At 42.5% G+C, this 121564-nt stretch overlaps 14 protein-coding genes across 19 annotated transcripts; 12 read left to right on the top strand and 2 right to left on the bottom strand.

Annotated features, from left to right (window-relative positions):
* Nucleotides 1-2442: 2442 nt before the first annotated feature.
* LOC137796872 (blue-sensitive opsin-like) lies at nt 2443-4814 on the top strand. Its single transcript, XM_068595088.1, has 5 exons — nt 2443-2821; nt 3414-3582; nt 3815-3980; nt 4118-4357; nt 4661-4814. Exons 1-5 carry the CDS (start codon nt 2443-2445, stop codon nt 4763-4765), a joined length of 1059 nt encoding a protein of 352 aa, XP_068451189.1. The 3' UTR covers nt 4766-4814.
* Nucleotides 4815-9535: 4721 nt separating this feature from the next.
* On the top strand, nt 9536-11414 carry LOC137796059 (red-sensitive opsin). Its single transcript, XM_068593703.1, has 6 exons — nt 9536-9638; nt 10086-10382; nt 10470-10638; nt 10728-10893; nt 10983-11222; nt 11316-11414. Exons 1-6 carry the CDS (start codon nt 9536-9538, stop codon nt 11412-11414), a joined length of 1074 nt encoding a protein of 357 aa, XP_068449804.1.
* Nucleotides 11415-14163: 2749 nt separating this feature from the next.
* Nucleotides 14164-18628, top strand: gnl3l (G protein nucleolar 3 like). Its single transcript, XM_068594352.1, has 15 exons — nt 14164-14239; nt 14335-14381; nt 15142-15246; nt 15353-15469; nt 15574-15657; nt 15857-15992; nt 16122-16225; nt 16334-16478; nt 16571-16658; nt 16745-16922; nt 17012-17154; nt 17244-17380; nt 17636-17802; nt 17909-18083; nt 18536-18628. Exons 1-15 carry the CDS (start codon nt 14227-14229, stop codon nt 18598-18600), a joined length of 1704 nt encoding a protein of 567 aa, XP_068450453.1. The 5' UTR covers nt 14164-14226; the 3' UTR covers nt 18601-18628.
* A 376-nt stretch (nt 18629-19004) lies between these two features.
* tfe3b (transcription factor binding to IGHM enhancer 3b) lies at nt 19005-27963 on the top strand. 2 transcript variants are annotated; one of them, XM_068593636.1, is made up of 9 exons: nt 19005-19160; nt 20491-20716; nt 20801-21025; nt 21525-21620; nt 22398-22509; nt 22626-22682; nt 22947-23022; nt 23152-23317; nt 25856-27963. In XM_068593636.1, exons 1-9 carry the CDS (start codon nt 19105-19107, stop codon nt 26228-26230), a joined length of 1389 nt encoding a protein of 462 aa, XP_068449737.1. In that variant the 5' UTR covers nt 19005-19104; the 3' UTR covers nt 26231-27963. The 2 variants fall into 2 exon arrangements, with proteins under 2 accessions (XP_068449737.1, XP_068449736.1); XM_068593635.1 differs by having other exon boundaries at nt 25796-27963.
* si:dkey-245f22.3 (uncharacterized protein LOC492819 homolog) lies at nt 27476-28628 on the bottom strand. Its single transcript, XM_068593694.1, has 2 exons — nt 28409-28628; nt 27476-28280 (listed from the first exon to the last, which is right to left on the bottom strand). Exons 1-2 carry the CDS (start codon nt 28626-28628, stop codon nt 27991-27993), a joined length of 510 nt encoding a protein of 169 aa, XP_068449795.1. The 3' UTR covers nt 27476-27990.
* Nucleotides 28629-28659: 31 nt separating this feature from the next.
* cxxc1b (CXXC finger protein 1b) lies at nt 28660-36752 on the top strand. 2 transcript variants are annotated; one of them, XM_068593634.1, is made up of 14 exons: nt 28660-28784; nt 31727-31842; nt 31935-32035; nt 32150-32289; nt 32872-33027; nt 33301-33444; nt 33556-33663; nt 33779-33957; nt 34314-34521; nt 35172-35282; nt 35686-35735; nt 35826-35922; nt 36064-36216; nt 36355-36752. In XM_068593634.1, the coding sequence occupies exons 2-14, from the start codon at nt 31745-31747 to the stop codon at nt 36499-36501; spliced, it is 1692 nt and encodes a 563-aa protein (XP_068449735.1). In that variant the 5' UTR covers nt 28660-28784; nt 31727-31744; the 3' UTR covers nt 36502-36752. The 2 variants fall into 2 exon arrangements, with proteins under 2 accessions (XP_068449735.1, XP_068449733.1); XM_068593632.1 differs by lacking the exon at nt 28660-28784 and adding an exon at nt 30595-30765.
* A 1405-nt stretch (nt 36753-38157) lies between these two features.
* Nucleotides 38158-47150, top strand: mbd1b (methyl-CpG binding domain protein 1b). 3 transcript variants are annotated; one of them, XM_068594844.1, is made up of 17 exons: nt 38158-38287; nt 38871-39434; nt 39870-40010; nt 40276-40417; nt 40503-40789; nt 40915-40997; nt 41104-41144; nt 41488-41628; nt 41725-41805; nt 42193-42213; nt 42318-42416; nt 43175-43336; nt 43431-43610; nt 43791-43871; nt 43957-44043; nt 45941-46120; nt 46199-47150. In XM_068594844.1, the coding sequence occupies exons 2-17, from the start codon at nt 39076-39078 to the stop codon at nt 46664-46666; spliced, it is 2553 nt and encodes an 850-aa protein (XP_068450945.1). In that variant the 5' UTR covers nt 38158-38287; nt 38871-39075; the 3' UTR covers nt 46667-47150. The 3 variants fall into 3 exon arrangements, with proteins under 3 accessions (XP_068450945.1, XP_068450943.1, XP_068450944.1); XM_068594842.1 differs by having other exon boundaries at nt 41101-41144; XM_068594843.1 differs by lacking the exon at nt 38158-38287 and adding an exon at nt 38351-38764 and having other exon boundaries at nt 41101-41144.
* A 1406-nt stretch (nt 47151-48556) lies between these two features.
* On the top strand, nt 48557-62853 carry ccdc120b (coiled-coil domain containing 120b). The gene is made up of 10 exons (XM_068594974.1): nt 48557-48915; nt 54930-55029; nt 55851-55981; nt 56563-56664; nt 56760-56880; nt 57053-57112; nt 57426-57579; nt 57686-57787; nt 58123-59160; nt 60513-62853. The coding sequence occupies exons 2-10, from the start codon at nt 54981-54983 to the stop codon at nt 60607-60609; spliced, it is 1854 nt and encodes a 617-aa protein (XP_068451075.1). The 5' UTR covers nt 48557-48915; nt 54930-54980; the 3' UTR covers nt 60610-62853.
* Nucleotides 62854-63469: 616 nt separating this feature from the next.
* LOC137796282 (SRSF protein kinase 3-like) lies at nt 63470-70269 on the top strand. 2 transcript variants are annotated; one of them, XM_068594124.1, is made up of 15 exons: nt 63470-63548; nt 64423-64710; nt 64791-64899; nt 65012-65099; nt 65338-65425; nt 65554-65660; nt 65759-65924; nt 66054-66079; nt 66186-66242; nt 67246-67600; nt 67751-67848; nt 69162-69269; nt 69376-69445; nt 69532-69624; nt 69847-70269. In XM_068594124.1, the coding sequence occupies exons 2-15, from the start codon at nt 64491-64493 to the stop codon at nt 70029-70031; spliced, it is 1770 nt and encodes a 589-aa protein (XP_068450225.1). In that variant the 5' UTR covers nt 63470-63548; nt 64423-64490; the 3' UTR covers nt 70032-70269. The 2 variants fall into 2 exon arrangements, with proteins under 2 accessions (XP_068450225.1, XP_068450227.1); XM_068594126.1 differs by lacking the exon at nt 69376-69445 and having other exon boundaries at nt 69847-70015.
* A 673-nt stretch (nt 70270-70942) lies between these two features.
* On the top strand, nt 70943-75354 carry comtb (catechol-O-methyltransferase b). Its single transcript, XM_068594808.1, has 6 exons — nt 70943-71033; nt 72128-72299; nt 74312-74429; nt 74531-74724; nt 74812-74943; nt 75025-75354. Coding segments are annotated over exons 1-6 (798 nt in total). The 5' UTR covers nt 70943-71031; the 3' UTR covers nt 75205-75354.
* Nucleotides 75355-76274: 920 nt separating this feature from the next.
* grm6b (glutamate receptor, metabotropic 6b) lies at nt 76275-91840 on the top strand. Its single transcript, XM_068594081.1, has 11 exons — nt 76275-76346; nt 77311-77903; nt 82255-82471; nt 83425-83560; nt 83681-83835; nt 84159-84299; nt 84454-84654; nt 85449-85588; nt 86290-86913; nt 87030-87341; nt 90221-91840. The coding sequence occupies exons 2-11, from the start codon at nt 77367-77369 to the stop codon at nt 90473-90475; spliced, it is 2718 nt and encodes a 905-aa protein (XP_068450182.1). The 5' UTR covers nt 76275-76346; nt 77311-77366; the 3' UTR covers nt 90476-91840.
* A 12-nt stretch (nt 91841-91852) lies between these two features.
* Nucleotides 91853-96028, bottom strand: traip (TRAF-interacting protein). Its single transcript, XM_068594082.1, has 15 exons — nt 95562-96028; nt 95417-95474; nt 95240-95326; nt 95012-95051; nt 94777-94904; nt 94577-94671; nt 94108-94221; nt 93885-93972; nt 93696-93785; nt 93522-93610; nt 93270-93425; nt 93097-93142; nt 92914-93018; nt 92762-92812; nt 91853-92476 (listed from the first exon to the last, which is right to left on the bottom strand). The coding sequence occupies exons 1-15, from the start codon at nt 95657-95659 to the stop codon at nt 92369-92371; spliced, it is 1353 nt and encodes a 450-aa protein (XP_068450183.1). The 5' UTR covers nt 95660-96028; the 3' UTR covers nt 91853-92368.
* A 447-nt stretch (nt 96029-96475) lies between these two features.
* mon1a (MON1 secretory trafficking family member A) lies at nt 96476-101944 on the top strand. Its single transcript, XM_068594344.1, has 6 exons — nt 96476-96763; nt 97318-97469; nt 99136-99516; nt 99612-100377; nt 100534-100681; nt 100936-101944. The coding sequence occupies exons 2-6, from the start codon at nt 97346-97348 to the stop codon at nt 101074-101076; spliced, it is 1560 nt and encodes a 519-aa protein (XP_068450445.1). The 5' UTR covers nt 96476-96763; nt 97318-97345; the 3' UTR covers nt 101077-101944.
* A 3997-nt stretch (nt 101945-105941) lies between these two features.
* mst1rb (macrophage stimulating 1 receptor b) lies at nt 105942-118717 on the top strand. The gene is made up of 20 exons (XM_068594264.1): nt 105942-107147; nt 109906-110082; nt 110168-110290; nt 110802-110972; nt 111075-111235; nt 111753-111888; nt 112028-112164; nt 112365-112544; nt 112668-112767; nt 112875-113093; nt 113224-113370; nt 113638-113791; nt 113973-114062; nt 114184-114387; nt 114494-114574; nt 114743-114924; nt 115218-115327; nt 115508-115673; nt 116255-116391; nt 117193-118717. Exons 1-20 carry the CDS (start codon nt 105942-105944, stop codon nt 117422-117424), a joined length of 4113 nt encoding a protein of 1370 aa, XP_068450365.1. The 3' UTR covers nt 117425-118717.
* Nucleotides 118718-121564: the final 2847 nt, after the last annotated feature.

Raw genomic sequence — 121564 nt, 5'->3', positions numbered from 1 at the left:
TTTCACAAGACATTAGGTTCTCTTAAATAGTATATTTTTATTTTATAATATATGTGATGTAGACAAAGCGACACCAGTAAAGTGAACACTTGAGGTGGAACAATTGGGATAAATAGTCTGAAGGTTGAAATAAGAGCAAATCTACACATGGAGCGACCGGAGGACTTCTGGATACCCGTCTGCCTGGACACCAACAACATCACGTCACATCGTCCTTTTCTGGTCCTCAGGACCACTTGGGAACCTCGACCATTCCACTCCATGGCAGGATTTATGTTCTTCACATTGGTACACCACCAACAAATACACAAATTAATTCTACGTGATATTTCTCTTCTGCTTTGCTTTGCTTTTTCCTTTACCACCATTACCGTTTGCTACTCCCAGCTTCTTTCATGTTGAAATTGGTAGGCAATAGGCCTCTGTTGGGTTTGAGTTGTGTTGGAAGAAAAACTTACTTACGCTTAATCAGTTACTGCTTCACTGTTATATTCAGACTTCTCATTGAACTGTCTCTGTTTAATCTTACATGCATGCTCAGCATGTCTTCTGATAGCAATGAGACAGAGGAATCTGTATGTTTCTGTCTGGAAGAACGTGCAGTTCCTTTCTTATCATATGACCATTTCTTGCAAACCGCTCCATGGGACGAAGGGAAAGGTTCACGGTTAGGCCGAAGACGTCATGAGGGTTTCTGTTAGTGGCCCATGATGTGTATTTAAGAAGTGGTTATTTAAGAGATCGTGGAGCAGTCTTGGATGTGCAATTTGTCTATCACGTCGTACTTCTGACTCCGCTCCTTCCTTGTAACAAATAAATCTTTCTGTTTTAATGATTTTACTCTGAGGTGTTGAGTGAATTTTTCTGAAATATTGATACCGTGTGTTTGCTTCCAGCAGAACAACTTTTACTCTGCCTTACCAAAAATGATTTTTAAAAGATTGAATTTTTACATAAAACAGTTTTCTTAAAAATAATTTATGGTGTGCTGGTTGCCTTACACTTCCTTTGCTCTTTGGGTGGTAAACAGCTGCAGGCAGACTTTTGACTTGCGAATTGCAACCATACCTTCTTGCCTCTGAAAGGACTGTGCGGTCTACAACCACATCATCTGTTAAACCGGTCGGTTAAATGCTGTGATCATTTTTTTTGCTTCATGCAAAGAACAATGCGAAAACCTTTGGACTAACAGTTTCTGTGTATCATGTATGTACACATATAATCTTACCTCAGTCTGAGGTGCTTTAGTGCAACATTTTGCAGCTGCCTCCTATAGAGACACCGGGAAAACCATTAACAACTGCCGGCCTTTTTGACACGATTGACATAACAGGTAGAAATAAGGTGGAAATTCTGCAAATATTTCGTCAACAGACCAGAAAGTAACTTTGAGGCAGTCAATACTGTGTTGTATTTATTCGTTAATTCGTATATTCTTATTATACATGTTTTCCTTTTTTTCTTTCAGTTCTCTTCATACAAGAGGAAAAGAAATCCATATGTATATTTGAACTATTTTGATAATGTGTTGTTTTCCCTTTCAGTTCCAATCATGCATGATGAAGATGCGGGGATGTGTGCAGGTGATGATGAAGAGTCGTCATCGTCAGTGATTAAAGTCTCAAAAGTTGGGTCTGCTGAGACTGAACATCAAGACTTGTCACTGATAATTATTGTGGATTCTATATAACAGTAAATGTACATGTGTGTTGTCATGTGAAAAAATATATCTGCATATTATGTGAAAAATAATAGAAGTGAAAAATAATAAAAACAATAGTTGTGAGTTGGTGTCTGTATGTTAATGACATTCACAGGTATGGAATGCGTTCTTATATGGATGGTGTGTTGAAACACACATTACCTGCAAAATGCAAGATTGACAATAAAGTTATTTTATATCTCTGCCGGGAGATTATGTCATCAGTCCTGTGTGAGTAAGGGTGTGCGTGAGTGAGTGAGTGTGCATCTCTGTGTTTGTCCACAGCTAATCTCACATACTGTACCGAACTGAATAATAATTTGGGTGCTCATTCATGGCTGCATGCTCAAGGTTTACTGATGTCCTCTAAAAGAACAAGGAAAATGTCTGAAAAATGTTTGTATCATAAAGCCTGAAGTACATCCCGAATAACTGAGGGCTGATCCAACTCACCCTGACCATCACTTATTATAAGATTAATCCACAAACATACCGTTTTTATATTAGAATATAATATCATGGTCTCGGAGCTCTGGTACTGAGATACTAATCTTTAAAGCTTTAAAGCCCCTCCTTAAAGCCTAATCAGTCAAGCCTGAGGCATTTTCAAAGGTCCTATAAAAGCACCTTTTACAGCCCATTAGCAGAAGACAAGCCTCTTTGAGAAGACTCAAAACATTGAGTGTGTCAGTATTATTTAACATTTTTAAGTAATCTATTAGACACACAACGAGAGAAAAATGAGGGGAATTCGCCCAACGGAGCTCCCAGAAGACTTCTGGATTCCCATCCCTCTGGACACCGACAACATCACATCCCTCAGCCCGTACCTGGTTCCCCAAGATCACTTAGGAAGCCAAGGGCTCTTTTATGCCTTGTCAGCATTTATGTTCTTCCTTTTTGTGGCGGGCTCAGCCATCAATAGCCTCACTATTGCATGCACTGTTTTATACAAGAAGCTCCGATCTCATCTGAACTACATCCTGGTGAACTTGGCTGTGGCGAACCTCCTCGTCGCCACCGTGGGCTCCTTCACCTGCTTCTACTGCTTTGCCTTCAGATACATGATTCTTGGTCCACTAGGGTGCAAGATTGAAGGATTCACAGCAACCATTGGTGGTAAGGATTTACATGCATTCTTGTCATTTAAAAACAAGGGTTGTTAAATATGGTACGATCGTTGAGGGAGCGATTTATATCTCATTATATTAGCATTAAGGCAAAGATGTCTGCCTATGTGCGTTATGATGCATGCAATATATTGTGTCTATTGGTTTATTGTTTTCCAAAGCACAATTCTATGAAATTTGTTATTGTCAGAATGACTTCCAATAGCACTCTGCCACTTTGTCCCGTGACAGAACAATCTATAATGACAACTGTGTGTTTGTCTTGTTGTGTCTTCTAACTGCAATATTTTAAAGAAGACTGGCCACCAACTTTCTGTTTGACTTAAAATAATATTGCAATCAGATACTGTGCTACGGTTTCACCTACCTATTAATATAAATCACCTTAAAACCATTTGAATTGAAGTGCAGTCTATTCACTTATTCAATGAAAATGTGATCGCAAAACAAGTAATATGTAAAAAGGTAATCGTACCGACAAACTACCCTGATTTGTTTTAGCTTCTGTTCGAGATACGCAACAGAATATGTTTCAGCTCAGAGAGGCGTGCTGTCTTTTATTCTTTTTTGTCTCGTTCCAGGTATGGTAAGCCTGTGGTCTCTTGCTGTGGTAGCATTTGAAAGATGGCTGGTCATCTGCAAGCCACTCGGAAACTTCATCTTCAAGCCTTCCCATGCTATAGGTTGCTGTGCAATGACTTGGGTCTTTGCTTTGATGGCTGCAATTCCTCCTCTGGTTGGATGGAGTAGGTCAGTAAACAAAGGTCAAATAAACATGCAGTTTTATTAGATTTTAATTACTTGTATAATAATCGCGATAAGTCCTTCAGCACCTGACTTTTTAAAGAATACAATCTTGAAGTACAAATCCTTCCCTCTCTCATACGAGTTCATGTTTATCATTTGATCTCCTGCCCCCAGACACACAGCCCCCACACAAGTATCTACTCTACACATAGGGATTCACTGTATGTCTCTCCAGGTACATCCCAGAGGGCATGCAGTGTTCCTGTGGACCGGACTGGTACACAACCAACAACAAATACAACAATGAGTCCTATGTGATGTTCCTCTTCTGCTTCTGCTTTGCCGTCCCTTTCTCCACCATCGTTTTCTGCTACTCCCAGCTGCTTTTAATGCTGAAATCGGTAGGCAATGCGCCTCTGTTGGGTTTGGGTTGACACCACGTGTGTGTGTGTGTGTGTGTGTGTGTGTGTGTGTGTGTGTGTGTGTGTGTGTGTGCTTCCGTCACACCATCCACTTCTACGACTTCTCCTACCAACAGGCAGCGAAGGCCCAAGCAGAGTCGGCCTCCACCCAGAAGGCCGAGCGGGAGGTGACCAGGATGGTGGTCGTCATGGTGATGGGCTTCCTGGTGTGCTGGATGCCTTACGCTTCCTTTGCTCTCTGGGTGATCAACAACCGTGGGAATCCATTCGACCTGAGAATGGCGACCATACCCTCCTGTCTGTCTAAAGCCTCCACAGTCTACAACCCGGTTATCTACATCCTCCTCAACAAACAGGTTGGTGCACCGTTCACTCTGATGATAAACTCAAACCAGTGGTGCCCTCTAGTGGTGGCAGAACATACAAAAGCGTACTCTGTCCTGAAGAAAATTGTGCGTTTAACAACTGCAGATTTCTTTATTTATTCCTTTTGGATTATATGGACCGAAAGAATCACTGTCAAAACGGGTACAGCTTGTTACAGTGTTAATCTCTGAAGAAAGTTACCTGAAAACTTTGGTGTGTTTTCTTTTTAAATTATATGCAACCATGGAAAAGTTATTTTCCCTCATCAACAAATGCTGTGTTTGCCCTTTCAGTTCCGTGAATGCTTGAGGAAGATGCTGGGCATGAGTGCAGGCGAGGATGATGAGTCATCGACAAGCCAATCAGTCACTGAAGTCTCTAAAGTTGGACCTTCATAGGCTGTTTCATTTGATGATTTAAATATTGTAAATAACACTGAACGAACAAATAGTATGACAAATGGAATGATATATTATTCTTAAATAGTTATATGCAAGGAAAAATAATAAAAATATTTTTGATTTGTGATTATTTTTGTCTTTGTCAGATTCCCCTTTTTTCTTGTATTCTATCCGAATTTAAAGAGAATACAATGTCTAATTTTGGTCACTGGAAACCCATGGTATTAATATTAATCAATTAACCGTTGCATGCAAAAGCTTGCTGTATTGAATACGTCTTTGGGAAAGAGTTTGAAAAGTTGTATTGTATTTGTTTTATTGGACTTCACTTAAAACCTATAGTTAACCTTAGAGTTAATAAACAGCAGACCCACAACTTTACAGCTCATAGCTGCTTGAGAGACCATTACTGACAATGTTGGACAAAAACTACGGCATCACCTCTTCCGATAGTTTCTGATAGTAGTGAGATGTTCTTCGTTCCATATGCAATGCTCATCCCAGTAAAGAAAAGAGATGTTTCTGCATTGATTTTGATGTATCGTATTCTTAAGACAAGGTCAAAAACATATTTTTCACACCACTTTGACAAAGAAGCCAAGCCAAACCCATATCTCTGCTTTATTTATCCCCCCAAACATATCCTTCCAGCTCACTGCAGATATTATAAATATATTTTAAATATGTTACAGAACATCTTCATTGAGCTGGAGGGAGAATTTGCGATGAAATTTATTTGGACATGCACATGAGGAAAACATGCAAAAGATTGATATGTATATGTTTGTTGGTCATGTCAACTTGAATCAGGAATTCAGAGACTCTCCCATTTGAACCCCATCTGTCCATCTGCAGGTCTTTCACATGAATCATCAACCAGTTCATTCATATATATTCATTGTGGTTTAACAGACTGAGACAGGTCTTGATGTCTGGTCCACAAAGCAGGTACCACGTATACTATACTGTAATAATGATATGATGTAACATAATATGTCATTATATGATAAAACTTTACCATACAGAGTTTAGAGGATAATTTGCAGACGAACGCACACACACACATACACGCACACACACACACACACACACACACACACACACACACACACACACACACACACACACACACACACACACACACACACAAACACACACACACACACGCAAGCAGGATTATGCAAAAATAAAAGTGCAACAGAGACAAGATCATTGAGCTTTAACACAATAAAGAAGAGGGTTAAATGAAGGATTTCCCATTGACCTCTGGAGTCACACAAATCATACTGTTTCCATTTCACAATGTATGTGCCTCAATATTCTAACCAACTGTTACCTATATGCTCACTCATGTACAATATATATCAAACACAGAACATCTAAACATATCAAGTTATGTTGAAAAAAAAATTCAAAATATTTTGAATTTTACATCTGAAAATGATCAATGTTACAAATAAACACATGTTGCCTGCCTGTCATGCTGCTGACAACAAATGGAAATCAATCGGTCCAATCAATACGTCGACATCATTGTTGCTGGTTTCTAGGCCACCGCGGGTCAACTGTGTTGCGGGGAAAAGTGAAGGGGAAACAAGAACATTGTTTTCATCACAACATCCTTCAACAACCAATCTGGGAAACATGGAACATTACCTGATGTGAAGTGAGCGCCACAAGGAACAAAAATGGACTTGGTTCACTTCCCACCAGTGTAATGAGTGCAGCAGACCAGCTGCTCGTCAGACAGTGGGCGCATGGAGCAGACTTTCACATCAGCTCGTGGTGGTTCGTGGAGATTCCTGTCGGTAGTCGGGAGCAAATCTGAGTTCTGCTAGTAGTGAACTTTTACCAATCACGAATAGTTCAGAACTAGCGGAATTCCAGACCTACCCTCGAATCATCACGGCGTCACATGGAAATAGGAATCAGAAAACATAAATTGGTACCAAGCCCGCCTCTTGGATGCTCTGTAGTAGAATACTCTCCCCCCAGACAGTGCAGCAGTACTTCATCGACAATAAAAACAACGAAAATTCAAAGTTGAACATGAGGAAACACATCATATTTAAATAAAGAAAAATAGTAGAAGAGTTTACAGATTTCTCTAGTTTCAGGATCCATCTTCTCCTTGATGTGCAGTCCGTGTCCCGCATGCAGTTCTTACCAAATATGGGAGCCAGACACTTGAGCAAGAAGTGGACTTGCGGCAAACACAGCATCAACGGATTAAAATAAACTAACGGCTTTTGGTGACCTGTGATCCAGGCTGAACTGTGGCTCCGGAAAGATTATTGCGTTACGGAGTGAGCACGCCAGAAGTAATTACTCTGTGTTAATCAGTTTTATGGAAGAACCTGAATTGTCCGTATAATCTACTTTGGTGTGCTGGATGAGAAACCTTCACCTGCGTCAACCCACTTCTGATTAGCGGTTCAACACTAAGAGGGGAGAAACCGCGAGGACAGCTGCTGCCCTGGTTTTGTGGTTTAATGCCTTGCTTAGATACATTTATATAGTGTCACTTTTATCAATGGTTGTGGTTGCTTGGTTCAGAAGCTCTTAGAGGCATAGCCTCATCCACACCTGATTGAATGTCTCGGCCTACTTGGGGGCCTCACTATCATTGACTTCTCCAGCTCTTTCAATGTCTCCACTCACAAGGCTGCTTCTTTACATGGGTTCAAAAAGACCCTTGAGTAATGTAATCAAACAATGAGAAATAGGGACTCGTCCAGTTTACAACCATTGTTAACCCCATATGAAATAGGATCAGGCTATGAAAACCACACATTACAGAAGGACAGCACTGAGAGGCTTTACTTCGCTTTAACACAAAGTTCATTAGGGAAGAAATCTGAATGAGTGAATTGACAAATTTAGATCATTGGCACTGGTCTATAATGCCTGAACGTTTGTTGCTCCCACATCTTTAGTAAACTTGCGTGCAGGCTGAAGCCACGTTTTGGAGAGAAATGTTTCCATTAATGTTCTGGATTCGCGTGCTGCCCATTTGTTTGTGGAGGTAAGTTTGTCTCTCCTGCTTTATGTGGACTCAAAGCCTCCTTCACTGATCCCAGAACTGATCTCTCTCCAAAATGCTTGCATCTTTTGTACATCTCTGTTGTCTCCACGTGATAAATTGCACAAGTAAGAAAAGTAGCACACACTTTCTATTTCCTTAAAAGCCTCCATTACAAAGTGGCAGTGATAGTTGTGTGTAGAATAAGTCAGCATAAGAGACAAGAAAACCCTTGCACACACTGGGTAAAGAGGGTGTGATTGTTGGATTGTGTATTTAAAAAAGTCAGAAAAATTGCATTTCTTTTGAAGTATTTTTAAGCATAAGTGTTGCCCAGAACATATTTTATTGATAACACTCAATCCCCTCCAATAAAATTCATGGAGCACCATTTAACATTACTTGACTGGGCTTCAAGGAGATCAATGCATCATTTAAATGCAATTTTTAATTACGTTAGAAAGCAACATAAGCTGGCAGTAAAAGACAGTAATTAAGAATGCAAGAGGACGCCAAATTCCCTAATTACTCGCTCCTCTGACCCGTTAAAAGCACACTATCCTGTTGTGAATATCCCAAACTGGAGAGCTTTGGATGGACACAGCTGCCACTTAGCGTGATTTTGCCAAAAACATCTTAAATTCACGACTAAATAAAAGTATCCTGAAAACCAATGTGTATTGGTCAATTAGTCCCAATGAAATATCACGGTATTTCTTTGAATGGTATCACCACCAGGTTGCCTTTAATCTTTTTGCTCATTCTTATTCAAGCCAATAATCATGCCCGTCTGCTCAACGTCTCAAGAGAAAGAATGTGCATGCATATCACGCCATCCTTTTAAAAGTGTTTTTTTTTTACAGAAGTCAGCTCAGAAATCGTGATGAGATACCCTTGCCCCTTTGCCCTTGACATGAGGATTATGGCATGGCTTCTAGGGACAAAGCACAGTCTAAAAATCCAATGTGCTGCTGTGAACTCTCAAATCTGCGCGGATTAAAGGTCTTACTTCCCCCACGTCAACCTAAATGGTGACTGACTATTATAGTTCCGCTACTTGTCCAATTAAGATGCATTAAGACTTGGCTGCCCTCTCATGCCCACCGGGGTCTGCATCTCTGTACTTACTTGGACCACAACATCACACACAATATCAAATTAAGTGAATATGCACAGTTCTCCTGTGTTTGTTCCAGCTTCACAATGGATGCACTTCTTGATATCAGGTGTCCCAATGTGGAATTATTCCTCTTGATCCAAAAATATAAGAAAATAATTGTTTGCTTTGAGGCTTACATTACCATTTAATACAGACACTCAGGGTTGGCTTATTACTTATTATTTCTAAATTGCTGTAGTTATTTAGAAAAAAGACAATATTGGCCACTGCCGGTCTCAATTGACTCAAACGAACGGCTCAACATTTACTTTTGTATGTCCGGCAACTAATTCCCATTTTAAGAGACCGGAAAGCAATCCGCTTTCAAGATTATTTGGGCATTTTGTGTCTTAAGGTCATAAGCTAATAGTTTTAGTTACAGTTCAAATAAGTTTGCCTGTGGTGGCTTTGCCAATGTATCACTGCCAAGCAGGACACCACAGATAACCTAACCTCCTTATCCAATCAGATGTCTACGTCTGCTTCACAGTATAAAAGCTAAAGTCAGATATGTAGCACCAGGCACCCACGGAGGTTGCAAGTGACAAGAAAGTTCAACTGCTGAGGACCTCCCTTTACGATCAGAATGGCAGAAGAGTGGGGGAAACATGCATTTGCTGCCAGGCGGTACAATGAAGAAACAACACGAGGATCTGCCTTCACCTACACAAACAGCAATCATACCAAAGGTACAGTATCAACTTTTTAATAATTCAAGAGGCTTGTTAACCAGAGCAAAATCTACACATTGTTTGCCAATGTAACCTGATTCAGATGTAATGATTCACAACTTTATTTTGTTGCCTTTTAAAGGAATTCACCGGCTTCAGTACAAGTCCATTTATGATTTAACTTGATCGACTTAAAATAATTATATTTGGTAATTGTTTTAAATACTTACACACTAGTTTCAAAGTATATAGTTTAAAAAACGATAATTTAACTGAATTCTTTTTAAAGTTAAAATAAAAAAATCTTAATTCTTATTAAAAATAGATAATAGAGTTCCATTATCATTATGTGTGCTATATTCAACCTTTCATATATAAATAAGGGCTGTCTCTGTCTTTCAAAATACAATTTGAAAAAAGAAGATGCGCACCACTAAATGTGAGATTGCTTTTTTGTTCTTTCAGATCCCTTTGAGGGTCCTAACTACCACATTGCTCCTCGATGGATTTACAACGTTGCTACACTCTGGATGTTCATTGTGGTCGGCCTATCAATTTTCACCAACGGTCTCGTCTTGGTGGCCACAGCAAAGTTCAAGAAACTCCAACACCCTCTGAACTGGATCTTGGTCAATCTTGCAATTGCTGATCTTGGAGAGACAGTTTTTGCCAGCACCATTAGTGTGTGCAACCAGTATTTTGGTTACTTCATTCTGGGACACCCGATGTGTATCTTTGAGGGCTACGTGGTCTCAGTCTGTGGTAAGTGCTCACTGTGTTTTTCTCTTTGTTGCATATGTTATTAGGCTGAGAAGAAACCTTTACTGAGTATCCCTTTTCTTTACACAGGTATCACCGCTCTCTGGTCCCTGACTATCATCTCCTGGGAGAGATGGATAGTTGTGTGCAAACCTTTTGGAAACGTCAAGTTTGATGCGAAATGGGCCACAGCTGGAATAGTGTTCTCCTGGGTCTGGTCTGCCGTGTGGTGTGCTCCTCCCATGTTTGGATGGAGCAGGTAGCCTGGTGTTTGTTAATCTTGAAAAAAAAAAAAACATTGAGTTGTGAAGTAATCGGAATGGTAAACTAAACATTTTCTTGCAACAGGTACTGGCCTCATGGACTAAAGACTTCCTGTGGACCTGATGTATTCAGTGGAAGTGAAGACCCTGGAGTCCAGTCCTACATGATTGTTCTGATGATCACATGTTGTTTAATTCCTCTGGGCATCATCATGTTGTGCTACCTTGCAGTCTGGTTGGCTATCCGTGCTGTAAGTTATCTCATCAGCAGTTTTATACTTTATATAAAGTAGATTATCGCCTGGCAGCATCTCACACTGTGTTGATTTGTGGGTCACAGGTTGCCATGCAGCAGAAGGAATCAGAGTCAACACAGAAAGCTGAGAGAGACGTATCCAGGATGGTTGTTGTCATGATTGTGGCATATATTGTCTGCTGGGGACCTTACACAACTTTTGCTTGCTTTGCCGCGGCTAACCCTGGATATGCCTTCCATCCTCTCGCTGCGGCCATGCCTGCATACTTTGCCAAGAGCGCCACCATCTACAACCCAATTATCTATGTCTTTATGAACCGGCAGGTGAGCACAACAGTATTATTGACACTTGGTCAGCTTTTCTATATCCAATCAGACATTTTTTCACATGCTTTTTTTCTATTCTCTCCCCATCAGTTCCGTACATGTATCATGCAGCTCTTTGGCAAAGAAGTAGATGACGGCTCTGAAGTATCCACATCAAAGACAGAGGTCTCCTCCGTGGCTCCTGCATAAAGCTGTTGATATTCTCCTTTTTGGGAAAACAAATGAGCACCATTGTGATTTGTACAGTATATATGTATTGTTTTATTTATCTTTTTTTTTTTTTTTAGTAAATATAGCTTTCTGGCAAAAGACAAAAACAACATCAAAAAAATATATAACGCAAATGAATCATGATACAACTGTCTTTTTTCAAATGAACATACATGTGAAGCATACTGAAAGTTTTGTTTTTGGAGGAACTACCGGTGCAGAGATTATCAGATGTCAGATTAGTATGAAACCATACCAATATTTTATGGTCTTAAAAAACTTTGAAAAAATAGGGTTATGGGGTTTTGTAGTAGAACAAGCTAAAAGAAACATGAGGATTGACCTAGTATCAATCTTACAATGGTAGAAGTAATTGACTAAGTCGAGGGATTCATTCTGAGCGTCAGAGGTTTACAATAGCGCTTCAAGATTCTCTGTAACCAGCACCTGGGGTAAAGTTTGCTGAAAAAGACTGCATGATTTTCACAACTAAAAAGAAAATGATTTCCATTTTTAAAAAAAACGCTAGCTCGGTAAACTCTTGACGCAGAACACCAGTTTATGGACACTGGCTGGAGACACACAGGGCAATAACACAATGTAACCAATATATGGTTTTAAAGTGAAAACACAGAGAGGATTTTCTCCTAATGTGGACCAATGACTACTAGTATTGAGGTGGCAGATTGCAACCAACTAAATACTCTTGCTTACCCCTCTAATCCAAGCGTGTCGGAGAACTAGAGTGTCCTTCAGCACAAAAACAGTGTCAGTGTTCGGCTTGTCCATTCTGGGCTACTAAGAAACATAACAGTGCAACAAGGCTAACTCTGTGAAGAGAATCCGTCCCCGTTATTTAGTTATGAAGGGCTCAATCTAAGCCTACAAAAACACAACATCAAACAAAATGGTTGCTTAGTTTTAGGTGATTATACACTAATGAAAACATGAATATATTTAAATGTTATTCCATTCCTGCTAATACATACATGTATACTATTCCACTGTTGATCATTTATACTAACGGGGCAACATGGTAATCTGGTTGCACTACTGTGTGCTATTAAAACAAAATCAACATCCTGAGAGAAATTAAGAGAGGCCAGTATACAAACAAATCCTAAAACATGATGTACACTCTGGAAGCCATAGAGCAAAAAAAAGAAAAGAAAGGAAAAGTAGACTTAAAGGTACCAGATCCAAGTATTGGCAAAAGCAGCCCAAATTTTGTCTACCTGCCCAATGCTATTATTCCCAGGCCAACTTAATTAAAAGTGGGCAAAAAAAAAATTAAAAAAATAGCCAAATCTGACAATACTGAGTACAGAGTGGGGCACACCCACTAACGTGGACTAGTTTGAATAATATACACAGAGGAAGACCGACTTTATTCTCTGCTTAGGTCGACATTACTCCTCGATACCTTAACTGAAATACTGCTAAATTAATGTTAAGCATGTTAAATACAGCTCCTTTAAGAATTATTGCACAGCATATTTACCCAAATATTTCTTCAGTTGTTATTTGCCAAGAAATATAAAAATGTTGCTTGCTAGGTTTGGCCGACTTATGAGAACATAAATATAATAATATTTAAACCATACATTTACTGTAAATGGTAAGTTACATGTATGGTTAAATGTAGTATTCACTTTGAGATGTGCTTTGTGTATTAGTGTCAAGAACATGTGCCTCATCACCATTTATATGTGGAGTAAAGGTGTAGGTGGAGACTGGGAACCAGTCATATGGTCTTTTGTACAGTCCCTTTTTTAGGCACCGGTTTACTTCTTGCACAGCTGCTCCTAGTTTTAACACATGGCACTTCAAAACATACCAACATATAGTAGTTACTTATGTGTTATCGATGCTCCCCCCATGAACCAATTGCAAACAAAGGTGACTCATGTTTCAAAGGCTTTATTCGTAACAACCACTGTTCATTAGATGACCAATAGGACTGAATTATGAAATGATATATTAAGTGAGTATTAAAAATATAATATTGCATGCTAACATTGAAATAACTGAAAACAACTGAAATGTAGTAAAGCTTAAGTATCAAGTAAGAGAAAAACAACATCTACATATACTTTCTTACTTTACACCACTGCTTAACATATACCACAACTTCTTCCCTCACCCCTTGCTCTGTTACACAGGCAGGTCAAAGGTCATTTTCAGCTACCCAGCAGACACCTCACAGGCTTCTGTCAGTATTCTCCTTCTGCATGCCGTGTTTTGTTATGTATTTGCAGCGTGTTCCCTCTAAATGCTCCACATATGTAGTCAAATTGGTGAACATGCTTTGATCATTTGCTTGAGTTTTTACGATTTGCATTTGTTTACCTAAGTTTCAGTGCATTATTCTTAGGGCCACTGCACATGAATTAATTGTGAGGTTGACATGTTTTTTTTGGAGTGAAATGTCTTTACAAATATTCAACGGACTGCCAGGAAATTTCGAAAATATTCGAGGTCCCCAAAGGTCGAATCTAATTACTTTTCTCTTAAAATGGAATGGTCCCTAGACAAAATTATTTTGATACTTTTAAGATGAATACTGCCATGCCAGCTCATATAACATGTTGTTTCTTGCTGAAGGAAATTAAATAAAAATTACAACAAAGAAATGTCTCAACCAAATGTTGTCTTTCTTTGGTTGGGCTCCCAAAACACCCTCTTTTATTTTGAAATGTAGCCGGATGTTGTGTGTCATCACCATGCGCGCATGTTCACCCTCTCCCCCACACACGTGAAATAAGAGAAGAAGAAGACGTCGGTAAAAGCCATGTCCAAAACTAGTACGTATTTTATTTCTGTTCGCATCTTTGACTTAATGTATTCACTCACCAAATAGCTGTGGCTGGTTTTAATTGGACTGTGTGGTTTCTTACAGAACAAAAACGAGCCAAACGTCTCGGCTTACTTGCAAAGTTAAATAAGGTAAGCGCGAGTCTCGATAACGTGTTTTATATGGCCAACCTTTAGTGGTCGAGCTTAATGTTACGAGTCCAACCTGGTGTGTAGTTCAGGCTTTGCTTTCTATAAAATAGCACGTGGTAATGTCGGGACAATCCTGCGCCACGGAGACATATTGCAAATAGTTGCTCGTCTATCTGGGGCATCGGCTCAGACTTCAAAGTATCGCGAGGACAGTGGAAGATCCCGTCATCGCAGTACTTGAGTGTACATTTAGCACAACAGTACTCACCTTCTGACATGGGAACATCGATGAAATGTTAGTTTGAATAGCTTTATTTTTATTTTGGGTCCGAAACTATTTCAGGTGCAAACAATACATTCGGTATGTTTAAATGCATTGTATTTCTGTTAATATAATCATTATTGATAAAAGAAGTAGAAAAACATTAATGGTAACTGGTGATTACAGACTGTTTGATGGTTGTGTATAACATGCTAAAGCACATACATACACACTAATAGAATACCAGATAAACTCATTACTACATTTTACGACATGTAAAAGTCAGAGGGTTTTTTTTCCGACAACATTGTAATCTCTGATTTGATTGTTTGCTAAGTGAAATGCATAAGCTTCTGGTTCAATTTTCAATGCCTCACAGATGTAGCAATAACTTCATTGTTACATCCCTTCGGTTGCACTGTGATGCCTTTTTAATGAATTAAAATAATACATATTATGCAATATAGGCTATTGTGTATGTTTTTTTTCTGCCTGCAGACTAAAGATGGACAAAAAAACGACGATGCTTCGGGGAAGACCAAGCATTCAGAACAGTCATCTGGACGGCACGTCCGAAAACCAGAAGAAATCCGGCAGCAAAGGGTGAACATTTTAAAGTCCCGCCTGTGCTCCCATAACCATTTTTGGTAATATCTTGAGGTAAACCAATATCTGAATTCATACATGTATATCTATATTTCCTAATTAGCTCCAGGAGCTCCAGGACAGGCAGAAAATCTCCAGAGAACAAGATCTGATGAAGAGGAGGAGTTTGCAAAGCTTTCAGAATGACATCTTACAGCGACAAAGAGCGTTTGAGCAGAAGGTAAATATCCTTTTTTTTTATAAGAAGTAAACTGCAGTTAAAACAACTGCCCAATGTGCAGATTGCCACTGTGGTGATTTGGGTTTTCCTATTTGTGTTCACAGGAGATGGACATGCAGAGTTTGGAGAAGAATGTTAATTTTGAAAATGAGAATTCAAGAAAAGCATATTACAGAGAGTTTAAAAAGGTACGTAGATACTCCATATATGCTCATTTCTGACAGCATATACACAGCACTCAGTACTTTTTCTCTTCATCTTTTTTTAAAGCAATCAGAAGTCAATGAATGTTGGAAAACACTTTATAACACTCCTTCAGCTGTGATAGAAGTATAATAAAGCAAAGTGAAATGGATTTTGAACACCAAACAAAACATTTTTTTTAAGGTAGTGGAGGCCTCTGATGTGATTTTGGAGGTTTTGGATGCACGTGACCCTCTTGGCTGCAGATGTCCTCAGGTGGAGCAGGCAGTCATTCAAAGTGGAATGAACAAGAAGATAGTTTTGGTGCTTAATAAAATTGGTAAGTTAAATAAATACATTTTGAAAGTATATCTTGCAGGGGTTGTTTGTATTTCCATAGTTTTAATGGCTGACAAAGTAGTTGGTGTTTTATTTATTGTGTGAAATTATTTCAATAATTTGGTTATAGATTTGGTGTCAAAGGAAATTGTGGAAAAGTGGATTAAATATCTCCGTAATGAGTTCCCCACAGTAGCTTTCAAAGCATCTACCCAGCAACAGAACAAGAACTTGGTATGCAGTAAAAAAATTATACTTTGATGATTTAAAAATGCAAATTTTAGAATTAAAAAAAAAGTAAAGCTACAGAATAACATTTGTCATTATTTATTGTGTGAACAGCAACGTAGCAACGTACCAGTGACGCAAGCATCCACAGAGCTTCTCAGTACCAGTGCTTGTATTGGTGCCGATTGCTTGATGAAGCTACTCGGCAACTACTGCCGCAACCTAGACATAAAGACGGCGATCACCGTCGGTGTTGTAGGTAAGCGCTGCGTGCAGCCGTCGGCCAGATCCTTTCTTTGTGCGAGGTGAGGTTTTTCCAAAGTAAAATAATTTGCCCCTCGTGTTTTGTAGGATTTCCTAACGTGGGAAAGAGTAGTTTGATCAACAGCTTGAAACGAGCGCGGGCGTGTAATGTAGGAGCCACTCCTGGCGTCACTAAGTAAGTACCACGCGAGCTGTTGATCCTGAAATCCTTGTCCACGTCTATTCTTGTTGATGGGTTTGATTGATTTTTTTTTTTTTCAGGTGCCTTCAACAGGTGCATTTGGACAAACACATCAAGCTTCTAGATTGCCCCGGTATTGTCATGGCGACTTCAACGACTGATGCGGCAATGATTCTTCGCAATTGTGTGAAAATCGAACAGCTCGTAGATTCTCTGCCACCCGTGGAAGCCATCCTTCGACGCTGCAACAAGGCGGAGGTCTGTTGTGACTTCTCAACCCTTTTCTTTGTGTTGCCTGATTGTGTCTTTTGCCCGCTGCCATTGCAGTAATTTTTCTAAATGTACAGATTATGGAGCACTACGGGGTTTCAGACTTTCACACCGGTCTGGAGTTCTTGGCAATGCTTGCTCGACGTCAAGGTAAACTGAAGAAGGGAGGGCTGCCCGACACCGACAAAGCTGCAAAGTGTGTGCTGATGGATTGGACAGGGTGAGTAAAAATTTTGATTTTTGGGATGTTTTGACAAATTACATTAAAGTCATAACACTGTGCTAATTTCCGTATGTTCTGTTATTTAGGGGAAGGATCAGTTACTTCACACACCCTCCAGAGACACACACCCTTCCAACACACGTCAGTGCTGAGATTGTTACAGAGATGGGCAAAGCTTTTGACTGGGATGAGCTAGAAAAAGGAAATCGGGAGGTTCTTGCAGGTAAAAGTTACTTCTCCTGGAATCTAGAAGTTTTGACGCTGTCAAATCACAGAGCTCACTATCAACAGTTTTCATTGGACTACTTTCTTTGGTAAAGTAGTTCATGGGGCCGTTATCTCAAAGCCCCAGATCATGAACCAGAAGTACTACACTACTAGATTTAACAGAGAACATTTTGTTATACCTTTCATTGTAACACCCCCCCAAAGAAACAGCAGTTGTTCAAAAGTTAGATGTTCTTTTTCACTCTTTCAGAGTCATCTTGTCCTGATATCCAAATGGGATTTTGCATGGAAACCACTGGAATGACCGAAGGTGGCCATGGTGAACCGCCGTCTGACCTGGAAATGGAGGGGGGTTTCTTGGAAGAGCTGGAATTTGAAGATGAAACAGAATCTATGGAGGATGGCCAGGACCCAGAGGTGTGAAACAGCGCAGTCCTTGCAGCTTGAGTGTTTATTTAATACCGGCACATTTGTAGAAATACATTTCCTTTTAACTTAACTGTCCCCTCCTTGCTCAAAATAGTTTGGACCAATGACAGTGGAGATAAAATCTCAGAGGTCAAAGAAAAACTTGCCTACAAAAGATGCTGCATCCAGGGCTCCAGAGTTAAAGAATATCTTGCATGTAGATCCTCTACAGCAGGGTCAGGCCCTCCGGGCAGCCGGCAAGAAACGGAAAAAGCAGCAGAAAAGAGCTGGTTTGTATAAATATTGGTCTCAGCCGAATACTTTTCATAATTTTGTCTGTGTTGGATCATGCTATGATTTCTTGAAACCCTTATTATCCTTATCTGTGTAAAAAAAAAAAAAAGTAAACAAACAAAATGACTCCAGAACTTCATGTTAGTTTAGTTGTAAACGTGCCAACGAGGCTGGTTTTCTCTGTTCTCATTGAAACTAACAATATTAGAGACCACCCAAAATTTAGATAGTTTCATAAGCTGATAGCGGTAATGGAAAACCTCAGTGGGCATTAGATGTTATGGAGACCTCTATTCCTATGTAAAGGGGTTTATTGGTCTATAGTTGTTTTTCCCCCCCACCTCCATGTAGCACAGTGTGTAATCCTGCAACATACAGTGATGTGTTTTCTCGAAGTTAAATCATGCAAAATCAAACTGATATTTTTTGTGTTTTGTTTTCTTTGCAGACAAAATTGCCACCAAACTCTCAGACACATTGTCAACTGCAATGGACTCATTTTTAGATATGTGATTTAAAATAAAATATTAAATCAATACATTATTTGCGTCTTGTCCCATTTTGATGTAAAATGGCAGTATTTAGATTAATGTACTAAAGGTGAACCGTGATCCTTTCTTCATTTCATTATAAAAAATACACATGGTTGTTTTTCAGGTTAAGGTAAAGATATCCCTTTCAGACATTGATCCTTTAAAATCACTGTAAAATGTGAACACATTATTTGCTCCTGCATGTATGTGATACTTCATTTATTTATTTTTGCATCGCAGATTACACTTTTTAAAATATCAAAACCCTACCGGTGTTTCTTATTTCAACTATCTACCTACCAACAGTTAAAACACTTGTTTTAAATAGGCTGTTTTGAAAATGTGCAACCTCACAGCAGTCAACAAGTTCCGGGTAACCGGCGACGGATGACCTCCGCCCGAGATAAACAACACTGTCGGTGCAGCAGCTAACGGCTGTTGAGGAGCTCGTGTACAACGACTTCAACTATGGCGAAGAAACCGGATGACCTCGGAGATTCATGGCTGTGATTACATAACGAACACAAATATATTGCCACAGTAGGTTCTGGTCTTTCCTCTTAATACGCGAGTTTGCGTTGTATCCGCTTTTAGGGCAACTAACGGGTGTTAGCTAAGGTTAGCTAGTTGAGCTAAACTGCAACTTCCGATGTTTACGTTGCCGGGACTGTGTCTTGAGTTGCTCCTGGTGCACATCTGCCATGAACAAATACGCCACAGCTGAACCTCCTTCAAGCTGGCGACTTGGGACGTAATTGCTCGTGAGCTAGCGGTGAACAGTAGCTCCAGCCTGGGTTGACGCGGGCCGCCGAGCAGCGCGGAGCCGCCAAGTTAACTCTGCTCCGGTAACGAGAGAGTTACAGCTCGGCACAAATAGTAATTACGAAAACCGCTCAAAGTAGCTAAATAGCTAAAGTAGATGATTAGCACTTGTCCAAAACAACCACGTCACTTTTGACAGTGTGGCTCTCGTAAGAGTCCACGACCCTCGCGCGCAGACATAGGGGCGCTGTCAATGCATTTCCACGTTAATGACGTGAACGGACCCCCGAGGAGGAAGAGACCCTGACGGCCACTTAAGGCGGTGCACTCTGCTGTCGCGTAACGTTGTCATTTGCATGCCTTGTTACGGCGTGTTTTTTTTAATACTGTGCCTGCATTTGGTTTATTTTTGGAAACGTGTTAGTTAATTTCTACTCTGAGGTGGTTTATAAGGAGACGTCACCGTGTGCAAAGTCAGAAGTCCGTGAGGCGTAAAGGCTGGTTTGTGCGTAAAGTAAGTCCACCTATCCAAGCTTTTTGGTTAGAGTCTGGAGAAGTCTTCATGAGCCCACACGATCTCAGATGAAGGTATAGTAAGATACACAACTGTGCCTGATTGTCTGGAGAGGGTTAACCTTCATATGCCGCAAAGTGTACATTAAAGCATGTAGCTAAAGGCAATTCAGTGAATACATACTCAGAAATAAGAAGGCTGATGTTGGCCCAGATGTGATCAATTTTATTGACAAAGACAGTAGGGTTCTTTCACAATCTGCTCCTGATTGGCTTTACAAGCCTTGTTGAGCAAGATTCCATAGCTAACACAAGTTTCCAAAAACCAGATGACGAACAATCTGGTAAAAATATTGACGACATTATAGCTTCTTATCTTAAATTATTCTAATACAAAATGATATATCATTTCCATTGGTAAGTATGCCGTAGGTACCAATGAAGGAAGTAACATCTGGATAGCTGAAGCATCATCACCAGAGTACTTTAGTGGTTAATTAAGGATTGAGTTGTTTAATACCACAATACCGCTACGTACTTTTCTGCTTGCATTACCTATTCAATAACGCTCTTTTGTTCTGTGTTTGGTTTCCAGCTCCATCCCGAGATCTCAATCGCTCTATTCAGCCATGTCATCGCGTGTGCTTCTGCGGCAGCAGCTTATGCGAGAACAAGCCCAGGAGCAAGAGAGACGTGAGGTCCAGCAGCAGGCCTCTGCCTCTCAGCTCCGGGCCTCCGACTCCACTCCAGCCATCTCCGTCACACTGCCCCCAAATGCTGCCCGCCCCCCTCCGGCACAGGTGCCCGTGGAGGTGCTAAAAGTAAGCATGTCCTGTATGTCTGTCTACTCATGTTCTTGGTTTAGTGATTATCTCGGAATATTAACATACTCTTTAAATGATCAGGTGCAGACCCACTTGGAGAACCCCACCAAGTACCACATCCAGCAGGCACAGAGGCAGCAGGTGAAGCAGTACCTCTCCACCACCCTGGGCAACAACGCGGTGACTCAAACCATGGGGTTGTCGCCTGTGCCGCAGTCCAGTTCTGCCCCTGAAGTTGCCCCAACTGCCAGCAGTGTCCCGAACAGCCCTATGGCTCTGCTCAACATCGGATCCAATAAGGAGGAAGTATGGAAAATTCCCGTATTTGATACATACCAGCAGTGTAACTTCTTGTGCATGGTTTCGGTTTGCTAGTACGGCAGATTGCAAAACCTTTTCAATCGCTGTCATTCTGCAAACTTGCAGCACAATTTTGGAGAAGTTAAATGTCTAACCTTTCGCTTACTTCCAGCTTAATTACTTTTTTGTTTGGAATGATGTGTCAAAATGTCGACGCATGCCTCTTGCCATCGTACCCGTGTTGGCCTGTTGTCACTATAAGATGTGAAATACTGCACCGACAGTTTAACCATGCCAGCGCTCCTCTTGCACACACCCTCTATGTGAAATCAGACCTCTTCAGTTAAATTTGTTGAAAAGTTTAATGCTTGTGCTTACAGAATATACTTCTACAAGACTGTTTTAGAGTACAAAGCACTGTATGTGGATTAACGTGACACATATAACCTGAAGGACTTCACTGATTAAGTAACAATGGTGTTTTTCTCTTGTTTGCTTTATCTAGATTGACGATGTGATTGACAACATCATTAGTCTTGAATCCAGTTTTAATGACGACATCATTACGTTGATTGACTCAGGGCTTCAGTTGCCTTGCACGGTATGTAGATCAATTTATTGATTTTTTTTTTTTTATTTATTGATTTTTTTTTTAACTGTGAATACTTCCTCTTTTTTATTTTTTATGTTTCCTCTAAAATGTACAAGTTCCTCATTTGATTTACTCTGTGGATTTCAAGTCAAACCAATTAGCTTTTTATACCCCAAGTGTTTTTTCTCTGAATGGACGGTCTCTTTCTTGTGTGGAATTCTGAAGTTGTAGGAGTAAATATATACTTCTGACACTCTGTTACTATTCGTCACAAAAGTGCTGCTTGGGCGGGGTAAAGGTATCAAGAGGATACAGGGCCGGGAGAAGCGAGTGCATTGTATTCGTGAAAAAGTCCATTGTAGCGGCCAGGATAACCACTAATGTGTCGGATAGGAAGAGCATTTTTGCTGCAAAACCCCAAAAAATGAGGATCATGGTCATGCTTTTGGAAGAAAAGAAAAAGAAGCACAGTGAGGTAACTGCTTTTTGTGATTTAACAAAAAACTAGTGGTTGGCATTGTTGTGCAGCTTCAATATGTAATATTTAATGGCATGATTCAGTGCTTTAGCCTTAAGCAGCGTCCGTTGATTAAAGATTAGTTTTTAAAGAGAATTGCCCATCTCTGTGCCCGATGTAGTAGAGCTCGTCTCACCAGCTTTGATTCTATTTTGAATTTTGTTTAAGCAGGGATGGGGAAATTTTTTTTTTTACGAATTTGCTTTTAGGTTTATGGTAATCAGTGGCCGTCTATGACATGACGTGATAACATGCTCAATTTTCTGTAGCTCCCAGGAAATCTATTGGATGTCTACCATAGTCCTGGAATGGCAGCACCAACTTTCACTGTCAGCAACTCCTGCCCTGCTGATCTTCCAAAAATTAAAAGGGAAATTACTGGTACAGTATTTAACTTTTGTGGGCGTCTCTGGCTGTTCTTCGGCGTTCAGAGAACATTTTTTTTCTTCATGTTGGTAATGTATAAGCATTTGGAACACAATGCCTTTGTCTTTCAGATGTAGACACCAAGGTGTTAATGAAAGAAAGGCAGAAGAAGGACAACCATAACCTCAGTGAGTTGAGCTTTATTTCAGCTATTTTGAGCAATTCGTTGAATAAGATCACAGTTCACTGCAGAAATTCAGTTGGAGCGAATGTGCCATGTAGATTTAATAATCACAATATCCCACTTACACTAAGTGAGATATGATTTATTTTGCTACTCGAGGACGACCCATGTAATTTTTTTGTCTGCTCATTTTCAGTTATTTCTGACAAAGCTTGCTTTAGTGACAACTGATTGTTGAAGGTAAACTAACGTGTGTTGCTCATGGCAGTTGAGAGGAGGCGGAGATTCAACATCAACGACCGCATAAAGGAGCTTGGTACTCTGATACCCAAGTCAAATGAACCGTAAGCGCAGTCAGATTTTTCAGGATATTATTTTTTATTTCCTAAGTCACTTGACTATTTCAGAATCATCACTGCAACTGTTGTGTTGTACAAATCTTTCTGTTGTGTGTTCCTTTTTTCCTCTGTCAGATATCACAATGATGTCAGCGAGATGCGCTGGAATAAAGGCACCATTCTAAAAGCCTCCGTGGACTACATCAGGAAGTTGCAGAAGGAGCAGCAGAGAGCCAAGGACATCGACATGCGCCAGAAAAAGCTGGAGCTGGCGAACCACAGTCTCATGTTACGCATCCAGGTAAGTGTTAGGTCAGTGCTATGTATCGTCTAACTGGTTCTGGTGGTTAAACTCAGAATTGGTTTAATAGGTCGGCTACGGTTTGTAACCACAATATTTAAAGTTTAATTCACCGACACCAGAGGTGAGACAACGGTTAGCGCAGTATTTCTTTTACAGGTGGAGTCGCCAATCTCTGTGAGATCGGCTTTTCTGCTGTTGCCTCTCTATATCTAAGCTCAACATTGAGCATCCATTCAGAGTGGCCGTATCCAGCCTGCAACCCTGTTTTGTAAAGATTTGTAGAGGAAAGCTGGCTCACTGCAGCCACTAATACTGATGAAACAAGATGACTTACACATATCTGCGCTCATTTAGTTATTTTTTGCACAGATAGAACTTAATTTGCATTGTTCTAACAAAGTTATTGCACTTCATTTGTTTTTGTCTGATGGAGCAGAGGTGTCAAGTAACAAAGTACAAATACTTTGTTACTCTACTTAAGTAGGAATTTTGAGTATCTATACTTTACTGGAGTATTTATTTTTTAAACTACTTTTTACTTCTACTCCTTACATTTTCACGCGAATATCTGTACTTTCTACTCCCTACTTTTTAAAAATAGCCTCGTTACTATTTCATTTTGGTTCGTTTTTCATTCCGGCTTGCCAGATAAATCGCGCCATCCGGATAGAGTGAATTTGATTGTGGTTGGGTGAGAAGTATATACCATTCCGACACCCTATTGGTTTTTTACGCGATGCACCTGAACATGACACGAATCAACCATTACAATCACGTTACTCTCAAGCAAGGACAGCAGAGAAGCCGATTGCAAATATGTCCGTCTTGGAGAACGCGCGACGAGAAATACGCGTCGCCGAATAGCTGTTGTGCCGGGGGGGACAGTCACGTTCAATGCGTGAGACTTGAGAGCCCCGATACTTCCGTCTCTCTGCTCCTCTCTGCCGGCGGTTCCCCGGTCGCGCGAGTTTCTCCCGCGACTGTCTGTTTGGGGTAAATAGGATGTCTATGCAGCGGATAGGTTTACACATGCGCTCCTTAGCGGGGAGTTTAAAAAGGAACCAACGCGCCTATGACTTTTTTTGGCCGTGAGATATGGCTTGTAGGTCTTTTTCCAACATACATATTACAATACTTATAGGCAAATAGTTATTATCATGTCTTCCGCTCCATCAAATGCATGTTAATGCTCAGTAGTACACATATGGTACTTTGATGTATTGCATTGTAATAAAATGTGATAATTTTCAATGGGCATATATGCAGCTGAAACAGGTAGCCTAGTGCATCCCACATTTTTCAATATACCATTTTAATACAACATTATAGTCATTATGGCCTTTAGAAAAATGATTGTTTGGGGGGGAAGTGGGGTTGTGCACGATAGGCCCCTGAGACGCGGCTTAAGAATTTGTCCTGAATGAAAAAAAAATCCCCTTACATTACTTTTACTTTTTTACTTTTAAGTAGTTTTGAAACCTAGTACTTTTATACTTTTACTTAAGTAAAAAGCTTGAGTTGATACTTCTACTTTTACAAAAGTATTTTTAAATCCTAGTATCTATACTTCTACTTAAGTAATGAATGTGAATACTTTTGACACCGCTGTGATGGAGCAATCTGATTTACTTAAAAGTGATCGCGATTTTCTTTATTCTATTTATAAAAGCACAGATGGAGTAGTCACAAAATGTTGTTGTTGCAATAAAGCTTCAGCATGAATAATGTTGTTACCTTTTTGTTGGGGTGGTGGGGCATTAACATTTTTCTCCCTCCAAAATTGGGCGTGACAGAAAAGGTTTGAGAACCACTGGGTTAGAGTAAGGGTACTTGACTTCTTTTTTTTTTTTCTTCTGCACTGTGTCTGCCATTTTTAATCTTCCTCTTTTGATATGCGCTCACAATCTGGCACCCGGTCGCTATGTTTCTCATAGAAGTTCACGCCCAGAACAGAGCAAAATATGAAAATACAGATCGAGGGCAAGGCTTCTGTAGATCGAGACACCTTCATCTAGTGGGTTCTAGATGATGATTGAGAAGGCTTTTTGTGCCTTTTTGAGAGAAAATTCTACTTAGTCTGCCCTTTTTTAAAATGTTGTTACCACACATTGAAGGCACGTCGTGGGTTTTTTCGACAAATAGACGCCCTGCACAGTAATGAGTGATCCCTCAGATGGCTTGTTACTCAACCACATATACACCACGGGCCTCAAGGGAAACATGTTTCGGCAGACCATAGAGATTATAAAGCACTTGTGTGGCCTGGTAATCTGTGCTCTGTGTTAAAGATTGGCCTCACCAAGTTATTATAGCTAAAGTTGGCATGCAACTAAGTCTGCCTCCACACTGATAAGTCAAAGCAAAACCCTTACCTATTGCTGCATCAGATGCTAAATGCACAAAAAGTTCAGGGTTTTTGTCACAGTCCCCCCAGAACATGGCATCTGAATGTCAATATGCTGTTGCTCTCTTCAGGAACTGGAAATGCAGGCACAGCTCCACGGCCTGAGTTCGAATCCATCTCTGCTCCAACAGCAGCAGGTCCCACACGGCGGTCCGTCTCTGCCCCCATGTGCAGAGGGCATCTCCTCCCAAGACCTCCTCAGCCTGGGCGCAGCAGGCATCGGGCCTCCTCTGCCGGCCTCCTTCCTGTCCCCGCCCTCCTCAGACTCTCCCGTAGGAGTCACCATCAGCAGCCCCCTGGACCTGGGCAGCCTGAGCTTCGCAGAGCTGGACAACTCCTCGGCCTCAGCCCTCTACCCTGACGTGGGCTTGGGAGACTTTCTCATGGACGAGGGGTGCACCCTGTCCCCGGAGAGGATGGTGGAGCCGCTCTTTTCCCCGTTGTCACCAGGTGCCTCGAAAACCAGCAGTCGCAGGAGCAGCCTTGAAATGGACGAGGACTTATGATGAGCCCTGTGTGTCAGTCAGAGACTGTCTGTCAGGACAAGAATGTCAAGAAGTGCAGTCTATCCTTAAATAACGTCAGTCTGTTTTTATAGGACTGTCCATTTGAACTTTGAAAAGCAAAAAATAGCAAACATTAAGATCAAAACTAACATGTTCTTCTTGATTTTATTTTTGTTTGTTTGTGTTTCTTTTGCCATACAGGCCTAATTATTATTGTTCGTGTTTGGAGCTGGTCAGATAATTATGTCTGGGTTCATAAATGCAATCTTATTCAAATGAAATATTGTATCATCGGGGCATGGACTTAGCATTAAGGCATATTTCCATTCTTATATAGTTTTCTTCAGAGATTTAAGAGGGATATAAAGTGTGCTTGAATTAATTATGTGCTCATTTGTAGGGAAGAAAGCTGTGAGGTTTCTTTTTTCACAACACAACACTGGCATAAAAAAAAAAGAAAGAAACAAAAGGTGATTGATGAGATGCCAACATGCAGTCTATTTTTCTTCTTTCAACTGACTGGAATCAGGGTTTGTTCATAGCGGTCGCTTGCTCATCCATGTTGGGTTGTTTCACCAGCAGCTACAGAAGGGATCTTTCTATGGTGAATTGGCTCATTGTGAGATATTTACTGCATATTGTATATAAGAAAATTTTATTTTGAGCAATTTAATTGCACCTTATTTTATGGCAGTCTATGCATTTTATGAGAGCTTTTGTCTGTTTTTATTACGATCGCACACGGCACAGCTGATGCCCGAGTTGCATGTATTTGTAATACATTTAAAGCAATGGCACCTTCACTCGCTGCTGCAGCTAGTTGGCCAAAGCAGGACTTCTTTCAGAGTAGCGACAAATTACAAATCAGCGTTTTTATTTTTGAAATCTATTCACAAAGTCAGTGGAAATGCAAGACAGTATGAGAGAAGCAGAACAATTTTACAATAGTACTGAAGTTCATTACAGTATAGTTCTTTTGATACCTGAATGATAGTTTAGTTGGTAGTTTTCTTCCGGCTAATATCTGTGTCCCCAGTGATTGTCTCTGTTATCCTTGGCGTCCGATCACTGAGTGTTTTTACTGATATAGCACGCTCTACCAAGATTGTGGCTTCTTTTAGGGGGGTTACGATCAAAAAGCTGATGTATCTAATGCTCATTCAGAGGGCTTGGCTTCCTTTTAAACCAACCACTAGCCTCACGTCTGTCATGATAAGGTAAACCAGTTTGTGTGGAAACCTGCAATGCAATTATTATTCAATAAAAAAAGAGCCACAGAGTTTTAGAAAAAGGCATTTAATCTGTATGATGCTTAACACGACCTTATGTACAGTAAATGAATGTGTTTGAGAAAGTACCTGCATACCTGTTTTTTGTTTTGTTTTATTGACACTGACGCACTGAACACAACCTCCAAGTTATTGATATGCATACATATTGTTTGTTAACTATTCAGCAGCCAAAAAAAAGGTGATGGTTTTAAAGTGTTCTCTTCTGGTTGTGCTGACCTGTTTTGTCTCCACAGCTGAGTGCTACTAATCGTGTTGTCTGTATACTTCCATCAGATGAACATCTAATCGCTCTTACAATATTCTTACCCTGACATATATTTGAGTGCTAACACTGACTGTTAACCATAAACAGACGTAGCATTTGTGTCATGTCCTTCCGAGTTTTTTTTTTCTTTCTTTTTTTTGGGGGGAGATTTTAACGAATAAATGATTCCCATTGGTTTCCGATGTCTTGGATGTGTGGTTATTTTAGTGGTAAAGCATCTGAGAGATCTCCATGCAGAGGTCCAGGCACTCCGAAGCCTGGACGCAGGGGTCGCAGGCGGTACAGTCGCACAGGGGGCGCCCGGCACCCAGACAGTCGCAGAGGTCGCAGCGGTGGCCTGCGACCTCCAGGAGGGGCCGCAGGGTCCCGGGTTCGCAGCCGCACAGGAACGAGCACAGCGACCAGGCGCACTCGGTGCAGCCTCTCGTCGTGGCCAGCAAACAGTCCAGTGGATGACAGAAGAGGCAGGCCATGAGGACTGCGGCACAAAGGTCTCGAGGGCGGCGTGGGAGAAAGTTAGCGAGAAAGAACAGGAAGCGAGGTAAGGCTTCAATTTGAGGAAGAAGGGAAGCACGTGAGGAAGAGGAGCTTAAGGGATGCACAACAGTTTCGTGTCCTTACCGTCACCACTCGGCTCCGCGTGGACGCCAGTGACTTTGTGGCTCCTGCTGGTTGACGTGATGGACCGACTCACTTCGCAGACCACGCAGGCCTCCGTAGAGGACGGCAGCAGGGCGCGCAGGGGCCTCGGCTGGTCTGGCGCCACGGGGCTGCAGGTGGAAACTGCAGTCGCTTCACCTCTTGGGTTTTGAAACACGTTGGTTTCTGCACCATGACACATGGTGGTGAACAAACTAGCAAAAACTACCGCATGAAGACTGCTTTTGACTGTTAAGTGGTCACAGGTCAAAGTACCGTTTGGGAATACGCTCGCAGAGTTGTCACTCGGAGATAGTTCACTGTCCTCAGTGAAGGTCCGCTCTGAAAACGAAGTGAGGTAAGTCACAGATCCTGCGAGGAAAGACATTTCGGCTGTAGTTAGAAACCGCAAATTGACACTTGGATCATGACAGTGAATGCGTCTTTCTGTGAACCTACCAGTGTAATCTGCGCTCGGGTCGTCGGGTATTCCGGGCATCTCTGAAGCAGTGGCCAGTGAGTCATTGCACTTTGGTTTGCCATCACTCCCATTACCCATATTTTCATTCATATCTGTAGAATTGTATTGTGACCTAGATCTGTTCATCTAAAAGGAACATGATGAAATTATTTTATTTTCAAACAAAAATCAAAACTATCATTAAAACTCACAAGTTCCCTCACTCGCCTTATTGTAGTTGACTTGATGTAAAGTTAAACCTCCTTATTCTCTGACTGCAGATACAACAGAGATGTGTTGTCAGTTTCGCAGCCGTTGTGATGAGTGGACATCTTGGAAATGGCAGAGAAGTTAATCTATTATTTATCACCATTTAGGAAACATTTATAATGTAGATGAAAGGCGGTGCGGTGATATCCTGACAGCTATATGAAAATGTGCGATCTTGATTTTGATATTTATTAATAATTAATGTCTAAGATTCACCTTATGCGGCATTTTTTTTTTGTTTGTTTGCAGATATTACAGAAGAAAACACATTTACTTTGTATATCAAAAATATTGTATCCACATTTCAAGCTATTTGTTATAATTCAACAAATAATGTTTAGGGTTTTTTAATATTCAGGGGATATAAATAATGTAAATACGGCATATAGATAGATAGATAATTACTTTATTGATCCCCAAAGGGAAATTCAAGACTATAAAGTCAACTTGAATTAGTTTAATTAGATGCAATTAATATTTGATATACTTTGATTCAGTATCTGATGGATGGAATCGATAGTCACAGCAATACAATCGTGAACCCTGTGCCACTAAATACATTGCATGTGATTCATCATTGTATTTACAGAAATCCATAAAAGCCTGCATTGTTTATTTCTCTGTGCATGATACAAATTTTGTCATAAACAAGTTATACTCACTTTTCAGGGAAGCAGGCAGTCCAGCGTAGAGTTAATCACAGAAGCATACTACAGTCACCTGTCAGCTGTGGAGGTTTAACTGCATCTCTCTCTCTCTCTCTCTCTCTCTCTCTCTCTCTCTCTCTCTCTCTCTCTCTCTCTCTCTCTCTCTCTCTCTCTCTCTCTCTCTCTCTCTATCTCTCTCTCTGTGCACATACACAAGAAAGGCTGTTAATATTACTTATTTACTGTAGATGTATTATGGCCAATATCTTCAAGAACATTAGGTAAACTAATATTTAAATAACAATATATATTCCAAAACATCATATTTTCCAGTAATGTAAGAAATAACCACTTTGATGGTTACAAGTAAAATGAGTGAAAACTATATCAGTGTTTCTAGCTACATGCGCACAAATAAACAGCAATCACATTAAGACATAGCTGATGTAGTTGTGCATCACTTCATAGTACGATTCCAATGAAATATTAGAAAATATCAATTTGAATTGTTAAATATCACTGTATTTGTTTCAATTTGCATCTAACTTGTAGGTAATCGAACTATAAAGCAAACAATCTCCTATTTGGAAATGAATATGTTGCTTGTCAAATCGTTCGTATGTTCAATGTTTTTGGTGCAAGAGCATATTTCCAATGTATCTTCCATATTGATTTTTATGGAGTAATGATTTTGAACGGTGTCTATCCCTTAAGAGAAGCAACTTGTAATTTATACAGCAGGTGGCAGTAGTGTGCCACTGGATGATAATTTTCCACCAGAGAAGAAGAACCCTTCGCCAAAGGACCAACGATATTTTTTCCGAGTAGTATCGAGTTCAGCCGATTGTTAGCAATGTTGTCAGAATAAACCTTAAACGAGCGCTAGCTATCGAGCTAATAGGTTACACTGGTTATTACCAATATATTTGCAGGACAACCAACGTTTCATATATCTCACAATGGTACGTATGAGATAAAACAAAAAGTCGATTTGGAAAAGTTAGTTAGCTAACCTAATTCAATTTGGTGACGAATAGGTTAGCGTTCGCTACACGGCCGTAAGTTTACATCCCACAGCATGTTTTGGTTCAATTTAGGTTATATCGTGTAAATATAAGCAATGCTAATGTCGATTAATAATACTACGTTGTTGGATGAATTTAAAGTTGTGTTCGTGTGGTACAGTGAAGGTAACGTTGGTTGGAACGCATCAGCTCTATCTTTAACTGACAACTTAGCTAACTAGCTAGCTATGCTAACAAACGCTGTCTGACGAACTGTCTTTCAGTGTAACTTACTAATAACTGCATAATAGAATATTAACATACAGCATTCTGTATAGAAACAAAGTCGTTGATATTACTCGGAGTTCACTGTGGTTACCTGACCAACTCCTTGTGTTTTGAACTGCATCCGCATTTCAACACATTACATTATTTTTAATACAATGTACTTATGATATTACTGTAGCTAATGTTAAATATCTTGTTTGGTGACGACATCATGACACAAATTGGTGTTGGTTACGGTTAACGAAGTTAACTAACAAAATAATCTATAATAGGAAGCTACTTTAGCTCATTTTCAAACGTTAACTGGACACCACTGTATATCTTCACTGTATATTATTACACATGTCAAAGATATGTTTTGCAATACAAAAATGAAGAAGAGTCAAGAGTAGAAACCATCCCATGTTACTGAGTAGCTAGCCTGTTTATTTATTACAGCTACTGTACTCTTCAACGTGAAATGCGACACTCTGAAACAAAAATATTGTTTTATAATTGAAAACGCAACATAAAGCCTTCTGTTCTCCTTAAACACAATGTCCTGCAGGCCAGAAACCAGTTAATGGTGACGTTGAGTGGAATTACACCAGGTGTGACGTGCTTATTTTAATTTTATATTTATTTGTTTTAGGACAGCGAGTTATCTGACATGGACCATGTGCCGGGGCCTGAGACTAGTAGTATGGAGGGGGAGAACTCACCCCTCTATTGCATCTGCCGGAAACCAGACATCAACTGTTTCATGATGTAAGTTCACAGCACCAATCCTGTTGTTTCGCTTACATGGATGCAACAATGATCAACCTGGTTTCCTTTGTTTTTCTTCCTCTCACTGACAGAGGCTGTGATAACTGTAATGAGTGGTTCCATGGCCACTGCATTCACATCACTGAAAAGAAGGCGAAAGCAATCCGGGAATGGTATTGCATGAGATGCAGAGGTGATGAAAAACATCTGATATCACAGCCTTTTAAGAGTGCTGTGCTCAACGTTGAATACATTACAAATAATCAAAAAATTAACTATATGTTTTTTTTTTTCTCCCTGTCAACAGATAAAAACTCCTTGCTTGAAATAAAGTATAGAACAAAGAAAAATCGAGAGAAGGAGGCTGAGTATGACAGAGGATCTGATAGACAGTACAGCACCCCGAGCACTCCTGACTATAAGAGTGAAAGGCGGCGTGGATCTAAAGTAAGTTGACCTAAATATTCATGTTTGACTGCAATTTCTGAAGAGCATCAAAAAAGTAAAAAAAATAGATAATTGGATCTTCCAAATTAAAAGTAGCCATTCCTTACTGACTTGAGGAACAACAACATGCATTGGTTTTCACCATTAGTATTAATTCAGTCAAGTTTTACTTTTGAAAAACCTGTTTTTCACTGACGCGAAGAGAGAAACACGTATTGCATTAATAAAAACGAAGAACAGGGTTCCTTCAAATTTAACTGCTTTACAGTAAGCTGAAAGGACAAGCAGTGAGTCACTTAAAGGTGACCAGTTACATGGCTGACTTGGTTTTCATTGAGTAATGTTATAATATCACTTTTATTTCCATATTGCCCAGCCATAAATTTTGAGCTTCTTTAGTCCTCATCAATTTTGTAGTTTTGCACAGAAGTTTTAAAAACACAATCTAGTTTTTAGGTAGACATGATGGAAAATATTGCTTTGTGTCTCAGTGATGCATAGTGTTTTCAAGTGTTCATTGAATATAATGTAGGATGTAAAACGATGTACATTTCTTACTGTCCATCGTTTGCTGGTCCTCAGGTGAAGCGTTCGGTCCGAATGTGCGGCGAATGTGAGCCCTGCAGAAGGACCGAGGACTGTGCCGTGTGTGACTTCTGCAAGGACATGAAGAAGTTTGGAGGCCCCAACAAAATCAGACAGAAGTGCAGGTTTAGGCAATGTGAAGTTCGAGCCAGGGTATGTCACTTCATCGCTGTTGTTTTTAAACACGATTATGCCACTGAAGTGAATGAGAATATTTAGCATTTCTCGCCCTGTTCCCTTTGTACATTTTCATCTTCATTTTGTTATCGAAGGGTCTTTAAATTTTGAGGAAAAAAAAAAAAATATATTTATTTACATAAATATTAACATTATAGAGTTATAGTGATTAGCACTTCCAACTCCCTGATGTATTGTGCTCTCCCTTGTGGCTTCTTTGAAATTGTGCAACCTGTTGTTTTTGTATAGAAAATGCTGCGCGTGAAGGATGAGGAAATGTCTTTGCAAGAAAGGAGGGACAATTCCTACCACAGACGGAGACTATACTCGGACGACTATGACAGTGAGGCGGAGCTCTACCAGCAGTACAAGTCATCAGGGAATAACGACATGGTAGCAAAACATGTGACACCATCTTGATTGATACAATAAACCTACTCGTTCCAGACGCACTTAACCATGTATGTTTAGTCTTTATTTAAATTTTTCACTCCTCTTACTCAGGCATGGAATAGCGATGAAGACGAAGAGCCGCCCTTCAGTCCCGTTGTGCGTAAAAAAGCTGTGAAGGTTAAGCACGTCAAGAGAAGAGAAAAAAAGTTTGATAAGAAAGTAAGTTTTTCTCCGAAATTATTGCTGCCAGGCGTAACCATGGCAGTTGGTAATACTATATATAAATATAAATAAAACTAACATCCTGTCCACTACTTTTTTATAAACTATCCAGAAGGAGTCACGGCGCCACAAGCAGAAGCAAAAGCACAAAGACAGAACCAGATTCAGCGAGAAGGGCGATCTCCGGGATAGCACCGGACAGCGTCAGTGTCTGGGACCAAGCTGTGTGGAGGCAACAAGACCCAACTCCAAATACTGCTCTGAGGACTGTGGCATGAAGCTGGCTGCCAAGTAAGAACTTTTACCTTTACCTTTCATACATTAGTGTTTAAGGCTGGATATTGTAATTTGGATGCCTACTAATGTCTCAAGTAAATTTTAAATTGAAGTTTAAAAAAATTCTGCTTATTTTTTGTTTAGTTTAACGTATAAACGCCATGGTCAAACACTGTTTGCTTACAATGTACCCTAGTTGAACTTAGATGACAGCATTACTTTTCTGGTACAACTGCTCCTCCTAGTGTTAGAATGATGAAAGGCTGGTAGAATTATCTGTTTTATCACATTAGGCAGGAACTCTTTGTTGACCTGTGGATTCTTCACCATTTAAATTAAATTAATTGATCCGTGTGCATTTTGTTCCCCAGTCGGATCTACGAGATCCTCCCTCAGCGTATCCAGCAGTGGCAGCAGAGTCCCTGCATCGCCGAGGAGCACGGTAAGAAGCAGCTGGAGCGTATTCGTCGGGAGCAGCAGAACGCCCGGCTGCGCCTTACAGAGATGGAGCGACGCTTCCACGAACTGGAAGGCATCGTAGCCAAGGCCAAGCAGCAGGCAGTGCAGCAGGACGAGGAGGTGAGCGGAAGGAAACCTGCGTGCTTGTTGGATATAGAGAGTTACTTTATTAATCCTGCAAGGGGACATTTACAATGACATTACATCAGCATTTAAACATACAGGTAAGCGATAAAATATAAAAATTGCGCAATATATACAAAAGATGTAATAGAATGATATAAATTAACTATCAAAGCAAACAAAACAATAATGCAAATATGTAACCAAACAAACAACAATATAATGGTGTTATAGTTGAGTGATCAATTTGGCCAAAGGGGATTTATTGTATAGTCTTATTGCAGTGGGCAGGAATGATCTCCTGTATCGCTCCTTATGACAGCGGAGCTGGACGAGTCTTTTGGAAAAATTGCTCCGCTGTCCCTACAGGTGGTGGAGAGGGTGGTCCGGGTTATCTAATATGGTAATAATTTCTTCAGTGTCCTCCTTCACCAGTCCAGTTTACAGCCAATGATGGAGCTGGCCTTCTTAGCCAGTTTGTAAAGTTACACGCAGCTTGTTTCTTTTGCAACAGTTTTTTCCCTGTGGCTTTCATCATGGTTCATGGCTGATCTTTGTTTACTTGAAGCTGTTGAAGAAGAGCAAAGGTGTGTGCTCCTTTTTTTTTTTATTAAAAAAAAAAAAAAGTCTTTGGCTTGTATTTGCAGGTGAATGAAGGCGACAGCGAGGACATGGACCTGCAGATTTTCTGTGTATCTTGTAGTCATCCCATCAATCCCAAAGTGGCGCTGAGACATATGGAGAGATGTTACGCCAAGGTGACTATATGACTATATCCTATCGGCCACCCACCGCACCTCTTTAGCCGAAACCTGAATAGAAAAGAAAAGAGGAGACAGGAATTATACATACATACATACAAATATATATATATATATATATATATATATATATATATATATATATATATATATATATATATATATATATATATATATATATATATATATATAATTTTATTTTTTTTAATTGTATTTGTGGACAATCTTTCAAAGGGAACATCTCTTATCTTGGAGTTTGAAGTGATACTGTGTAACTAAAAATTACTAAAATGTGCGTCAGATTCTTTTCATGTTGCTGCCTCAAGTCATCAAATATAAACGCAAACAAAAACATACAGGCTACTTGTAACATTTCTTTCCCTCGTGATTTTCTATACAGTATGAGAGTCAGACCTCCTTTGGCTCCATGTACCCTACAAAAATAGAAGGGTAAGAAGAAGAAGAAATCCTCTCAAAGTATAAAACGACTGTCCTGATTTCAGTTCCTCCGTTGCTGACATGTTTGTTCTCCCCCCACAGAGCAACCAGACTCTTCTGTGATGTCTACAATCCCCAAAGCAAAACCTATTGTAAGAGGCTGCAGGTTCTGTGTCCAGAACATTCCAGAGATCCTAAGGTCAGTGGTTACCTTAATGCACTAAAAATTCCCTTTTTAGTCTAAAACCCAAAGATGTTGAATGCTGTTATCTGCTGAACACGAAGTAGTGTTCATGTCATGATTTTTTAACATTTGTTTTTCTTCTGTTTTGGTGACTAGATCTCACAGGATGAGGTGTGTGGATGTCCTCTGGTAAAGAATGTGTTTGAGCTGACAGGAGACTTCTGCAAGGTCTCCAAAAGAAAATGCAACAAGCATTACAACTGGGAGAAGCTTAGGAGAGCAGAGGTGGACTTGGAGCGAGTCAGGGTGGTAAGTCCAACGCTGCAACTGTCGCTTCGGTTTCAGCGGACAGAACTGGAAACCCAGCTGGTTTTCAATAGATTCCGATGGAGGACGACCTCGTTGTTGATGCCTCCTACCTGACATTTCACCTCTTCTCGCCCACAGTGGTACAAGTTGGACGAACTTTTCGAACAGGAGCGCAATGTCAGGACCGCTATGACCAACAGAGCTGGTCTGCTCGCTCTGATGTTGCACCAGACCATTCAACATGACCCTGTGACGACCGATCTCCGTAGCAACAAGGATAGGTAGTCAACCTTCACAGCACCTGTTCTTTGATCTTTGGGCCACTATGAATATTGGAGTGTTGAGGAATTAACAATTTCTACCATTTTGGATGAAATCAGATTTTCTAACTTGATAAATATTTTAAAATCTTTGTATGATAATTAACTGTAAGAGGTAAATCAATATATATTTTTTTCTGACTGTGGTCGATTAACTATTGCTGATTGAAACAGCTGTTTTTGGTATGATTGCCACGAATAAACACCCTAAACTTGCTTTGGGTAAGGTGTGTGTTACATTTGTTGTCCCATCTTTTCTTTTTGCCTGCACACACAATGTACACAGGGTGCTGTGATTATTATGGAATTACAACTTTCCAAACTGAGACTGTGTACTTTATATGTGCTTTAAATTGACACAAAGGCCTGTTGATGGTGGTCTTTCCTTCACTATCATGAAAAAGAGTCCAGTACAATCGGGACAGAACAAACTATAAATGGGGTAATTGGTTGCATCAGTGGATCTAACCAAGGAAAGGCAGCGAAAAACTGCATTAAAAAAAGGATGTTGAAAGATAGACTATGGTGTGGTGTTTTTCTTTTCTTTGTTCAAGCTTCTACAACTAAAAAAATCACATCTAGGTTCATATCAACTGTACATTAAGATACAACATAACTTATACTATAAGTTATATTAATGGTTGGTCAATATTCAGACAGAGCTCAATGATTGGTAGGATTTAGAGGAAGAAATGTGTGATTGCGTTCCATCTATTATGTTACTGTGCATTATATACTTAGTTCCTGATCATAATTAATGTTTTCCTTAATTAAAAGAAATACACACAGGTAATATATTGATTAAGTAAATAAACACAATTCATTGCCCCCTTGTTATAAAAAATACTGGTATGTTTGATATTACACTTGTCCCACCTCCAACGTTTACATTCAGAGAAGCAACCTGATTTCACTCCATGTTTTGTTTATTGCCTTAATAGCAGTGAATGAGTTGATTTACACTACCTTATGCAAAGATTGGTTTGTAGCTACGCTAAGCATTTTCAACAGCAAGCTATTATTATAACGCGCACTCATTTTGGTACAGAAAAAAAACCTTTTTTTATTTTAACTAGCACTGGTGCCTTCAAGTGCCTCTCTAGAGCGCGCGCACACTCCTTTCGAATTTCCCGTGAAGGCAGCACCTAAATGACAAACGAAGCGTGCTGTTAAAGAGGATGAAAACGGGATGAGAAAGAAATCCCTCCCGTTCGCCTGTTAATTAGGCAGGTCTTACTTTCGTGTGCAGTCGTTTCCTATGGCCCAACCTGATGAGCCAGTGACGTTTAAAACGAGTAGGGAACGAAACAAAGACAACATGTCTAATTCAATGTTATTTAATGGCAATAATAGCCCGAGTTGCTTGCTGATATGGTAAAACATACCATTGCTAATAGGCCTGCCTCCTGCTGTTTACGGTGTTTGGTAATTGTAGACGTGAAGTAATGCGTTATAATACACATAAGAGTTAGCGTTTAATTGAAAAAGCAAATGGAGTAACTGTACTTGTTAATGTACAGTATGGTTGTTCGCTGTATGCAGCACTGCGTGCTATTAACGGTCTTCTCCGGAGGTCACAGCGGGCTGCCGGGCCGATTACAATCTTTAGTGTCGACTTCTTCTTTGGCCCCACAACCGTTTCCGCCAGTGGCAGTGTTGCATGGGAGCCAGCTAGCTACGTTAGCTCTCCTCGGAAAGTAGTGCCTGTGACCAGTGTGCCAAGCCTCTGGGTGATATTACCCCCCGAAGGTGTGAGTGGCCTTCATAACCTAAACTGGTCGCGATATACGATCATCCACTCAGAGGAACCGTTTCAGTTTATTGACACTATAATAGCTATGGAGAGATGTTGAAGCTAACGGTGGCTAACGTTAACACTACTCCTTTACGCTAACGTTACTCTCGCTTTCAGTTTTTTTGTTTCTGCTTTAATCTGCTGGCGTTACGTTGTGTGTTGCTAAACTACGCATTGAGAAACAATCACTAAAATCAGAGAACCAAAGCCCCGGTAGTAATGGCACTTTGAGCTTCTGCGGCTAGCTTGTGTCGCTGCTTAGTATTCCCTCACGTTACAACCCAGCACTGGCGTCAGTTCACGTTTCTTAATTGTGGAAGCACTGTTTCGTTAACTAAACATGACGGACGGAGTTTACTGAGCCGTCACTCCGTCCCTTCAGCCGGTTCGCCCCGTATATGCGTTGAGCTCGCGGGGGAGGTCTGCACGTTAGGTCGTTACCGGCAACAACAACAACAACAACAACTGAGTAGCTCGTGTGTGTTACGTACGACATGTTGTAAACTTTCTAAACACTGTTGTTGTATTTCCTCCCCCAGGTTCTGTCATGACTAACTGAACGGCTGTTACCCATCCTGACGGTTCACCCGGGGTGGGGGGAAGTGGGCTTCATCCACGGACAGTGTGGAAATACACAACTTTTAAATGGGACGCGACGTCGACCGTAGAGGGCGTCTTCATTGTCTGCGGGGAAGCCACGGGGAACCGCTCGGAGCATCGCTCGGAGCCTGAACGGGCGCAACAATGAACGAAGTCCCGCTCCAGACCCCGGTCCCCGACGGAGCGCCCGTGGAGGAAGATGCGGGGGGCCAAAGCACAGAAAACAAAAGAGGCGAGGCAGCGTGGACTTCTGATCCAACACCTGCATTTGAGCCGCGGGAAGCCTTTCACAGTGTCGCCACGCAGGGACCCCCCGGCTCGGAACCTGTCAGGAAAACTTCAGAGGAAGCGGATGAGGCGGCCAAGGCCGCTGGCTGTGAGCCTGCGGTTGACTGGTTTGAGCCGCTTGAGGATGATGATTATGACGATGACAGCCTGGCAGGAGAAAGTGAAAGGAGTGAGAGCGTGGCCGGAAGCGAGAAGGTCTTCAAAAAAGTGTATCAGTAGGTTACCTTTTTATCTTGTCCTGTGGTCTGGAAACAAGGAACATTATCTAGGGATTAGATTCAACCTGCATGGCCAAGTGCAAGCATCATTTCCTCTTCTCACCACTGAGTTTGCAGTGTGCTCAGGTGCTGTACTCATAATCTGACTGAAGTCAGTATGACAGTTTTTAGATGAATGGAATGCTTGCAAAAATACTTTTACTGGCATGGAGGTTGAAGTTTATAGCTGCTTGGTCGGAAAATGGAGTGTAATCACATGTAAGGTTTACAAGGATAAATAGTGGTCTTCCCTGTTGAATCAGCTGGTCAACTTAAACCGCTAAGCAACTTTGCCTCAATCTATGGAAACAATATACATTGCACACTGTGTTTTCCTGTGGTGGAAAGATTTCTGGCATCTATAATTCCTGTCTCCTTTTTGTTTGTATTCAGGTTTCAAATGCCCCGCCGTAAGCGATCACATCCCGATGAAGGGTGGGATGAGTGGCCAATAATTGGAGAGGGCTGGAAACGCAAAGAAGTCGTCCGGCGCTCTGGCTCTAGCATTGGACAGAAGGATGTGTATTACCTGAGGTAAATAACAGTGTCACCTTTGGCTCGGGGATCTTTTGATTGTCGTTTTGCATTTTGTAGAATAAACAATTGACAAATCAAAAGAATAATCTGCAGATAAATCAATAATTACAATAATATTTAGTTTCAGCCCTAATCACCTTTTCAAAAGGGTTTTCTCACTGTCCTCATAGAAGCAGAAGCATGTGACTGAATGACAACAGGATGTTGATGCTTTTAGCAGTTGTCATCTAGCTCTTTGAAGTTGTTGTTTATTTCTTCACAGTCCGCAGGGCGATCGAGTGAGAAGCCGAGTAGAGCTGGTTTCATTGATGGAGGGACAGCTTGACTTGTCAACCTTTGATTACAAGTCAGGAAAGTTCTACGATGGCGAAGCACCACCTGTAAGAATTCGACACAGAACAAAAGTAAAGGCCTTTTTTATAAGTCAAACATGTAAGATATGTGTCTGTGTGCATTTCACGAGTAGTTTTTGTTTTTCTTATCCGTTAGAGAAAAGTCCGTGAGCGTTCTTCCTCAGAGTCCAGCTGGATGGAGAGAGGAGATGGGGCAGATACTCCAGACTCCCACCACATGTCCACCCCCAGTCTGGGACCCAAGAACCTCCAATCCAGCCAGACAAGTCTCTCATTACACAGTACAGTAGGATCACTGAACAAAGGCTCACGCAATGAGGATACACCCGCTGACGATAAAATTAAACTTCACCTTCCCTCATCATCCAGAGCGCTCCCGCTCCCCTCCATAAATGGAGAAGTTGGGTCAGAGGACAGCACACTGTTAGTCCATTATAACTTGATTTCACATATTCAGCATTTAACTGCTGATGTACTTATCAGCACAATCAGAATGGCTTGTTTGTGTTGAGTTATATTATAAATAACATTATTATGCTTCCCTGCAGGGTCTGTGCCAGATGTGGAATTTCCTTCACAGGCACATGGTATGACAAACAACGGAAGAGGCCCTGCTGTCCCAACTGTTGGGGTAAGTCAGTGTATTTGTTTCATGATTTAGAGGAAAATTTAGCATCAATAAAATAACTGAGTGAGAGGCAATCATCCAAGTTGTTTATTTCTGTTCTTTCCAGCAGCCTCAAAGTCAAAAGAGCATCCGATGGTTCGTTTCAGAAAGGTACAGCATTGCCTGTCTACAAGTTGTGTGAATGAACAGAAGCATTTGACCTGTTTTAACACAAAAAAAATATCACGCATAGGGCCATCAGGATCGTATTAACAACACAATATTTAAACCATGGATTTCATAATTCACACATTGTTTATGTGAGCGAGTTGCGTTGTGCAAACTGACTGGATGTGTTGTGACATTGGCAGTGTGGAAATGTTTTTTTTATTCATGTGGGAGTAAAAGGGACAATCTATATTATCTCTATTTTTGTTTCCAGAAATGGAATACTGATGAAAATGTGTGAAAAATCAGAAAATCTTTCTTTTCTTTCTCCCATGTGAACCTAAAGTGGATTCCTTGTGGACAGTGCGTGGGATGTCACAACACAATAAACTGTGGGCAGTGTGCCAATTGCAAGCATGGACTGCAGAGCCCAGAGTCGAGGAAACGCTTATGTCGGAAACGCAAATGTATATGTCCCATTCGCAAGGTACACAACGGTTATTGTATAGTTGGATGCTTACTGTTTGTTATGTTACTTTTGCATTCATGCCTTTTATTTTCTTCTTCTGTATGTTTCCACCAGGGTCCTGGAATTGGAGGCTTCATGCCACAAAAGCCTTATAATGACATTCCTGACATGTATGAGGACAGCATGAGTTTCCAAGTAATAATCCACTAATATGTGACTATTTACAAGAGATCAGATCAAAGATCTCTATGTGCGAGGCTCATAAGCCCAGTGTTCTTATTGAACCTCACGCGTAAATCGCCGGTGATGATGTAAAACCATTTATCTTTTCTGTGTCACGTTTAAGTGAAATTTCCACTACCTGTTAGTTCAGTTACTATTGATCTTATCTTTAAAATGAAGTGGCAATTGGCCCAAGAATAATCTGCTCTTCCATGTTTAGAGTCAGGGTCTGACTTGTCTCAGTTCATCCAAATTGCCGGCAATGTAAGGTTGTAATAACTGTGTAGGTATGCATAGGGGCTTTGATACTGAATAATTCAATGGATTCATGTTCTCAAAACATCCTATTTTATTTTACAGAGTGAATTCACAGACTCACAGGTAAGTTTTTGTAATACAAGACCAAATTCCATCTCTAATTATAATACTGAATGTTATTGCAACATATTTTCCCCACTGTGACAGATGATGTTTAACTCCCACAGCACCCGAGTCTCAAAAGCAGCGACACGGAGAACTTCTCGGTCAACGTGGACGTGGACGTGGACGACGATGATGACATGTCAACCGACGATGATGATGATGTGAGTTATTTTAAAACCCACTTTCCCAAAACCGAAAATATGATTTCCTAAACTTCTCAAGTCCCGTGTCTGCTTTGCTCTCTGTTTGTCTTCTTGGTATGGTCTTACTCAGAATGTTGCAATGAGAAACATCATTTTTCTAATTCAGGTTTTTAGTTTTTTTGACAGTTGTTAAAGATGAATAATACATTTCATCAGTGGCGGTCCGTGGTGTTGGCCAATACGCCAGCTGTGACACGGAGTCCACAGGGAATAGTCTCCAGCTCCAGCTTCTTCTTCTCTACAATAAAGTATTCTTCTTCTAGAAGTTAAATAAGCGCAACCAACTTGACTATGTGCATACAGCATCACCTAAAGTACAGGAGTATTTCCGGACAGAACCAGTGCAGCCAGCAGGCGTCACCGTGTTCAACCGGTGAGAGAGAGAAGACAGAAGGAAGAAAGAGAGACATAGAGAAAGACAGAGGTGAGATGTGATTGGTCAAAGAGCGTCAAGGAGCGCGTTAAAGTGCTGGCCAGCGAGCTGGCTACAGAAACAGAAAGCAAGACAGCAGGAGACAGACATGAGACAGGAGCTGCTCAATGAGAACATTAGCTTTTCTTCTCAATTTTCTGGTGTTTATTTTTTTATATGCAAACTGAAAATGGGCATAAAAACAGGTGTATGGAAAACCCATTTTGTTGTCTCGTAGAAAGGAAAAACATTTACACAGTGTGTTGCGATTTCATCATTTGAGTTTGCCTTCTTCATCATTCAGTGGCATAAGAAGCGCAAGCGACGGTCCTGCGGAGAATGTAAAGCCTGTCTCTGCAGGAAAGACTGCGGCACTTGTGATTTCTGTATAGACAAACCCAAGTTTGGAGGCAGCAACAAGAAGAGGCAGAAGTGTCGACTACGCCAGTGTCAGAGACAGGCAATGGTAGGGCTTTATTCTATTTTAGCAAATGTGTTGTTTTCTCGTAGTTAGGATGTAACATTGTTTGGTTTTTAAATATCGCTGCAATATTTGGCAGAGACACTTGCTGCCTTATCAAATGGGACAAGGTGACCATGGGCCAGATGGCCTATTGCTGCCGGGCCGGCCGCGACCTCACTACACATACAGCCGGAAATCAGATTTTAAGAAAAATAGAGGATCACAATACGGCTTGGACTTCACCGACAATGAAGACGATGACTGTAACGTAAAACCAGTGAGTTTCCCATGTGATATTTTTATTTTTCTTGTCGTAGTTGTTTTCAAACATTCGCCTGAAGCTAAAACCCTCAACGTTAAAGAATCATTTCTTCTTCTTCTTCTTCTTCTTCTTCTTCTTCTTCTTCTTCTTCTTCTTCTTCTTCTTCTTCTTCTTCTTATTTTTCCACTGCTGTAGATATCCTGGAACACTGCGGCAGGTAGCAATAGCAAATATTTGTATGGACTGGATGTAAGGAACCAACCACCATCTTCGCAGGTTTGAAAATTTATTTTTATCTACATGTTTTTGTTATGACATACCTATTTTATTACGCAGACAGTCAACTTTTTTTTTCTTTCAGCAATTAAATTCGATGGATCTCAGACTGCTGAATGGGCTTCCTGACAGAGTTCCCAACATCAGCAGTAACCACAACAACTCTGAACTGGTAAGTTTACATTCAGCTCTTTTTTTGTTTTAGTAATAATGCACTTATTTTCCTCCTTTAGGCCACAAATGTGTGGACTTTTATGATTGGCAATAGTGTGCATATGTCTGTTTTTAGGTTCAGGAGCCTTTTGCTAGAGATGTACCTCAGACAAAATAGTCACTTTTCTTTTTCGGATGGTTTTCAAATGCTCAATTGCACCAAACGTGACTGTTCATGTGAGTCACCAGGCTTCCTGTTTACACTTTCCTTCACAAATGCTTTTGGCATAATGTCCATTTCCTTATGTTTCTGTGGTCAAGCTGTTCTTTGTCCTGTGGCTCAGTGGGATGAATCCAGGCCTGCTTCCAGTTCAGTAAAACATTTTTTAACCAATCCATGATAATTAGCAGTCTGTACCTCCGTTTCACTTCAAGGTTGATGGCTCTTTTTGCAACAGTGTGCTTGTGTGGATTGATGTCTGTTGTCCTGTCTCATGTTGGACCCGTCCTTCTTCCCCTGTCCGCTGCTCTTGCGGGTCACTGCACATATGTTCATTTGGTGGGACATTTTGTCTTCATTGCACAGGTTGACAACGTAGACTTTAGATACAGACAGGAGGCGCAGAGAGAGGAAGAGGTGGACACTTGACATGCCACAAAGGCGCATGGAATAAAAACTGGGGATGTCGTTATTTTAGGCACCAGGCCACCCTTATAAATGATGAATGTCACTGTATCCTACTCAGTCTTAACAGTATCTTATATTCTGTATCGGCTTGTTGGCATGTTTCATTGAAGCCACTTGTTTGCACTGAGTGAAATATCTAAACCCAAGACTACATGTGACTTTTATGGCTGCACCATTTCATAAAAATATACTCTGTGGTGTGGATGTGTAGCAACATATTTGGTATCTTTGAAAACTTCTGGCTCCCCACTAGAATTGGAAATAAACCTCGTCAGGTGTGAAGAATGTTTGTAGTATGTAATCCTCGGATGTGCCAGCTGGGTTTTAAAGGTTAAGTGGCGCTTGCCATGTGTCCCACTGCGTCCCGCAAACTGCAGTGTTTGTTGTTTGGTACAGTGTCTGCTGGCAAAGAATGAATTAAGCTTCATATTTTCATATAATCCTGGTTGAAGTGCAAATACTGACGGCGCACATATTCTGCTTTTAGCATTTGTCTCTCTTACAATGCTGATGAGGCAGAAGTATAAAGATGCTTCATTTGGTGATTTTTGAATTGAGCTTAAAAAAAAAATTGGCGAAAGATTCATCCTATTTTGGGTGAATCGGGCCCCAACTTGCTTGCTGCCTATTAAAATGCAATCCTCTGGATTCGCCCATGTTTAGCACTTGTGTATTCACAGTTGTATAGGTTGCTTCACGTCAGGTTGTCACAGATATACAAACTTCTGCCAATACAGTAATTTGACTGTAATGATGCTCATATTGTTCAATTATCCTTTTTTAAATTTTTTTTTACTGTTTTTGAGAAGTTGATCAAACTTCATTCAAAAATAGACGTCTGTATACTAAAACGGCACCCCACTAAATGCTCTTAAATGATCATACGTAACATTTTAACTTTCATGTACGTAGGCCTTATCGCAGGACTGTCGAACAAACAGCTGAGTGTAAGCTTAAACCAGTGGCTCAAAGCCAGTTTATACTCCACTAATATTTCCACTGTAAAATGTGTTGGGTTTTTATTACGGCTGTATACGATCCCATGATTTGACATGCGGCCCATAATCTTAAACAAAACAATAGATGCTTGTTGTGATCAATACAGCGCTCTGCACTTGAAAGCTGATTTGATGCAGCTGAAATTCCACTTGATTTTCTGTTTTTAATTACATATGAATTACTGTTGCAGTTAGTAGCTGAGCTCATGAGTTCATCTTTATCAATTCAGGACCAGCTAAGCAGATGGGATGCAGTGAAATTGCGTGCAGGCAGAGTAAGTCGAAAGTATGCCGAAGAAATAGAGGAGGATGATGATGACGACGAAGACGACGACGATGAGGAGGAGGAAGCTGAAGAGGAGGAGGAAGAAGAAGAAGAGGAAGATGAGGAAGATGAGGAGCTGCCCATGGTAATTGTCCTGCCTTGGTTTTTCACATTAGTTGTTGGAATGTCTTCACATAATAATGCCCTCTGTTGCTCTCTGCAGATCACACAGATCTTCAGTTTGGCTGACAACCCGTCTGGCAACAGTGCGGACATAGAAAACCAGCTCATGAAACTGCTCCAGTCTTTGCGCTCGTCTGCAATGCCCATAATGTGGTACGCCATCATGGTGGCTGGCCCGCAGCTGCAGCTCGTTCAGTGCTCCAAACAGTCCAGCCTAAGCGACACCATCGTGCTGATTGACCCGGGCTTCTGCTACCAGGTCACTGTCCAAAAGCAGCCGCTGCTCCCCACCCACCCGCTGTACGACCAGTACCCAGCGCGCCTGACCTCTGTGACGATGGTGGTCAGTCTGCTTTTGGGCCTGGAGGAGTATGTCGTGTGCCAGGGACTGCCTCCTAAAGAGCCAGTGTCTAAAACGGACCCGATCATACTAGAGCGGGCATCGACGTGTGATTTCTTGGTGAAGAAGAAGGTGAGCGTCTGCACCAACTGCAGAGCGCTGCGGTGACTTTAACCTCAGCAGAGGCAGAAGACGATCTGTAACCACAGTGAAGACCACCGATTCCAGACTGTAATAGTATGATGTGATCATTTGAGGAATCACCAAAGGCATTCCAGGAGCTGGGACATTATAACCCAGACGTGTGTCTTCTCAGATGTCTACTGTTGTGTTGTTGTAGGTCTTCTCTTCATGACTGTTATGTCAAGATTTTGGGCAGTACGACGGTCTCCGTGTAGTAAGATTGCCGTTGGTTGAGGAATCGATGACCCTCACCATTATTACACCTTTAAATAGTCGTTTGACCCTAAATTCTCTCTCTCAGCCGCTAAAATGAAGCTGAAGCTCCTTGCAGTGAACTTTCATCTTTTCACCAGCAACATTGGACAACAGTGTTGTCATGTGTACCATAAGTCTTTTGGATGAAATAAGTTATGTGTGCATCTTGTACTGCTTTTTCTTTTTTAAATAGTAAATTATATTGTGATCGCTACATTCGTTGCAGTTGCTTTCTTAATGTTTTCTTCATGTTTTCGTTACATTCACACAGTTATTTTACCAACAATTCATCAAAATGTGCAACACTGGCACTAAATAATTTAAAAGCAAAATGCTGTTACAGGAGTTTAAAAGATGGCTGTTAAATATGCTTTGTATACAAGACACTGATTTCATAACATTCTCTATGGATGTAAAGAAACAGCAAACAGCGGAAAAATAAATCTCTACAAATTAACCAAAATATTACAAATTTATACTTGAAGCTTAATCATCCGGGGAAACACAATTTAAATGTAATACATTGATACTTAATGATAGTAGAAGTAGCGCTCATTACATATATACAAACTTTTTTTGGGTTCTGGTTTCTTCAAGTAATGGTTCAGATTTTGAAATGTTTGGGATGAGACCTTTTTAATGAAAACCTATTAAGAGAATTGAAAAAAATGCATTCATTCTCTTTCATGAGAAGGAATTGCATGTTCTTGCTGCCTTGCTTTTAGTCTATTTATCAAATATATATCTGTCCTACGTACATCCGAGTCACATCTTGAGGAGAATTAAGAGTGAGAACAGTGAGCCAAAAGGTTGACCCCAGCTGCTGCTTCATGTGCTATTTATACCCTATTTGTTAGGGTGTAAGATGTGACAGGACCTCAGTAAATTGAGCCAGATAATATTTCTCTGAATGTCAGAGTAGTTAGCTTGTTGATTGTGTTATTGGTTTTATTATTAAGCATTGTTTAGTGGGAATCACAACTACCGCCTGGCCTATATTTTCATATTGCTCAAGAAGAGACTTTGATCTGTGATCCATCAATGTATGGGTTTGACGTAAACGCAGCTCTAACATCCCAGAAACTAGTTTCGCTGATGTAGTAGCTTGTTGTTGAGCATTGGCATTTAATGTGCGTCAGTGTTCATCAAACCTAAAAAATATTCAATTTGTTTTCTTCATATAATTAAACACTGAACGTCTTTGTTTTGTGATGTATCTTTTCAAAGAAAATAAAAATAAAAACATATATAGAAATATATATATATATATATATATATATATATATATATATATATATAAATGTAAATAATACAAATATGTATACATGTATATATATATGTATATATTTATTTATTTATGTATATACATAGTTGTATTATTTATATACATATATATATATGTATATTCATATATATATATATATATATATATATATATATATATATATATATATATGATATTACACAATGTCAGTTTTTCTTTTTTTGTCTTCCTTTTTTTTTAGTAATTGCTCATTTTACGTTGCACGTGCCAAAGCAACACATGGAGTACAACATTTGTATGACAGGCTTAAGTGGTGCACGCACTGATCACACTACATCTGGGAGGGGCGTCGTTGCCGTGACAGTGTGGAGTCCGTCGGCTGTGTGAAATAGGAGGGCTTGTCATCCGGTGCAGAAGGGAAACCTTTCTTCTCCTCTGAAAAGCAGGTCTGCTGAGATGCGCAGGGCTCCGACACAGCGGAGGGTGCGAGGCTGCTGGTGAATTACAATTGGGATACGAAGCCACCATGAGCGACGCCACCCCCCTCCCCCCAGCCCCCTCGTATATCACAAAGTAGCGCACGTTTAATTAATTGAAGCTCTCTTCTTGTGGCGGGGAGGCTTGTCCCGTGGTCACACGCAGGAATGATTTTTCTCGGCTTGGTTTTGCTGCTGAGGACCATGGAGACCTCCGAAGACATCGGTCATGCTCTCTGGTAAGAGGTGGGGGGTTCTGCTCCAAGATGTCCTTCTCGTCCCGTCTGGGCGTATTTATGAACAGCCTATATTATCTGTAAAAAAAAAAGAAGAAAAAAAAGAAGAAGAAGCCTGGCCTACATAGGAGATTACAAGACGTGATTTGCTGTGCTTCTGTTATAACCATTTGGTCGCGCGCGCGTCGTGCCGTAAACACGCCGTGTTTCCCGGGCATCATGTCAGTCCGCGCGCGACACACCTGCGACATGTTATTGCTGCCGTGCAGTAATTAGCACAGTGTGTTTCATTATCAGCCCGGCGCTGCCCGCCCGCAACCGACTATGCAGATGCGGGATGGCTGCAGCCTCAGAAAGCCGGGCTCTAATGGTGAGGGAGGACGGGGTGGGGGGACGCATGCTCTCCACGCTGAGCTTAACAACACGCCTGTAAATTGGACGCAAGGACTGTATATGAGATGTCCGGCGTTCACGTCGCGCTCGCGCGGTGTGTCCCAGCGGCTGGAAACTGGGGGAGAACATCGCGTCTGTCCGCTAAAAGGGCCGGGACATTGCAACAGCAGCGGAATCTGCGTGAATTCAAATGGGCAGCTTGAAAGGACCAACAATCTGTGTCATGCTTCTTGAGGGAGGTGTGGGTGTGGGTGTGGGTGGGGGACACATAACTTCTCTGCTACTGCGATGTTGTGGGGCGACAACAGACAGCAGCAGTCTGCTGTCTGTGATTGATTCCACTGTTCTCATTTATGAATCCTGCCCGTTCTCATGTGCAGCTGTCTTAAGCCCTATTATTAACAGATTCCTGAACATGGATGTCTGTCTGGATCCGAAACAACTAGTGTGTGTGTGTGTGTGTGTGTGTGTGTGTGTGTGTGTGTGTGTGTGTGTGTGTGTGTGTGTGTTGTGGGGAGGGTGGGGAATTCACAGTTAGCCTACCCCTCTGTGTACCTGGGAAACTCCTGTGTGTGTGTGTGTGTGTGTGTGTGTTTGTGTGTTCCCCACTTTGCTGCCAAGTATTTTTTAGGCTGCCGATGGTTCTTAATGTGGGGGTTCTTGTGTACTTGCAGCCATTAAAGGTGATGTGCGGTGGAGCCGTTTTATATGCTGGTGATCATTCATGCTCGGACGGATGGATTTTGACATGTGGGTGTTTTGACTTTTGCCCCTTTCTGTTTATTTCTTTCTTTAAAACTTGCCCAGGTACATTCACCACTGCATTGATCCTGTGCACTATGTAAGTGTGAAGACTGGTGAGTGTCTCTCGATAAGGGACACGTGGAAAATGGAATCGGATAAACAAACTGCCAACCCTGCGGTTCAGGGACAAAGGCTCCACCCACTGAGCCACCCCGCTATTTACACACACGCTCCCTGTGGTTTTTCACGCTAATGTTAAGTGTTACCATTCAGTCAAACACTATGGACTTTACCCAGTTTGGCATAAACACAATTCCTTTTGCCATTTTGCGACACCAAGGTGACACAGATCCCTTTACGAGGCCCTTAAGACATGGCCTGACACGATCTGAGCATCTGGTTCAGGAGCACATTGACTGGCAAGCATGCAGATTTAGTGGTATGTGATCACTCCGTGATCTGAATCTAGAACATCTCAGCAAACCACATATAGGTTTAACATGAAAATATGCTTTTGACCTCCTCTGTAGCGCATTGGTGCTTAGTGTGTGAGCTCAGGGGATCAAATCCCAGACCCTATCAAATGTTGGATAACACCCGAGCAGTTGTGCTCTCATTTAATGGATAAAAGAGAGAGAGAGAGATAACTCACATGTCTTTTTGTCATGAAGAACACCCCCCCTCCCCCCCTCCAAAAAAAAGCAGAAAGGAATCCGAGCAGGGGGTTGCAGTAATGGATGTAAGTGTAAGGCTCTGGCTGCATATCATAAGCAGCCTTGAACTCCCTCCGAAACCAAACAAAGTGGATTACAGCCACAGTGGAACATAAAAACAACAACATTGGAATATGTACAGAAATCCCTCCAGGTGTTGCAGCGCAAAGGGAAAATGCACACGAATAATCCCCTCGGACGTTAGCTCCGCATTCCTTTCTTTATTACTCCCCCCACCACCACCTCAGCTAGCAGACTCCAGGTGGATAGCAATCACCAGGATTGCTTTGTCTCACCGGCGGTGGCTCATGTGTCAAATGTGCAAAGGTGAGCGTCAAGGCCACGGAGGCTGAAACAGGGAGCCACTGGATTGGTCAGTGGGCACTAAGCTGCCCTTCTGCGTGTGATAAGCATGTTATAAATCAGTATTTCATGGATACAGAGAGCAGGAAAAGACAGCATATTAGTGGGGGATAGGAGATGGGGGTCACCTGACCTCCCATAAGCTCTCCGCTGCTCTTTGGTTGGGGGTTGGTCAGGTGGAGGTGTTGCGCTAAACCAGTGTCAGTTAATGGTTCTCAGTTTTTCTCAGGACAAACTATTTATCCTCATTCCTTTTTTTGTCATGGAATTGGTTGTATACATCTGACAGTCACTGATCTCTTTATCATGCAGGAACCGGTTTCCCTTCTTCTGTTTTAAAAACCCTGCTCTGGTTACCATGTGTACGTTCAACAGCAGCAGCAGCTGTGTCAACACCAACAGGACCGGCGGCCTCACCTGTCCGTGGAGGGCCGGCTCAGCTGCCCCCTTTTCTTTTTGGTATTGCCCCGTTTACCGAGACAGGCGGAGCCCTGTGCGCCTCCCGTACCCATCCATACCGCTAAGACTTTTCTATACTGTAAGTCGTAAATATATCTGTTATGTAAATGCTGTTGACAACAGCAGCCTTTTCCTGGCACTCTTGGGCCAGATAAAAGCTGACGGCGGAGAGAGAGTGAATCTCTTTAAGAGCCGGGAGGCGTTGCGTTTGTCAAGGGATGAGAAAACTGGTTATAAAACTGTTGCCTGTAGGAATTTAGCTCGGCTATGTTGTGATCTAATATGCATGACTCCTAAGCCGATAGGGGAGAGCAGAGCAGCGGCCGTGGTGGGATTGGGCCTACCTTACAGGCCTCAGTGTTTAGCCCCCGTCGGACCTGAATATTAAACCCCTCGCTGTTTTGCATTCGAGTGATGCGTGCTGGGATGGGGCTCTCACCGCGCGGCTCATGTTTTAATCAACATGGCTCCCACAGTGCTATCTCCACCACCACCACTACCACCATCCCCTGAGCCAGTCCCCCCCACCCCACCCTTCTCTCACCCGAACAAACACTCACGCACACCTGACCCGGGCAACACGGGTTTTAACAATCGCCATGCGTTCATATCTCTCAGACCTGCATCGTCTCCGATCCCTCGTTTGATGCCGCTCCCCGTCAGTCTGGTGTTTTTTTAAAATTATCTGATCCTCCGTCGTCCCGCCGTATCTCCCGCAGGCTTCTCTCTGGAATGTGCCGCCCGACTCATGTTGTTTTTGCAGGCCTACCTGGCTGTACCTCTCTGCCCACATCTGTACTCCAGATGTTCGCGCAGTGAGCGCTTGACTTCAACCACTGAGACCGCTGATGCTCTCAGGTGTGCCATTCGTTCCGCTCAGTAACAGTCATTGGATTCCTCCTGGTCTCAAAGCCATACATGAACAACGTGGAAACCCGCAAGAGCTTTGATGTTTGTTTGGTGCACTCACTACTTTTTAAGTCTCCACAGAGACCTCAACTTGTGACTCATTGTGATGCCTTTCTGTCATTTCTCTTAGTTGGCACCTTTTCTGTTTCAGCATAGCTTTTATAACTACTGCTGCTGGCTTGCTACTAAATACATTTTTGGTGCAGGCCAAACAAATAGAAACAGCTGCTGTTAGATTTAGTTTGTATTTTTGCACAAAGACCTAAAAGCTTCCACCAACGCGATACATTGTTGGTTACACTGCAGTGAGACCGAGGTGTAGCAGGATGCGTAACCTTTGCTGAACAATGGACTATAACGGGCTGAGGGTAAATGCTGAAACAGTGTCACACTGTTTCACATGTAGTCAGTTGTGAAAAAATTGCAGCTTTTGCAGAATTGTTGTGCGTTGAGACCCCAGATGTTTGTTGTCCTGTAAAGAAGTACTAATGAAATGAACTTGTCATTTGCTTGAGGAAGAATGAGACATTTCTTTCTTCAAAAGTCACATTGTAGCGCTTTAAATGACAATGGTTGCCAGTTGTGGCATTGGTCAACCCAAGGCATGAAGTTGTTGTTTTCGAACACCGACACATTTTTGTGAGCAAAAAGAGGGCTTTCGAGCAGCCATCCTTCAGGGGCACGGCAGCCCTTCAGCTCCGGCTGCCCGGCGACCATGCAGACCAAGGCCAAATGTTTCGGTCTGTCCTTTCTTGACGGCTTCTTTTCTCGGCGGGCCTGCTCAGCCTCGCTGTACGGACATGACGCCGCTGCCTTGTTTGTTCCCCGGTGAAGGTCCCTCTCAGTATATTAGATTGACTTTAAATCGAGTTATCGCTGGCTTCGCTTTTGTGTAACAGGATCCATGTGACAAGCTTTTTGTGTATGTGTGTGTGTGTGTGTGTGTGTGTGTGTGTGTGTGTGCGGTCGTAACTCTGCCATTTGTTTGAGTGAAAGGCCCCTACTTGTCTGTCTGGGGCAGGTCAAGCATGTCGGGGGGCTTTCACACGTACCGGGGCAAACGGCAGTCACTGGTTCAGTTCCCAGGACGGTGGGATCAACTTGTTTAAAGTACGCCTTCAACACAAAAGAGAGCCTCATTCTTAATGTTTCTAGGTGAGGAAAACAACAACACTTACTGACCTCTAATAAGCAAACAAAAAAAAAAGCTGGAGACTCACTAATGGATAAATGTTTCCTTTGAAAAAAGATGTGAATGCTGGCAGAATCAGCCGTTAGACTGATCATTTTGCTTCAGCCCCTTCGAGGCCCTCGGTCTAGATTTAAAGGTTGATTGGAGTCGCTTTATGATTTACTTTTCTGGCGAGGCGCTTGTTTATGGCAGCGCTGAGCGAGAGGCTTTTGGCAGAAAAGACAACCTCTATTTTGGGATGTAGAGTCTCTATTGGGCATTAGGGGCAGAGGCTTTGTTCGTAATGAACCTCCATTATGTGGTGGGGAAAAGGCGCACCTGAAACACTGCCCACTTGCGACAGTCGAGTGAAGGCCGCATTTCCTGTCCCAGGTTTCTCTCTTCACTTGTTCCATGTCGGGCAACAGTTTCCTTCTCAGCAGAACTATCCGATATGTAAGAGCGATACAACATAGTAAACACAATTCCACGCAAAGTGAATTTTGTGTAATCCTTGATATTTATGACAGCAGGAAAGAGGAAACTCTGCTGAACGTTGCATTTACTGCTCGCCCGCTTTGCTTCTGGCTCTGTTCCTCTGGCCCCCCTTCTCCTCTTCTGTATCAGCGCTATAGCTGTTGAGCTATGGAGACATAAAACACTGAGGGTTTTAGGTTTCTGTCCCTCTGTTTCTGCACATACATTATTCATGTTACTTATCCTTTCTCATTTCCTTCTCTTTGCAAATTAATTGGTCGCTAATTGTATCTGAGCGCTAATTTTAGAGTATTACTTACTTTCAGAATGCCTTAAGGGGCAAGTTCAGTTATTTTCAGACTTTTATTGATCTCTTAATATTCTATAAATGTTCTATAAAACCGGTGTGCATTATTAATATGGCTTTTTATAATGTGAAACATGGGATTCGTTCTGCTTTTTCTGATAAAAGATATTTTTTTGACTTTCAGCTTGTTGAGTCTTTGATGTACGTGTATTTTTAAGTACCAGGAAAAAATTGAAATATTGTCTCACTATTCTTGTCTTTAAAGAAAAACATTCACAATTATGAATGTTTTTTTAGTTTTGTTACCAGCACAGACGTACAGTAGCTCCCCCTGATGGTGTGATGTGCTTGAACAGACACCCGACTGACTTTAATGCAACCATTCACTGTAGACCTCAAAAAAATGGCTGGAAACCTCTAAGCCTGAACACATTTCGTCGATGCTTTCTCAGCTGCTGAGTCTCCATTGCTTCTTCAACAGGTGAGGGCGTGGCTGGGAGCGAGAGTTGTAAAGTCCCCAGAATTACATCACATGGAGGTCAAAGGACATCTGATCACATCCATGGGTTTGGGGGCTCCTGGTGAGTACTAATGACTCATCACAGTGTAAACCTTCGTGTCTGGACAAGCCTAGAATGGCTTGTCTTCCCCCTCCCCCCTTTCTCACAGTTCAAGAGAAGGAAAACAAAAGTGTTTTTTCTCAAGGTAACAGCCAGCTGAAAAAACAGCAGCTTGTGTGTGAAGGCCTTTTGTTCACGTGCTGCCGTCCACACAGCTGTCGGTTAATCTTATCAGAGCACGGAGGGACTGTGAGTGCACGTTGAATTGTGAGAAAGGAGCCGCGCAGAAACCCAAAACACTGTGTTTTTAATTACAATGAATGTTTGAAATAGTGAAATGTCTTTGTGTGAATCATTTGCATTCAGGTGATTTGGCTTAAATTTTCCAGCCTATATTACTATTATTCATATTGTCAGCAAATCCCACGAAAAGACAAAAAACAACAATGGGTTAGTCCGTCTCTTAACTTTCTGACTCCGACTCTGTCTGTGGCTCCCATCTATGAAACATCTGGTTCCTACTGAAGAAAACAGTGCATGTACAGCAGGACGGTCTCAAAATAAACCACTCTTTGCTTGTACAAGGCAACAGGGAACATGTGACCTAGTGCGAACGCCGTGGCTCTTTGTTGAGTTTTTAATAGTTCTGGAACAACAATGGCGCTCTATGACCTAGAGGAAAGAGGTATAACAGGCTTAGGATACACAGCCAATACTGCATTCATTGTCGGTTCAGGTCTTTTCATGGGAATTGTGGACCCGAACAATATAGAATAGTGCCAGCCTTAAACTTGAATTCATTCCCCCTAAAAATGCATTGCATCTGTGCTGTGCTGTGTAAGATGTTCAAGGCTGCCAGGACAGCAAGCTGCAGGCCGAGAGGGTTGCGGCTCTGCAAGAGAGGAAGCAGGCCCTGGAGGCGCTCCTCAACTCCAGAGTGGGAGAGCTCAAACACGTCTGTCTGCAGGAAGCTGTGAGTACAGCTCTGCCTTCACTTTCGAAAACACACGCGCTCGGCATTCACAGTGTTTAGATGACTGCAATGTGTTGCTTTGTCTAATTATTGTGTTTTACTAAAGAGACTGCAGCATATTGCCGGATATATTATATATACTGAAAATGTAACCTATCGACTTGGTGAATCTTTTTTCTTCTTCTATTTTGCCTGATTGCTCCAGAGAACTTGTCAGCACGTTTTTAATGTACCAACAGCTGCCTCAGCTTTTTAGAACAGCTGTTTTCAAACATTCCTGCGTTTTCAGCTGTATGTATAGCGACTCGCTCTGTCTCTGTGCGTGCTCTGTTCTCAGATTCACTAGGTAGTTGTCTGCTCTCAGTCTGACTCATCTACAGGGTTATTCTGTTTCGTCAATCCTGATAGAAACATTATTTCTGGCATCTGTTTCAGTACAGTCAACTGTTTAAGGGGTGGGTTTTTTATTGGGACTTCAAGTAATCTGTTAAGTGCTGTCATTTTATGAAACGCTTTATATCCTCACAGGCCAGTGAGAGGAGGGAGTTTAGTTACTGGGGGCTAATGAATGTCCTCTGCAGGAGCTGACTGGGAAGTTGCCACATGCTTTCCCCCTGGAGACGGGGGAGAAACCCCCACCAGTGCAGCGCAGAGCTGGCCTGCCGCCCAACGCCAAGGCAGAGGTAAGTCAACACCTTGAATATCAATTGTGTTTACGCAGCAGCTGTACCGCTGTGTGTGCTGTGTGTCTAACACGGCTGTCTGTCCCCGGCTGAAGGATGAGGCGGCCCAAAGAAAGCAGATGAAAGCCATCTTCACCGGCGCTCTGTACCGACACTCAGAATCGGACCGAAATTTCCCAAATAGCAAGAGGACAGTTCACCGGGGGTGTCACACAGGTACAATCTCATTCCCTCCACCCACTTAAAAAGAAGACATGTCTAGTGCAAGTGAATTCAAAACAGGCCGCAATGTCACTGTCACATTTTTCGCTCTGAAAAAAAACAAAACAAATACAGCTTTGCATTTAACTTAAGCAGATTTCACTCTGAACGGTTTGTTGTCTTCCAGAGGACACTGTCATGTCAGAGAGTACAAGCTCGATGTCAGATTCAACGTCCCATGATAACGGTGAGTCCACTGAATACAATGTCTTGTCAACAACTCTCTGGCGGGATGCTGTACATCCATATTCAGAATGAGCTTAGCTGAATTCGCAGCCTCTTTTCCCATTCAAAGTACATCACTCACGCTTAGTGGGCGGGAGACTCATTTGCACTTCTGGTGTCAAGACAACAAATACATAAATATGCCGTCACATTTTGGTTGTAAAACCTCGAAATGGAACACTGTGCTTACTGTGCTTGTAATGACAGTGATCACTTTGTCTGTGTGTGTGGGCTTCATTTCTTTATTTTGATTTCCTCCCTTTTCTTCACAAAAGAGTCGTCTCCCAGTGTGGTGGCTGACCAGCGCTCTCTGTCTCAGCCCCGGCTCACAGTGGGCAGCCCCGACCACAGGATCAGCAGGAAGCTGTCGCCGGTCGAGATCTACTACGAGATGAGGACACGTCGCAACTCCGTCACAAGCTCTGTCAGGTACGCAGAGTGGTCCTTGCATTGCACGCTCTGCAGTCTGCCAGAAAGCGTTCATATAATCGGGATTGATTTCGTTAACATCCACGTCCTCTTGCGTCTCCCACAGCCCGGCTCACTCTCTGCCAAGAAGCGTGTCCAACATTGAAGGCCGAAGTGTTCCGGCTACTCCTCTGTTGGCCCGAACCGCTCCCATCAGCGTCCACGTCAGGTAATCTGTGATGAGGTGCCGCTTTTCTCTGATGTGGCGCAGCGGCGGTTCCCTCCCGCTGTGATAATTGTGCGTTTGGAGATGGCTTAATGACTTAGCTAAATGCAGACACAGAGTCAGGGTTGTAACAACGATTAGTGTCATTTTCAGCTATCAGCAAGGGGCTCGAGCTCACCGTCTGGTCTTTAAGCACACAAACTGTGTCCCCTCCTAAGGGATTTTCTGTGAAATACATGGTTTTGAATAAAAATGTGTTCAATCACTTTTCTTTTTCCATGGTTGCCTCGTCCAAGTCCTGCCCTAATGAAAGCTGTTGTTGCGCTCGTATGCCTTAGGTCGGATGCGTCAGGCGGCAACGGGTTGAAGCAGTGGTCTGGCAGCCTGGATGTGCCCTACATGATTCCTCTGGCCCCGGAGGGCTCTTCCTCTGACCGCCGGGGCTGCCCTTACAGCTCCCGGGCCAGGCGCAGCAACAGCTCCGAGGCCCTGCTGGATCGGTCGAGCCTCCCAGACGATCCCGCTCCCAGAAACGGGATGCCCCCCAGAGGAGGGCCCTACAAGAGCTCAGAGACACTGACTGATGGCAAGCTGCGCCACATTCACCTGGGCAGCCCAGAGAGACACGCCGACGGCTCCGTGGACCAGGCCAAAATGCGTCTGTCCATGGGCGACAGAGGCGCCGGCGGAGGCTACAATGAGCTGTTGATGGACTATATCTGGGGAAAACAGCAGAGGACACAAGTGCAGCACCACCTGTACCAGTCCACAGGCAGGATCTGGCAGGACGCGTCATCGCCTCGCTCCTCCACCGCGGCGGTGCCTCCCCATGCCAACGGCTTCTCCCATTCCCAGGTGAACCTCCCCAGCGCCGCGCCTCCTTACAGCCCCATGGTCCTCCGAGGGTCCCAAGCTGAGCTGCGCAGGGTCAAAGTCACCAGAACCAAATCTTGCGGACCCTTTATTCCGTTACAGCAGCATCCCCAGGATGCCATCCTGCTCTCAGCATACGACTCTCCCCTCCCTGCCTCTGGCACCACCACATCCTCCATCCCGAACCTGCACCCCTACCAGACGGAGCTGTCGGGCCCCTCCTTCGGCCGCAGACCCCCACAGTTCTCTCTCCCGACCCCAGAAGACTCGACTCGAAGCTTGCATAAAGCCCTGGCTCTGGAGGGACTGAGGGACTGGTACCTGAGGAACGCCCTAGGCTATCCTCCCGCTGCCCCGAAGGGCCACGAGGCAGGGATCTCGCGCCTCTCACACCCCCACCCGCTGGTGCACCAGGCCCAGTCTGTTCAAGGGGAACCAGCGAACCTCCAAAGGTCTCAGATACCCCAGTCAGCCAGCTTCCACGGTCACCCGCTGCATGGAAGGTTAGTATTTTTCTTCTCTTATTGCTTTTTCTCTTTTACAGCTGTATGCCTATTGGTGGGAGCCAGTATGAGTGCTGTTAGCTTGAGACTTATACAAGCCTGAACAAATGGGACTTTTCTCTTTCATTGTTGTGCGTGATTTAGTTTTTCACGGTTCCTTCGCACCCATAAAAGAAGAATGTTGCACTCTCACTTTAAGAAACGTGACAGTGGAAGTTTTGTGAGAATACATTTTATTAGACTACAAATACCAACATCACTCACAGTGTACTCGCTGACACATCTTTCTCAGTGGCAGCAATTCCCTCAGCACAGGATGGTGCTATTATTCTCACTCTATTTCCAACCAATCCATCTATCATCCCGTGACCTTTACAACCGTGCTTGTTTTTGTTTTGTTTTGTTTGTGTTTGTATTTTTTGCATGGTCGGCATTATGTGCTGCTGTCTGCCTCATGCGAGCGTCCAGGCACTCGGACGTCTCCTCGTCGCTCAAAGGCGTCCTTGAATTGCCTTAAGTGGCCCGTGAGAGACAGCAGTCACATATACCGTATTTTCTGGATTATAAGTCGCTCCGGAGTACAAGTCGCACCAGCCATAAAATGCGTAATAAAGAAGGAAAAGACATATATAAGTCGCACTAGAGTATTAGTCGCGTTTTGGGAGAAATTTATTTATTGTACGGTATGCTATTGTTGCATGATACAAAAACAACGAACTGAGAACGTGCCTGGTATGTAAACATAACATAATAAGAGTTATTCAGACAACTATAGCACAAATAACATGCTAACAATTTTACCAAACCATCCATGTCACTCCAAATCACTAAATCCAGGGAAATCTTCATCCTCAGTGTCACTTTTAAACAACTCCGCTAACTCCGGAGGTAGAAGATGCGGCGCTTCATCTTCTATGTCGCTTATGTCAGACTCATCGTGAGTTGCAGTTCCCAGAGCGCCCTCTTGCGGTTTAGTGTGAAAATAACATGTGAAATGATATCATAATGTGTTAATAATTTCACACATAAGTCGCTCCAGAGTTTAAGTCGCACCCCGGCCAAACTATGAAAAAAACTGCGACTTATAGTCCGGAAAATACGGTACACATGAACCTTTGACAGATGGAACATGAACTTGCATTAATGGGCATCTTTAATTATGACAGGGATCCCCCACCCCTTCCTTAATTTCACAGGGATTTTATGAACATTCAAGGACATCCCTCTTCAAGCCACTGACGGTGATTCATAGTTTTTATATCATGAAAATGTATTCTCACTGTGGTTTCACCCTCCACTTCCTGCTTCTTATTTATGGAGCGCTGTATTGATTGTTCTTGCCTCCCCGACAGATCGATGGAGTTCTCTCTCTATCAGGAGACTCCTCATCCAGAGGTGCAAGAGGTGACCCCAAAGGAACCCAGTGCAGACCCAGGCACCCTAGTCTGAAGCAGCAGAACACACACACACACACACACACACACACACACACACACACTACATGATCTGAGCAGAAACCCTGTAGCCTCACAGACACACACGTTCATTCAGACTCACACACACACACGAGTTGATACAATGTAACCTCAACAGTGAAGCAAAACACGGCAACCTCAGCAGAAAGAGACTGGAAAACAAGACAAACTGTAGCTGTACAGTGTGAAAAGGCCTTGGCGAGTTCCCAGTGTTCTAACAGATCCCACCAGTACATGAACTTCAAATCCAGTATTCTCACGTTGATGGGCACTGGCGTTGATTCATCTGATAACACTATGGTCATGCTGTTCTTAGTATATCAATATTTCTGGTCCAACACAAGCAGTAAAATCCTCTCTGATAACCCTCAAAAGTCTCCCAAGATATACTTTTTTACAGAATATATACAATTCTAAATTACTATTTTGTATCTTCTGAGATATAAAGAACAACTATATTAAAGAGGTAATTTATTGCTTATTGATCTTGTGATACACAAAGATGTTATATGAGCTCACATCATTTGAAATGTATTAAAACATGCCAGTGAATGTGCGTTTGTAAACTATAGCAAATCTCTGTCGTCATCTGCCATTAATTTCACAGCCATTTGTATTTTTCATGTTTGATAAATGAGAGGGGCCATTAACTGTAGTGTACTGGTGTAGCATATGGGAGTGCCTACATGCTTTGATATCCAAACTAAACCTTGGTTAGAAACCTTTAAAGTGCTTTCTAATGATCTGGAATGCTAGCATTAAGCCTTTGTGAGCCTAGTTCAATCGAAAACTAAAAGCAGTTCACAATGTCACTAAATTAGGGTACTTGGAATGATGTCATATATATTGTGATTTTTCAGTATGTTTTCTAGATTCAGCTTAGGGCTGGCCAGTAAATGTAGCTTTCTCCTTGCTCTGTGGAGAACAATTCGACCAAACCGGAGGGCTGTTGTGAAACCTGCTGTACGGCAGTAGCACATGACTGTATGACAACAATGTACTCGCATCAAATCCGTCTTTTCCTGCATTTAGTTGTGGAGGATTTGAGTGTTGTATGGAGCACTTTATGAACATCTTAAGCCTTAATTCTCTATGACAGGCAGTAGACAGTGTTTATAATTGGGGAAGAAAAGAATAAGTAGAGTAAGATTTGTCGACATTTATTGAAGGTCTATCTGAGAGCGAGTCTGTATATAGAGGAAGTTGTGCTGATGAGTTTCAAGTTTTATTCCCGTACTAACAATGTAGTTTTTAAACTAACCACATGATAAGTATTTAATCAAAATAACCTTCCCACTACTCCTGCTACCCAAGTGAACACTATTTAATTGGCTGTAAAAAGTGAGCTTGGCAGTGTGAACAGAATGGGGCCGCTGCAGTTTTGAATGGCGGTGTGAGCAGGTCTCATACCAGTACAGTTAATGAGAATTCATGCCGGCGGATTTTTGTATTTGTAATGATTTTAATGCATTTCATGAGCTTGGTTTTCTGTTGTTTGAAAAAAGAAAGAAAGAAACTTTTTAGTAGTTATGTGTCATACTATATTTCTAAGTAATCCGTCTTAATAGTGTCGTAAACATCAGAAAGATCAGAAACCCTCAAGGAAACTGAAAGTAAATGTCTTATAGTGTAGGCGGATCTTTTTAAAGTCCCCTCCCCATTTATTGTATTGGCCATCTTAGGACTCACTTGAATGTAGTTCTTACGTTTGTCATAAATGATGTTGTTTTCTACTCTGTTACAAACTGTAGCACGCAGTGGGACGTTACCTGGTTGCTCCTTCTGTCTGATGTGTTCACATGCTCTCAGTATCCAGCTTCATCGAGCTTCTTCCTGCTGGTTAAAACCTGAAATCAAAGACCAAACTGCTGTGCACTGGGGGTCATAAATGTATTTTTCATATGATGTACTATGTAAGTTGAAAATGAATGGTATAAATTTAGTTCTGAAGCAAATTTATTCAAACTATATTATATTTATGAACCTATAACATTTTGTAGCTATCTACTGTAGCTCTTTCTCATCAGTGCGGGAAATCCACTTTATTCAGCAGCGTGATGTGTTAATATTTTTTCTTTTTTTGATATTTAAATACAGCTGTTTTCTCTTTCCCTCCTCTCTTCATAGCCAGGCCTGTGAAATATGTCTAAATAGCCCCGCCCTATACTGTATGTATGAGACTGTGCATTCACTAAATAAAGTGTCATGTTGAAATGAATGCAGAACGTGTCAGGCATGTGTATTTGTTGAAACATACGGAGCATCACATACAGTTGCAGGGCTCATAAACTAGTACTTGAATAAAAAGGAAAAAAGCCCTATTATGAGAAAAACGTAACATCATCAAACTATACGTGAAAAAGTGAAGATTGTTCTGGAGATGGTGTTGAAATTGCATGAATTTTTGCATGAATAACCTCCTCACTTTTTGCACAATCATGTTATTTTAATCAGTTTTTTTCAGGACAAACTGCCCTTTCAGGAGATGTACAATATGTACACAATAAGTACAGTGAGTGACATGGGTAGTTCTACCAAAGAGATGTACAGACCCTGATGCCACAGCCAGCGACACTAACACACACACACACACGCACACACCCAGGGCAAACATTTAGCTTTTAAAGTTGCTTCCCAAAACACTGCCTGTGGCATTGCCACAATTATGATGTTATGGTGACCTGTAAGAGAAAGTCAAAGTTGAAATAATAAAATAAGAGAATGACCACCTCGCCCCCTCTGGAAATAGAACATGTTGTGTGTTGTCAGAAGCACAGCAGCAGCAGAAGCAATCTGCTATTCCTGGACCCGAGTATCTTTCAGTCACGCAGCACCCCGTGAGGAGCAGAGTCCTCGTTTTCTTTCCCCACGTTACAAATATTAAATCTGGATATATATCACACACAAGGGGGGGTAAGTAGGCTCCTCCTCTAATGTTGTTGAGTATTTATTGTGAGCGAAGGGAAGGACAAAAAAAGGCAAGTTTTTGTCTTTTTGAGTCTTATTGTTAAGACCAACAGCATGTCCTGAGCATTTTTGGTCCAGAGTCAACTGGACTTCCTGCACAAACGACAACTATCTAAATAAAACTACATTTGACTCGGAGTCGCTGTGGGAGCATAAGGCAACAGACGTGAATTAATAAATGACAGGTTGGCTAAACGTAGCATACAAAATACATCTTGACATGTAAATGTTGAAGCACTTGGCTTCATAACTATCAAACAGCAGAGAAATGTAAAAATGTAGCTAGCCGTAGGCCTACATCTGTAAAGTGTTTTAAATTGTAGACAAACGCACTATATCAACTCGAAAAATAAAAACAACAGGTATAGTTACTGTGAGTCTTCATTCGGTTCAATTGCACTTCCTGCCCTCTCCATAGGCCCAACAGTGCTTTACACCAGACATGCTGTTCCAGTACAAGCCAATACTTTTGCTGCCAAAATATAAGCTCTATAAATTTCATTAATCTCAGCTCAAATAATTACCAGAACCATATGTCCCATGAAAGAGCATGTTTTAATTTGAGTTCATGTTTACAACTGTGGTGACCAGTCCATGTGATATCAGGAAGAGTTCAGTTGCAGCTGGGCCACTGCAGGAGCTATTTACGTTGACGTGCCATTCATGCAGCTAAAAATAGACGCACTCTTTGCAATCAGTGACTTAAAGCACAAACTAGCTGCTGGAGACGAACAGCTGGTGAACTTTTGTGTCAAATATGTGAGCCCGTTTGAAGAACATTGAAAGTATGCAAATGCATTTTTCCTGTCTTTTTTCACAGCTTCACCCTGAGCGCTGCTGCCACCCGGGGCCCGTTTTCTGCATAGACTGTTCTTGCCCGCATTAAACATGTCATCTTCGTATGCCACCGCCATATCGGCGCTTCTTTCTGCCAGCTCTTCCAGTCCACCCGACAGGCCGAGTCCTCCCCCCTCGGGAGACACAGGAGGGAGACCTAAACCTCCCCCCACGCCCTGCTACCCTCCAGCCTTACGGACACGTCCTCATTCACCGGATCCTCTGGGACCTTATGAGGAGGAACAGGAGAACCCTGCAGACTATGGCATTGGTAGGCAGCACCCCAACACCAGACTCCTACACGCCGGTAGTGCTCTTTTTGTTTGATGCAGGCGGTACGTCATGTTGCAGGTGGATACCACCCTGTAGAGATCGGAGAGATCTTCGCTGACCGTTACCAAGTGGTGAAAAAGTTGGGATGGGGTCACTTCTCGACTGTTTGGCTCTGTTGGGACATGCTGTAAGTACAGGTTTGACCTTTTGACCTTTCATATATAACATAATAATGTAGAGATATGTGAAATATGAGAGAACCATAATGGTAGCTAACTGCCATAATTGTTTGCATGCAGGAAGGGCCGTTTTGTGGCCCTGAAGGTGGTGAAGAGCGCTCAAACATTCACAGAGACGGCACTGGACGAGATCAGACTTCTGAAATGTGTCAGTGTTCCCGCATTGCTTTTGTTTCAAATGCATTTGTGAGTGTCAGATCAACACAAACTGTCTATGATCTGATTGTATTGGCCATGAGGGGAGAAAACAATGCATTGTATAGTTCTCAGTCTTGCTATAAATGAACCGTGGTTGCTTGGCCTATCTGTGAATATTTATTTATACACACCAGTACAAATGTCTTCATGCCTCTTTGGGGGATATTGTAACATGCTCTTAAAATCAGGTGAGGGACAGTGACCCCAGGGATCCAAAACGTGAGACAATCGTGCACCTTATTGAAGACTTCAGGATCACTGGTGCGAATGGAGAGCGTATCCTATACAGAAACGCACATCCCAACGTGATCGGCAACTTGTGGTGCAGGTGTGTCTTTTCTCGCAGGCGTAAGTTATCAAGGTGTTTACGTACCCATGAGACAAGATCCTTAATTGCTCGCCAGATGTGTGCATGGTTCTGGAGGTGCTGGGCCACCAGCTGCTCAGGTGGATCATCAAATCCAACTACACCGGCCTCCCTCTGCCCTGCGTCAAGAGCATCCTCAGACAGGTGCTGTGCGGCCTTTCATTCCTGAAATCATCTGCCCTGTCTTTCAGCACTGACATGGACTGCATTGACGGGAACTGTATTTTCATTCCCCATCACAGGTTCTGCAGGGTTTAGATTACTTGCACACCAAATGCAAGGTCATCCACACCGACATCAAGCCGGAAAACATCCTCCTGAGAGTGGACGAGGTTTACATTCAGAACCTGGCGGCCGACACCAAGCTGTGGCAGCTGCCCGTGTCCTCTGCGTTCACCGGCTCCACAGGTTGGTGACACTGCGTAAAGCAGTTGCATGTACGTCCAGCAAGTTCTTGATTAAACTTGGTCGCCCTTTCGTCCCTTATTTCCACAACGTGTGCTTCTTCCCCCTGCTGATGGTTTTGCTTCCTGCCAGTGAACAGGAGCTCCGGAGAAAAACAGGTGTGCACTCTGAGATGTGTTCTTCTGTTTGTCCTCATTTCTTCAGGATCGTTGTGTTTTGTCGTATTTGCATTATGACGTTGATATTTCTGTCATGGTTCCTTAGAGTTTGTCCAACTTGTTGGGGAAGCTGACCGGGGTTTTCCACACTCTTGGGGAGTGGGTAAGAATGATGCTTTGTTTTACCTCTTGAAAAGAATCTCGACAACATCTGCAGCCTGAAACTCTCTATATGACTATGTCAAAGACGAACACAGTGCATCGAGATTTCGGTTGTTTCGGAATAAAATAATTGTGACTCTGATGCTCAAAAAGGATACAGATTTGTGGTGTTAATAATACATATATTTCACCCTACTTACAGTTATATGAGCACATCTAACTTTGACGAATCATGTTGTTGTCTAACCAGAAAAAGGAATCTGTAAGTACAGAAAACTCTTGGAGGTCCACTTGGACATTATGTCCACCATTCTCATTCTGCTGTACTTTGACCCTGACGAACAATATTGTACGGTTTGTAACTCACTTTCTGCTTTGTAGTCAAGACAAGTGAAGACATTTCCAGTGTAGAGAAAATGAAATACTTTGTTAATTGTAATAGACAACTCTAATATCTTTATATTATAAGTATCTATAACCATCACAATCTCGCTGTGTCACAGACGGGCTCCTGGAGCTCAAAGGGGCAGGACAAAGTGAGGGCGTGCCAGGTGTCGGTTGTTGTAGGCCTCTGTAAGAGGATATACCTGCCAAATTTGATGTCCTTCCAGCCACCGCTGTTGTGGTTTCAAAATAGCTTGTTGTTAGCAACTTACTGTTTAGAAACATGTAGAGTAACAGCTTCACAATATATTCTTAAGATGCTACTAAATGTATTTCATGTGAAACTCTATAGACTTACTATGCTAGCTACAGACAATACTGATGTCTTAGTAAAAGCATCCGATAAAAGGCCACAGAACGAGTGATGTTCCTTTAATATGTGAACCGCACTGTCGAGTGTTTTTGATGCTACATTTTGGGTGCACCATTTAAAAATGTAGTGGCTTTAATTTGCATGGTTTGCTTTTCTTGGATCTGTGTTAATGCACTCAAGAATTTGTTCATTGTTTTACCCGGCGCCCACTTCTGTTCGTTTACCACTGTCGCTTGCTCCCCTGCAGTCCAGCAAGGTCTCCAAGAGCCCCATTAAGCGCCTGACAAGAAAAGACAAGGGTCGACGAGGACAGGACCACAATCCGAAAGCCAAACTTCATGTGTCCTTCTCTGATGACACCGCCCCCTCTAGCACCCATAGCTCCGCCTGTCACTCGAAGCTCACAGGTCCCAACCTCTCGTTAAGGAGGCAGACGATGCTGCTGGAGGACGGACTGGACTGGGCTCCACACAGCCACAGGGACTCCATCTGCTCGTGGCCAGACCTCAACACAGATGCTCCCGTCTCCGGCTCCAGATCAGCGTTATTACATCAGACTGCAGACAAAGAGCCGCCTCCTCCCTCACCATCATCACCCCGTGGTCAGTGTTTACAGTTTGGCACAAATCTGTGCTTCTATTAGTGTGCTTATATGTGTTGATGTTCAGCATGTTGTTGTATTAATATGATTGCCTCATCATCACCATCCAGGTCTGAATCACTTTGCGATATCATTTTTTATGTTGTTTTAGGGATCGGTGATTCGGATGTACTTCTGGACCTCCTAAAACCCCAGAATGCTGATAAAATCCTCATCAAGATTGCTGATCTGGGCAATGCCTGTTGGGTGGTGAGTGATTATTGCAGGAAAATGAACCTGAAAACCTACAAAATTAGAGCGACATAGTTTAATCTTTAAACTCAGTCAGTAATCGCTTACCTACTTCATGGCCTCAAACTTTATTTTGGCAAAAAAGCCTTTCAGCCTACCTTCTTGATTTCTGGATCTTGATTCATGCGTCAAAATAAACAGAATGAGAATCATGCTGATTGGCAAAGATGTTGAGGAAAACCTGAATGAATCTTGCGTCAGACCTTTAAGTTACATTTGTTTATGTTTAACAAAAATGCTGAATGTAGTCAAAACTACTTTGAAAGAATAAAGGAAACGATTTTTTGTTTTATTGAAAGACATGTATCAAACAAAGGGAAGGTTGTTTTTTTTAACTTTGTGGTAAAAAAAAAAAAGGGCAAATGAATAACAAATAGGAATACGAATGAAAGGATTCGTCCCTCACAGTAGTTGCAGCTATGAAGCAAACTGGTGTTTTATAAATGGCCACTGTCGGGGAGATGAGTGCAATCGAGGCAGACAGGGGCAGGAAACAAGTGACGGGTAGCAAGTCTGAAGAGGAGTTATTGCTGTTCAACGCTCAAGTATAACAGGTATAACAAGTGGCTGGAAGGCAAGGCAGGGAGCAACACTGACCACCGAGCTGGGAATGGGCCCGTAGATATACTGCAGGGATGATGAGGGGAAGTGGAAACAAGGGAGCAGGTGGTGATGAGAGTCAGGTGACTTGGTCAGGTAGGAAAGGGCATCTTGGTGGAGGGTTGGGGGGGTAAGCAGAGGGGGCTGGAGAAGTCTCCGATTGGAGGACTGGGAGGCGAAATAGACAAAACGCGACTGAGGCAGCCGTTACGACGGCAACACACCAAATGAGAGCTGTCTTTCTGCAAAGCACAGTAGCCATGTGTAGCGTGCCCGGTTGAAAAAAACAGCTGCCGTATGTCCGCAGTCAGACAAGACTGTGTAGACATACAGCATCAGTGCAATGAAGACAAGTTATATCCTCCGATGATGACATTTCCTTTTTTACCCTCCTTGTGTATATAACATCGTGCCAACAGTAGCACGAGATTCTCCGTTTTGTTATCCGAAATATGTTTGAATTGGTTTAGATTTGTATTCATTAAAATAAAAGATAAAGAAAAGCATAATTTATAATACTTAAGATAATCATATCCACATTAGTGAATGCTGTATCATGTAGAACGTAGTTAATTTGCTGCGAGCTGAAGCAGAATACAGAGACTTGGTTAATAATCATAGATGCGGGTCATTTAGGAGAACATTAAAAACTCATCCCCTCTTGTCATCAGCACAAACACTTCACTGAAGACATCCAGACGTGTCAGTACCGCTCCGTGGAGGTTCTGATCGGTGCTGACTATGACACACCGGCTGACATCTGGAGCACCGCCTGCATGGTGAGAGGAGCACCAACATCTGTATTTCAAAAACAAAAACAAAACACATTCTCCAACTCTCCTCTTTTCGTGTCAGAGCCATATTCTTTATTCCTATGTACTGAAGGCGTTTGAGCTGGCCACAGGGGACTATCTGTTTGACCCCCAATCAGGAGCCTCGTTCACCCGCGAGGAAGGTTGGTGTTGTTCACAGCCTCCCTTGTTGTCCTTGATTAAACTACAAGGGCTTAATATGCAGTGCGCTTCCATCGTGTTCCCTCAGATCACATTGCCCACATCATTGAGCTGCTGGGATCCCTTCCACCCCGCTTTGCCTTGTCAGGGAGGAACTCCAAGAAATTCTTCAACCACAAAGGTACACAAAATGAATAGATAGAAATTTGCTCGCCGTACTGCCACATTGTCTGTATATGAGATTTGCACTCGGACATAATAGTCTTCAACCTGCAGTAAGACGCTGCCATGCTTTACAAGGATTTTTTAGGTTTTGTTTCAAGACGTTTCAGCTAAATAAACATTGTACTTGCAGAAAACAGAGCATCTTACCTAGAATCAGTTCCCTTCTCACCCTGTACAGGACAACTGCGACACATATCCAAGCTGAAGCCGTGGAGCTTGTTTGAGATCCTGCTGGAGAAGTACGAGTGGCCGCGGGAGGAGGCCGCCGGGTTCGGCTCGTTCCTCCTGACCATGTTGGAGCTGGCGCCGGAGGAAAGGGCCACAGCGGCCCAGTGTCTGAAACACCCCTGGATGACGACCTAGTCGCACCAGTCCTGTCTTGTTCAGGGCCCAGTGGACTATATAGCTCTCTGTTCAAGGAGGAGGGCAGGCTGGCACACATTGCACCCGACAGGGGACCTCGGACAGATGTGTCATGTTTAGCGCCGGCATCACAAGCTCATGTATTGGCCTGAAGAAGAGCCTTTCCCCAGTGGGGGATGCGTGGTCCTTTAGTATTTTTAATGGCCAATTCAGGCGATGACCAAAGAGAAGTTTTGTCTTACTGGAAAAAGTTCTTGAATTTCAATAAATTGATGAAAAAGATTGCCTTTTATTACCCATTAGTTACTCACAAGATAAGCGAAATCGAGACCTCGCCTTGAAGAATTGCCCTTTTAAGTAGTGAATTGTTAGCGGTGAGTCTGAGGTATGAGATGGATTTACTCAGACAGCACTTGGCCTCAGAAATGTCAACTTGAAAAAAAGAAGAAAAAAAAGCCCTACAGGTTTTTCTATGACGTCACCAGTAATATACAAAAACTGGATGTGCTAGTGACCACATTGTAAGTCACCGAAAGAGAAATGAGATGCATAGAGTATGGATGTATGAAATAAAAACATATACACAGACGGTGGTGGTTGCAACAGCACCCAGAGGAAACCAAAGAGAAGGGTGGAGGAGGGGGGGGGGGGGTAATTAAATGCCAAGCAGCAGGAATAACCCCCCTTTTTGTTTTTTTGCATTCCCAGAAGCCTGTACGTGTGAGCGCGCGCTTGTGTGTATGGACGCATGTGTGTGTGTGTGTGTGTGTGTGTGTGTGTGTGTGTGTGTGTGTGTGTGTGTGTATGAGCGTAGGGGATATGGTATAATATGCATTCCTCACATTCGGCCGAGAAATGGGGGGAGGAGGGGGAGGGAGGGAGGGAGGGAGGAGTCAGGGTCCTCGGGCATATGTCCGCCCGCTGGAATAAAAACTCCCCGATATTCGCTCTCGCAGCGCGAGGAGGTGCGAAGAGGACACGGAGCGCCGCGTGCCCACACATGTAAGTCTCCATTTGTGTTCGGTTTTAATGAGAGACCCTTTGGGACTGCGCGAGGTGTTATTTCAGTGTCTAACAAGTGTTGGTTCCACGCGGGAGACCACGGCTCATTCTGGCTTGAATTCCCGTTTTGGACTGAAGAGTGCGTGCGCGCGCGTGAACCTGCCATTGCCGGTGATGCTCCGCAGAGTTGGCATTCTCACAACAAACGATGCGTGACGTCATATATATATATATATATATATATATATATATATATATATATATATATATATATATATATATATATATATATATATATATATATATATATATATAAAGGTGTGCAGCACCTGTCGTCATTTCTGTTCCTTCATTTGAAAACTACTCATGGTGTGATTTTACGAGGAGACATCTCTGATCTCTGTGTGTTGTGCGAACTGAAAGACTCACTACACATCGATTAAAGATGGAAGGTGTGCTTCATAAAGCCATGCCAGGACTGCTCTGCTCTTCTCTGTGCGTCTGCATCTCCAGGTTGTGTGTCTGTCAGGAGGAGGACAAAGTGAAAAGGTTAAAGTCACGGTGCTCTGCCTTTTTTCTTTCTTTCTTGACAAAGCTCTTAACCCCCAGCTAGTTGCCATGCAACTCAAACTCCGGATCAAAAGGAATTACCTCAACACCACTGTTGCTCTTTCACGGATGCTTCATTAGAGCAAGGTGGAGCCATTTGGTCTTTAAGCTTTCCCACAGGAAGAGCCCTTGTTTAGGCTATTTTTTTAATGCTTTGTTCTTCCCGATTCATCCGCTCACAAGTGTGTATTTTAAAGTTGATTTAAAAAAAAAAGAAAATCCTAGGGGCATTGTTGCATTGGGATGCGAGTTGGCTGCAGCAGCTGATAATGAAAACAGGAGCAGGATCAGTATTGTACCCCGCATAGTAAACACCCATCTCATTACCCGCTTACAAAGGGAGAGAGGGAGGGAAGATACGAGCGCTCTCGTTCATCTCGTGCAGATGCTGTCGTTGTTATGCATGCATGTGTGAGGCTCATTGATCACATGCAGGTTCCATAACGCAGGCCCCGTATATAACCATCTCTCTGTCTCGCTTGCAGGATGTGGCTGACTCTTCTCTACAGCTGCAGCGGTGGAGCAGCTCTTCTGTATGCGCTGTACAGATGGGTGATCCCCTCTGTCGTGCAGTACCACGCGGGGTTGGCGCTGTTCTGGCATGAAGTCATTGTGGAGAGGATGCTGGACACAGTGACCCAGTCCACGCGCCCTCAGGTGGGCCTTCAATACGCAGTATTCACCTCTAGAGAGCTGCAGTCCTGTAGGTGTGGAGGACTGAGATATATGCTAATGATAAGATGCAGACAGAAACAAAAGGTACATGTGTGTGCAACACACAAAGTAAACCTGCAAGCTGATGGGAATCATTAGTTTTGCAGGAGTTTGATCATAAACCAGAGTATTGAACAAATTCAAACTTCGGCCTGATGCATCAGGGTCGGTGGGCTTTTTTCTCTGAGGACCACAAGTTAGCGTTTTCATCGTAACTCATCCAGACGTGGTGAACACACGCCGACGTTGCCATCCAGCCACGCTGCTTTCTCATCAACACTGGCTGCTGAGGTACAGGATCAAAACCTGCACTTTCAGCATTTGTTATGGAACTGTAACCAACACAGAGATTTATGGATTTAACATTGTATTTTGTTGAGGTGGTGGAGAATAAAAAGGCAATGTAAGTGCAAAGTTTCATGGGAAGATGTCACAACATAGATGCACGTTTGCCTTACATGGTATTACAAAAACACTGACTATCAGATAACACATATTTTATCAAGCCTGTCATATACCTACATCAGACCAGCACAGGACATGTGTCCTTAAACACAAAAGGCATGCATGCGTACAAATGTGTGAATCCACACTTGTTCATTGTTTCCTGAGAAAAGCTCCTTTGTGCTAATTAATGAGGGCTGAAACTTCTTCATCTGTCCCTAATGAAAGCACACACACACACACACACACACACACACACACACACACACACACACACACACACACACACACACACATACACACACACACACACACACACACACTTTAGGCTCTGTTATCTTTGAATAATATGTTCACAATGTGGCTTTAGCCTCATATTTTCTACCCACACTTAACAACATGGTGGCTAAAAAGAAAACATTCCACATCATTTCCAATGAAATGTTTTTCTGTTTTGGGATTCTTCTGGATGTAGGGCATGGATGTAGCTCACAAGTTGCTGGTTGTATCCCTGGAATATATATTTTTTAAAACACTAAATTATGGGGCATAACGTTAAAGGCACTGCACACCTGTTCTGGTGGATCAGACCTCTGCTCAGGTGCACCGTACTCTCAGTGTTTAATGAGGTACAACTCTGTGCACACAGAACGATTAGCTTTGACCACGATAACAGGTTCTGCACAGTCAGCTGTATGGATGGCCTGTAGGGATAAGACTGGCTTTAGCTTTTGAGAGGGCTGCAGGCTCAGATGATAAACCTCTTTAGTGGACTGACACCCTGTACGTAGAAGGGCGTGAGCTAAAAAACAAATTGGAGAGGGTGACGCTTATGCGGTACAGACTGTTGAGGTAACAAGAGACAACTGTGCAGGCGGGCGGCGGGGTCACAGTTGTGAGCAGCTGATGGAAGCCAGGAGCAGAGGTTAGATGGACTAGTAAGATACATAAACATACACTGTTCTCGACACTGTGGCCTCTTCAAGTCCACAAAGCTGACACCTTTTTCTCATTTAGATTCCTATATTTTGTTGATGCCTGCTATTTAACAATTAACACACACCAACTTTACTTTATTCCATATTGAAACAGACGATGACACAGATTCATTCAGTGATGCCTCTGTACCTTTAAGGACAAGGAAACTATTGATCTAGGGACGAAATAACTGTAGTGTTTTAAACACTATTAAATTAAATCCAAAAGATAATTAAATGAAGAATCAGGCAGTTGCGAATGTACACTTTCAGCTTCACAGACATTGTTACTGCTCCTAAATGCTATTCTGTTAAATCTTCTCTACAAAATCCCAATTTGAAGTAAAAGAGGATGGACACCAACAAATGGGGAGTGCTGCTTGGTCAAAGGTTGGCAACCCAGCGGTTCTACGTATGAGTATTGATCGTTTTAAAAGCTCAAATGGGTGAATAATTATAGACGAGTTGATAATGACACTAAAAAGACAGTGTGATATAAAAAAGCCCTCCTTTTTTTTATGTTTATCCCTTCAGCGGCTCCTGGGTGCAGTACAGAAGAACGCCACTAGAGGGGACCCTCTCAGCGTGGTGCAGGCCATCGATCACTTCTGCAGAAACAAGGAGTGGGCCATGAATGTGGGGGATGAGAAAGGTACTGATTTATTATTATTATTATTATTATCATCATTATTATTATGTGTTTCATGTAGAATCATTGCCTTGTGTGTATCTTCTGTCATCTTATTGCGACAGGCTGCATTCTTGACTCGGTGGTGTCTGAGGTAAACCCATCCACGGTGCTGGAGCTGGGGACCTACTGTGGCTACTCCACGGTGCGGATTGCCATGCTGCTTCCACCTCACGCCAAGCTCATCACTCTCGAGTACAATCCAGACTTTGCTGCTATTGCCCGTCAAGTCATCGCTTGGGCCGGTTTGGAGAGCAAGGTGAAGCCAGGTGGCTCCACACAGACCGGGAAACAATCGTTTACGTAGCATGTGCAGGTCAGATGACCAGCTGCTTTCTCTTTCTAGATCCAGTTAGTGGAAGGTGCTTCTGGTGACTTGATACCCAGAATGAAGGAGCAGTTTGGGGTGACAACTTTTGATTTGGTTTTCCTGGATCACTGGAAGGACCGCTACCTTCCCGACGCAAAACTGATGGAGGCAAGTGTGTCCTGTTTATTTCATAATCGGCCCAATTCTCTTCTTTCTCTGCCGTGATGACGCTCTTTGCTTTTTCACCAGGAGTGCGGCCTCCTCAGGAAAGGCAGCGTCCTGCTGGCAGACAACGTCGTCTGCCCCGGAGCTCCTGACTACCTGGAATTTGTCCGGAGCAGCCCGCGATATGAGAGCCAGTACTTCAAATCTCACCTGGAGTACACCAAAGTCGAGGACGGCTTGGAGAAGTCCACATTCTTAGGGTAGTTTTCCACAAAAAGTGTCATGTTTTACACTGGTACTAGCAGACCTCTGGCCTCTGCGGTCTCGGGTTCACTGAGCCGATTTAAAATCAGGAGTTTAATCTGTTTTTGTAACAGTTCACAGATTCTACAAATTGGAAATTAAAAGTATGGTGAAGGATTTTATGTTGTGTGCTTATTTTTACTCGACTCAATACTTGATGTGTTATACTTGACGTGTTATTGGTACAGCAGGAGGCAGTATAGCTGCTTTGTTCGAGCATCTAATTGACCAAAGATGAGCTACAAACTGATGTGGGTGGGAGCTGGCTGCTTTTCCCACAGCCACAACTCAAATCAATAATAAATCTAATCTGGCCTTCTGTGTAGCCAAAACCTATTTCCTGCTCTGATATTCTTCACCATTGTGCCAGTGTTGACAGGTGTGTGAAGAGAGAGAGAGAGTGTGTGGCATGTTAGTATGTGTTTGTGTGTGTGCGCGTGTGTGTGTGTGTGGGGGAGTGTATGAATCAAATCGCCGCTCATCTAATCTCTCAAAGTGAGTTCCATCATACTGGGGGGTGGGGAGGAGGGTTCAGCTGTATGAAAAAAAAAAGTGGGCGATTCCACCTAGTGCTTTCTTCACAGACGCCTGCATGATAATCCCAATCTGTGGCCATTAGTGCACTGAGGGAACGAGCAAGGAGAGAGTTCAACAGAGAGAGAGAGAGAGTAGGGTGGGGGGGAGTGCCTGGACAGAGATGCACACGGAGGAAAAAGAACGAGAGAGAGAGAGAGAGAGGGAGAGCTTTTAAGGGATTTGGCAGTGATTTGTAGAATCTCACTGCTGTAATGTTGCTCTTTTCCTCCACTTTTCTCTGATTCTGCCATGATACGGCACCCGGGAGCCTCAGAAGTCCGTGTTTTCATTTAGTCTTTCATTAACCTCCACTACTTCTTTTTTTCCCGACCGTGGTTTTTTGGTGTGTTCTGCTTGTTTTTGAGAGTGCACGGCAGCCGTCTGTGATGATAGAGGATTTACCTTTGGTGAGGAGAGGAGAGCCTTGCCTCTAGACATTTAATCCCATTTTGGACCGTGGATGGAGGGCCGCTTGGAGGAGCTCGAGTGATGGATCAGATCCTGACTGGTCAATGAAGAATGGACAGGTAAGAAGTGCCGTTACATGGAGAGATGTCTCTACTCAAAAGGCCGCTGTGTGATTGATGCAAATTCACAAGGTGCTCTTATTTTGAGAATTTTCTCTTTTCCATCCATCCAACTTGAAAGTGCAGAACAGAAAAACAGAAAGATTTAGTGTCATTAAATATAAGTATGAATATATGTTTGTATTGCAATTTGAAAAAAAACATGCAAACTGATAATATTTAGGTGTAATTATTATTATTATTATTATTATTATTATTATTATTATATTTGGATTGAATGTCAATTGAATGACAATTTAGTTACCCCATAACACAATTCTTCAAACTCTGCGTTGCAACATTCACTGTATTTACCCTTTTGGTCCAGATGTTTACTGTGGGTTGTGTCAACGAGCGTCATACAGATAAAATGAACCTGCTTCAACTTTTGGGGCATTAAATGCTGCGACGGTACAGTGGATGTTTTGTGTTTTGCAAAATTTATAATGTTTTCCATCATCGGCTCTCAGCTCTCTGTGATAAAAGCTATTCCCTCTCTGTCATCCTGAATGCTCAAATCTTGTCCTCGGTTACATCTTTTTAAATGATGATTATTTAATGGTGTATACACATAAAGCTTGTATTTGATCATTTTCTCGGCAAGAAATAAACACATCAAAACAGATCCAAACAGCAGAAAATGTGTCAGAAAATGTCAGAATTCTTCCTGTTTACAAATCTTCTGTTGGGCTATTTTTTTGATTGTCGACTTGATACGAATCCTTTTAGCATTTACATGCAATGTTAAAGTAAAATGAAAGAAAAAGAAAAAAATTGTCGAAAGTTAAAAAAAAAAAAAAGTAACAGACCATATATATTAGAGCTAGACCCTAGAAGGTAACAGACAATAGCGTTTGATAGTTTACAGCGTTCTCTTCCTCCACTAAAAGAGAGACGATAATCAGACCTCTGTGACTGCCCTCAGGTGTCGGAGGTAGAGGGAGTGGCCTGGTGCTGTCAGTACCTCTGCTGGTCCTCATCATGACATCAGAGGCCCGCTCATCCCACCGGTGCCGCTCGCTCACTTCGCCTTTCAGATACCAAACATGGCTTCGGCTGACGTGGGTGCTGCTGGTGGGTGCCGGCCCGGGCTCGTGGGCCCAGCAGGGCACCCAGCCTCAGTCCATCAAAATCGAGGGGGACGTCACTATCGGCGCGCTGTTCCCCGTGCACTCTCGGGGCCCTGCCGGCGTGGCCTGCGGGGAGATCAAGCGAGAAAAGGGGATCCATCGATTGGAGGCCTTGCTGTACGCCTTGGACCAGATCAACAGCGACCCGGACCTGCTTCCCAACATCACTCTGGGGGCCCGGATCCTGGACACCTGCTCCAGAGACACCTACGCCCTGGAGCAGTCGCTCACCTTCGTCCAGGCCCTCATCCAGAAGGACACCTCAGATGTGCGCTGCTCCAACGGAGAGCCTCCCATCCTGCCCAAACCAGAGAGGGTGGTCGGCGTGATCGGGGCGTCCGGCAGCTCGGTGTCCATCATGGTGGCGAACGTGCTCAGGTTGTTTTCGGTGAGTTTTCACCACGTCTCTCTGAGAGGGGCAGACTATTCAGAGAGTTTCTCTTTTCAGTCAGTAAGCAGATGGGATCAATCCAGGTGAAAGCCATTGTTCCTGACTGACTTCTCTTTTTAATGTATTCAAGATGGAGAACGTACATGCTAGATGTTAAAGCAGCGTTTCCCAACCTGGGGGTCAGACCGCTTACTCGAGATCTGACCCCCAAGTCCTCGAGTCTGAAGGTTAACGAGGTGATAGAAAAAAAAAATCGGAAAGTAATAATGTTTTTTTATTTTTATTTTTTTTACTTTACATTACCAGTTTGATTACATCCAGGAACCTTCTCTCTCCCTAAAAATAAATAAATGAAATGTCTGGATACTCTCACTTCTTCGGGCCTCAAAGTGAAATAAGTAATTTGGGGTCACGAGTAGCATTGCGTTATTTCAGGGGGCCACAAACCCAAACTGTTACTCGATGACCTTTAAACCCAGAGGGACTGTGTCAAACTGTCTAAACTGTCAGCGACACACCACTTATTTGTGTGTCTTTAGTTTTAAAAATCCTTCCGTGACATCAGAGACTCATGAAGCAAACCTCCCATGTGGTCGCTTTTGATGTCGAATTATGGATCAAATAGCTGATTATCCTGATTTAATGAACGCACGTACCCATGCTTGTACCGTTAAATTAGCTCACGGCTGATCTAGTTAAGATGTACAGGAGCGCACAACGGTCCTCCTCATTTAATCATTTCATTCACTCTCAGATGATGAATGGGGCCCATCATTAAATTTTGATTTCATTCTGCAGCATGAACACAGGGACTTAATTAAGAGTACTCCTCGCATTTAATAACAATGTCTCATCTGGATATCTTGATTGATTATACTGCACATATTGCTGCTGTATAGACAAGTATTCAGCACATATATCTCCCAATAGGATTTTGAAGGGAGCCTCTCTCCACGTCACAGGATTTTGAATCCAGTTTCAGGCGTTGCCTTCGCAGGCTAATCCTTGTTATGTGTTCATTGTACTTTTTTTCCCATTGTTTTTTAAAATGTATTTTACAGATGATTGACCATTGATGATTGATTACACTGCTCATAGCAATAATGGGACACTGAAGCGGTGTAAATCCCACATTATGTCATGTTCTCATCGACTTAGCGACATAGTCTGCCAGAAATCCGTAAAATGTCTAAAAATAAGAATTACACTGGGTTCAAATTCGCCAAATTTGTTTTGTAAAGAAAAAAAAAAAGAAGTTAGAAGTTTACATTTTACTGCATTCTTCAGAGTGAGGATGCTGATGTGAGAGCTAAGGAAGGGCAGCTTTCATACAGGGCAGATGTTAACTACAGAATTATAGATCCCACCCTCCACTAAGCCCCTCTCAGCAGCTCAGGACCCCGGGCTGAAAATAGAGCATCAGGCCAGCGGGATGACGGCGACGCCTGGACGGCGTGGAGCAGATTTAGTTAAACGCTATGTTTCCTCCCGCTGTCCATTTGTGCTGGTCTCCACGCCGTGGACGCTTGTATTCATTGAACATCTGCTCTGAGCCAGGAGATGTTTCAGCATCGACACGTGCTGTTTTGTCTTGCCTTTTATTTATTTATTTATTACTTATGCTATAAATGAAAACTGCAGGTGTAGGGCATTTTATACATCATAATGTATAATTTATGATGTTTGTTTTCCATCAATATGTATTTTATTCAGCACTTCACCTTAGGTTATACAGTAGATACCAAGAGTTGAGCCCCGAGCCTCTTTTTAGGCTTCTGCTCGAAAATGACATACCCAAACTAAAATGGGTGTATCTCTGCAACCACTAGAGCTATTTGAATAATCGTGGTGTTAATAAACAAGTATAATGTTACATTTTGCTCAGATGTGTAAATTTCAGTCTATGTGTTACTGGTGAAGAGTAAATGAAGATGACACACAGTGTGTAACGTAAAGTTTTCAGGTCCGCCTAGAAAAAAAAGCACTTTTAGCATGATTTGGACCTTGAAATGATGCATTCGTAAGGTCTAAGCGTCTATTAAATCCTACCACAACATTTTAACATCATTTTTGCACTGTTTTACTTTCATAAAGTGAAGCAGAACAAAGTTAGAGAGGATTTAGTACAGAAAAAAGTCAAGCAAGGGCTCACATTTGGTCACATTTAGCATGAAAAAAGAAATGAAAAAAATCAGATTTTTTTTTTTAAATTCATAAAACAACCTATACTTTCCCTTTAAAATAAAACAAGCACACAAGTTAACAATTATGAAACTGTAAAACAAAGGTAAGCAGTATTTGCTGATTGAAAAGCAATACAGCGATTCATGTTGCTGCGCTCTTTGGCTCATATCTCGCTGCTTCTTCGAGGTCGAAGGATTTTGAAGGCATGTGTGGACTCTGTGTGGAATCGTCTTGCTTCTGGACGTCAGGTCTTTTCAAGCTAAGCTAAGGGTTGCTGGTTCTGGAAACATGCTGATTTTGGGCTCTTTTTGTTTGATACTTTTATGATTATCTTTTTTTTCTGTTTTTTGTTAAATGGCTGACTGATTCTTGTAGAAAATGCTTTGGTGTTTAATTTGATGTACAACATCAATATATTTTCTTGTGATTTATATGTTGTATTCGCAAAAAATACGAAAATCACCCGTAGATGGGTGCCATGGTTTTAAAAAGGTTAATTGAAACATTAGCTTTCAAGGCTGAGATCCTAAATCCATCAACAGTCCATTGACTATTCCAGCATTTTAAAAATGAGGGTTTATTGCTTTTCTCGCCTTCTGCATCATGTAAATCGAACATCTTTGGGGTTTGAACCCACGGTCAACTAAAATTAACAACTTGAAAATGTTGGTGATAGCAGTGGACATTTTTAGAGTGAACAATTAATACAGAAATGAGCTATATTTTAACATAATAAAATCATTTTTAGTTTCACCTTCATTTATGTGTATTTACAATGATGCAATTTATTTAGTATGATCTAATATTTCAACCTACTGTCATAACCAGAATCATCAGAACACAACTAAAGACTGAAACCTCAATTAATCTGTTTTAAAACAATAATAACAATAGTTATAAAAGAATAAATATCATCCATCTATTCAATTTTCCCACACCTTTAAGTGCACATTTAATTTGAATAAACCATTGATCATTCTCTAACTCTTGTCCTCTTGTACCTGCGCACACTTCTGTTCAGTATTTCATAAAGTTGAATCTTATTCTGTTTGCTTGAAACCTGGAAGATTTTGGACCATTTCGAGCATTTACCGCCAGTGAGAAGATCGCAGCGGTGCGGGATCGTCCGTGGATCCGTGTGTTACTGATTAGGCAAATTGATTGTAGAAAGTGAATTGGTGCAGATGCCTCTGGGATTAATTTGGAGGATTACGTCTTGTCTACCACAAATTTCTAAGCAAACAATTGAATTCCCTCGCTGACACCGATACTTTCTCCTCTGGACACCTACGTTACTCAAAGAGCTTGTGAAACAGCGTTTTCCGTTGTTTTTCTTTTGGAGAAAGTTCACATCTGGATGAGGATGTGGTCGGTAAATAAGACTTTGACAAGTACATTTGAGTTTGACAGAGTTACCACACATCAGAAAACTGAAGCTGCATGTGGCCATCAGAATTAAATATATTGTATGGCTTACAGCTGAGAAATGCTAACCTTTTCCTAGTCTCTTGATCTCTGTCTCTCCCTCTGTGCTTAACGTAATTTGACTAAAACCCCTATAATCCTTCCAGATAATCTGTGAAATGGTTCTCTCGCTCCGCTCTCCTTCACTACCCCTTGTGTCTACCTTTCTGTCCTCGTCCCCTCCAGAGGGTCCTCCGTTAAGCCACGGCGAGGGACCGGGGCATTAGCAGGGTCGGGGTTGAGATAAACTGTCGACATAAACTATGTCATTAAAGAAGTAGCACACCAGTAAATTAATCTTCTCATCCTTTTTTTTTTTTTTTTTTTTTTCAAACAAATGCTTTTACAGATGTGGTTGCGACCATCTGTATCGCACTGTGACGTTGTCCCTATCGTCAGCACAGACCAGCACCGGACAGATCGCATTGTTGCATTGCCTCAGTTCTGAGAATTACTGAGAACAATTTGGGGATTTTGAATGCACTACAATGTGTTAGTATTAATGTGGAAGGCCTCCATTTGGACAGTGTTAAGGTTTTGTCGGTGAGTAAGTAGTGCATCATCCTCTGATATGCTTCACTGCTTTCTCTCGTCATCTTTTTAAAAAAAAAAAATCATATAATAGTGGCTTAATTGTGCTGTTCATGTTTTGCCCTTGACTCGACCCTTTCGTCATCGCTGACCCATCCTTGTGTCTCAGATCCCCCAGATCAGCTACGCTTCCACCGCCCCGGAGCTGAGCGACAAGAGCCGCTACGAGTTCTTCTCCCGCGTGGTGCCTCCTGACTCCTACCAGGCCCAGGCCATGGTGGACATCGTCAAAGCCATGGGCTGGAACTACGTCTCCACGCTGGCCTCCGAGGGCAACTACGGAGAGAGTGGCGTCGACGCCTTCCTCCAGATATCCAGAGAAGCAGGTTGGGTTTCTGGCTGTGACAATAAGGGATTACTCACGTATCAAGCCGTGTGGTTCTCACTCATTAAAAGACTAAAATAGGAAAAATCCTTTAACAGGAAACCTTGAGCTAACAGGGCAAACAGAAGTCACCGCCTCATATGGGTTTAAAAGCTCAAATGATGGTTAAAAGCTCAAATGATGTTACTCGAGTTCGGATTTCAAATCATTATGGTATTATTCACGTACTGCACATCAACAATTGACAATGCTGGACAGTTAACTATAGCAGCGTGCTGATGGTCCACCGTTTCGGTCCGGACTCAAATATCTCAACAGCTCTTTGATGGATTGCCATTTAATTTTGTACAGACATTTGTGGCCCCCAGAGGATGAAACCTAATGACTGGTGATCCCCCGGCTTTTCCCCGAGTGCCATTATGAAGTTGAAATTGTGGTTTTGGGTAATATCATCTAGTATTTGATGAATTGCCATCCCTTTGGCACAGACATTCATGTTCCCCTGAGAAAGACATGGACCTCCAGACCTTTCATCTGACACAATTCATCGGTTAAAAGTTCATTTACCATTTTCTTTTGGGTTTAGATCAAATTCCTGCAAAACTGACATTCCCATCAGCTCCATCTGTACTTTGTCTTTAGTACTAAATGATAGCGTGTTGGTACACTAAACTACGCAGCATTATACGCTCAGAACATCTTCACGTTTGGAGCGTATAATGCAGCAATGTCATCGTTAGTAAGTCTGTAAAGTCTTGTAATATTTATTTGGTTTAATCAATTATATTAAAATTCCACACCTGGTTCACATAACTGTTAAGTTATTCAGACATTGTGAGAACAGTTGTGAAATTAATTATTAGTATTCGATACACAAAACCAATTACCGGGCAGTGTGGAGAGAAAACGGCCAAGTACAACGACGCCAATGCATTTCCAATATCTCTGACCCAGGTGGGCTGTGCATTGCCCAGTCCATAAAGATTCCCAGAGAGCCGAGACCTGGGGAGTTTGAGAAGATCATCAAGAGACTGATGGAGACCTCGAATGCCCGAGGGGTCATCATCTTTGCCAACGAGGACGACATCAAGTGAGTGAATTTTTGCTGCAGGTTACGTGAGAGAAAGGAAATCAGTCAGATGATGCTGTTTTACATCAAGATGGAGGGCAAGTAGGAAGAGTGCGATGACGGTAATCTGTTCTCGTTCAGACGGGTGTTGCAGACCGCCAAAACGGCCAACCTCACGGGTCACTTCCTGTTCGTCGGCTCCGACAGTTGGGGGGCCAAAAACTCCCCCATTCAAGACCAGGAGGATGTGGCTGAGGGCGCAGTGACCATCCTGCCCAAACGAGCCTCTATTGACGGTAGGGCGAACGTATTAACTCAAAATAAGAAATCCTACTCTGAACAACTGGATGCAATATGAAAAGCGACATTCAACATTGATAGATGAGTTTAATAGCGACACAACAAATGACGGAAATTATTGATGCTCGATAAGTCCGCTACTGGTATTAACAGTGAATTGAGTCAAAGCCATATTTCATTGTGAAAAGAAATGTGATTTTATTTGCTGATTTTAGCACCATGTTATTATTGTTAAACTGAAATCAATCGCTGTGCTTTCAAAGCCTGCATGACATTTGTAAAAAGCATTAAACAAAGTCTGCTTTGCAAAATGATTCAGGGTTCGACCAGTACTTCACGTCCAGATCTCTAGAAAACAACAGAAGAAACATCTGGTTCGCCGAATTCTGGGAGGACGACTTCAAGTGCAAACTAACCCGCCCGGGCATAAAGTATGAACTTGGTAGAAGGAAATGTACAGGTAAGCATGCTGCAGTTCAACATCCAGACACGTCCTTGATATTGAACAGATATGTATCTCAGCTCTGTGCCTGTGAGCAGCTTTTTGTCTTTTCACTATTTTGCGGGCAGTTAGGATGTGTTCATCACTTTTTGACACTTCTGTCACCTGTCAGGCGAGGAAAGAATCAGCCACCACTCTCAGTACGAACAGGAGGGCAAGGTGCAGTTTGTGATTGATGCGGTGTACGCCATGGCCCACGCATTACACAGCATGCACCTGGACCTGTGCCCGGGCTACATGGGGGTCTGCGAGAAGATGGACCCTGTGGAAGGACAGATGCTGCTGCAATACATTCGCGCTGTCAGCTTCAACGGTAAGCTTTTGACCATCAAACTCTGTTTTTGCCTCCTGTCTCGTGCAATGTGTGATGATTTGGATAAAAAAAAATGAAAAGTTCAATGTCTTTCATCAAACTGGACGAGGAAAAAACCCAAAGTGAGATTTGAGATTTCTGCTGACAAAAACATTGCTTTTGAACTGCTGCTCCCTGTCACTGCAGGTATGAAAAGAAGCACATTTGAAGAAGAAAACAGTAGAATAAAGGTTAGCTTGAAGTCAGAAGCCTTGAGATGTTTCTACTAATGTACCGAGCTACAGTACCCGGCACATATCTTCAAAGCCCGCCCCCCCCTCCCTAGGGGTGCCTCCTTTCTCTTCCTATACACAGCGCACCCTCTTTTCATCCTCGTCTTTCATAAAAAAACGAAAGAAGAAGTCACAGTTTGGATAAAGAAAAGTGTTCTATGAGAGCATCCTATTTACTGCTCTCCTCTTGCTGGGTGACCTTGGCTTGTATGGAAGACTTTCTGATTGAGCGCCTACAGGGACCCGAGAGGAACATTCAATCGCGTTAGGCCAACAGAGCAGAGTGCACTGAAAGACTGAACTCGTGGAGGAGCTTTCACTAAAGAGCACTCAGCTTCCACATGATTGCACAAGACTGAAGAAAGCAAACACAAGCTGTAGTCAACAGTGTGTGGGTGTTTTCTCGGCCACTTAAGACGGGGGGGGGGGTGATGTCGGCAGCTCAGAAAGCTGGAATTCCTCGTCGCCTTCGACTCAATAATATGCTTTTCTGATCGTTAAAACTCTGTCTCCATCAAACAGGCAGCGCAGGGACTGGTGTGATGTTCAATGAGAATGGAGACGCTCCTGGTCGTTACGACATCTTCCAGTACCAACTGTCTAATGTCAGCAACCCCGGCTACAAGGTCATCGGCCAGTGGACGAACCACCTACGCCTCAATGTAAATACTTGTTTTATGAACACAAACGTCTACTAAAAGACGATCTATTGAGAAGACTGTGACGCCACTCTCTCACGGCGGTAGCTATCGATCCAGCGGCCAGTTAGCTTCGAAGATGAGAAACTAAACAGCTCATTTCCGGTATTTATGCTAAGCTAAGCTGAGCAGCTGCTGGCGCTGGCTGCATAGTTAGCATATTGATCTTCTCAGCTAACGCTCAGCAAATGAAGCACATTTCACCGAAATATTGACTTGTTTAGAATGATTTCATGTGTGAGTCAGATAGTGGTTTGTCTATAACTGGGCGGACACTGTGCGTCTTACTCTTAATCACGTTTTAACGGCTATTCTGTGTTGATCAACTGACATGTTTGGTTTTATCCACTGAGAACTTTAATACGATTTATTAAAACCAGACAATGGCATCCTTACGAATGTTGAAAAAAGTAACAAAAAAAACCCAAACATTTAGCGTCGTTCTGGTCGGTTATATATTTTGTGAATATGGAACTGCTGAAATTGACAAGACACAATCCAATTTATGAAATTTCATAAATGAGTTGAGGACGACCAATTTGTGGCTAAATCCGTCCTTAATCCGAGCTTTGCTTGTCCGTCCCAATGGCAGCAGTTGTGTGTGTGAGTGCGTTTTTTGTCAGACGAGTCAGACAATGTTTTTGTGTTTTGTGCACGCGCCGTAGCCGGAGGAGATGCAGTGGTCTGGTGGTGAACGTAAGGTCCCAGACTCGGTGTGCAGTTTCCCTTGCGAGTCTGGAGAGAGGAAGAAGATGGTGAAGGGCGTTCCCTGCTGCTGGCACTGCGAGCTCTGCGACGGCTACCAGTACCTGTTGGACGAGTTCTCCTGCGACATGTGCCCCTTCGACATGAGGCCCCTAAAGAACCGCACGGGCTGCCGGTCAACGCCCATCATCAAGCTGGAGTGGAGCTCTCCCTGGGCCATCATCCCCGTCTTCCTCGCCATCCTGGGCATCCTGGCCACCAGCGGATGCATCATCAGCTTCATCCGCTTCAACGACACGCCCATCGTCCGGGCCTCCGGCAGGGAGCTCAGCTACGTGTTGCTGACGGGCATCTTCCTCATCTACCTCATCACCTTCCTCATGATAGCCGAGCCCAGCGTGCCCGTGTGCGCCTTCCGCAGGCTGCTGCTGGGGCTCGGCATGTGCATCAGCTACTCCGCCATGCTCACCAAGACCAACCGGATCTACCGCATCTTCGAGCAGGGCAAGATAGCGGTCACGCCCCCGAAGTTCATCAGTCCCGGGTCTCAGCTGATTATCACCTTTATACTCATCGCGGTGCAGGTATGCTTGGGGAGGCCTCTTTTGCACACACACACACACACACACACACACACACACACACACACACACCGCCTCGATTCTTTGCAGCACTCTGACTCACGCTCCTTTCTCTGCAGTTGTTTGCGGTGTTCGTCTGGTTTGGCGTGATGCCCCCCCACACCATCATCGACTACGAGGAGCAGAAGCCCCCGAACCCGGAGTTTGCGCGTGGAGTCCTCAAGTGCGACATGTCCGACCTGTCCCTCATCTTTTGTCTGAGCTACAGTTTCGTGCTGATGATCACCTGCACGGTGTACGCCATCAAGAGCAGAGGAGTTCCCGAGACTTTCAACGAGGCCAAACCCATCGGCTTCACCATGTACACGACCTGCATCATCTGGCTGGCCTTTGTACCGATCTTCTTTGGCACAGCACAGTCTACGGAAAAGGTGGGGAAGTTATCACGTTTCTAGTCTACTTCTCTTAGGATTGGAGGCACTTGTACTTTTGTGCTGCTTTATACTCCTACACGACTACATTTCGGAGGGAAATTACCAGTGACCTTGAAGATATATATTTTTTTCCACAAAAAAGGTTGTACGGCATACAGAGCAGTTCAAATTATCTCCACATCGATGCACTAAAACGTTGCTTACACATGACTGTATCAGTAATAATTATTCCGTCATATAATATAATGTAATATTGTGAATGCGGCGCATTTACTTGTATTTTTACTAACAAAAAAAGTGGACTCAGTAGAGTGGAGGTCTCCACCGAGTGTCTGCAGCATGAAAACAAACAGCAACTGTCTGACCTTCATCTAGACCGCTAGCACCATATACAAACAACTCTGACTTCATCCTCTGCTCAAGTGGACGATACTCCACCGCTTTTTTGGCTGATAGTTGTCTTTGGCTAAAATTATTGCTCTGAATTATGTATATTTCTCTTTTAAATATAAAATGGCAGAAAATGGTGGGAAAAATAATTTCCTGATGTGTTTTTAAAAGACAATTTTTTTTCTGAAATGACAGCATTGTTTTGAGCTCCATGCCCCCCAAAACCGGCTGCACCCATTATCAGACAAGAAATGATAAAAAAAAAAAAAGGTCGAGTGACGTTTCCTACAGGATCTCCGGATTCACAACGTTGATTAACTTCATTTAAATGACTAAAATACAGTAAAGCCTTGTGGGAAAAGATCTATCCGAACAGAACAAAAAAAAATTACAATTAAGTTTATGTAATTACATAAACCCCGTAACATCAAAAACCTTGCTGTCACTTTTTTGCGCTAATGTAACTTTTCACCTTTCTGTTAATAACTACACTTTACAAAGTCAGCGAGTCAATAGTAAACACCTCTATGTAACTCTCTGAGCCTGTATAAATCTACGGTATGAGAGCATCTTAGTGGTTGTATATTAGTACCTGAAAAATCCAAGTGAAGCGTTTTCCTGCCCCTTCGACTTTTCAGACTGCAAACTGGGGTCGCGATTTCCACCTTTTTTTCTTCCGAACGCCTCACAAGTCGTAAGGTGGGAAATATGCAGATTTTGAATCCGAACATGCCCCAAACGGAGCATGTTTAGGCATAAAGCTTCTAACTTTTCCATTTTTGAACCGTTTATAGTAATGATCAAAATGTGGTACAATTTAAATTTTTTTTAAAAATATTTTCACAAATAAATTCTAAAAAAAGACATGCTATAAAATAACACAAGTATTATAACTCATTTGGGGCTCATATCACTACTTGAACAGACCCGTTCGGGGCACTTTGGGGCTCAAAAGGAAAGAAAGGACTCGTAGAAATGAATTGTCATTAATTCTGCCACAATTACTAATTTGTAGTATAATCTATTAATTGATCGGTTAATAGATTCTTTTGTCAAGTTTAGTCCCTCATTTTGTTATACAATTTATCATCAAATGAATACCAGTACATTCGTTATGTTACAGTCTTTTCAGAAGAAGAACTTTATTAATCCCTCTTGAGAAAATTTAGTCCCCCCCCCCCCCGAGGCTCCTGACTGCGTATCCTTCATATTATTGGCAGTAATTTAAATTCAAATTTAAATCAGAATTATGCAACACACCACAACATGCACTAATAGTTAGGAGAGTAAGTGAATCCCTCAGATGTTCAGAGTGAACTCAGAGTTTGTTGCCTGTCATGTTGCATTCGCTTGCTGCTGTACTCACAGGGCATCCGGCCTCCACTGTACTGGGAGTTTAATTCAGCTAGTGGGCTATTTCTGCCGTCACAAAGTATGAGGCTGTTGGGAGGAATATTTGAAAAACAGAGATACGCTTTGACTAATAGAGAGCAGTATTATGAATCAGTCAGGCTGAAACAATTAAAGCCCGAGGTGCTTTCAGTCTTTTCACCTCCTCCGAATGGGAAGTGAATTAAGAAAAGGAAGCGAGGGAAAGAAAGGAGGTCAGATGAGCCGAGGGACGGCAGGGACCCCTCACAGACCAATTCAGCCATCCGGTTCAATTAATCATCACTTTAGAAAAAGAGCTAAATATAGACGCTTACTTTTGTCTGGCTCTCGAAAATAGCGTCCGTTATCCGCCTGCGCCATGTGTGTGGCCTCGTGTGGGAGGAGGCGGGTTACCTGCTCGCGTCTGTATTTACATACGGAACAACTATTCACTCGCTGTTCCCGAGTCAGTCTCGCCTCGGGCCAGGCACAGGAACACCATCACAACGGCTCCTTTCACCAAACGGAGAGATCACCCAGAGGAACCCATGAAAAGCCCGACGGAGATGCTAATGAGGAGCCATACTGTTGGACATCAGCCTGCGAGAAACCAGGATCTTCTGCTGCTGCTGAAGATAGTGTACAAATTGTGACTTATTTATGGCACAGATATATCTTATTTATGGCACATGTGTCTTGATTTATTCATGCCTTGTACGGTTTGCTTGAATAATGAGTTCATAATTTATTGGTGGATGATCCAAGGAGAAGTTACTTCTCATTATTACAGTTGGAAAAAACAAAGGAACTGCAGTGAGGAGACAACGTGGTCAAAGTAAAGGCCGTAAATAGAGCCTCCTTTGCTGACTACATATCCCAGGTCCTAAATAATTTATCGAGGGAAAGACACTGCATGCTGTGCTTTGAGATGAACATTATAAAAGACTGCACTGTGACAACCTTTGCAATGACATAGTGTATTTTCTTGAAGGAATCTTTTCTCCGTACACACAAGCAGATACTGAATGATTCCTCAGAAATTAGACGAAATGCATTGATTTTGTGATCACTGGCGTGTCCGTATCTTTCTTACCTGCCGCGTGTCTCTGTTGCAGATGTTCATCCAGACCACCACTCTCACCGTGTCCATGAGCCTGAGCGCCACCGTATCCCTGGGCATGCTCTACATCCCCAAGGTCTACGTCATCCTCCTCCACCCGGAGCAGAACGTCCAGAAGAGGAAGCGCAGCTTCAAGGCCGTGGTGCAGGCAGCCACCGTGTCCACGCACCTGTCCCAGAAGTCCAACGACAAACAGAACGGGGAGTCCAAGCCGGCGGCGCCCACGATCGTGCCGGACAGATCACAGTGAGACAAACAAAGCTGGATCCGTGTTCTCGTCCCCTGACGTCACAAGGCCACACTGAAGAGGCGGATGGCAAATGACCATTTACGATAGTTTTGGCTGAATTGCCCCCCGGCCCCCGTTATCCCGGATAGAAAGACCAGCAAAGACATTCTTGGACGTTGTTTCTTTTCACACTTATTTAGGTAACTCAGATATACTATTTTATTCATTTTATTAACTGGATCCTCATTAGCAGACGCCTTAGCGGTCGCTAATCTTCCCCGGGTCCACAGAACACTGAACCTGGAAGCGGGCACAAAAAGAAAACAGAGATGCACACCCTGATAATGGACGGCTTTTTAGCACACTCCTATGAGATCTGGAAGGACCTTCACATGTCATACATAAACACCTCGACTTGACAAGCAGGTGCTAGTTTTACCTTTATTTTTTTTTTAGGAAAAAATAAGTTATGTTTAAATGCCCTACAAAAATATGTACAATGATGTGAATAATCTCTTGGGGCCAATGGAGGGTCGTTTACTGGCTCTAAAAGCACTGCATGGATTGTTTTAATGTGTACATTGAAATATTGTTTGTATGGGGGTGTCGTGACTATTTCTGCTGATTGCACCGGAAGGAACCAACTTTTAAAATGCACCATGTCCTGTTCCTGTTTCTGATAGAGACCCCTGGGCGGGAGGTATAATGAATCACTTTACTATAGTCACTCCCAGCAGAGTCATAGAATGTCCAATCAACAACACAACATGTTTTATTTACATTAGTGTCATGAATCCAATTATAGACGGTAATCTGCTGGTTTTCATTATCTAAATCATAACTCCACGAGTGCAAACCGGATACAAGTGATTATGAGCAGGATACTTGCGTTTTACGTGGTACTTTTACTTCTCTACAGTGATAAACATTTGGCATTTCCCCATCTTGTTTGTCAAAATATTAAGCAATCTCATCCATGCATGGGAAGCGTCTTAGAAAGCTTCACGTCATCTGTTGCTTTTGTGCCACTTGAGGTCCTCCCTCACTACAAGTTCTCACTTCTGCAAACATAATTTATTTAATGAGCTAACTCCTACATTTTACAGCAGACCCATATTTGCCAGGATATGATTTGCAGTGCACTTTTTGTTACTTGATCTCAGTGGACAACTCAGGTTTTACTGAAGTTTTTTTTTGTTTCTTCCATTCTGAAACAGCTTTTTTTTGTTTTTATACAAACACATTCACCAGCTCTCAGTGCACAGCTGAGCTTAATGTCTGCATGTGGAGAAAACACAGTGCATACTGCCCTCTGCAGGAGCGCACACCTCAGTGAAATGTTTGTGGATAAAAGCACAGTCAAGAGGGAATTGTTTGTAGACCCCACACAATCCTTAATAAAATACAAAAATGTTTATTATTTCATTTGGTTTACATCTGGCAGGCCCAGTAAAACTAAAAAATACCATGACTATATCCATGTGTTGGGTGAATTTGAAATGAGTTTGAAAAATAGATATTTTCCCAAGAACAGATACATTATTGATCATTGATGACAAAACAGAGCGCTATCATTAGAGTGGTCCGTACACAAGTCTGTTTGTCACAGACCAAGATAACAAGAAAAGGCTCCAACGCAAAGCTGGTTGAGACACAGTCTCCACATTTAAGTCAACGCACACACAAAATTAATGTACAGCAGGTTTGTTGAAGTCTTCAAAACGTTCAGCATCCATTGTCATGCAGGAGGTCAGTAAATGTTTTTTAACTAAAGTTTTTTATCGGAAAGTCAAGTTTGGTGCTGATTAGCAGAATCGCTACCAGGCAGGTTCTGTCTGCCAGAGCGGCACAAACATGGTACATCCCGTAGCAGCCACAGCATCCTGACCTTAGACTCCACATCCCAGGATCTGTTTATTCGAGGAAGCCGTCCAGAGTCAGGCGAGTTGCAATCTTGGGTTGGGGCCTGGTTACCTTTTTCCTTTTGGCTTTCATCAGCGGGCGAATCTCTGATAACGGAGACTGGAGTGGAGCGCTTGGTTAAGAAATTATGCAACATTTGCATTAGTCGTGTTTATGAGCATCTGACAAATGCTTAAACTCCAGGTTGGACCTCCACAAACTCCTGAGGCTGCTAGACACTGATTGTGTTCGTCTGCTGTTTGAAACAGGGCGGGGGTTGGAAGTTTACTAGTTTGGCTTCGCTAGTCCAATCCCAGCCAAGACAAACACTCAACAATCAAATGAATGATTAAATTGATATTAAGAAACACCTGATTGACACATAACAGAACAAAAAAAGGATACAGGTTGGATGAATTTAGTACGTCCTCCTAAACCATCATAACCAGTTCTCACCTGTAACGAGAAACGTTTTCTTTCAACAAACCAGTAAAAAGAATAAATGACACATTAAAACATTGGACCTGAAGTGCAGGAGATCGTTATGTTGTACGTACAACTCCAAGCTTCCTCTGAGGGTCCAACATGCTACCGAAAGTTTTCTTTCTGAAGAGGAGGGAGTTCCTCAAAAAAGGATCCAGGGATCCGTCCTCGTCTCGAGCCTGAGGTAAGAAAAAAACTAATGTCAGACGTGCAAATAATTTGAAAATGAACCTTGATGAGTGACATTGAAAAGCTACCTTGCTGACAGAGGAACTTTTCTCGCAGTGTTTGGAAACAGACGACCTGAAAAAAAAACAAAATTCTTAAAACATTTATCACTTAATTGTTGAGTACATAATATAACAGATTTTAAAATATATATGTTATGAACACACGGGTCACACAGCAGCAATTTCCACATTAAACTTACGCTAAAGGATCAAGCCGCATCTTCTTGGATTGGCACTGCCTCGGCCTCTTGGCCAAATCATCCGGCGTAGTGACGTCGTACGTCATGTTGAGGTCAATGTCCTGGCTGTCTGCGGGCTGGTGGAGGCGAGGCTGCTTCAGCTCCATTGGGGCTGGGCTAAAAAGATGTGTTCAGAACACAGATAGTTTGTTTTCTTAAAAGACAAGTCGAAAGCACGTGGAGACTTCGATTCAGTGGCTGCATGTTACGTACCTTTCAAAGACGAGCCGACTGAGGGCTTCGTTGGCGCGTGTCGGGGTGCTCAGAGTCTTCTGAAGAAACTCCACTTTCTTCTTAAGACTCTGTGGACAGACATGCATGCAGGAGTCACAACCACTAATTTCTCAGACGCTGTAAATAAATGCATATTTGGTGGATTCGGCTTACAGAGATCTCCTTGTCAGCACTGGCCAAATCGTTCTGCAGAGATTTCATGTCATCTTTGGTCCGATTCACCTCCACTGTGGCTTTGTGTAACTAAAATGATTTATTTTTTAAAAAACACTTTGATTTAGAGAGATACCGCATTCAACTAAGGCTTCCTCTATTTGTGGTGATTTACAAACTTAATGTTACCTTGTTGTTTGAGGTGAGCACTTCTCTCTTCAGCTTCTCACACATGTCATTTGTAGATTTCAGGCTTCCTTTTAGATTATCGTACTCTCTTAAGAAAAAGAAAGGAGAAAAAACGGAAGTGTGTGTGTGTGGGGAGGAGGGGGTTTAATGCATGGTGAGCGTAGATTAACCCTCTAACGATGTAGTGTTAGTCGCACTGATTGGCAGCTCTCGGGCTACTTACTTTTTGAGCGAGATGCAGTAGATGGAGAGCTGCTCCACTGCTGCCTGGCTGACACCCATATCTGTGATCATGGACTCCACCTCTGCTCTCTGGCCCTGCAACAACACGTCCAGGCTGGGGGCAAACCAGGGGTATTAGTGCACAGCAAGAGTCTGAAGCTCTTGTACAACAAAACAAGACTTGTTGGATCAGCAGAGAGTTGGATAAATCATGAATATGGTCATTCTAGACTAAATGTGAAGAATTGTGATGAGGGAAATACACAATGTATTCCTTCTCGCTTGTTTATCCAAAATATTAAAAAATATATTTATTTTATCAAATGTTTATCATGTATTAGATATGATATGGAAATATTCAAGCTTGTTAACACATATTCCACATGCGGAGGAGAGCTGATATTGTGGATAGTATAGTGTGAGCCAACCTTAAAGCCTAAATACGACAGTATTTGTAAAAGTGCAGATACCTGTCAAAGGTTTTCATTCTGGTCCTTAGTCTCCGGGCTTCCTCCTTCGCTGCATTGGCTTCATTCTGTTGCATCTCAAGGTATGTCATCTGTTTCTGTCAAAAACAATCACACAGATAAACAAAACAAAACATTTACAGAGCCAATATGGTTCAGTATTAAAAGAAAATGTCTGTTGCAACAATAGACGGGTGGCTTACTCTGAGGGTAGAACAGAGCATCTCCTTTTCCATAATGTCCTTCCGCACACCGTCCAGGTCTCTCCTCTGCTTGTCCACAATGTCCTTCAAATTGTCCACCGTCTTCTGCTTGTCCCGCCAGTCTCGCTCTACAAATTACAAATTCAATGATCAGATCGGCCGATGGATAACTTTAAATTTGATGCTGTCATCAACCGAACATCACCAGATCACAACAACAGGGGAGGTTTCTCACCTTTGGTGCTTAGGAGCGCCTTTATTCGATCAAGCTCATTCTAAGTTCGGGGAAAAACACAAGCAAGCAAAAAAAAACACACTTTAAAATATAAATCTTGAATACAGGACATGACAAGAAGGACCATTAAGTACAAGATATCACAGGCTTTTTATCCTCTCAAGTAATTTCTCTGTAAAACAACAACAACAACAACAAAAACAACAACAGATGCTCCAAGTTTGGTACCTGCAAGATTTCAGGGTCCTTGGTGCTGCTGTCCTCCTCTGCAGCAATGTCAAAGTACAGCTTGTTGATAATGTGTCTGGTGCTGACCTGCACATACATGGAGGGACAACTGTATGTAAGTAGACGTCCATCTTCGATTTGGCAAGTTAAAGTTCAGTCTTCAGGAAAGTACTGTACCTGTTTTCTACATTGTGGACAGGTTTTGGTCGGGGCCGTCTGGAACCACTGGAGAAGACTGAGAAGATAAGGGGAAACAATTATGCCATTTATAAGATGTCAGAAACGGGAAAGCAGAATATTTGGACTTTCTCTGTCAGATTACCATTCGTAGTGGAAAGTGTGTCCGCAGTGGATGGCAGCAACATCTCTGGAGTGATCGAAGAAATCGGAGCAAATTGTGCAATATGCTCGGATAGGCATCTTGCTTTCTCGCGGACCAGCTCGTTACGAACAGCGTACCAAACTCGTATTACTTGACGTACAAACAGTATATTCCGCTAACCTCCGCGCATAACTGCGTTCGCTCGTGCGGAAAATGCCTCGCTCAAGCTGCAGTGTTGACGCTAGCTTAGCTGCTGTCAGCTAACGTTCGTTAGCTTTGGTAAAGGCTGGCTGCCTTGTCGTCAGTGGGCAAACTTACACAAGGAAGACGTCATTTTATTGCGTAGTCTTTCTTACTGTACTTGCGCTCCCCTAATGCTGCGCAGAATATGACATTTTATTTGGGCTGAACTATATCAGGCAGAACTCTTAGCTAGCTAACGCAAACACAATTGGGACTGTCCTGTTTCCCCGCTATAGGTTCAAACACAAGCCCCGCCCCCTTCAGTTGCATTCGTGTGTTACTCGTATTCTTGGATCTATTTATTTATCATTAATTATAAAACCACTTTCTTGTATTCAAAAAGACCATTACGATGTAGTTAAACACAATTAGTAAAGTGTAAATATATATTATGTGTATATATAATGACAAGAGAAGCTAAAGTGTATCAGGCCTAACAAATAAACTAATTTCCATAAATTATGTTTCTGTTCCATCCGAAGAACACACCCACTGTGAAAACATGTGTTACTGATGTTTGGGAACTTTTTAACAACACGCGGCAATTGTCCTACTTCATGGCTCTTCAAATTAGCGCGCGCGGTTGTCTGATGTTCTACGTTCCCTAAACACACCATTAAGATCAACCCATAAACTCTGTTGTTAACGTTACATAACAGTCACATCCGTAATGTAGCTAATATGCAACATTAAGTAAAATAAATAACGTTTGTTGTTATGGCCTCAAATAGGCCATTTTACCGCTCCCACAGACTGAGTAGGACCGTTTCTCTGGACGACAACTACATATCCCATAATTCTTACTTCCGTAACCGACCATTCACCGTGCACGGTGACTAGCAAGAAGTAGCGTTACTTCTCTCTGGTCGTGTCCATACTTGTTAGCCGCCGTAAATTGCAGCTTGACAAGCGAACGGTGGAGCACAACGATCCAATGCGGACAGCTCCGGAAATGAAAGGTAATAATTTACAAGAAATTAAACGAGTCACGAGAGCACTTTGTCAGAAAAAAACTGTAGTGAAACCAACACCGCAGATACTGGTGACTATCTGCTAAAGTCAGGCATCAAAGTAGCCGGAGAAGTTCCCCATCAGCAGCATAGCGTCTCTCTGAAACTGAAGGGCGTGAACGAAAAGAAAGGTAGTTATTGTCAACAGGAAGGAGACATGTTAAAGAGTCTATTCATACTTCCAATAAGCATCACACAAGTTGTGGCTTGTAACGTCAGCGACAAGAGTAAAAGTCAGCTAATAATAATAATAAAAGGTTAAAGTCAGACCACTACATTGTAATGACTCGCGCACTGGTGGCTACTTCATAACAAACTGCAATCGCAAATTGCAAGCAGCTCTGTCTTCAATCTTAATCTCAAATCCCAGAGCTGCTGTTGACCTTTGATCAGATGGCCCTCTGTCTGTCTGTCTGTCTGTCTGTGTGTCTGTGTGTCTCTCTCTCTCTCTCTCTCTCTCTCTCTCTCTCTCTCTCTCTCTCTCTCTCTCTCTCTCTCACCAGGCGTGTGTCCCTGCCATAAGTAGCAGTGATGGATGGAGAAGCCAAAAGGGCCACTGTGTCGTGGGGGAATGCTACTCTGTCTCCGCCAGACCACCTCCGTTCCGATAGGGCGGACAGCCCAACACCAGGTTTGGTGGAGGGAACGGAACCAGGTGAGACTCAGTCCTACTTCCTGACTGACATAATAATGCCTTTTAGTTGCAGGAACTAGTACATCCCCACCATTAACCACTATCAATCGAATAGTGATTCTCTCATGGCTATTTAAACAACTGTGTGTCTGTGTAGACATCCATGGATGTCTTGGATAAGTGGGTAAATGAATTTGTATGAATCCACAAATGTGTTTCTCCATCTCCTGGCACATCCCCTAATTGGATTATATTACAACACAACATGTTTACATTACACTAGTGTGCGCTTCACAAAGAAACTGCTTCAAATTTGGCTGACCACGCATCAGTCCATACATAGAGATCTGCTCTCTTGAATTCTGAGTAATACCTCTGATGCAAAGTGTCAAAGATAATTATTTCCTTCTTGGCATTTGGTTGGACTTTAGCTGCTGCTTCAAAATAGAAACAGAAAGTCTTAGCAGCAAACTTTGCCTGTAATAATATTGACTGTACAAAGTTGCATAATTGTTTCATGGCAAAAAGATGCATAAACAGTAATTCTTTAATTCTTATGTAATATGACACACACAGACAGACTGAGAATGCACATCCTGTTTTTGCAAATCATTTTTTAACATGTGATCACAATGATCTGTCTTTTGCAATCTGGCTGGCTGGTTTGCTGGGAACGCTCTTGTGATAAACATTACAAATAATGGATTGACAGTTTTTCTTGGTCTCTGCTAAACTAGACTCGATGTAACAATCAAAATAAGATTATGTAACAAAAAAACCCCACTCCGAACACTTTAGGAATATCTTGCCATACCAACATAAGAACTGCCACATTCTCTCATAAGAACCATACTAACACAGTGATCTCCTGACTGATGTCTTTAAAACGAAGAAAAACGTGTCATGGTGAAAGCATGTCAGCAGCAGTACAGATGTGTCACATCCAGCTTGAACAAATCCAAATCTGACAGGAGGACCGATGTTAATTTTTTTTGCTGGATTTGCTCTTCTAGTCTTGAGATAAACAGGACATTTTTGTAGTGTTATCTCGCTGACTCATTATCGGACATTATCAATTGTATCCTCTAATTCCCTATTATTCTACTTCATTTTCTCTGGACTAGATTGCTTTTCTGGATTCTGTCAGTGCACAATGAAAACAAAAAAGACCCATGTTCTTGTGGGTATTTTTTAATGTTTTAGTTTTTACCTTGTAAATTAACACAGCAAAATATAGAGTCTTCCTCTGCATCATTTGGCAGCTTTTACGACCCTTTTTTGGGCCGACATTAGTCCCGTTTGGGGTCGTCTCAGCCGCCGCATGGGAGATGACTACGGTAACCACAAAAACGCTTGGGGAACTTGGGGAGGCTGCTGTATTTTAACTTTCACAAGAGAACTACTCTAATGTTGAAGGAGTTGATTTTGGCAAATGTAAGTCCGGTTAACCACTATCAAAAGAACAGCCACTTCCCTGTGCTTTTTCTATGGAAACAAGTCTCATCCACTGGTCCCTCACGCAGTGGAGACAGTCCGAAACGGGGCTTGGCCAACAGATGCAAAACAACAACAAAGGCAGCCTCCAAATTGGCTTTATTGTTCTAAAGGGGTCATTTATGTATTCCTTACATGTCCTTACAACCTATTGACAAACATTTGACAATCATATATCTCTACATCAACACAGGCGCCGGCCAGAAGAGTGCCATGTTCGTTCACACGCAGTCTTTCGAGGACCTGCTGGCTGCTGAGGAAGAAGATGGAAAGGAGGCTGAATTGGACACATCGGGAGAGAGTGTCGAGGAGCTCACGGCACTGGAGGGGGAGAACAGCGTAAAGGAGAAGCACAACAGCGACGTCACATCGGATAGTCGTACCAAGGAGGATGATGTGTCCAGCGAGACATGGAGGAGCCACAGAAAACATGTGTTTGTGCTGAGCGACGCTGGAAAGCCAATCTACACCCGCTACGGCACGGAGGAGGCTCTGTCCAGCACCATGGGGGTTATGATGGCCCTTGTATCCGTCGTGGAGGCTGAAAAGAACATAATTCGTTCCATCCATGCAGGTCAGGATCTGCTTTGGTTTGTAAGCCAAAAGTAGATGTGTCAAAAGTGCATGTCATAAACTGTGTTTTAATTCGTGCCAAACATTTTGTGTTAGATGGCTGTAAGGTGGTTTTCCTCTCCAAGAGCCCCTTAGTCCTGGTGGGCGTGTCTCGGACCTCTCAGACCGACAAGGAGCTGCTGCGGGAGCTGCAATACATCTACTACCAGATCGTCAGCCTGCTGACCCTCACCCAGCTCAACCACATCTTTCAGCACAAGCAGAACTTCGACCTACGCCGCCTGCTGGCTGGCTCTGAGTACCTCACCGACAACCTGCTGCATCGGCTGGACCGAGACCCGGGGCTGCTGCTCAGCGCCGTCACCTGTCTGCCTCTAGCTAGCTCCGCCAGGGACGTGGTGTCGTCGGGCCTGCAGGCCGCCAAATCCGAGAGCCTCGTGTTCTCCATCCTGCTGGCAGGCGACCGTCTGGTGACTCTGGTGAGGAAAAAGGACCAGTTCCTGCACCACATAGACTTGCACCTGGTCTTCAACCTTGTCGGATCCTCCTCGTGCTTCCGAGAGGGCGAAGGCTGGTCGCCAATCTGTCTGCCAAAGTTCAACACCGCGGGATTTTTCCACGCTCACATCTCTTACCTAGAGCCCGCGTCTGAGCTCTGCCTCATCCTGGTCTCGACCGACCGTGAGGACTTTTTTAACATGTCCGACTGCAAGCGACGGTTCCTGGAGAGGCTTAGCAAGCGCAGTGCCTACCAGGCCCTGAAGGACGCCCTGATATGCCCAAGCTATTCTGTGGAGCAGGTCGGCATCCCGGAGCTCAGGCACTTCCTGTACAAATCAAAGAGCTCGGGGCTGTACACCAGGTGGGCAGGACATCCGTCTAAACAGATTCAGAGTTGAACATGTGTCTCAAACACGCTTCACAAATAATGAGATGTTTTTTTTCTCCCTGTAATTCTCGGTGAAAAACAAAACAAAAAACGTCCGGTGTTGCACTTGCTCTAATCACTTTTCTCCAGTCCAGAGTACCCTGACGTGTACCAGTCTGATGCAGAGCAGGAAAGGCTGATGGGACTGTACCAGGACCTCCACAGCAGCTTGCATCATCCAACCAGACCCCTCCGCTCCTTCTACCGCTGTGGGGAAATGGAAAACCTGCTGGCATGGGTAAGCCTGGCGTTGTGAGAAGCTTTGCTTGTACTGTCCTTTACAATATTTTCCTGTGGGCTGAAGACGGTCACTCTGCATGTGGATTTAGAGTTTGTCAATTTGTATGTAAGGATAGCATGTTGTGTTTCTAAAAGGAGAGCATTTATACATATGTTTAGCTCTTTGCATTAAAAGATTTGGATTTCAAAACGTCCAATCTTAAAATACTGCAATACGCATTTAGAATACCTGCTGTGCCTCCTCTTCTTCAGGTGACAAGTGGCTTTGAGCTCTACCTCTGTTTTAGTCCGCTGGGGACAAAGGCCATGGCCGTCTCCGCTGTCACCAAACTGCTGAAGTGGATCCGGAGGGAGGAGGATCGCCTCTTCATCCTGAGTCCTCTTACATACTGAGCCCTCGCTGCGGGTCAACCTGCTGAAACAAAGAGCCTCATTGGCCACAGCGGATGATGCAGTAGTTTAGTTTTTTTTTTTTTTTTGCTTTGGATTCCTTTGATTTAGTTTAGGGATTTGTGATTAAGATTAGATTGTGCAATGACGGCAAGTTAAAGCTGTATTTTATCTGGCTCGCTTTTTATGATTTCAAATTTGTAAAAACAGCAGATGAAGCAGCGTCCGCAGAGTGACGATGAAACAACAACATGAACGGAGGTGTTGATGTGCTTTTGACGTTGTTTTGTGACTGTCTGTTTTACTTTAACGGACCTCTTATGCCTCTAAGACTATGAAAGAAGGTGTCGTTGTTTTATTACATGCTTTCTCCTCAGTTCTTAAAAAGCAGGAATCCAATTTGAATGAACAAACTGGAATTTGTTTGAGAAGCTGCAGTAAAATGTACTCTCTTGTTATAACACATGCTGGTAAAATTCACCACATTCCTGTTGTGTTGTGTCTTTACATGACGACGAATAACTGTAATTGTCATTTTACCTCTATGCACTTTCTTTATGCTAAAGGCACTCAAAAGGACAAATGAGTTTATGAGTATGTAACCTCATTACTGCAGTCATTTGATGTGTTAATGTTCGAGAGTCTTAATTTAACTTGTAATATCAAAATATGTCTGTTAATTAAGAAGAGTATTGTAGAAAATTGTGTCTGCTTGTGTCTTATCACAAAAAAATCACTGTATTTCAAGGAATCCTGCTTTGCTTGAGGAAAACATTCCCACATCTGCACCCACTAATCATACCTTAACTAATGGTCATTGTTCAAAGCCAAAATAGGGTTGTGGCAGTGCAGGTGTATAGCTGCATTACAACTCCAGAATTATTTGATATGAATAAATTGCTGGTAAAAAAAAAATCTGATTGTGTGTCTTGCATGGCTTTTGGGATTTGTTTCTTTTAACATGAGGCATATTAGTTAGTGATGAAAAAAGTACTTATATATGTTACTTCAATACTCTTAAGATACTCAGGTACAAGTCTTTCATTTAAGATTTCACTGAAAAAGTACAAAAGTATTCGCAGTAAAGTAATGGTATTGTTGGGTGCAATGGCTGCTCAGAGTACTATTGTGCTATTGGAATATTATTCCTGGCTCATTAACACATTAGCAGCATGGCAATGTTGCAGATGCTGGAGCACATTTAGGATAAGCATAAAGTATAATTACTCAAAGTAAAAGATACTTTGGTTGTATTTGAGTAATTGTTCTTATTAGGGTATAATGGTACCTTACTTTATGCTCTGAGTATATTCTATTCTAAAATGTCTTCTAGGATATGTGTACATCTATATGTACATACATACATCTATCTTTATTTAAAAATATATATAATTTTCCCAGTAATTTCTTAGTCATGATTACAGTCATAAAATCAGTAGATGTACTGTACTGGTCTGTTGCCTTAACACCGAGGGAACTCTACTGGAGCACAATAAAACCAGTACAAGAAAAAAAAAGAAAGAAATTGAAAATGATTTTAATAGCGATGTGCATTAATTGACTCAAGTCACGTGTACGTCAGTGTTCGTTGCGGGTTAATTGGGTGTGCAGCTGCTGACTGTCAGAGGGGGGCGGGGCGAGCTGAAGTCCCGTCTGAGGCAGAGAGGTCCGACCGGAGCTGCGCGTTCAAGTAAAACCCGAAACCAGCGCAGGTTACCAGTTAAAACAAGCGCAGGTTAACAAATAAAACCAACACAGGTTACCAGTTAAAACCAGCGCAGGTTACGTATCCCGGCGCCTCGCGAGGAAGGACCAGGCTTTACGTCTGAAAGGTGAGACCTTGAATCATCCCGCTGTATGCGCTGCTTCCCAGAGTCAGGCCAAGGAGCAGAGCTGTCAACGAGAGGACAGTAACTAACCTGCACAGGTGAGCTTTCATATCGTTCTCATCTGCCATGTACCAGAGACTTGTTGTTTATTTGTCAGACAAAACCAGCCACCTGGCACGGTTAAATATTTGAGTAGGCGCTCTTTCAGATGTCATAGCACACAAAAAATACATTATAAGGGGAGATTAAAAAATGTATGTGAAGCATTGTATGCCACTTAGAGTTAAACCAACCGTATTGTTTTAAAATACGAAACATGACCATTTGCATTTGCAATCGGATTGATTGTCTGTACAGTTTGTTTAAAAGTGCCCGACTGTAACCAGTCCTAAGGTGTTTTCCAGTTTCTGCAGCTGTTGTAGTCAAATTCATGTGGATGGAGCCAGAATGCAAGCTGACACGATTACACATAATTTGAGGCACCCACTGTTGTATAACAAACAAGAGCATGAACACGGAGATAAGTCAATGAAAAATAATAATAATAATTTTTAAAAAGTTTTAAAAAAGGGCACAAGCAGGCTAAAAATGTTGCCGCAAATTATCAGAATTGTCGTGATGTCGACTTGTCCTATTGGATGAATATTTTTTGAAAAACAAACTTATATAATATACGTATATAAACTTAATAAACAAAATCATCATGTTTCAAAAATAATGTGAACACAGAGCCGCGTGTCGCTCCACACAGGTGGGTGCTGTTTGGGCGGTTTGGTATTGGCTTGGGAAGCATCCCCTGTCCCTGAATTAATACACATTTCATTGGGCTGCAGATTGCCTCTTCAAATCCCCGTGGATATCTTTTGTTATTAATCAAAGAGAGATGCTAGCTCATTATAACTGCTGCCAAAGTACTAATGAGCAAGACACGAATCTAAAAAAAAAAAAAAGCATTGTCCCCATCCCTCTCACTGTTGCCTCACAGGACACTGTCGTACGTAAGCAACAATTTGGAAACTTGGAAAGTTCAATCAGTACATTCATATAGATGCTGAGATAAAAAGAAATAGAGATAGAGAACAGATAGAGCAAACAGAATCCTACATCTTTAATTCCTCTGGGAGGGAAACCGACAGACGCGACCTTTTACTTTTACTCTTGTGTAAGTAGCACAATAGTACAACGACCGGAAACTCAATTTCAACCATTTGCTTTATTAACCATGAACATGAAGAAAGTCAATCAGCCATTACTATGTACGCACATGTCCGCTAACCGTAACCTCAGTTTCACATGGCGCTGCCAATGTTAAATTGTAACACCACTTTAGTGGAATCCCATGAATCATTGATGCCAATACAACACACATGACTTGAAACATTTCCGTACGACTCCTTACAGCAACAATAAGTGATGGAGTTTTAGTAAAATGGAAAATGGAGCCTTCTGTGTGGCTAAAAAAAGTAATCAGAGTTGATCAAAATTCGGTGGCACGAGCAGATGAGCCGTTTCTTCTTCACCTGGGGCTGAAAAGGGTGCGTGTCGTCCTCATGACCATCAGCCCGTGCATATCTTTCCCCTTGAAAGGCACGTAGCGGCTGTGCCGGGAATGGAAAGTGGAGAGGCGGGGTTCTTCCATACAGCCTGACTGCGATGTCTCGAGTTAATGATCCACACAGCAACGTCTGTCCAGAGGGAAGGCCAGGCCCAGAGTTTGAAACGCAGTTCCACTCTGTTGCCTGTTGTTTGGAGGCTGATGAAGAGGCCGCATTTTTTTGTTCATAGACGGTGGGTTAACTTGGTTTATCATTTCCAGTTCTCCTCAATGAAAGAGCATGACTCATAATGTGAGGGGACAGATGGGGTGTTGGATTAACCAGAATAAACATGTCCAGACAGCACAGGAAGTCACATTAGAAAAAAAGTTGTATCCACTCTTACTATGCTGAGCACCAACAACACAGCTCTCTGTTTTATTATGTAAACAGTGTGTTAGAGGAAGCTTTTATCTTTATGACCGCATATGCTTTTATCATCATCTGGCTCAACCAAGATGATCATATTTATCACCTCAGATCTGTTTGGATTCAGTGCAGGACATAGTTACGCATAGTGATTTATATTTTAGCCATTTCCTGAAAACAATATTTTTATTGTTGTTGATAATTTCCTAGTTTTGCAGGAGGGTTAGTGTTACTGAAGAAAACAGTAGATCAGTTCTGAATGCAATAGGTTTTAGTCTTTAAAGACGGACTAAACTATTCCTTTGGAAGAAGAGAAAATTAAAAGCCACGAAAAAGGGAAGCAACCTTTTCTGTCAAAATGTTCTCAGGGTCAAAGAGTGATATTTTTACCTGCGGTTCCAGCCATGTTTGTGTAGAGGATCATTTCTCAAGGCAAGGTCAATTTTGGAATTTGGACAACAATATATTGCCTCCATGACATGTCTCCTTTACCCCTTGCAAAACATATATAATTTACACATATCTTTAAAGGCTTTTACTTCAGTAGCATGTACATACATCATTTCCCATTTCACTCCTATCTATATTCCAAGGTTTTGTTTATGAATCATCATTTATAGCCTGATTTATAGAACATTGTATTCCTAAAAAATATGGCAATTTAATATATATATATATATATATATATATATATATATATATATATATATATATATATATATATATATATATATATATATATATATATATTATGGCTCTTGACAATGTTTTCTTATTTGTGGACTGATACAAAGTGATATCTAAAACATGTAATACCGTGTTAGCATATTAAAACATAAGATCAGATTGCTGTAATACAGAAACTGATTGCCTTAATTTAATTAACTGTGGACGTTCCATCGCAATACTTATTAGTTAAAAAGTCTACTCTGTCCAACTGTAGTGTCTTCCCTCAATGATTTAATGACCTATTCTACTTTCTTTCTTTAGGTATCAGTGTTAAAGATGCTTTTGTCCCGACATCAGACCTGGAGGTAACCCCACGTTGTCTGTGCTTTTGCACCCCGGAGTGGAGATGGTCCACTGGACCACACAGTGGGGGACATGTGTCTGGGTCCATACTCTACTGGCCATTGCCCAGGCCAACTGTCCCTCGCTTGCCCCCAGCCCTGTCAACTTCTCTGTGGTTTACACCATGCCCTTCTTCCAGGCCCGGGGTGCCATCCAGAACATAGTCAACAACTCGCTCTACCAGGAGGTGTATGTTGCCTCTCAGAATGTGATTGAAGCTGTCAATAGAAGCTTGGAGAAGGTGTGGGAGCTTCGCACTGGGCCGGTGGGAAGCCCAGAGTGTCACGTATGCAATTTGTGCAACATTGACAAGGATCCCAACTTCCTGGAGGACACAAACAATCAGGTCTTGCTGTTGGATACTCTTTTTATGTCTCTATACTCTTGTGGAAGTTCTCAGTATGGTGTTTGCTATTTCCACCAACTAAACCCCAATGGAGAGTCGCCTTCCCTTTCGAAGTGTTTGTTCAGAAAGGATTCGAACTCCGCTGCCTACTGTCCCGACTGTTTGGCTAGCCCTCTTGGTACCAAAGTTACAATGGTCGAGGAGGGTCAGACCGTCTACTTCTTCGTTGCCACCACTGTCAATGAAAGCGTGACCCAGCGTTACGCAAGGAAGTCTATATCGGTGCGTCGACCACTGGCCACAGAAGATGGCTTCTACAGCGACGTGCGTGGCCTGACTGTCCTTCCGGGCTTGCGGCGGACATACAACATCGAATATGTCTACAGCTTTTTCACTCAGGAGTTCGTCTACTTCCTCTCAGTTCAGAGAGAGATTCCCGAACAGGACTCCTCTCCGTTTCAGACTCGCTTAGGCCGTCTCCCGCGGAACGAGTGGGAGATGAAGAGGTACCGCGAGGTGATCCTGGAGTGTCGGTTTGAGCCGAAGCGCCGGAGGAGAAACGCAGCCAGCGAGCCCTATAAGGACGTGGTGTACAACGTGGTCCAGGCAGCACACTTTGGCAAGGCAGGCAAGGAGCTGGCAGAGGAGTTGGGGGCAGAGGAGGAGGATGATATCCTCTACGGGGTTTTTGCTGTCACTAATGACAACGGGTTGACGGAACACGACTCGGCCCTTTGTGCCTTCCCGATTGACAACGTGAACAAAGCCATTGTGGATGGGGTGGATGACTGCTGTGAGTCCGGGCCAGAGCAGCTCTCCAGAGGGCTCTGCCATTTCCAGCCCTGTGAGAGCTGTCCACATGAGGTGAGGCCGTCCGTCTATCTATCTATCTATATATATATATATATATATATATATATATATATATATCTATATCTATATCTATATCTATCTATCTATATATATATATATATATATATATATATATATATATATATATATATATATATATATATATATAAAAGTTTTATGGACTTGTATAATTTGACTGGGCACACTCTTCAACACTCAAACCTGCAGGCTGTCAGAGTACTTGGCAGGAAGCCATGCAACCATCACAATTGTTACTGCTTCATGGTTGACTGAGTTGGGACATTCTTATCAACATCCATTTACCGTCATGTCAAAAGAAACATCAAGTGGGTGACACCTGCGCAGAAACTGCAGTTGAAAATAAAAAAGAACTGCCACTGAATATGCACTTTTCCACTAACAATCAACTGTATACATGAATAATAGGTGATGTGCACTACTCCTTCTTAAAGGGTCAGGTAAGTCAGGGAATGAAAGTCCCTCTACAGAAAACCTGTGGAAGCAGAACGATTAAACACAATTGAGGCAGTTCACGGATCATATAAATGTCAATCAAATGAACTTGAGGAATGTGCACGCTTCTCTCAGCGTGCATTCCAACACTGACGTAGGGAAATTGTGTGGGGAGTGGAGAAAATAGGCTCCACGGCAGCACGTTTGCACATGTACAAGGACAGATGATATCCAAATGGTAAAAAAACATAATCAGGAGTGCCTCAGATGTAATGGTTTTGGTTAAAAATGCATCTTGACAAGCATTCAACCTTCGTCATGCTTTGTAGACATTATTAGAGAAAAACTTTTCCATTGGCCTAATCCTCTTCATCATGAGACAAGTCTTCTGGATCGCATGCCCGTGAAAAGGACACTTTTTTTTATTTACATGCCATAAAGGTAATTTGCATCCCAGCAGGCAGAGGAATGCAACCAAAACCGCATCAGCATTCAATGAGCACTCACTGATAATTCCCAGAAATCAGGGATACAAACTGCTTTTTTTTAATGAAAAACTAAGGGTGAAAGAAGTCTGTTGGAAGAAAAGTTGGACAGGGCCAGGTGGGAGTTTTAGTTGAGGGCTGCGTCAGTTGAGTGAATTTCTCAGGCCAGACAGGAAGAGGGTATTAAAAAATGTGTTATAAAAAGATTGGATCTCATGTCAGTCATGACTCTGATGGTGCACAGTAGCCTGTTAAGGCCATGGTGAGCATTTGGATGTACATTTTTAAACCTCTGAGATGAAGACTGCATTGGTTTATTGCGTTAATACTCTTGGGAAAACTGTTTTTAAAAATATCCAGAAACCATGCATTTTTCCCACAATGTCGTTTTTTTTTATCTTAAGTTATTCTGCGTTGGCGGATAGGAGAGCGTCTTCCTATTCCTGATGTCACAGCCAGTTTGAGAATTAAGTAAATTTCCATAACTGATTAAGTAAATTTCCATAACTTTATATTTCAGATGTTGCGTCAACTCGCAGTAAGAAAGTAAATGTTGTGACTCAGAAGCAACTCTGTCACGGGACCTCAGTTGTTCGTAGAACAAAAAGCTGAGAAATTAATATTGGTTTTGGTTTCAGGGAACGGGTGAACCTTCCTCCTGGGGCCTCTTCTGTTTTGTTGTTTTTGGCCACAGATCTGAAAGAGTGACCTGCCAGTGGGATTGTCCAACAATCGGAAATCCTGTTTTTTCCTTTTCTCTCCAGACCAAAACACATTTAGTGCCGACAAGATCATCTGTACCTTACAAAGACAACACTTCTCTGCTCCAAATTATTTAGACTTTGAAGGATTATTTAATTGAATAATGTAAAATAATACATTTGTCCATAGGAGCGTGTGATTCTGTAGCTCACCGACCTCTTTCAGCTTCTGGGCTCTCACTGAAATATGAAAAAGTGTTTAAGTTTCGTTGTACATATGCTAATATATCCTACTCTGGATATTCTTGTTCATACTTGGTCTCTATGTCATAGTCATGTGTCCTTAAGCTTCCCAAGTAATTACTTTTTTAAAATTGTGTTTTGTGTCAAGATTCACATCAGACAAGGGCATAGTGGATGCATGTCTCCCTATATTCTTCGCATCCACTTAATTTGAAAAATGTAATATCCCTATGACCTGCTTTCCCATCTATATGACAGGAACACAATTTAATAGAAATATAATTTCTTTGTTGTTATAGCATGCCCCGAAGATATTAACCTGTGTTTACCCGATGACTCCCTCTAATCAAACAGAGATCCGCCCTGTTGTGTGTCTGTATCTACAAGGCAATCCCACTGTCAGTAGCGCGGCACATAATAATTTATCATGGCCTCTTGAATGACAAAATGATGACATTACAACGACAGATTCACCTTGTGCTCCTGGTGTGCCAGGAACTCGTGATTTCCCTGGTGACCAGTGCAGCTCGTAGCTTGTCCTCTTCGCAAGCAAACAGCTGGGCCCGTCTCACTACAGCTGTACGCTTAAAAACAAAGAGAACAATCATTGTCTCTGGATGTGGAACTCTTCAAAGAGCATGAATAAGCTGTCAAGCTATTTTGGACCATAATATGTTCATCTCTATAACATCCAAACATGCAGTTTAAAGAGTGTTGATTATTTTTCTGCTTTTCTGTACCTGAAAGCCTTTGCCGCCTGTTGTAGACCATCTTGTTCAAACATGTCTGATAATGCTAAGTGTATTTTCTGCCTCACTTTCCATCTCATTGTCTCACTTTCATGTCCTCTTGCTGCCGGTTGCCTAGAGCATGGAGAACAATGCCACATGCAGAGACCATCCTACTATGCTGTCGAAGCCCTACTACAGAGTGGACCTCTTCAACAGGCAGATGACAGACGTCCTGCTCACATCTTTGCTGGTCACAACCATAGAGAACAAGACCGTAGCCCATATTGGCACCTCGACTGGACGCCTGCTGCAGGTACACGGCCATGTTTGGTATCTGTCCACTTGACTATTGTATACGGTCCACTACTAATAATCATACATTGTGTCTGTGTTGACAGCTTGTATTGACAAGATCCAGCCCTATTATCTTTGCCAATTACTCCTTGGTAGAGAACCAGAGGGTTACGTCCACTGCCGCTGTTTACTCATCAGAGTATCTTCTCTTTGTAGTTGGAGACAAGGTACAAGAGCATATGTGTGTATATATATATATATATATATATATATATATATATATATATATATATATATATATATATATATATATATATATATATATATATATAATCTATATCAACGTGAATGTATGTCATTTGATCAGGAGCTTAGGGTACATTACAATTACAAATGAGTTAGGACTGCCATTGGTCCTATGATGTTGTACTGTCTGCCCAGTGTATGCTGGGACAGATTATAATCCCTGTCACCCTGTGAACGAACAAGGGGCTAAAGCAAATCGATAAACTTGATGGGACTTTTGCAGTTTGCAGAAACGTCGACATCAGTAATCACATGGGTTATTTCTGTGCATTATTTGGATTAGAGCAGTGTTGGACTTCCTCTTAGCCCGTGGAACTGTCTGCTGAACGAGGCCCAGTATCAGTTTACATGTTATAGTAATAGCCACATTAATAATGAAGTGCTACAAGGCCACACGATTGAATATGTGACCTTTAAATTCTTCTGTTTAAGATGATCCAGGTGCCCCAGAGAGGGCCGGGCTGTCAACACTTCCTGACTTGTGCCATGTGCCTGACAGCCCCGAAGTTCATGGGCTGTGGCTGGTGCTCCGGAGTGTGCTCCTGGGAGAGCGAGTGTCACAGTCGGTGGAGGAACGAGTCCTGCCCGCCGGGGATCACTGGGGTGAGGTTTGTTCCGTATTCCGGAATAGACACGTCTCTTCGTGCAACAAGTGAAAACATTTAATTTCAAGGTGGCACCGTGTGTTCTGCTATTTTGACGCAGTTCTTTCCAAGGGCTGCTCCGCCTGACGGTCAGACAGAGCTCACGGTGTGCGGCTGGGAGTTCCAGTCTCCCGTGAGACCTACCATCACTTCCCGAACCCACCAGGTGCGACTGGGACAGACTCCGTGCACTGTGCTTCCGGGCAAAAGCAACAACACACAGTGAGTATCCTGTGCAGGCCCTGTTTTGGTCACAAGTCCAATCCATTGTAGAAATGTGGTGGAACATGTGCCCTCGGAATTTTGTAAAAAGAAAAGGCATGTATTTTTCTTTCAAGAAGCCTTCTAAGAAATTTAAAACGCAATAAAAGACCATTACTTTCCTGCACCGGGATTTGGTCTATTGAGGCTTCTGTTTGTGGAGAAAAATGTGTCTAGACTTTGAGGGGCTAACAAAACTTGCTATGTGCCCTATGACGCAAACTGATGTTACTTATGTGTTAAATTACCGCCAGAATCCATGTGTAGTTGACTTTGAGCTAACATTGCTAATTAGCACAAAACATAAAATACAGCTGATGGGAATGTCGTTAGCTTTGTTGAAATCTATTAAACTTCCCAAGTCGAGTGGCTAAAAAGGGTTACACATCTTAACACATGTAACAACTTTAGTATCCTGACGGAGTTTAAAGTCCAACAGTTTTTTCACCTTAAAATTGTATTTGTCACTGGTCCTCAGCTTGGTGTGTAAAATTCGCTTTGGGCCCACTGAGCTGTCCAAACCAGTTAACGTTACAGTGGAGGTGCATGAGGGCAAGGTGGAGGGACGCTACTCTATTGACGGAAAGGCAGAAATGCCAGGATTCACATTTGTGGTAATCTTTGCTGCTATTGTCTACTGATATCCTCATTACAACACACAAGCTCTACATACTTTTAAATACTACTTAATCTAGGGGACCGCTTATTTGTTAATTTGTTTGACCAAAATACTCAAATAAACTGTCCTTTCAGATTCCAAACATCACAGAAATCCAACCCAACTATGGGCCTCGCGTTGGGGGCACACTCATCACAGTGACTGGGCCGCACTTGGACGCCGGGAAGACCAGAAAAGTCACTCTTAACGACATGCCCTGTCCTATAAAGAGGTCTTGAAACACATATATTTTCATTACAGTACCCTCAAATTGTGCTTGGAATAATTATGGTGTAGGAAACCACAGGCTAACCCCGAGATGTGACTCTACCCCTGTATTGACTCAGAGCTGAACTATATTATCTGATTGTACCATGCAACATGAAAAATCTTTGACAGGCATACAATTCTCATACTTCTGTCTCTCTACAGAGTCACAGGGGCCAAAGGCAATGTGTCCTCCATCATCTGTCTGTCGCAGCCCATCTCAGAGGTGAGGGACGTCCCTCTGAGTGTTTTCATCGACAAGTCCCCCGTCCTCACCACAAAGGTGTTTTACTACAAGGAAAACCCGATGATTACAGCCGTCCTGCCTGACTGCAGCTTCGACAGGTCAGCCAGTGAGACCGCCACCTTTTCTCAGCTTTATCAAATTGCAAATTCAGCTGTAACAGGAATCAATCTTACCCCCCCTGACATTATGGAAACATGCCTTACCGTCTGTCTGAATTGCAGGGGGTCAAAGATTGTAATCGGGGGGGAGAACCTGGATTCTGTTTACCGTACCATCATCCGCTTTAAACCCAATGAGAGCCACTTGAAACCTGTGTCGAGGGTACGGTGTTCATCGTAATGCACAGTAGACTCATTCAAAAGCACAATTCTGTGAAGTCAGTCTGCGCGGGCCTTCCACTGAAGTGTGATCACACTGTCTTGATTCAGGAGTGCATCGGTAAATCCTTACCAACAAGGATGGAGTGTGTCTCTCCGGCGTTCCCCAGGGATGAGACGGAGGAAGGAGAGCTTTCTTTTGACATGGACGGAGCGTTGGGACTTTGGAAGAAAGAGTTCTCCTACCACCCCTACGGCGAGCCCATTCCTTTTGAAACAGAGGGACACGTGCTGAATTTGTACCCCGGGTTTGACGAAGTGTCACTACACGTAAGCGATTGCCCTGAGGGTATTCACTTTTGATTTAATGACAAATTAAATGAGGATGTGTCCTATTCATTATAGATTTCTAAATAACTTGTGTTTTTCTCGTGTCTCGATTTGACCTCCCTGTGCACAGCATCAAAAGCTGAATCTGGTGAGCTCCTGTATGACCATCATTATGACGGTGGCGGGCGTTGATTGTGATGCTAAAGTCCTGGATAATGAGATCACCTGCAGGATCCCCAAGAACATGACCATCCCCGGCGAGGGCCTGCCGGTGAAGGTAAAGAGATGATTGATGATTGATACTGACTGACAGCGCCAGGCCGCTCGCATGTGACTGTCCAGTGATCACCAACCAGGCTTGTACATTGTCAAGCAGCCACACAGCCAGGCAAATAATGCAACAAAAAAAGACATAAAGCAAAATAAATTTCAACTTTTTTTTTTTCTATGCATAAACCTAGGAAATTTGGACACTTCGGCACTTCTGCATGCAAGCTGTTTCTATTACTTTAGCACTGTGTGTCTGATGAACTCTGTTCTTTAGATCTCCATCAATGGACAGGTCCACAACGTCGGTACGGTGATGAAGGTCAGCAACCACTACATGGTGGGCATTGTTCTGGGGATCTTGGCGGCTCTGGTGGCCGGGGCGGTGCTGGCCTTCGTTGTTATGAAACACTTGAGGAAGAAGAAGAAAGGTGGGTGCTTCTCTCTCTCTTAGGTGCACCTTGGTCAGACCTGTTTGTGCAACTGGATCTAGCTGTGGGTGGGAATTTGGGATGAATTACAGAAGTCTTTCAACCAGAACACCCCAGTGTTGCACGGGATGTACATGTCCTGCAGTTGATGATTAAAAAAGTCTTGTGAAATGTTTTTCAGCCTTCAGAGTGGAGAGCCACTTAGCACGCATTGCTAGCCTCTCCCATACAAATAATGTGGAGATGTCGCCCGTTGGGGACTACAGGAGAGGTGACAGGCTAGTTGAGCACTTAGCATACTGCACTGTAATACTGTATAGTTTACGTCTGACACACATGCCTTCATAACTATCAGTTAATATGAAACCCCTCTCTCTCTGGACTTTTAGCAGCAGTGTCCCAGAGTCCTCCCACCCCGCAGGTGTACCCCAGCCGGAGCTACGCTGCAAGCAGCATAGATCCCACCCTAACTCCCCTCATGCCTCCAGAGAAGATCTCCATCTCCAGCTTTAGGCCGGAGCTGCTAGAAGAGGTGAAGGATGTTCTGATTCCCGCTGAGATGCTCATTGTGCAGCACCACCGGATTATAGGGAAGGGTGAGGAGCCCCATTGCCCCTATGTGTAACAAATATACTTTTTGTGTGAGCTTTATCCTGGGAAATATAATTCATGTGTCACTATATATATTTTTTTCTCCCGTAGGTCATTTTGGCACTGTCTATCATGGCTACTTCAAAGACCACAACAACAGAGAAATTCACTGTGCTGTCAAGTCTTTGAACAGTGAGTAACATCTAACCAGTCGACTCATTATTGATTATTGGTATTCCAGTGGCTTTCTTCCTTTAGATCTGAGTCCATAATAGCGTGTGTGTGTGTGTGTGTGTGTGTGTGTGTGTGTGTGTGTGTGTGTGTGTGTGTGTGTGTGTGTGTGTGTGTGTGTGTCATCAGGAATAACAGATGTGGAGGAGGTGGAGCAGTTTTTGAAGGAAGGTATCATAATGAAGGGTTTCCACCACATTAATGTGCTGTCTCTGCTGGGCATCCTCCTGCCACAGGAGGGGCTCCCTCTAGTGGTGCTACCGTACATGAAACACGGTGACCTGCGACACTTCATACGCTGCGAGAAGAGGGTGTGACACCTACATTAAAACAGAGAGCAAATTCATAATTTGATGCATATACAGCCATTCTTCTATCTTTTATATATATATGTATATATATATATATATATATATATATATATATATATATATATATATATATATATATATATATATATATATATATATATATACATATATATATATATATATATATATATATATATATATATATATATATATATATATATATATATATATAATTAAGTTTCTCCAACTGTTTAAAATTTTTGTTTTGTAATGTGTTCGTGGGATTTGTTCAGAACCCCACCGTCAAGGATCTGATTGGCTTCGGGCTGCAGGTTACAAAGGGGATGGAGTATTTGGCTCAGAAGAAGTTTGTGCACCGAGATCTCGCTGCACGCAATTGCATGTGAGTCACTGAGATGCGCAGAGAAATCATCAGTTTATTCGCTGCCATAGGGCCTGGGTTTCTCTTGGATTTAGCGTCGGGAGATAAACATCTCCCGACGCTAAATGTAGCACACATTTTGGCTGAGTAACATTACATCACAATTCAGCAAAACTATAAGGTTGTTTTTTCTGTCTTTAGGCTGGACGAGTCGTATACAGTCAAGGTGGCGGACTTTGGCATGGCCAGAGATGTGTTTGATAAGGAGTACTACAGTGTTCAGGACCACAGGAAGGCTAAGCTGCCCGTCAAGTGGATGGCCATCGAGAGCCTGCAGACACAGAAATTCACCTCCAAGTCTGATGTGGTGAGTAAATGGAGATCTTCCTCATTATAATGAAGAACTGGTGCAGGGAGATCTGACACATGTATTATATGTAGATTGTGAAATATGGAGTGTGAAGTAATTGTGTGTCCGGTTCACTAAATTGTTGTCGTTTAATGTCCATTATCACCATGTTAATATAATCCAATAATATATTTACGGTCATCTGCTGTCCTCGACATCTACCCAACTGGTTGCAATTTAAATGCTATATATTACCATGTATATATGTGTAATATTACCATGTATATATGTGTAATATGTAATATAAGTGTATCTGTAATGGTGTGTCGTTGAATGTCGACATGGCTTTGGTTTTATGGGGTCACAAGCCAATGAGTTTGGTAAACACTGCTCTCGCTTTTTTATTGATTGCCTCATGGTTGTGTCATGCATACATCTTCTGTATTGCTTTTACAGCACAACACTGTACACCTGCATTCATTACAATAATGGGACACATTAGTGTGAGACACAAATGGCTCCATTTCGCTGCTATAAAGTTGCAAAGTGTTTTTACACTTTTCTCAACATGTGTGTAACCTTTGCCCCTGCGGACGCAGTGGTCCTTTGGTGTCCTGATGTGGGAGATGCTGACCAGAGGAGCGAGCCCCTACCCAGAGGTGGACCCATATGACATAACACATTATTTACTGAAGGGCAGGAGGCTTCCCCAGCCCCAGTACTGCCCGGCCCCTTTGTAAGTAGTGGGAGTAATAGCATTATGTTGCACACTTTGTTAAATAGTCTAAGTAATACTTTTGCATACATTCATTGTAAAACTTCACATAATTAATGGACGCTTTGGTTCAAATACCGCAACAATGCTAACACAGAATTACAACAATAAGACGGAAGAACAAAGTCCGAGTAGTAATAACAAGATGTCCGTATGGTCACTCAGTAGTGTGAAACCCGTAAATTGTCCACTACTTGGTATTCCAACACAGTTAAACAATGCAGTTTGGGAGTTAATGTGTATGTTACACATGCACATACACACACAGTGATCTGACTTTACAGCGAAAAGACAACATGTCTTTGCTGTTTTAATGATAAATCCCATTGGATTTACTGGATGCTTTTGCACACCAACTTAAAGGTTGATGGAGAATAAATCAACTGTTCTGTCATAATTAAAAAAGTCTCACCAAGGGATACATGTGGAGCACCAACATAGGATATTGAAGGGGTGGTTAGAAAGTTCTTATTTGCTTTTGTGACGAAAGTTATAGGAGAAGATTGATACCACTTACATGTCTGTACACTAAATATGAATCTACAGCCAACAGACGGCTAGCTTAGCTTCATGTAAATGGAGTGAGCGTACGTGGTTCCACCCAAAATGAACAAAATCCACCAACCAGATCGTGAATGTGATAACTAAATGTGAAAGTAATTATAGATTATTTTAATTTGTGAACTGATAATATAGTAGACGTAGTTGGCTATTTCCCCTTTTGATTGGACTCAGACTCTGTCCATGTTTTTTTTCTTCCAGGTATAGCATTATCCTGCAGTGCTGGGACCCTGATCCAGAGTTGAGGCCCAGCTTTGCCACGTTGGTGTTGGCCGTCTCCACCATCCTGTCCGGCCTGGAGGGAGAGCACTACATCAGTCTGAATGTCACCTACGTCAACCTGGACCAGCCGCGGCCTTACCCCGCCCTCACAGAGTCTGCTGACGAAAACGACTCCACAGATGTTGAAGACTCTGGCTCACTCTCTTCCTGATCCACTACCCTTCCTCTCGACTTTAAAAGGGTATTGGTGCTTACAGCAAGACCACAAAAAAACCTTGGCTTTGTTTCCTACCGCAAAGCGTCTGCAACAAAGTTTGTTGCCTGCTGTTTGTCAGGCAGTGGAAGGCCGGTACGATGCCTTCAGCTGGCATATAGCGCACCCTCTGGCCGCCATGTTGGAGACATTTGCAACAACAGCAGAGTAAAGTTTGAGCTCCCAGACTCAAAGTCATCTTAAAAGTATTTCACAGAAATTTAGTTCCTATGTTATTTTACACCGCTGACTGATAATGCATGTTTTGTAGCACCAGCTGGTTAGCTAGATAAATAAAATGAGCTACATGTCCATGAGAAGCTAATAGGCATTACACTGGTTTGTTCACATTAACTGACGCTAATGGTGTGTTCATACCGAACGCGTCGAGATTACACGCAAAGTCAATGCACAGCTGCGTCGAAGCTGCGTAGACGTGGATTTGCCAGCGGGCAGCGCGTTAAGCCTAGTTTATGCTTCTGCGTCAAGTGACACACCCCTACGCCGTAGCCTGACGTGCACCTGCAAAAAATCCTAACTACGCATCTCGTTGACGCCGGATCGCAAGCGCTGTGATTTGTCCACTCAGAATGTAATTTCCGGCAGTTGCTTTTGTTTTTCAACATTTGCAATATAAGCATTTGTGCATCAATTTGGATGAGCTCCGACTCTAAAACCCCTGAAACCACACAGCCACACAGCCACACACACCTGGTGGCATGGCGGCGAACTGCAGAGCAACGCGGTCCCTCGACGCAGAACTTCGAATGCTCAACGACGGCGTCACGTCGACGGCGTAGGTACGGCGTCGACGTGACGCAGAATCATAAACTAGGTTTACGGCGTAGGGGTCTGCGTCAACAGCGTGGCTCCAGGCGCAGCGACGCCGTCGACCTGACGCAGAACCATAAACTAGACTTTACAGTATCGACATTGAAAGGTGTCAAAATAAGCACAGAGTCCGTGTAATTCAGTGGCAAATTAGCGTTCTTTTACTACCTACAAAATAGTGTACTGTTACAGCAGCAGAGCCCATGTGTATTTACGTTAAGGTATGTCATTCACTTTTAATCCTTTTGCAATGCATTGATTGTTCTGTATATTTTGGATCACACTTCTGTCAGGCGCAGTGGTCGACCACAATCTGCTGAAGACAATCTGACATCACCCCGTTGCTTGCATGTCTGACACAATGTCTTTGAGATAGTGTTATAAATTAAAATATTTATTTGTTTATAGATTTGTTCTCATGCTGTGGACTTCAAGTAAATATAAGAATTCATGCAAACCCTGCTATTTGCGGTTGATTTCAACGCATACATGTTTTGCCTTGTCGCTGCTACGTCTTTGGTTGCTTTCTCCACTAGAGGTCAGCATTCTGTAAGAAGTCCTCTGCGTTGCTGCTGATCCGATCCTGAACATGGTCCTGCAACATGGATGCAACATTCTTTATGTGTGCATCATTTTTGGCGTAGCATTGCAACATAAATGATCCGGGTCGTTCCCCCTATTTCTGAAAAACCACCAATAATCACTCCGGATGCCACATAAGATATTAGAAGCAGACCAAAACAGCCCAACAGACGAAGCAGGCGTGTTTTCCTCTCTTTTGCCCACTTTTATGTATTCTGCCTTCAGCCGTGTGGCAGAGGAGCAAATGACTGCATCTTCAGTCGAAGAAACAGCCAGCGGAGACAAGCAATCCGTCAATCACAGATAAACCACACAAACATCTTACCAACATACAGTAGCAACTCCCAGTGCTGTAAACAGACGTCACACAGTGAGTACACTCTCCCCCTCCCTCCCTCACTACAAAACCGGAGTCAAATAAAACCAGAGGGAAATAAACATCATAAAGTTTTCTCTTTTTTCATCCAGCCAAGAACAAAAGTTAATCCCTGCGTGGTGGGGCCTTGGATATAGAGAGAGTGAGCCCAGCTTACGTTGTCAAAATGTGTGTGTGTGTGAGGCCACATTTCGCAGCGCAGAGAGTCCACAAGATCCACAGAATCAAGCCAGCCATCACCCCCCTCTCTGCATTTCTCTTGTTCCCTGTTGTATTATCTGGGCTATAAAAAGTGTGCAGAACCTGTGAAGAATGCTGCTGTCAGCTGTGTGACCACCTCAAGCTTTACAGCTTTTCTCCTGTGCTTGGTTCATCATCAGGTCCACACCATAGGCCTTTTGCAAAGTGGCTCATAGACATTAACATGAACTTTCTCGCCCCATCTTCCGTTGTGATTGTTTGTGTGGACTTCAAACCATGACGGAGATAAGACAGTTGATGCTGGTTCGTCTTGGTGCAGGGGGCGTGCGCGGTTTACGTCTGTATCTTGCACGTTTTCTATGGCGGCCTCATTAGAGGGAACGCGACTCAGCAGTGCTCGATGTGCTGTGTCAAGTTTGGAAAGAGGGAAAGCAATCTGTGAGGTTTGCCATCTGAACAAGTCTTTTTTGAAAGCTAATTATTTCCATTGCTAAGTGATGATGGCAGACCCTCACAAATAAGTGCTGGGGCCGAACTGGGAGCTCTTGGATTCTGTTCCAGTAAGATCTGGCATCACAGACATCCTGTGAAAAACTCTATATAGAACTACTGAAGCAAGACTCGTCATATCATATCATGAGAAATAGAGTTGTTTTTTTTTTGACACATTCAGGTTTTTTTGCCCTGGTGGTATTAACCTCATGTACCCTAGAAACCCAACCTGAATACTGTCAGAGTCTCTTTTCTTTTACAATTCAACCTGAATCCATCCTGTGCAGCAAAGTGCCACGATGACATTACTGTTAAATTTTGAAACCTTGCACTTTCGGCCTCAAACGACTAACCAAATTTACGAGACTCACAGAAATCATTCAACATAATTAAACTGCAAAGCCTTTGGGCCTTTTTTTGTAGAGGCTTTTCAAGGAAGACACGGAGAGGGAAATAGTTTTTGGACAATGTTCAACCATAATTGGTGCATCTCGCTCTCCCTGCTCTTCACACGTCCTATAATATTTCAATGCATTACTTCTCGTGTGCTGAGAGGTTTTTCTAAGTTCAACTACACACCAAAAATTACACTTAACAAGGTTAATGCTTGTCTAAGTATTTGGTCACGGCTGTTTCTCTCAGTTGCAGCATATTTATAGTTTCAAGCACTATTTTCACATTTAATTGTTGCACTTTGCCTACATTTTATTTTCAAAGTCCCTCTCATTATGTGGCTCAAAGTGCTTCACATTAAATTAAATAAAGGTGTATTAAACAAGCAGGCAGCAGTTTTGAGTGTAAAGGGAGAAACAGTTGGCGCTGATAAATCTTCTTAGAATATTACATTTTCAACTCAATACTTGTTGGTGGTTGTCATTGATCTGTTTTTTTGCTTTGAGTTATTATTTTAATTGCAGAAGAAAAACTTTATTTCTTATTATTTTTGGGAAAACGTGTACCTAATGCTCCTTCTTAGAATTGTGTCTCATCAAGCAGCAATCCAATATTCCAATATTAATAATCCAATATTAGAATTAGAAAACCCTAAAATGCCAGATCAGGCGAGTCTATGCACCATCTCATACACAGGAACACAATACATTGTTTATTGATACATTATCCATACTGTGGATGTATAATGGCACATGAATTGGCACATGAAGTAAAACCACTTGACATCCAAATATAGATTTTATATGGAATTACTCGGGTCTTTTGTCAATCTTTCACTTCCAGGAGCTTGCAGAGCAAAGGACACTCACATTTCCTTTAACCGCGCCCTCCAGCCACTGGTCAAACCTAATTCTCAGGCTCATCACATGAGAAGAGGAAGAAAAATAACTTTGTATTTTTCTATTTGTGCATTTTACAACTTTTAGGAACAATTGATTTAAACATGGGATATTCAAATGAAATGTTCGTACTGAAAAAGGTTCGTTGATTTACAAACTTCTTTTTTTTAATGTAAATCCAAAAGGTGTATCCTATTTTTTCACTACATTGCATCGCCCTGCAGATCAGGAAGTAGTAATCCCACCGTTTGGCCAGCTTCAAAGCCCAGCACTCTTATTAAGATATTGTTCTGTACATACTGCCAACATACATCCAGAATCAAT

Source organism: Clinocottus analis, unplaced genomic scaffold (assembly GCF_023055335.1).
Source record: "Clinocottus analis isolate CAN_PGR_092001 unplaced genomic scaffold, fCliAna1.0.p SCAF_3, whole genome shotgun sequence".
Lineage (NCBI taxonomy): Eukaryota > Metazoa > Chordata > Actinopteri > Perciformes > Cottidae > Clinocottus > Clinocottus analis.
Note: the sequence above shows the minus strand (reverse complement) of the source record. Positions and strands in the feature narration are given on the sequence as shown.

Bases quoted from the DNA above. Each gene is read 5' to 3' on its own strand.
- mst1rb (XM_068594264.1), top strand. From the start codon at position 105,942: ATGGTCCACTGGACCACACAGTGGGGGACATGTGTCTGGGTCCATACT. The intron at 110,083-110,167 runs GTACACGGCCAT...CTGTGTTGACAG, and splicing joins CGACTGGACGCCTGCTGCAG to CTTGTATTGACAAGATCCAG. The intron at 110,973-111,074 runs GTGAGGTTTGTT...ATTTTGACGCAG, and splicing joins GCCCGCCGGGGATCACTGGG to TTCTTTCCAAGGGCTGCTCC.
- tfe3b (XM_068593635.1), top strand. From the start codon at position 19,105: ATGACCTCGGAGATTCATGGCTGTGATTACATAACGAACACAAATATA. The intron at 21,026-21,524 runs GTATGGAAAATT...TGCTTTATCTAG, and splicing joins TCGGATCCAATAAGGAGGAA to ATTGACGATGTGATTGACAA. The intron at 23,318-25,795 runs GTAAGTGTTAGG...TGCTCTCTTCAG, and splicing joins GTCTCATGTTACGCATCCAG to GAACTGGAAATGCAGGCACA.
- LOC137796872 (XM_068595088.1), top strand. From the start codon at position 2,443: ATGAGGGGAATTCGCCCAACGGAGCTCCCAGAAGACTTCTGGATTCCC. The intron at 2,822-3,413 runs GTAAGGATTTAC...GTCTCGTTCCAG, and splicing joins ATTCACAGCAACCATTGGTG to GTATGGTAAGCCTGTGGTCT. The intron at 3,981-4,117 runs GTAGGCAATGCG...TCCTACCAACAG, and splicing joins TGCTTTTAATGCTGAAATCG to GCAGCGAAGGCCCAAGCAGA.
- LOC137796282 (XM_068594124.1), top strand. From the start codon at position 64,491: ATGTCATCTTCGTATGCCACCGCCATATCGGCGCTTCTTTCTGCCAGC. The intron at 65,426-65,553 runs GTATCCTATACA...ATTGCTCGCCAG, and splicing joins CACTGGTGCGAATGGAGAGC to ATGTGTGCATGGTTCTGGAG. The intron at 69,270-69,375 runs GTGAGAGGAGCA...TATGTACTGAAG, and splicing joins TCTGGAGCACCGCCTGCATG to GCGTTTGAGCTGGCCACAGG.
- grm6b (XM_068594081.1), top strand. From the start codon at position 77,367: ATGACATCAGAGGCCCGCTCATCCCACCGGTGCCGCTCGCTCACTTCG. The intron at 82,472-83,424 runs GTTGGGTTTCTG...TCTCTGACCCAG, and splicing joins CCAGATATCCAGAGAAGCAG to GTGGGCTGTGCATTGCCCAG. The intron at 87,342-90,220 runs GTGGGGAAGTTA...TCTCTGTTGCAG, and splicing joins CAGCACAGTCTACGGAAAAG to ATGTTCATCCAGACCACCAC.
- gnl3l (XM_068594352.1), top strand. The intron at 16,226-16,333 runs GTATGCAGTAAA...TTGTGTGAACAG, and splicing joins AGCAACAGAACAAGAACTTG to CAACGTAGCAACGTACCAGT. The intron at 17,155-17,243 runs GTGAGTAAAAAT...TCTGTTATTTAG, and splicing joins GTGCTGATGGATTGGACAGG to GGGAAGGATCAGTTACTTCA.
- traip (XM_068594082.1), bottom strand. From the start codon at position 95,659: ATGCCTATCCGAGCATATTGCACAATTTGCTCCGATTTCTTCGATCAC. The intron at 93,786-93,884 runs GTAACATTAAGT...AAATCATTTTAG, and splicing joins TGCTCACCTCAAACAACAAG to TTACACAAAGCCACAGTGGA. The intron at 93,611-93,695 runs GTAAGCCGAATC...GTCTGTCCACAG, and splicing joins GTGCTGACAAGGAGATCTCT to AGTCTTAAGAAGAAAGTGGA.
- LOC137796059 (XM_068593703.1), top strand. From the start codon at position 9,536: ATGGCAGAAGAGTGGGGGAAACATGCATTTGCTGCCAGGCGGTACAAT. The intron at 10,639-10,727 runs GTAGCCTGGTGT...TTCTTGCAACAG, and splicing joins CCCATGTTTGGATGGAGCAG to GTACTGGCCTCATGGACTAA. The intron at 10,894-10,982 runs GTAAGTTATCTC...TGTGGGTCACAG, and splicing joins TCTGGTTGGCTATCCGTGCT to GTTGCCATGCAGCAGAAGGA.
- mon1a (XM_068594344.1), top strand. From the start codon at position 97,346: ATGGATGGAGAAGCCAAAAGGGCCACTGTGTCGTGGGGGAATGCTACT. The intron at 97,470-99,135 runs GTGAGACTCAGT...ACATCAACACAG, and splicing joins GGTGGAGGGAACGGAACCAG to GCGCCGGCCAGAAGAGTGCC. The intron at 100,378-100,533 runs GTGGGCAGGACA...ACTTTTCTCCAG, and splicing joins AGCTCGGGGCTGTACACCAG to TCCAGAGTACCCTGACGTGT.
- mbd1b (XM_068594842.1), top strand. From the start codon at position 39,076: ATGAACGAAGTCCCGCTCCAGACCCCGGTCCCCGACGGAGCGCCCGTG. The intron at 41,629-41,724 runs GTACACAACGGT...TGTTTCCACCAG, and splicing joins GTATATGTCCCATTCGCAAG to GGTCCTGGAATTGGAGGCTT. The intron at 41,806-42,192 runs GTAATAATCCAC...TTTATTTTACAG, and splicing joins AGGACAGCATGAGTTTCCAA to AGTGAATTCACAGACTCACA.
- ccdc120b (XM_068594974.1), top strand. From the start codon at position 54,981: ATGGAGGTCAAAGGACATCTGATCACATCCATGGGTTTGGGGGCTCCT. The intron at 56,665-56,759 runs GTAAGTCAACAC...CCCCGGCTGAAG, and splicing joins CGCCCAACGCCAAGGCAGAG to GATGAGGCGGCCCAAAGAAA. The intron at 56,881-57,052 runs GTACAATCTCAT...GTTGTCTTCCAG, and splicing joins TCACCGGGGGTGTCACACAG to AGGACACTGTCATGTCAGAG.
- cxxc1b (XM_068593632.1), top strand. The intron at 34,522-35,171 runs GTGAGCGGAAGG...TTGTATTTGCAG, and splicing joins CAGTGCAGCAGGACGAGGAG to GTGAATGAAGGCGACAGCGA. The intron at 35,736-35,825 runs GTAAGAAGAAGA...CTCCCCCCACAG, and splicing joins TACCCTACAAAAATAGAAGG to AGCAACCAGACTCTTCTGTG.
- si:dkey-245f22.3 (XM_068593694.1), bottom strand. From the start codon at position 28,628: ATGTGTCATGGTGCAGAAACCAACGTGTTTCAAAACCCAAGAGGTGAA. The intron at 28,281-28,408 runs GTAAGGACACGA...GCCGCCCTCGAG, and splicing joins CGCGGAGCCGAGTGGTGACG to ACCTTTGTGCCGCAGTCCTC.
- comtb (XM_068594808.1), top strand. The intron at 72,300-74,311 runs GTGGGCCTTCAA...TTATCCCTTCAG, and splicing joins CCCAGTCCACGCGCCCTCAG to CGGCTCCTGGGTGCAGTACA. The intron at 74,725-74,811 runs GTGAAGCCAGGT...TTCTCTTTCTAG, and splicing joins GGGCCGGTTTGGAGAGCAAG to ATCCAGTTAGTGGAAGGTGC.